This window comes from Pan paniscus, chromosome 23 (assembly GCF_029289425.2).
Source record: "Pan paniscus chromosome 23, NHGRI_mPanPan1-v2.0_pri, whole genome shotgun sequence".
Lineage (NCBI taxonomy): Eukaryota > Metazoa > Chordata > Mammalia > Primates > Hominidae > Pan > Pan paniscus.
In genome coordinates, this window is record NC_085927.1 from 29,705,994 (window position 1) to 29,842,291 (window position 136,298).

General features: G+C 58.5%; 5 protein-coding genes, 2 long non-coding RNA genes and 1 other non-coding gene across 19 annotated transcripts in view; 5 read left to right on the top strand and 3 right to left on the bottom strand.

Moving 5' to 3' along the window:
* The first annotated feature begins 1,460 nt into the window (after positions 1-1,460).
* Positions 1,461-32,982, top strand: DGCR8 (DGCR8 microprocessor complex subunit). Its single transcript, XM_034948974.3, has 14 exons — positions 1,461-1,855; positions 7,156-8,152; positions 8,629-8,788; positions 11,130-11,272; positions 11,437-11,719; positions 12,863-13,060; positions 13,297-13,398; positions 14,237-14,335; positions 16,139-16,221; positions 27,292-27,392; positions 27,707-27,813; positions 28,384-28,511; positions 30,001-30,114; positions 31,133-32,982. Exons 2-14 carry the CDS (start codon positions 7,433-7,435, stop codon positions 31,214-31,216), a joined length of 2,322 nt encoding a protein of 773 aa, XP_034804865.1. The 5' UTR covers positions 1,461-1,855; positions 7,156-7,432; the 3' UTR covers positions 31,217-32,982.
* Positions 32,983-32,984: 2 nt separating this feature from the next.
* On the bottom strand, positions 32,985-38,359 carry TRMT2A (tRNA methyltransferase 2 homolog A). The gene is made up of 12 exons (XM_003814064.5): positions 38,005-38,359; positions 37,150-37,724; positions 36,783-36,891; positions 36,377-36,558; positions 36,076-36,190; positions 35,872-35,987; positions 35,685-35,796; positions 34,796-34,918; positions 34,542-34,617; positions 34,228-34,344; positions 34,021-34,117; positions 32,985-33,904 (listed from the first exon to the last, which is right to left on the bottom strand). The coding sequence occupies exons 1-12, from the start codon at positions 38,026-38,028 to the stop codon at positions 33,673-33,675; spliced, it is 1,878 nt and encodes a 625-aa protein (XP_003814112.1). The 5' UTR covers positions 38,029-38,359; the 3' UTR covers positions 32,985-33,672.
* A 293-nt stretch (positions 38,360-38,652) lies between these two features.
* On the top strand, positions 38,653-48,885 carry RANBP1 (RAN binding protein 1). 3 transcript variants are annotated; one of them, XM_034948977.3, is made up of 6 exons: positions 38,653-38,786; positions 40,155-40,291; positions 43,407-43,564; positions 46,837-46,965; positions 47,832-47,897; positions 48,481-48,885. In XM_034948977.3, exons 1-6 carry the CDS (start codon positions 38,772-38,774, stop codon positions 48,579-48,581), a joined length of 606 nt encoding a protein of 201 aa, XP_034804868.1. In that variant the 5' UTR covers positions 38,653-38,771; the 3' UTR covers positions 48,582-48,885. The 3 variants fall into 3 exon arrangements, with proteins under 3 accessions (XP_034804868.1, XP_034804869.1, XP_034804867.1); XM_034948978.3 differs by having other exon boundaries at positions 48,484-48,885; XM_034948976.3 differs by having other exon boundaries at positions 47,832-48,885.
* Positions 47,931-48,055, top strand: LOC112438196 (small nucleolar RNA SNORA77). The gene has a single exon (XR_003026673.1). It is a non-coding gene; the product is annotated as a small nucleolar RNA SNORA77 (small nucleolar RNA).
* Positions 48,607-53,432, bottom strand: LOC134730156 (uncharacterized). The gene is made up of 2 exons (XR_010111833.1): positions 53,284-53,432; positions 48,607-51,868 (listed from the first exon to the last, which is right to left on the bottom strand). It is a non-coding gene; the product is annotated as an uncharacterized LOC134730156 (long non-coding RNA).
* ZDHHC8 (zinc finger DHHC-type palmitoyltransferase 8) lies at positions 52,729-69,509 on the top strand. 4 transcript variants are annotated; one of them, XR_008622640.2, is made up of 12 exons: positions 52,729-53,573; positions 60,743-60,864; positions 61,027-61,184; positions 61,269-61,441; positions 61,664-61,766; positions 62,166-62,257; positions 62,421-62,562; positions 62,767-62,887; positions 62,971-63,080; positions 64,300-65,300; positions 68,524-68,791; positions 69,146-69,509. XR_008622640.2 is itself a non-coding variant. In XM_055105893.2 (12 exons), the coding sequence occupies exons 1-11, from the start codon at positions 52,972-52,974 to the stop codon at positions 68,732-68,734; spliced, it is 2,835 nt and encodes a 944-aa protein (XP_054961868.2). In that variant the 5' UTR covers positions 52,729-52,971; the 3' UTR covers positions 68,735-68,745; positions 69,146-69,509. The 4 variants fall into 4 exon arrangements, 3 of the variants coding, with proteins under 3 accessions (XP_054961868.2, XP_063459529.1, XP_054961869.2); XM_055105893.2 differs by having other exon boundaries at positions 68,524-68,745; XM_063603459.1 differs by having other exon boundaries at positions 68,524-69,509.
* On the bottom strand, positions 69,459-72,781 carry CCDC188 (coiled-coil domain containing 188). 6 transcript variants are annotated; one of them, XM_055105899.2, is made up of 9 exons: positions 71,929-72,781; positions 71,642-71,749; positions 71,454-71,558; positions 71,226-71,282; positions 71,083-71,142; positions 70,914-70,978; positions 70,689-70,746; positions 70,377-70,426; positions 69,459-70,302 (listed from the first exon to the last, which is right to left on the bottom strand). In XM_055105899.2, exons 1-9 carry the CDS (start codon positions 72,445-72,447, stop codon positions 70,116-70,118), a joined length of 1,209 nt encoding a protein of 402 aa, XP_054961874.1. In that variant the 5' UTR covers positions 72,448-72,781; the 3' UTR covers positions 69,459-70,115. The 6 variants fall into 6 exon arrangements, with proteins under 6 accessions (XP_054961874.1, XP_063459532.1, XP_063459530.1 ...); XM_063603462.1 differs by lacking the exon at positions 71,454-71,558 and having other exon boundaries at positions 69,645-70,302; XM_063603460.1 differs by lacking the exon at positions 70,377-70,426 and having other exon boundaries at positions 69,645-70,302.
* A 55,582-nt stretch (positions 72,782-128,363) lies between these two features.
* Positions 128,364-136,298, top strand: part of LOC103785326 (uncharacterized) — a 16,619-nt gene continuing 8,684 nt past the window's right edge. For both annotated transcript variants that reach the window (XR_010111728.1, XR_004669540.3), the window contains exon 1: positions 128,364-128,550. This is a non-coding gene — a long non-coding RNA (uncharacterized LOC103785326). The remainder of the gene's footprint in view (positions 128,551-136,298) is intronic.

Below are 136,298 nucleotides of genomic sequence, written 5' to 3' on the forward strand. Positions count from 1 at the left end.
GTAGAGACAGGGTTTCACCATGTTGGTCAGGCTGGTCTTGAACTCCTAACCTCAAGTGATCCGCCCGCCTCGGCTTTCCAAAGTGCTGGGATTACAGGCATGAGCCACTGTGCCTGGCCTTGCTCACTATTTTTTCTGGAGACGGTCTCGTTCTGTCACCCAGGTTGGAGTGCAGTGGCCCGATCTCAGCTCATTGCAACCTCCACCTCCCAGGTTCAAGCGATTCTCCTGCCTCAGCCTCCCGAGTAGCTGGGATTACAGGTGCCTGCTACCACGCCTGGCTACTTTTTGTATTTTCAGTAGAGAGAAGGTTTCGCCACGTTGCCCAAGCTGGTGTGGAACTCTTGAGCTCAGGTGATCCGCCTGCTTCGGCCTCCCAAAGTACTGGGGTTACAGGTGTGAGCCACGGGGCCCGGCCCACTATTTTTATCACTCAAGATTTTCGTCTACAGCAGCTATTATTGGGGTGGCTACGCAGTGGAAAATTTTTCTGTTTCCACTATTCCTTCCACATTTATTGACAGGAAAGCTAGTCTAAGGAAGAGCTGTACCCTCACTTACTCAGACCCTCCTTTTCTTTTTCTTTTCTTTTTTTTTTTTTTTTTTTGAGACGGAGTCTCACTCTGCCGCCCAGGCTAGAGTGAAAGTGGTGCTATCTCGGATCACTGCAGCCTGGAACTCCTGGACTCAGGCGATCCTTCCACCTCAGCCTCCCGAGTAGCTCGGACCACAGGCGCCCGCCACCACGCGGCTAATTAAAAAACAATTTTGGGCCCGGCGCGGTGGCTCATGCCTGTAATCCCAGCACTTTGGGAGGCCGAGGCAGGCAGATCAGTTGAGGCCAGGAGTTTGATACCAGCCTGGCCAACATGGTGAAACCCCGTCTCTACCAAAAATATAAAAATTAGCCGGGCGTGGTGGTGGGCGCCTGTAATCCCAGTTACTCGGGTGGGTGAGCCAGGAGAATCGCTTGAACCCGGGAGGCAAAGGTTGCAGTGAGCTGAGATCGCGCCACTGCACCCCAGCCTGGGAGACAAAGCGAGACACCGCCTCAAAAAAAAAAAAAGGAAAGAAAATTTGTAGATGCTGGGCTCTCACTATGTTAGCCAGGCTGGTCTCGAACTCCTGGGCTCAAGTAATCCTCCTGACTCGACCTCCCAAAACTCTGGGATTACAGGCGCAAGCCACCGTGCCCGGCCGAACCCTCCCTGTTTTGGAAATCCTGTATTAGCAAATGGGAGAGCGCCAGACCGTTGAGCACACGCGTTCTTTATAAATGATGATGTCTGATACAGTGATGCTTTTAACAGGGTTGTGTAACGCCTGTGTGTGCACGGTCTCTTCTGCAGTGTCCACCGAAGGTGGCCCGTCTGCGCGTCCGCTCCCGGCGTACTCCGCGCTCCCTGTTCCCGGCATTCCCCGCGCTCCCCGAGCTTCCCGCGCTCCCCTGCTCCCGGCATTCCCGGTGCTTCCCGTTCCCGGCGCTCCTCGCGGCCGCCGCCCTCAGTCCGGCGGCCCCGCCTGGGCAGCGACTGTTAGCGCGACCGCGGCCTGGGCGCCTGGTCCCTCCCGCGCGGCCGCGCTATTGGGCCGCGCGCGGCGGACACGCGCGCTACGCGCCGCCGATTGGCGGCCTCCGCAGCCCGCTCTGCGGCTCCCCCAATGCGGGGCGGCCGCGCGCGGGGATTGGCCGCACGCCGCGAAGGCCCGCCCTCCGCTCGCCCGGCGCGGCAGGCGGGTGCCGGCGACCGAAGAGCCTGGACAGGCTTTCCAGATGGCTGCGGCGGTCGGTCGGTGAGGCTTTCCCGGCTGTGGTTTGGCTGCGGGCGGCTTGGGCAGCCCGCGGGCGCCTCAGGTAGGTGCGGGGCGCGAGGGGCGCCCCGCGGGCGGTTGGGCGGGCGCCGCGGCCTGCGCGAGGGCGCGCCCTTCCCTCCCGCCTCCCTCCGGGACCGAGGCCGCGGGCGGGGCGGGGGCACGGAGCCCGGCCTTTGTGAGGCAACATGGCCGCGGGCGGTGGAGAGCGCGGGGTGGGGACCCCTCCGGGGCTGGGGGGCGGGCCCCGGGCCCAGGCGTTGCCGACTCTTGTCGCTGTCCGCCCGGGTAAAGAGGCTCCTCTCCCGGAGGGCCCGAAGCCTAGCATCGCCTTCAGGCGGGAAAGGTGTGGACAGGGCCAGTGCTCGCCTGGGACCCTGCTGGCTTTAACACAGTTTGGGAAATCCAAGAAGTCGCCTAAGTCTTTTTGTCCGCAGAATGCTCACGGGTTGAGTGTCACGTAGATAATTGGGATACGGTTTTATTGTAACAATGAGCATGGCGGAAATAAATGGAAGGTGGCAACCTGTTGACAGTGATGCCTGTCTGGTGTCAACCGATGGACTTGGGTTTCTTGTGGCAGGAGTCTGATTTGCCTTTTTGCATGCTTGCATGTACCTTGTTCCTGCACCGCAGTCCTGTCTTTGGCTGTCGACTGTTCGAGGCCAACCACCAGGCGAGGATCCACTGTTTCCTGGCCAGACTAGACTCCCAGCTGTGGGAGTGGCCCAAACCCTGCTGCAGGCCTTCACTCACAAAAGGGAGTGAATGGCCAGCCCGGGGTACCCAGTGTTGCCTCTAAGTGCGGGATATGAGGCCTGTTGGAGGATGACAAAAGGAACGGATGAGGTCATACTGCCGCTGCGTTGGGCGGGAGGCTGCAGCGGGAGAGACTTGACCAAAAGGCGCCTCCATGGCGCTGGCACTGGTGCTGGCCCGTCACAGCCAGTGCCTCTGTTAGCCAACACAGCAAGTGGGCTAGGAGGAAGGGTGCTGTCCAAGTGTATGGGTTTTCTCCCCGTGCCAAGGATCCAGGGGAGCTTGCCGTGAGCCCGTTCCTGTCCGATAGTCCTGTTGGCAAGGCAGGATTTGCATGCGGTGTTTGGTCAGCTGGAGCAGTGGGGAGGCCTACGGGCGGAGAGCTCCCCTTTGAGCCCTTTGCGGCCGGGCGCTGTGTGGAGCACTTCCCAGGGGTTGTTTTGTAGTCTCACCGTGACCTTGGGGTAGGAAATGTGCTTCTGGCTGGCTTGCCCAGTCTTAGACTCTCTTGTTGTAGCCCTCTCCTTTGTGATGTCATCCAGCCTCCTGGCTTTAATGCCAGCTTTCCTTGACATCTTCACAGCTCCAGCCCTGGCCTCTCTTCTGATTTCCAGCCTGGTGTTTCTGGCCACCTCTTCCATATCTCCATGTGTTACTTTGGCGCCAAGTAGCCATATCCAAACCAAACTCAAATCTTCACCCATGCCAAAACATTCCTTGGCCTGTCTAAAGTCTCTTTGATTCCTCTCTTTCTTACACCTTCATGCAGTCCTAAGGAGGCCCTGTCAGCTCACCTTCTATTTCTAAGCACAGACCATTTCTCACCACCTTCAAGTTAACATCCTGGCCCAGCCTACCTGGTGAGCCTCTAATTCTCTTTACTGTCACCTTTGGTCCTCACTCCCCATCCACCATCTATAGTTTTTCTGGACACAGAGTGATTCTTCTTTCTTTTTTTTTGTTTTTGTTTTTTTGAGACAGAATCTCACTCTGTTGCCCAGACTGGAGTGCAGTGGCGTGATCTCAGCTCACTGCAACTTCTGCCTCCCGGGTTCAAGCGATTCTCCTGCCTCAGCCTCCCAAGTAGCTGGGACTGCAGGCGTCCACCACCACCACGCCCGGCTGATTTTTGTATTTTTAGTAGAGACGGGGTTTCACCATGTTGGCCAGGCTGGTCTCGAACTCCTGACCTCAAATGATCTACCTGCCTCAGCCTTCCAAAGCGCTGGGATTACAGGCGTGAGCCACTGTGCCTGGCCACAGAGTGATTCTTTTTATTTTTTTGAGACGGAGTCTCGCTTTGTTGCTCAGGCTGGAGTGCAGTGGTGCGATCTCCCGCTCACTGTAAGCTTCGCCTCCTGGGTTCAAGCCATTCTCCTGCCTCAGCCTCCCGAGTAGCTGGGACTATAGGCGCCCACCACCACACTCGGCTAATTTTTTGTATTTTTAATAGAGACCGGGTTTCAATGTGTTAGCCAGGGTGGTGTCGATCTCCTGACCTTGTGGTCCGCCTGCCTCAGCCTCCCAAAGTGCTGGGATTACAGTCGTGCACCACCGCGCCCAGCCCAGAGTGGTTCTTTTAAACCATAAGATGGTATAAAACAGAGGCGGTGTAGATGCAAGCCAGCTTGCCTGCTTGTAAAGCAGCTCCATCACTTCCTAGCTGTGTGACCTTGAGCATGTGGGTGAACCTTTCTTCCATAATGCTATGTGAGAACTGGGTGAGTTAAAATGCTTAAAGTGCTTAGAACAGGGCCTGGCTGAGGTTTGGTTGCCACTGCTATCCTGGAATCAGCTGATGCCACTGTGTGGGCCTTCCTATCCGGTGGCCCATCTCTCTCACTAAGAGCCAAAGTCCTGGCAGCCTGGGAGGACCAGCCCTGATCCATCTGCCCTCATGGACTTGGCCCACTGTCACGTCCCCTCAGCACACTGCCCCAGCTGGCCACACCACATTCCTGACCCCAGCCCTCTGCTTTTCCTCTCAGTGTCACCTGGAACATCCCCTCCTCCCAGCCCTGTAACCCACCTGGCTCACTCCTGCCTTCACGTGGATGCAGGCCATGAGGCCTTCTTGGATCCCCCTTTCTAAAACTGCCTCCCCTTCTTCAGGCGCTTTCCTTGTTTTGTTTTTGCTTGAATACTTCTTGGCATGTGACAGGGTGCATGCTTTTCTTAGTTGTTAGTGGTCCATCTCCCCCACTAAAATGTGAGCTCTGTAGGGCAGGGTTTTGTCCACCTTGTGTCTGTAGCATCTAGGATGGTGTGTGTGTGTGTGATGAATGGAGAAAGCTTATAGAGGGGAGGAAGGAACTTGCCCAGGACTGCCCACCACTGAGGTCTGGGGCTGGGCAGGTTTCCTGCTTTCCTAAGGAGCTCACTCACTTGTAAGGCACCAGGCTTTCCTGCTGTGCATTTCTTCAGTGCCGCCGCTTGGCCCCATTAGCACCTTTGCTTGGAACGTCTACTCTAGCTGCTTCTTCGCCTTCTGTGGTAGCAGACTTCCCCATTCCGTCCCACTGTTGGTCTCTAATCCCCTGCTCCTTGTGGCTTCTTCATGTAGCTTTTTGTGTCCCAGAATCATGGATTGACTCACCAGGGTCTCTATGGGACTGCCAGGTTCTGAGGTGTGTGGCCCTGGTCTTCCTTGTAATCTGTGGCACTGGGCGCATTGACCCCTCGGTCTGTTTTCTGTAATGGTCTTTCTTGGTTGCCAGGAGACTGACCTCACCCCACTTAGTGTTCCTCATGCCTGCCTGGTTGCTGCCCACAGCCTCTTGAGCGTCTTCAGCACTTCATAGCCAGTTGTTAGCTCTGTGCTGTGTTTCCTGGATCCTCAGCACCTTTGATGGACACATCTTTGGGGACATACGGTGTGAAATTCCCATTAGATTCAGAAATGTTAGGACATCTTAGAATCCAGGAAATGGGGTGACAGTGCAGTGGTCATTGACCTGCCAGTGTGTCCAGGCCCTGTGACCTTGTCTCTTGTCCATATAGTGCGTTCCTCGGAGTAGATGGCCGGTGGATAGTTGTTAAATGTATTGATTAAACCTAAACTAGTCTCTGGTTTTCATGTTCTGTCCCCTTCGAAGTACAACCACCATGCCCTGTCCCTTGTTAAATGTGTGATGTCTGCATCTCCTGTTCTTTCCGGGAATCTTGGGAGGATGTTAGGTCATGCAGTGCGGTTTGCATGTGTGCATCTTTACTGGTATGCACGCATGTGCATGCATGCGTGTTCCTGTGCACGTTGTGGGAGTGTGCATGTGCGTGTGTCTGCATGTGTTCCTCCTGCTCTGATGCAGGGTTTTCTGGCTGCCCCCTCAGACCCATCTTCCCTGCTTCATGTTGTCCCTTTCTTCATGCTTCCTTTGTAGTAAGGCTTCCTAGAGTTGCATCCTTAACCCTCATCTCTGGGTGGCCTTCCTCCTGTGGGTTTGGCGACTACCTCCTCAGTGCGTCCTGGCCTTCCGTATCTGGGCCTGTCATGGCTCCAGAGTTGTGGCCTCGGCACCTTCAGAGCCTGCCTGGAGGTCCCCTCTGTTCTCCTCGCCAGGCTCCTGCCTGCATGCTGGAATTTGGGTGTCCTTCCTTGTCTTTAGTTCCCTCTTTTCTCTGCTATCCACCTCCGTTGGGTCAACAAGTGCGGTCAGTTCTGTGACACTGTTCTTGGCCCATTGCCAGGGCCTCTTTCACACCTTTGTCCTCTGGCCTGGAGGACTGTCCCCGTGCCTTGGATGCAGTTGCTTCTGCCTGGCACAGCTGTGGGTCTCCCCTCTCAAGTAGGAACCTACTTGTGGCATGAGAGTCGCTTCACCTTCAGTGGCTCCTTATTGTCCCCAGGGCGGAACGGGCTGCAGATGGCACCCAGGCCTCTCTGTGCCTCGGCTCCAGCTGTCTCTTGTGGCTCCCCACCCCAAATCCTGGCAGGTCCCTTCCCCACAGCCACCCACCCCTCTCCTCCATCGGGAACAGAACTATGCTGCCACCTCTGGTGACCTCAGCACGCTGCATCACTGTCCCCGTCCACGTGCTACCCTGTGGGCCCAGGAGAGCCCTGGGGTCCCTGGGTAGCAGAGCGCCTGGCCATGCCTCTGAGGCCCCTAGTGCCGCAGAGTTGAGCTGAGGGTCTCGCGCTCGCCCTCTGACTGACCCAGCCCTTGCAGGTGAGTGGATTGCTGTGCTCTGGTGGCCTGAGGGAGGCCACGCGCCTTCTGTGTGTTCCAGAAAGGGTGCCTCCCACTGCATGCTTGCTTATCTGAGTTAGAAGAATGCTGTGGTGGAGTTTAGTGTAAATTTTTAAAATATTTTTTGAGCCTTATGATTATATAGTTTTTGTGTTTCTGAAGTAGGAATTAAAGTGGGCAGTTAACAAAATATTTAACTTTGGACTTAAGTTATAATTCAGGTTCTGAAGAAAAAAAGTAAGGTTAGTTTGTTTTGATGCCTAAAAAGTTCTCTTAGGGAATATTATTTTGAAGCCCTTTACTATGCTGTTAATAGTGCTTGGCTTTTAACTTGGTACCAGGGAAGTGGAAGGTTTCTGTCATTTTGTGACGATATTTTTAAATTTCTTTGCAGGTAGAAGAAGAAAGGTGCCACTCCGGCATGAAGACAGACTCGCTTAGTCGCCAGTCACTTAAGCTGAGTGCATTGTGATTTCCAATAATTGAGGCAGTGGTTCTAAAAGCTGTCTACATTAATGAAAAGAGCAATGTGGCCAGCTTGACTAAGCCGCCAGCGCACAGCGCGGCAGGACGCGCCCGGGTCTCAGCGGACTTGTGCATGTTAGCTGTGTAGATTTATGTGAGGGCTTGTAAAACTCTGGTCTTGTAAACTAGTCTTAAGCGCTTTTAATATGGAGACAGATGAGAGCCCCTCTCCGCTCCCGTGTGGGCCCGCAGGAGAAGCGGTGATGGAGAGCCGAGCTCGCCCCTTCCAAGCGCTGCCCCGTGAGCAGTCTCCACCACCTCCCCTGCAAACGTCCAGTGGTGCAGAGGTAATGGACGTTGGCTCTGGTGGTGATGGACAGTCCGAACTCCCTGCTGAGGACCCCTTCAACTTCTACGGAGCTTCTCTTCTCTCCAAAGGATCCTTCTCTAAGGGCCGCCTCCTCATAGACCCGAACTGTAGTGGCCACAGCCCGCGCACCGCCCGGCACGCACCTGCGGTCCGGAAGTTCTCCCCTGACCTTAAGTTGCTTAAGGATGTAAAGATTAGCGTGAGCTTTACCGAGAGCTGCAGGAGTAAGGACAGGAAGGTGCTGTACACAGGAGCAGAGCGCGACGTGCGGGCGGAGTGCGGTCTGCTCCTTAGCCCTGTCAGTGGGGACGTGCATGCTTGTCCCTTTGGCGGGAGTGTTGGTGACGGGGTAGGCATAGGGGGTGAGAGTGCTGATAAGAAGGATGAGGAGAATGAGCTGGATCAGGAAAAGAGAGTGGAGTATGCAGTGCTCGATGAGTTAGAAGATTTTACTGACAATTTGGAGCTAGATGAAGAAGGAGCAGGCGGGTTCACGGCTAAAGCAATCGTTCAGAGAGACAGAGTGGATGAAGAGGCCTTGAATTTCCCCTACGAGGTATGTTGGCAGCCCCTCCTCTAGAGGGCTCTTAGCAAAACCCAAAGAGAGATTTGGGAATTGCGGCATCTTTTGAAAGCAGGGAAATTAAAAAAAAAAAAACAAAACCAAAATCTCCTCTGAGGTGGAATAATGTTAATGTGGAGAAGAGAAAGATGTAAGGAGTCCAGATTTTTAAAGTTTCCTAATGAAAAGTTTGGCCCATGGGTAGGCCCTGCATCCCTGATCCAGCGTGTGGGGCAGCAGGTGCTGCTGAGTTACGCTCCTTGGCAGTGTGTGCCCCTGGACCAGGTGTGTTGGTGTCAGCTGGTAGCTTCATCCTGTTTGTTTTTCAGATGATCATGCACCCTAAGGGCACATCTAGGCCCCCTGAGAGCACCTCCTTTCTGTGTCTGTTCTCAGGAATGCTGTTGAGCTCTCCTGTTGCAGGAGCATGAGCGCCAGGGGCTCTGGTGTCTGAACAGCGTGTTTTGCAGGATGACTTTGACAACGATGTGGATGCTCTGCTGGAAGAAGGCCTTTGTGCCCCCAAAAAGAGGCGAACAGAGGAAAAATATGGCGGAGACAGCGACCATCCGTCCGATGGAGAGACGAGTGTGCAGCCGATGATGACCAAGATTAAAACAGTGCTCAAAAGTACGTGTGTGGGTCAGAAGCAGTGGGTGTTCCAGGGCAGTGGAAGGGTGGTTGCTTCCTTAGCAGAAATGCTTTGAGAGAGCTCTGGTGCCAGGTAGTGGGCTGGGTGGAGGCATGTTTGAGGACAGGACAGAAATATCTGAGGAGGGAAACACAGGATGGAAGGACGTCCTGATGCATGACCCAGATGCAGATCCTGGTGTGTGCTATGGAAACCACAGAGCAGCAGGCACTGTGCAGAGGAATGGGAGGGGACTTCTGAGGGGGTCAGGAGGGGATGTTGGTATATGCCAGGAGCCAGCATGACCATCAGCTGGAGGGTGTGGAGACCAAGGGCAAGGTGGGTACACAGTGAGATGACAGGTGATAGTTGTGATCCAGGTTCTAGTTCTGGACCAAGTGTCACAGGAAGCCACCAGAAGCAAGTGGTGTTACCTGATTTTTGTTTAACAACATGGCTTCTGGGCCACAGCATGGTGTGTGCACTTCAGCTGGGCAGGGTGGAAGTGCCCTGGTCGACGTGGCACTTCCTCAACTTTGAGTTGAGGGTAGTGGGGAGAGCACTTGGGAGGCGCCCAGAGTTGCACTGTGAGGCTCTGTCATCGATGTGGTGCAGGTGTTGGGGGAGTCGGAGTTGGTGGCTTGGAGGCACCTGTGAGGGTCCTGGTGGAGATGTGGGGCTCGGTAGAGGGACTGAAGAGATGCACGGGGACTCAGGCTCACAGGTGAGACCCCAGGCTGAGGGCTGGGGTGCACAAGGTGGCAGGGTGCGACTAGGAGCAAAGCAAGGGGCGGGTGGCACATGGCCATCCTCCTTGGGCCATTGAGGGGACAAGTTAGCTATGCCAGGTGCCACATGTTGCTGCCTATGTCATGTTGGTAGCAGTTAAGCAGGAGGGCTTTTGGGCTAGACGGTTGCAGGCAGGGTAAACCTGGGGCTTCATCTTCTGGGGCTGGGGGCAGGAGTCTTGACCTCGGGGCCTCTAGGAGGCTGGTTTGGTGCTGCATTTTCAGCAGGCTCATTCAGAAGGTAAACCCACATTCGTCCTGCACAGCTCACTGGTCAGCAGCCATTCTGGCCTGGATGCCTGGATGTTCACAGATGGACAGCTGCACGTGACCCCCACCTCAGGTGGCTGGGCCAACTTTGTGACCACTCACTGTCACAGAGGAGCAGCCCCAGTGGACCCGTGGCCCGTCTCTTGCTTGGCTCCATATTCCCTTTGCTTCTTTTCCTGACTTAACCCAAAGCTGGCAGGAGGCAGCTCCATCTTGGCCTGACTCTGTGGGGAGAGAGCCCACGCAGTGTGCATGCACCCCTGACCTTTAACACTTCCTCCCTGAATCATCACCTGATGGTGGCCTGGGTACAGGTGTCAGGTCCAGGGTCAGGGCCACTTGGTGGGTACCTAGCCCTGAGAGTCACTGGCCCTTTTCCCCCTTATGTATATTTTTTAAAGTTTCATTTGCTTTCTTCTGTTTTCTAATTTTTTTTTTTTTTGAGGCGGGGTCTTGCTGTTACCCAGGTTGGAGTAGCTCACTACAGCCTCAGCCTCCCAGGCTCAAGTGATCCTCCCACCTCGGCCTCCCAAGTAGCCAGGATTATAGGTGTATGCCACCATGCCTGGATAATTTTAAAAAGTTTTTTGTAGAGTCAGGGTCTTGCTGTGTTGCCTAGGCTGGTCTTTCTAAGTTTTTAACTTGTTCCCAATACCTGTGAGAAAATTAAGTTTTAGTTACATCTTTGCCTTACGCTCTTCCCAGCAGTCAGGCCTGGTGGCAGGTGTCAAGTTGATAAGTCGTAAACCTCTTCCCTCACAACTGCCTATAAAGCAAAGAAGGGGTTGGGAGTAGTGTATTAAACCAACTTAGAAACGGAATCATTTGAAGCAGTGTTTTGTATGCTGCTGAGAGTGCAGCTCAGTTACAATAAAGACTTGTCACCTGGTCACTGGGAGCAGTGGCTGACAGCCATGCAGTTTATTAGCAAAGCTCATCCAGCCCCAAGGCGCCTCTGGCCACAACCAGACAGGCAGCAAAGGAGTCCAGTGTCCACAGTGCTTACCAGATGTGGAGGCAGGAGCTGAGACTGGGACTTATATCTTGCACAGACCTGTTCTGTGCTCCTTCATGTGCTGGTTTGACACGTGTAAATTCCCACCTCAGGCCACATGCTATCTGTCCTAGGCCTGGAGGCATAACAGTGAGCAAGGCAGAGAGGAATTTCAATTATCTGTGAAGACCCAGTTAAACACATGCTAGTACCCAACAATTTCTTGTGCAGGAGGTGCTGTGGCAACAATTCCAAGTGTTTTTACGAAGTTCTTGTCTTCCTGTGCAGGTCGTGGCCGCCCACCTACAGAGCCGCTGCCCGACGGGTGGATCATGACATTCCATAACTCTGGAGTCCCGGTGTACCTACACAGAGAGTCTCGGGTGGTCACCTGGTCCAGGCCATACTTCTTGGGAACGGGAAGCATACGGGTAGGGGAGGCATCAGTCGTGACTTTAGGCTTGTAAGTTCTCAGACCAAAACGTGCACATCCACACACATGGCACCGCAGCCAAGCAGAGGCCGGTGAAAGGCATCAGAGTTTCAGACTCTCGGGTTGTCCTTGTAATCCATATTGCAATTTCACTATCCACAGAAACACGACCCTCCTCTGAGTAGCATCCCTTGTCTGCATTATAAGAAAATGAAGGACAACGAGGAACGGGAGCAAAGCAGTGACCTCACCCCTAGTGGGGATGTGTCCCCCGTCAAGCCCCTGAGCCGATCTGCAGAGCTGGAGTTTCCCCTGGATGAGCCTGACTCTATGGGTGCTGACCCGGGGCCCCCGGACGAGAAAGACCCACTAGGGGCTGAGGCAGCCCCTGGGGCCCTGGGGCAGGTGAAGGCCAAAGTCGAGGTGTGCAAAGACGAATCTGTTGGTGAGTTTTTGAAGGACTCTTCCCTTCTTGCCTCCTGGGACCCATGAGCTTTGTTTTTCTAATGAAGGCCATAATTGTTCATAGTTCCTAGTTGTACTTGTGAGCAAGGGGCTGTGCACCTCCACTGTTGGTGTGGCTGAAAGACTTGTCTTCCTGTCCTTGCAAGAACCTGCCTGGGTGCAGCACCCTAGGCTCCTGTCTGTGGGCTCTGTGGTGTCTGCATGGCTGAGGCTGCTGGGGAGATGGCTGCTGGCACTGGCAGTGGGCCGTTTTCTCTCTGGTTGTTTGTATGATCTTTCCCTAAGTCTTGCTTTTTCAGTAGGATGTGCTCATGTGGCATTGTTTTGATTTGTCTTGATGAGCTCAGTGAGCCTCTTTAATCCATGACTCAGTGTTGGGAAACTGTCACCATTCTGTGGATAGTTCCCTCTTCAATCCTGCAGTTGCTTGCTGGATGTGTACTGGTGTTTCCCATTCTCTCTTCCATGTCTTTTAGCCTAGTCCCGCCATTTAAGTCTTAGTTCTCTCTTCAGGTGTGGCAGGTCTCTGTGAACCCACCTGCTGGATTACTTTCAAAGAGCACTTTCCATTTTCTAGGTTTCTATTTGTCTGTACATCACTACCCAGCCTGTCTCATAACTCCGTGGAGTGTGGGGTGCCCTAGAAGAGCCTGTGATGGGGGCTGTTGCTGAGGATGGGGAAGTGGCCCGGGAGGAAATGTGACAAATGCGAGGCCCTGTGCAGGGAGCTGCCTGGGTGTGTTGCTGACTACAGAGGTGGCCAGGATGGCCAGAAGGAAAAGAGTGAGGTGGTCAGAGAGGTGGCGGGCGCATGGAGCCCGGGTGCTGCTGGCATTCGGGCACCTGTTTTGATACAGGGAGGAAGTCCCGAAGGCCATCTGACTTTTTTAAGCTGTCTTTTTTCCTTTTCATTTTTGTATTCTTCCTGCCCCAAATAAAGTAAAAGAACATCTCAGAAATTCATCCAGAAGGGACCTTCATTCTTTGCTTCCCTCCCCTTTGAAAGGGACGGGGAGAGGAAATAGTGTCATGTGGCCTGGGCCTGCCCCATGAACTGGGCTGTGAGAACCTGACTCCTGTGTTGGAAGTTAAGTAATTTGTTTCTCTGGTAAATCTGGGACAGATCTCGAGGAATTTCGAAGCTACCTGGAGAAGCGTTTTGACTTTGAGCAAGTTACTGTGAAAAAATTCAGGACTTGGGCTGAGCGGCGGCAATTCAATCGGGAAATGAAGCGGAAGCAGGCGGAGTCCGAGAGGCCCATCTTGCCAGCCAATCAGAAGCTCATTACTTTATCAGTGCAAGATGCACCCACAAAGAAAGGTATAAGCCTCTGCATTTTAACATCAGCAGACTGGTTATGCTGTTATTTCTAATGTGATGTGTTGAGGGCACGTTTTATGAGTTGCATTTCGTTCAAAGTTTATGTTTATCCCATGAATGCAGGGGTCTGCCACATTCATGGTCGTGAGCCCCTAGTTACTGACATGGTAACAGGAAGCTGTGTGCTAGCTTGTGGCACTGCTTCACACTTGCTGAGATGGTCCTTTTTGTCACAGAGTTTGTTATTAACCCCAACGGGAAATCCGAGGTCTGCATCCTGCACGAGTACATGCAGCGTGTCCTCAAGGTCCGCCCTGTCTATAATTTCTTTGAATGTGGTAAGTCTAACCTTCCCCATTTCAGTCCTAAAGAATTACAAGGTGTAACTTTGGTCAGGGCTGGGGAGGCAGGCGCTGACCGCTAGCCCTACTCTACTGGGACGGGAGGGAAGGGAAGGGTAGAGAGCAGTGTGCTGCAGATGGGTGGCTTGTTTCCTGGAGCCGTGCCCCATGTGAGTGGGTGGCTCTGCTTTCCCCTTCCAGTCTGTCCCCTCTCCCCACCTTCCTCTCGTCCTGCCCCATCTGCCTTGCTGGTTTCTGATCCCGCGTTGTCATGGACAGCCTTATTGCGAGCAAGGCCTCCCCACTGTGCACTGGGTCCTTTCCCTGGTCTCCTGGTGCCCCTGGGTGTCTGAAGGGTTCTTGGGCATGCATTTCCCACCAGCTCTGTCTTCCTTGGGTGCCCTCATCACACCTTTGTGAAGACCAGTCTGTCTTCCCCTTGGAAGCTGGAGCCTGGGGGTCACTCATCCTTTGAGGTGGTGTTTCTTTGGCAAGCCACATCTTGTGCTTTCCCATTCCGACAGTCCTGTGTCCGTCTTTCATAGACCTCGGTCCCTGTCGTAGGAGGCTCTGCCCCCAGCCTCCTGCTGCCCCTCTGGCTCACCATCTCCCACGTGCCTCATTTCCCTCCACTTTCCCAGTTGTGCCCTTTGCTGCTGCCTGTCTGCTGCCCGTCTCCAGTCCCAGGGAACCCCAGGTCTCTGCAGTCAAGCACAGGCTCACTCTCTGCAGGGACAGCCCCTGACTGCACCTTGTCTGTCGGTGTGGGCAGACTGTGCACACGCTTTTGATGTCTTGACTCGTATGTTTTAAAACAAGTAATTTTAATTTTAAGAGAACCCAAGTGAGCCTTTTGGTGCCTCGGTGACCATTGATGGTGTGACTTACGGATCTGGAACTGCAAGCAGCAAAAAACTTGCGAAGAATAAAGCTGGTAACGTGCTTGCTTGGGTGTCAAAGATACGTGCTGCCTGCTGTGTCTGCCTCGCTGCTTGGTTAGGGAGGGGCTGAGCAGTGGTGACAAGTAGGGGATGTGGGTGGGGCATGTTTATTTTATTTATGTAATCATCTACTTTGATTTTTAAAATTACATGCTCATTGGAAAAGACTCAAATAGAGCAAAATGTGAGACTTAAAAGTAGAAGGCCTTGGCCGGGCGTGGTGTCTCATGCCTGTAATCCCAGCACTTTGGGAGGCCGAGGTGGGCAGATCACGAGGTCAGGAGATCGAGACCATCCTGGCTAACACGGTGAAACCCTCTCTCTACTAAAAATACAAAAAATTAGCCGGGCATGGTGGCGGGCACCTGTAGTCCCAGCTACTCGGGAGGCTGAGGCAGGAGAATGGCGTGAACAAGTGAGGCAGAGCTTGCAGTGAGCCGAGATCTTGCCACTGCACTCCAGCCTGGGCGACAGTGCGAGACTCTGTCTAAAAAAAAAAGTAGAAGGCCTCTCTACTGAGTGACAGCTGGGCCAGTATGTCCCTCCCTAGTCCTGGCCCTGCACATATTCAGGGGTGTGCCTAGAGCCAACTGGGCTGTGCTGGGCACATGCTGTAGTGCTTGTTTGTTTTTAAACTGAGCAGCATGTGGGCATGCCAGGAGGGAGGAGAAGCGGGCCAGCATGCTGTTGGCATCCTCCCCCAGTGGTGCTGGCTCTTACCGGCACTATTTCCTGCATCCTCCCACTCCATGTTTGGGCCTAGCCACACAGAACACCTGGCACAGCGCGGCTCTGGGAAAGCTGTGTGTCCTGGCGAAGACCCACTGCCCTTTTGGACCATGCCCTTGCCGTTTGCATTCATGCCCTGCATTCGTGGTAGTTGACATTCTTTCACAAAAAGCCATTTGCCTCAGCGTCCAGGGTTAGTTGGCTTCTTGTAGGGTGGTGTTGGGTGTACCCCAGGCCCTCGCACCCACAGGTTGATTCTCGAGGTATCTGTCATTGCCGTGTGTTTTCCAGAAGGCCTGCTGCCCATGTTAAGATTCTGCCTAAGAGACTTTTGCAGCTCAACAAAGGGGGTGTGGTGGAGGTTTTGACAGATAACTTGCAGTGGGGCCTTGTGTGGGGGTGGAGATGCCTTGGGCATGGCTGTGTGCTCTTCCCTCTGCGGGATCACCCGCTTTCCTCCCTATGTGCTGGAACCCACTTCCCTTGCCCAGACTCTGGCTGCCCTATAGACAGCTTGGCTCCATGTCTTGCCAGCACTCATAGGTCTGTGGGGTCTATGGAGCCATCAGCCCTTGGCTATGGCAACTCCGACCCCAGTGGGCATATCCGTGCCCTGCCCTCCAGCAGCTCCCTCTAGCGTCTCTCAGACCTGGCTGCATCTCTCCACCCACGCCAGCCACTGCCGCTGCCACCTGGTCTAGGTACCTGCAGCAGCCTGCTCTCAGGCCTCCCTGCGTGGTCCAGGGCCCGCAAAGCTGTTTTCTCACGTGCCACCGAAGTGGTTCCCTAACATACAGCTCCGAGCTCCTCCCTGCCTGCTCCCAGGACCCCAGGGTGAGAGCGCACACACCCAGTGTGGCCCGTGAGGCTTTCTGGTAGCCTGCCACACGTCTGGGCTTTTCCTTCTGTCCTCTCCTGACCCTGTCACTCAAGTGCTGTCTCTCCTCAGGGCCCTCGCTCAGCCTCTGAGCTGTGGGGATGGGAGGCAGCAGTGCACAGTTCACTCTGCAGGGTGGTGAGAAGAGGGCAGTGCCCAAGCCTCACCCTCGGGCTCTTTTTTTTCATAGCCCGAGCTACACTGGAAATCCTCATCCCTGACTTTGTTAAACAGACCTCTGAAGAGAAGCCCAAAGACAGTGAAGAACTCGAGGTGAGTGTTGTGGTCCTGCCCTGCTGGGAGCTGCGGGTGCAGTGCGGCTACCCTGCCCTGTTAGTGTGAGCTGGGGGTGTCCGTGGGCTGTGCCCATGCCTTCCATGCCCTGTAGGTTAGTCATCCAGCCTCCAGGTTCTTCTGTTTGTATTTCATAAAGAGGAAACTTGCCTGTCTTTGTATAGGCAGGGAAAAAATGTCCTTTTTGTTAGAGATTTTTGTCCTCTTTTGCAGCATTGAGTGTGCACCGTAAATGTCGGGTACACATAGGTTTGTGATGGGAATGAATCTTTGAGGCAGTCTACAAGATTTAGATTGTTCTTTTTTTTGAGACAAAGTCTTGCTCTGTCACCCAGGCAGTGACAGAGTTTGATCTTGACCCACTGCAACTTTCACCTCCCGGATTCAAGTGATTCTCCCACCTCAGCTTCCTGAGTAGCTGGGATTACAGGTGTGTGCCACCATTTCTGGCTAATTTTTGTATTTTTAGTAGAGATGGGGTTTCACCATGTTGGCCTGGCTGGTCTCGAACTCCTGACCTCGGGTGATCCACTCGCTTCAGCCTCCTAAAGTGCTGGGATTACAGGCATTAGCCACTGCGCCCGGCCCTAGATTGTTCTTTATATACTTGACCCTTGAGCAACGTGGAAGTTAGGGGCACCAGCCTCTAACGTGGTCGAAAATTCACGCATCACTTTCAGTCCTCCCAAACCTTAACTACTTACTGGTAACCTACTCTTGACCAGAAGCCGTACCAGTAACAAACAATTGATTAATACATATTTTGTTATGTACATATTGCTACATCTGTCCCCAACCTAATTTTGGCACCAGAGATCAGTTTCAGGGAAGACAATTTTTCCACAGACGGTGTTGGGGGGCAGGGATGGTTTCGGGATGACTCAAGCACATCACATTTATTGTGCACTTTTAATGTCTATTATCACTACACTGTAATATGTAATGTAATCACTATACAACTCACCATAATATAGAACCAGTGGGACCCCTGAGCTTGTTTTCTTGCAACTAGATGGTTCCCTCTGATGACGATGGGAGACAGTGACAGATCATCAGGCATTAGATTTGCATAAGGAGTACACAACCTAGATCCCTTGAATGCACTGTTCACAATAGGGTTCACACTCCTATGAGAATCTAATGCTACTGCTGATCTGACAGGAGACAGAGCTCAGGCGTAAAATGAGTGATGGGGAGCAGCTGTAAATACAGATTAAGCTTCACTTGCTCACTTACTCCCCCTGCCCCCACCACTCATGTCCTGCTATGCAGCCCGGTTCCTAACAGGCCATGGATTGGTACCAGTCCATGGCCTGGGGGTTGGGGACCCCTGATATATACTGTATTCTTTCATTAAAGTAAGTTACAAAAAGAATGTTATTAAGAAAATCATAAAGAAGAGAAAATTTATTTACTGTTCTTAAAATGGAAACATCATCATGAAGGTCTTCATCCTCCACATCTTCATGTCGAATAGCTGAGGAGGAGGGGGAAGAAGAAGAGTTGGCCTTGGTATCTCAGGGGTGGCAGAGGCAGAAGAAAATTTTTGTATAAGTGGGCCCATGCAGTTGAAATCCATGTTGTTCAAGGGTCAGCCATGTGAAGAACCATTTAAAACTAGCTGTAAACCTTTTTGGGTAAATGGTTATTTGTAGCAAGGGCTTGTGGAATTTTGAAGGGTGCATTCTTATTTATATAATAGCTTTATTGAGATAGTTTACATACTATAATTTGGCCTTTTAAACTATATAAGTGGATTTTTATATATTCAGAGTTGTATAACCATCATAACTACCTAATTTTAGAGTATCTCAACACCCCCAAAAGAAACTCCATACCCATTAGCATTCCCTCTTAGTTCTCTCCAACCACTAAAAGCCACTAATCTGCTTTCTGTCTCTATATATCTGCCAACTCTGGACATTTCATATTAGCGGAATCATACAATATGTGGTCTTTTGTGACTGGCTTCCTTCACTTAGTGTGCTATGTCAGCTGTAGGTTTTTATCAGAATAAGGAAATTTCCTTTTGTTCCTGGTTTGCTGAGAGTTTTTGTAGGAATGATGTTAGATTTTGTCAAATGTTTTTCTGCTTCTATTCAGATGATCATGTGTTTTTTTTTGTCGTTTATTTTAGTAATATAGTGTATTATATTGGTTTTTGAATGGTGAGCCAACCTTGCATTCCTGGGATATATCCCACTTGGTCATGACATATAATGATTTTTTTAATATGTTGCTGGATTCATTTTGCTGGTATTTTGTTAAGGATTTTTGCATTTGTAGTTATAAGCAATATTGATCTGTAGTTTTCTTGTGATATCTTTGTCCAGTGTAACAACAGATACAGGTATCAGGATAATACTGGCCTCATAAAATGGTTGGAACATGTTCCATTTTCTTCTGTTGTGTGGAATAGTTTGTGAAGGATTGGTGTTCATTTTTTAAATGTTTGGTAGACTGCGCTCAGTGAAACCTTCTGGTCCCAGGCTTTTCTTTGTCCAGAGCTACTTAATTGCTAATTCAATCTTACATGTTATAGGTCTATTGAGATTATCTATTTCTTCTTGAGCCAGTGTTGATAGTTTGTGTCTTTTTTGGAATTTTTTCCCCATTTGATGTAGATTATCTAATTGATTAGCATATATTTGTTCCTAGTATCCCCATATGACCCTTTTTTATTTCTATATGGTTGTGATGGTCCCTTGCTGTCATTCCTGATTTCAGTAATTTGAGGCTTTCTTCTTTTTCTTGATCAGTAAATTGTTACACTTGATGATATATCACAGGTCTCTGAGGCTCTGTTGTTTCTTCTCTGTACTTTTTTCTTTCTGTCCCTCAGTGTGGATTATTTCAATTGCCCTGTCTTCAGGTTTGCTCCTTTATCTTCTGTTGGCTCACATTCTGCTGGTAAACCCCTCTAGTGACTGTTTCATAATTTCTGTCTTTTTAAAAAAAATTCTCTATTGGGTAATGCATTGTTTTTATACTTTAATTCTTTTTTTTTTTTTTAATTGTATATATAGGGTCAGGCATGGTGGCTCACACCTGTAATCCCAGCACTTTGGGAGGCCAAGGCGGGCAGATCACAAGGTCAAGAGATTGAGACCATCCTGGCCAACATGGTGAAACCCCGTCTCTACTAAAAATACAAAAATTAGCTGGGTGTGGTGGTGGGCACCTGTAATTGCAGCTACCCGGGAGGCTGAGGCAGAAGAACCACTTGAACCCAGGAGGTGGAGGTTGCAGTGAGCTGATACTGCGCCACTGTGCTCCAGCCTGTTGACAGAGTGAGACTCCTGTCTCAAAAAAAAAAAAAAAGAAAAAAGAAAAAAAAAATATATATATATATATGGGGTAGAGATGGGGTTTCACCATATTGCTCAGGCTGGTCTCGAACTCCTAGGCTCAAGCAATCTGCCCACCTCAGCCTCCTAAAGTGTTGAGATGACAGACGTGCCACTGTGCTGGCATTATACTTCAGTTCTTTAGACATGGTTTCTTAGTCCTTTGAGTATGTTTTCTGTAGGTGATGTAAAATCTGTTTCTGGTAAGTCCAGTTCCCAGAGAGCATGTATATTAAACTGCCTTTCCCTTCATGTATGGGCTGTCTCTACTTTCCTATTTCTTTGCATATCTCAGAATTTTTTGTTATTGTCGAGAATTGGACATTTAAAATATATGGCAACTCTGGAAATCACATTACCTCACCTCCCTTAAGTTTATGTTTTTGTCATATGTCCTTGCTCTCTATTTGTGACTGTATCAGTTTGCTAGGGATGCTGTAACAAAGTGTCACAGACTGGGAGGCTTAAATGACAGAGATGTATAGTCTCAAAGTTCTGGAAGCCAGAAGTCCAAAATGAAGGTGTCAGAAGGCTAAGAGAAGGCCTTTCTCCGTGGGTGGAGGATAGCGATCTCCATGTCCATGCCTTTCTGTGTGCATGCTGGTCTCCACATTGCCCATTTGATAGAGACACCTGTCTCACTGGATTAGGCCCTACCCTAATGACCTCATTGTAATGTGATGACCTCTGTAAAGACCTTGTCTCCAAATACTGTTGCATTCTGAGGGACTTCAACATGTAAATTTGGGGGTGACAGTTTACCTCATAATAGTGACTTTCCTAGATTGATTCTGTGAAGTGTGTATTCTTTATGATTTGTGGCCACTGAATACACGGGCCCTTTAGCTGAGTGGTCTCCTGATGCTTGGACAGGGATTTTCTTAAATTCCCTGAGCCAGTAAGTCTCCCGGCCTGTGATGAGAGCTGTGGGTCTGTGGGGCTCACCTGGTGTGCTCCGGTGGCTGCCAACTGTCTTAGCCTTTGTCTGCCACCTGCACAGAGTCTCCAGGTCAGTCAGCTGGGAGGTTTTCCTGGGCCTGTGCGCAGCCATCTCCAGACATACGCTAGAGCCTTTCAGAGCCCCATGGACATCTCCAGCTTTTCCTTCTCGGGTTCTTGGCCAGCCTCTTGTTTGCCCAACTAGTGCCCCAGCCTCTGGCAGCTGCAGGGTGAAACAGTTGCCACTGGTTCCTTTTGACAAAAGCCCTCAGGAACTGGGCTGTTTTCACTGAGTGAGGTCAAATAAAGACAAATCCTGCCATGAGGCTTTTCCAGAGGGTGGCCAGGTAAACCCAACAGTGACAGTTCTCTGGGCCTGGGGCCTTGAGGGCCCGTTCTCCATTGAGTGGCTACCACAGAGCTGGGGAGAAGGGCTGGGAATGGGGCGAGTTAAGATGCCAGCAACTCCTTGTTCTTAGCAAGACTCGTTGTCTTTCTTGAATCAACACTCCTCAGATTGTTGAAAGCCTTTCTTTAGTTTCCAGGGTTCTGAAAGAATTAATTCTGACCATTTTTGCTAGTGTTCTTGTTGCTTTAATGGAGGAGAGCAGATTTTGGAGTCCTTATTTGGCCATTCCAGAACTACTTTAGGATGGGTTTTGTAAAGTTTTCTCATCTTTGTCGACTGGTGCTGTTATAAAATATGGTTAAGTGTCCATGGTAGTACTAACTTGCTCTTAAGTTTCTTGAACTCCTGGCTTCAAGCAGTCCTCCTGCCTCAGCCTCCCAGGATGATGGGATTACAGGCGTGAGCCACCACACCTAGTCTCTTGCTCTCAAGTTTCTACATGTTTTCTGTGCTTTATGTAACTGCTTCATCGCGGACAGGCTACAGACAGATTGCAGACCGCATGTGGATCAAGCACAGTCTCCAAGTACTAGCTATTCCAGGAAGAGTCACATTTGTCCCTTTTTTTTTTGAGATGGAGTCTTGCTCTGTTGCCAGGCTGGAGTGCAGTGGTTCGATCTCCGCGTACTGCAACCTCCGCCTCCTGGGTTCAAGCGATTCTCCTGCCTCAGCCTCCTGAGTAGCTGGGACTACAGGTGCACGCCACCACGCCCGGCTAATTTTTGTATTTTTAGTAGAGATGGGGTTTCACCGTGTTGGGCAGGATGGTCTCTATCTCTTGACCTCGTGATCCGTCCGTCTTGGCCTCCCAAAGTGCTGGGATTATAGGCGTGAGCCACCGCACCCGGCCACATTTGATTTTATTTCTGAGTGACCCAACCGTGGGAAATATGGCTCCCAGGGAGGCTTCCAAGGCCCTCTGGGGAAGTGCTTGCGTAGACCCTGGCCCACCAAAACTCTTAGTATGGGTTGCTGCAGATGATGGTGCCTGAGTTGTGTAGGTCTCACGCTGCCTTCCTGTCTGAGTAAAAGCCCTGCCTATTCTTTGCTATGGGGTGGTGAAAATGTCCATGAACCACTGTGGGTTCTGGCGCCAGGAGAGGGCCCAGCGGGGAGTCAGGTTCTCAGCCTCCACTCTGGGGTTCTTCTGTGAAGTGGAGAGGCTTTGCAGAAACCACATTGCAAAGCAGTCTGAGAAAGAAGAGGTTTCCCCAGGTGGAGAAGGACATGGGGGTGGGGCATGTGGTGGCTTCCGCTGTAGACTCCCCTGCCTGGGGCTTTTTCCACACCCCTACTCTGATCCTCCCACACTGCAGCCTGTCTGGAGCTAGCGTCATATCTCCCCAGGTAAGGAGCTCAGTTTCGTGGGACTGCCCCCACTTCCTGTGCCAGCCGCAAATGGGGGCCCCTGCCACCCGGCACAGGACCCCTCCTCGTGCTTGGAAATTTGCTAGGACTCAGGAACTCAGGAAAAATTTTACTTATGAAACTTATTTTTCATGAAGGGCTGAAAGTTCCTCCCCTCTACTGACACATTTGATTTCTCTGGGGAGCCCACCCTGGCCACCTCCTCAGCATAAGCTCTGTGGTGGGGTCGTTTTGAATCACAAAAGACAAACCTAGCACTCAGGAAATCCTCAGGGTTTTAAGAGCTCTGTTCTGGGAACCTGAGAGAAGACCGTGTGTTTTTATGATGCCATGCCTTGGTTTAGGGTGCCTTTTGTATGTGCCCCTCCTGAGAAGCTCTTTGACCCTCTTATTTGTATATATGTCATCTGTGGGCTGGGCGTGGTGGCTCACGCCTGTAATCCCAGCACTTTGGGAGGCCGAGGCGGGCAGATTACGAGGTAAGGACATCGAGACCATCCTGGCTAACACGGTGAAACCCCGTCTCTGCTAAAAACATACAAAAAATTAGCCGGGCATGGTGGTGGGCACCTGTAGTCCCAGCTACTTGGGAGGCTGAGGCAGGAGAATGGCATGAACCCAGGAGGCGGAGCTTGCAGCGAGCTGAGATTGCGCCACTGCATTCCAGCCTGGGCGACAGAGCGAGAATATGTCTCAAAAAAAAAAAAATGTATATATGTCATCTGTGATGTCCCCATTTAAAAATCTGTCAGAGGGGAAAGTAGCTTTTCCCTCTGTTGTAGGGTGTGGGGGGGGTGTTTAGACAGGGGTGGCCATCTCCTGTTCCTGGGAAGTTTCTATTTGCTGGTCCTCCCTAGCGAGGCTCTCAGGTTGTGTCCCCGCCCCCTGCTCCTCCCAGCTGCCTGTGCAGAGGTGCCAACACCTGTCCTTGGACTGTCCCCTGGACAGCCTGGGGCGTGGGGTAGCATCCCCTCCTTGTGTGGACTCCGGAGGTGGGGTTGACATGTCAGGAGGGGCGGGTTGATGCCTGTGAGGTGTGGTGGCCACGCGTGTATGCTACTTGATTAAAAAGGGAAAAAAGGAACAACTGGCATCATTTCCTTTTCACAAAGCTTGTGGTGATCTCTTGGTATTTTGTTGCTAGCTGTGGGTTGGTGGTTCATGGCTATTAAATTTAGGTATTAGTGACCAAGTGTTTTCTTTTTTTTTTTTTTTCAACTTATTTTAAAATTTACATAGAGTTAAATTCACTTTTTGGTACAGTACTGTGAGTTTTGACAAATACACAGTCATGTAACCAACACTGCAATCAAGATGCAGAACATTTCTGTACATTCCGACATTCTCCTTTGTTGGTCAAACTCTCCCACCTGTATCCTCTGGTGGGCACTGAACTGCCCCTGTAGTTTTGCCAGATCCTGAATGTCCTCTTAGTGGAGTCACCTGGTACGTAGCCTTTGAACCTGGCCTCTGGCTTGGCGTGGTGTGACGCATCCGTCGTGTGGTCATTTGTACTCCTGAGTGCTGGCCACCAGGTGGCTGTGCCCCTCAGTTCGTCTCTCCATTCTCCCTTGAGGGACACTGACAGGTTTCTGGGTTTTGGTGATGGGCAGTAAGGCTGCTGTAAGGTGGTCCAGGTCTGTGTTTGATGGGCGGATTCGTTTCCTTCAGGTAAACCCTTGGGATGGGGTTGCTGGGCTGTGCGGCAGGTGCACGCTTATGTTAGCATTGCCCTCACACCTTTCTCAGTCACTAGGTGACCGTGGAAGTGTGTCTGTTTTGGGGCTGTCTTCTGTCTTTCGAGCTGTGTGTCCTTTTCCTGATGCCACACTTTCCTGATGACTTGAAGTCTTGATACTGGGAGTCCTCCAACTTTGTTATTCTTTCTCAAAAAATTGTTTTGGCTATTCTAGCTCCTTTGCTGTTCCATGTAGACTTTAGAAACAATATGTCAGTTTCTATAAAAAATTCTGGGCTGGGTGCAGTGGCTCACGCCTGTAATCCCAGCACTTTGGGAGGCCGAGGTGGGTGGATTACCTGAGGTTAGGAGTTCGAGACCTGCCTGGCCAACATGGTGAAACCCCATCTCTACTTAAATACAAAAATTAGGTGGGCGTGGTGGCGGGCACATGTAATCCCAGCTACTCAGGAGGCTGAGGCAGGAGAATCGCTTGAACCCAGGAGGCGGAAGGTGAGGTGGCAGTGAGCCGAGATTGTGCCATTGCACTCCAGCCTGGGCAACAAGAGCGAAACCGCATCTTAAAAAAAAAAAAAAAAAAAAAATCTGCCTGCATTTTGATTGGAATTGATCCTGTAGATCAATCTGGGGAGAATGGACATCCTAACAATATTGGATTTTCCAAATCATAAACATAGTTCATCTGTCCATTTATTTAGGTCTTCTTTGATATCTTTCATGGGTGGTCGGCAGTTTTCATCACACAGGCCCTGTGTATATTCTACTAGATTTATAGTTAAATATTTTATGTATGGCACTGTGATGAATAGTACCTTAGTTCCAATTGATTGTTTATTGCTAGCTTACAGAGCTAGAATTTGTTTTATTTGCACTGGTTTATTCTAGTAGTTTTTCTGTAGATTCGTTATCCAGTTTTCTTCTCTAATTTGTTAATATAGTTAATTACGTTGTTTTTTTAAAAATGTGTTCCTGGGATAAGTCCTACTTGGGCATGGTATATGTTCCTTTTCATGTGTTAATGGCTTTAATTTGCTAGTTCCCTGCTGCATCTGTGTTCTTGGTGTTTAGGTCATGGTACAGGTAGTGTCATCAAGCGAAGTGGGAAGTAGCCCTCCTCCTGAGTTTTTCAGAAGGGCAAGACAGATATAGGATTGGTATCATTTCTTCCTTAAAATTTGGGCCTGGAGTTTTCCTAATGGGAAAGTTTTAAACTACTACTGTATGAACTACTAACTATAACTGTGACTACTCTGAACTACTGTTGAGTTTCTTGAACAGGTGTAGGGCTGTTGAGGCTACTGAGATAGTTTGTGTCTTGCCAGGCATTGGTCCATCTCATATAGATAGTGGAATGTAGAGGTGTCGGGCGTCTGTGGTGCTCCCACACGGTCCTTTGGCATCTGCCAGGCACTGATTGCTTAGGTTTCTCCTGTGCTGTTTGTCAGAAGCAACAGGGATTTGTCTGCAGGTCACTTCTGCCATCTGTCTGCTCTCACGAGCTGGAGCCTCCACCTGTCCCTGGTGGGTTAACCCTCAGTAGCACATGTGGCCTCAGGCAGCTTGGTGCAGGGCATCCTGGTGTCGGTCTTCTGCCAGAAACTTCTGAGCGTGCTCTCTAGCTGTGTGTGTGTCAGCCACTGCCTCAGCTTCTCCAGGGCCAGTCCCGAAGCCGTGGGGTATGTGGGTTCTTGTGGGCCGACAGCACTGGACGTTGCTAATTGGTTGGCTGGTTGACAAACCCTTGAGGTTCCAGGGCCTGATGTCTTGGTGAGTGACCTTCCCTGGAAAAAGACCCATGTTGATTTGTGCACTTGAGAGGAGCAGTGTCTTCTGGGGACCTATTTGAAGACAGTAGCCAAGCCATACCTCGAGGATTTTTCGCTTGCCAACCTCAGGGCTAGTGCCTTCCTCTTCTATGCAGTTGCAGCGAGTTGGCCTTGCTGCTTGCTGGAGCGGCGAGGGCAGAGGAGCTGCCCACTGCCCTGTCTGTAGGGCCAGTATCCCTGTGGAGCGGGCTTGGCACACCGTGGAGCCTGCACAGCGAGGCGTGTGAAGCATTTGATTCTAGGTTTCCTCGCTGCCCATGGGCCAGGCAGGCTCCAGGTCCCTGCAGACCCCTCCAGAACAGGGCCGGTGGGGGAAGCACTGTGAGGATGTGGCTGATGGGTAATCTCCAGTACTTCAAAGTGTGGTCTTTTTTGGAAAGAGGATGATTGCAGATAGAATTAGGTTAACATGAGATCACACTGAAGCAGAGCAGTGGTGTGATCCAGTGTGTCTGGTGTTTCTCTAAGAAGAGGGAGGAGGGGCAGGGCTAGTAGTCCATATGAAAATCGGAGCAATGCTGCCATAGCCAAGGGATGCCGGGGCCACCAGGAGCTGGCAGAGGCTCCCTAGAGGCTTCTGAAAGAGGATGGCCTTGCTGAGGCCTTGATTTCAGACTTCAGAATGGTGAGAGAATAAACCTCTTGTTCTAAGCCACTGACTTTGTGGTATGTTGTCACAGGAGCTCCACCAGGGAGGTTGTCCATGCTCCAGAGTGGGCTGGATGGCATCTTCCTTTCACCCAGGAGGCACTCTCAGCTTCAGCCAGAGTCCTAGTCTGGGAAGGCACAGTGGGCACTGTCTCTGCACCTCAGCCTGCTGCAGCTTCCCTACGCCTCACTGTGTGGAATCTCCCCATCACCTCTTGTTTCCCTGTCTGCCTCTCTTGCCCTTCCTGTGTGTTCTTGGGTTGGCTGCAGAGCCAGGGTGATGACACTGTTGGAAGCCTTGCTGGGCTGGGCCTCTGCTGGCCACCTGGGGCTGGGCTCTATGTAGCTGTGTGGGGCTTTGGCCTTTGGGGAGCTGGGCCTTTTAAGGCCAGCTTTTGGGTCTGGCTGACTTTCCCTCTCCTGTAGTCTCAGTTGTGGCAATAGTAAAGCCTCTCTGCAAAGGTGCTTTATCTTTATAGAGTTCTGAGAAGGGTGCCTTATGGATCAGAATCAGATCCAAATAAGGTGGGCCTGGCCAGCCAGCCATGTACCTGGGGCCCTCTTAGGATGCCAGACTCCATCCCACAGTGCTCAGGGTGGAAGGGTGCTGTGGGCTCTGGAGATGGGCAACTGGACGGTGAGGTACGGAGCATGTCTCGTACCCGGTGGGTTCCTTGCAGAGTTGAGGTATGATGTGCTAGGCGAGCTCACAAGAACAGACATTAAGCATCTGGGGAAAGCCAACCGCAGGCCCAGCCATGAAGAGGCCGGTGGGCCTGGTGGGGACTCACAAGCCTCTGCTTTGTGTTGTAGTATTTTAACCACATCAGCATCGAGGACTCGCGGGTCTACGAGCTGACCAGCAAGGCTGGGCTGTTGTCTCCATATCAGATCCTCCACGAGTGCCTTAAAAGGTAGGGTAGGGGGGTGCCTCCCCCCATGAGTCAGGTCGGGGGAGCTCCTCTCTGGCGTCTCATATTCTTGTGGCTGTTTGTCCCAAGGCAGAGGCATGGCCAGGTTTCCCTGGGTACACAGCAGCCCCTTGGCCCTGGCCACCAGTCAGTCCCACAGGCCTGAATCGGGCGTGTGGAGAATTCCCTCCTCTGGCTGAGATGCAGTCTGGGGAGAGGCTTGGTCATTTCCTAAGGGCTTCCCAGAGCAGGCCTCCTCAGAGGCAGCTGGCTGCTCTGCTCAGGGGACGCCATCTGTTGTCTGTTTTCTCTTAAAGAAACCATGGGATGGGTGACACGTCTATCAAGTTTGAAGTGGTTCCTGGGAAAAACCAGAAGAGTGAATACGTCATGGCGTGTGGCAAGCACACAGTGCGCGGGTGGTGTAAGGACTCCTTCTCTGCTGCCCGGTGGCCGCTGGGCGGGCGGCCCCTGGTGTGGCCCTGCGCCTCTGTGGCTTGGTCTCAGCTGTTGCCCTGGCATTGTCCCTGAGCCCAGCTGTGTGTGCTGGCCACCACACGTTCAGCCTAAGGCGGACTGGCGGCCGTCCTGCCTGCACTTTCCCTGTCTTTTCCCTTTCCCCCGCTGTCACCCCTGTCTCCGTCCAGCCCTTGTCCCTGTGGCAGGAGGAAAGGCCCTCCTCCTCGAACAGCCAGCAGAATCCTGCTGCTCCCTGTTTCTGGAGGTGTGCGTCTTGGCGGGAGGGAGGCTCTCGGCTGCGTGGCTTTGAGTGGTAGTGTCCTCAGCTCCTAGACTCTGAGGGCCACTCTCAAGGTGGCAGCTGGGTACTGTGAGACTCAGGTGCCCAGAGCAGTGGCAGAGTGCTGCCTGTTCCTGTAGAATGTGCCCTGGCTGGCCCTCAGGGTGTGGGTCAGGAGGGCTGGGAGCGGCAGGGGGCCCCATGAGCACTGGGTGTTTGTGACCCCCTCTCCATGCTTGCTCTTTCTCTGTGTAGGTAAGAACAAGAGAGTTGGAAAGCAGTTAGCCTCACAGAAGATCCTTCAGCTGCTGCACCCACATGTCAAGAACTGGGGGTCTTTACTGCGCATGTATGGCCGTGAGAGCAGCAAGATGGTCAAGCAGGTAACTGGCCATCAGCAGGTCCCAGGGCAGCCTGTGCTGCCACCCTGGAGCGTATTCCTGAGGCTCTGTGCTCAGAGGGGGCAGAGCTGGGCAGCTCTGCTCTTGCTCACAGCTGCCTCTCTCCTGGGCCACTTGTGTGGCTTTGTGGGCAGGGGTGTGGTCGTCCCAGCCACATCTCCTATCCCAGCCTGCTGGGCATGGTCAGTGAAGTGTGGGTGATTGGGAACGCAGGCTGGGCCCAGCTATGTGGCTTATAGGGAGATGGCCAAAGTGCAAGGCAGGGCCGGGCAGGAGATGCTGAAGGTGCGCCCGGCTCAGAGGTGTGCAAAGGCTCAGGAGCCAGGGCCAGCTCTCCCTGCTTGAAGGAGAGCGAGTGTGTCAGGGTAGCTCTCCCTGGTACCAGTGCCGGTCCATCTCTAACAGAAGAGCATATGTGTACCATCTGTCTTGTTTCTGCTGTTGTGGCCAACATCTTGCAGTGTAAGCCAGTGCCCACTCCTGAGGGGTGGGGGGTAACATGGGGAGGTGAGTGTAATCATTTTCCCCAAATGATTACAGAAACTCTCTGGGTTCTTGCCCTCCTGGTCATTGGAAGGGGAAGTAGTTGTGGAGGGGTTAGGCCTGCAGGTGGGGCAGCCCTAGGACTGTGTGGTGGGTGGGCCCTCTGCCCGAGCCAGCTGCCAAGAGCAGGGCCTGCCTTTAGGTCCCTGAGACCGAGGCCTCGGCACTGTCCCCGAAGAGGCCTTTACTCTGGACATGATAAGGGAGGGTGAGGGGGCCCACACGGGCCACCAGGGCATGTTAAGGAACTTGAGAGATATTTTTGGGAAGCAAGTTGAAATGTAGGTAGCACTTGCTTCTGCCTTTGCTGTGCATGGTCTTTGGCTGTGACGGAGGGAGAGAAGGCAAGCCCCACTCTGGCCCCGGGGTGGGAAACTTCCCTGAGCAGGAGGGGGAAAGGTCCCAGCCAGGCACAGCCACAGCTTGGGGGAGCTCTGGCATCCCGAGGAACCACAGCACCCTTGGGGCTGGCCTAAGACGGAAAGGGGCTGAGGCCAGCCTGATGCTGCTCTGCATTCATGGAGTGTGCAGAGAGCTCAGTGCCTGAGGCTGATGGGCTGGGCTGCAGCGTGCTGTTCTTACTGGCTATGGCCACACTCTGGTTTCACTCCTTGATGAGGACTCGGCACCACGAGCACCTCACCTCCCTACTCTGCCCATGGCAGGAGGCCATATAAGTGGCGTGGTGTGGGCAGAAAGGCTTGGCAGCTATGGACTGCCCCTCGCTCTCTGCTGCTGTCAGTGGGCCTGGCATCACTGAGGCGGGCCAGTCAGCATGCAGTTATGTTGCCACAGCTCCTGGCTGTTTCGTGTCTGCCAGACCCTGGGCGCGCCTGCCTTCAGGGTCCCAGGCACACAGCTGCTGGGCAGCGGGCAGGCCGTAGAGCTACAGCCTGCAGTCCTGAGCGTGAGGTGCTATACTTCCCAGGAGACATCGGACAAGAGTGTGATTGAGCTGCAGCAGTACGCCAAGAAGAACAAGCCCAACCTGCACATCCTCAGCAAGCTCCAAGAGGAGATGAAGAGGCTGGCTGAGGAAAGGGTGAGTGCCACCCTAGCGGGAGGGCTGCCGGGCCACGGCCATTCCTGTGGCACCTGTGGAGGGACAGCAGACCCCAGGACCCGTGCCTGAGTTGACACCTTGGAAATGCTTGGATCCTCCTTCCAAAATCAGATACAGGCTTTTCTTTGAGCTTCAACATGTGTGATACTTTTATAAATCACTTCAGTTTTGGTTCCGTTGTTAGAGAGCTGGCAGGCCAGCCTGTTGGTGGACCATGAAGGTCACAGTCTTGGTGGGCCACCTGAGTCCCATGTCCTCCCTGGGTGTTTGGAGGTAGGTCAGTGCACCTGCCAGGGTTGAATCTGTAGGGCTTGGTCCTGATGAAGCCTCCTAAAGCCACCTTGGGAACCCCACTCAAAGAGGGGCCTGTCAGGCTGGCAGCGGTGTCTTCTGTCTTCAGGCATCGTCTGCCTGGCCACGGCGTGACCTGCCCACCTGGGCCTTCTGGGTGGGAGCTTTCTTAAGTGTGGCAGTCCCCTGGCCTGGGTGAGAGCCCCAGGAGGTATCTGCTGCCGCCCAGGCCAGCAGGTCCCTTGCTGCTCCCTGGGGTGGGGCTTGGCCTCCTGGAGCCAGTGGGACTGCCTGGTTTGCCCCTGGTCGGAAGAGGGGCTGTGGGGCTCAAGGGCAGCAGGTGCAGGACACAGTGCTCCTGGCTGGGCCTGAGGCAAGCAAAAGCTGGGCAAGGGAGGAACACCCAGTGGGGAGGCCTGTCCTGTCCCTGTAACTGCACCCAAAATTCTTCACTTCTTGGTACATGTCCTGATTGCCAGGGAGGCTGCACATGTTGTGCTCTGATGGCAATCCAGGGGGCCTCTGCAATCTCAGGCTGGCCTGCCCCAGGCCTTCCCTGCTCCTCCTAGCCTGGCATCACAAGCACTGGTGCCCTTGGGGCTCCAGGGCCTCCTGGCATGATCTGCTGGGCTCTCCCTCCACCTTGTGTCTTCCCGAGCCTCTGCCAAGCCCACCTCACTGGTACCCCTGACCTTTGTTCTTTCAGGAGGAGACTCGAAAGAAGCCCAAGATGTCCATTGTGGCGTCCGCCCAGCCTGGCGGTGAGCCCCTGTGCACCGTGGACGTGTGAGGGAGGTGGCACGGGCCAGGGCGCGGGGGCCGCCAGCCGCACTTCTGAGGAGACCAGCAGTCATGCATCGTGCACCAGTGTCAGGCCTCCAACCCACGCTCCTTCCCTGTGGCCAACTTGTGGGCCCGGCCTTAGGGTGGAGGCTTTGGTGTACAGGGACAGCCATGGCCACACAGCACACATGTGGAGCAGCGGCTCTCCCTGGAAAGCTCCAGGCCTGAATGGATGGACTCAGCGACTGCACCAGTGGCAGCTGGTGACTGTGGACAGTGGTGGACCCTGCTTCTGTGCACCTGCTGCAGGCTCTTTTTATGAAGGCTTTCATGAATTTTAGTATGTAATACGCACTGACGACACATGATGCTTGGATGACAGATGAGAGGGGATGGCTGAGTCCTGTGGCTGGCCTGTGATGCCAGGTGGCCCATGTGCCCAGGGCGCCTGCAGGGCTGCTACAGGGACCTGGTCAGGAGGTGCACATGGTGCCCTGCCCTCACCCACCCTCTGTGTTTCCCCTTCTTTGAAAAGGTAGAACAGAAAGGAATATTTTAAACCTTTTTGGCTTAAACAGAATTTTAGCATCAGAACTAGCTTTCTGGGATTGGAGGCAAACCATCAAGGTGGTCCCTCTCCAGTCTGGACACGATGCCAGCAAGGATGACGTCCTGCCACCTCCTGGAGTTACCCTGGCCTCCTAGGGCCCCTTTTTCTGATGAAGTCTTAATGCCCTAAAAGCGCCTCTCTGGACACTGAGGCCCTCTCTGCCTTTCCTGGCCTCCGGCAACAGTTTTTTACAAAGATTTTTTGCAGTCGAGTCCATATGTCCACCCATTGATTTTTAAAGCTTTTGTGATATTTTAGCATTTTGAAAGACTTTTACAGTGAGAGTAGAAGGTAGATTTGGAATCATGCATTTTAGCAAGTGGACTTGTTTAAACAGGAAGCAAGGGCCTTCAGTGTAGCCCATTCTTGATCCAGAGCTGTTGCCTGTGACAGCGGTTTCTCTGGATGTCAAAGGCAGCTGCCTGGTGCCCAGCTTGCTTCTCGACTGGTGGCCCCTATGGGTGGGTGTGCGATGGAAATGTGTTCCTGCCTGAGTCTGAGGCACCAGGGTGTGCTCAAAGGCTGGCCCTGGTGGTGGATTGGCACCTGTGCAGAGTGCCGTGTGCTTGTGGTGCGCCATCTGAAGCAAGAGTCCAGCGTTCTGCCGTGTCTGTCCCCCACCATGCACCCTACAGGCGGTACAGATGGCGCTTTTTTTTTTTCTGTCAGGAAAACAATGTTGGCCTGTGGGCTGCCCACAACATATCCTTCCCTCACTACCTGTGTGACCAAGGTTGGCTTCTGTTGACCTTTAAAAAAGAAACCCTCAACTCAAATTGCTATAATTAGACACTTGCTTCTGTCTCGCCTCCTGTCTGCAGCTGTGAATAGTCATTTGACTGTGACTGTTGCCCTTAGCCAGCCAGATGCGCCTGTGAACCAAAGCTTCGTGCACATGTGTTCCCCTAAAGGTTGGGGAGCCTCGCTGTGTCTTGCTGTTCCCAGGCACCACCACAGCAGGTGCTGCCATACTCTTGTGGTCTCTGTGAGCCGCCCCCGCCCCCCCCCCCCCCCCGTCTGCCAAGCATGGGTATGAATCATGTGCACACAGCCATGCTTCAAGGCTGGGGCAGGGGAGCCTGTGCTGATGCCATCCAGGGCACTGGGCTGCCCCTGGAAGGCGAGCCTTGATTGTCTGAACACATAAAGCAAACTGTCCAGAAGGGAATGGCTGATGTCTTTATTCTGAGGGTGAGAGGCTGGCACCCTGTGGACCCTTGACTGGCCAGATCCCCTCCTGGAGCCTCCCTGCAGGCTGGACCCTGCCTTTGTAACAGCTGAGCAGCACCCCAGCATGGCCCCTTCTTTGGTTGATGCCCTCTCTGCTGGGCTGAGGGCCAGGCTGGCCACAGAGGGGCCAACTCTGCCCAGTGTTCTCCACCCCATGCCCCCAGCTGGTGCAGTTCCCAGACCTCTCTCTGCCTCTCCTCAAGTTTAAGTATCAAATCAAACATTCTTTTTTAAAGTAAGCTCTGCCCTGACTCCCCCAGCCATGCAGAGAGGCTTGCAGAGCTGCCTAGGCCTAGTCTGGCCCTTTCCCTGGCACCCAGGCCCTGTGTTCAGACCCCTGGCTCTCATCACAGAAACACCCTTTGTTGAGCAGTTGTTTATTCTGGCCCTCACAGCCTTGGCTAGTCCACAAAGGCCCTGGGGATGGGGAACAGGCTGCAGGAGCCCACCTGTCTTCCTGGTCAGGGCCCCTGGCCCCTAGCAGCAGGCCAATCCTGGTGGGGCACAGGGTTCTGTGCCCTTTGGCTGCCTACCTCTGAATATCCTGGCCAGCAAGCCATGCCTTCCCCGCCCCTGGGGCCCTGGGAGCCCTTCAGCTCCTGTCCCCATAATGGGTCCTGGGCCTAGGATGAGGGGAAGGTCCCAGTTTCTTGTAGGGTGTCATCTGGGGGTCCTGGTGTGGGTTGAGCTGGAGGGCTGTGGGGCCCCAAGACCCCTGTGCCATTGGGGTGCTCCACCCTCTCAAACAGGATGAGCATCTCACAGTGCGGGGTCTGCGGGAACAGGTCCACTGCCACAGCCTTGACCGGCCGGAAGGGAATGCCCTTCACCCGGTTAGATGGGGCTCTGCAGAGGCTGTGGGGGGAAAAGGGGGGTGCTAAGGTCAGCCGATAGGCTAATCAGGGGCTCCTGTGGGAGCTGGGGGCTTGGTACCAGGCCTAGCCCCCACCCAGGCCCCTGCAGACACTCACTCCACAAAGTTGCCCATGGCTGCCCGGGGGTTGCATGAGACGTACAGCAGCCGCCTGAGGTTCTTAGCTCTCCGGATGGCCAGGATCACCTTGGAATCTGAGGAGGCAAACACCAGCTGGGTCCCCACAGCCAGAGAGTGCATAACATGGTGAGCCACCCCATGTGTCCTCGTTCCCGTGCCACCTCCTTAAGCAAAAGCCACTCACGCAAGCCAGCACGGGGTGGGTCCAGGATGGCCACGAGGTGCTGGGAGGCCAGTCTGCTCACCAGGGTGGGCACCAGGTCCTCGGCCCTCCCGCAGTGGAACTCCACATTACTCAACTCTGAAGAGATGGCACCGTGGCCTGTCAGAGGGCCACATGCCCTCCCAGCAGGGCCAGCCCTGGGGAACCCCTAGCCAAAGAGCTTGCTCACTTGCTCTACCTGTCGGGCAGCCCCCAAGCCCTGGCTGTGGCTGAGGCTTGCAGCAGGGGTGGCGGCTGCCCCCATCCCCACCCCCACCCACGGCCTTGCCACTCACCATTGTCCTGGGCGTTCACCCGGGCGTCCTCCACAGCCTCTGGGCATAGCTCGACCCCAATGACCCTCTTTACCTTCTGAAACAGGAAAGCGTGGTGTCGCCCCACCCAGGGAGGGGAGTACATGGGGCCCTGTGGGCAGCAAAGAGGAGCTGGGCCTGGGGCATGATGGAGTCAGCTGTGGTGCCTTTGAGCTGGGGTCAATGGGGGTCTTGGGGTGGGGAGAGGGTGCCCTCAGCAGGGCAGGAGGGCTCACCCGGGCCAGGGCCAGGCCAATGGTGCCGGTGCCACAGCACACGTCCAGCACCGTGCTCCCCGCATCCAGCTGGGCCCAGTCCTGGATGACTGTGTAGAGCACCTCGGCTGCGGGTGTGTTCACCTGGGGGCAGGCGGTGCCCAGGATGTCAGTGGCTCCTCTCCTGTGGTGCCACTGGTGCCCCCTGACGCCCACATTCCTGGTCCCTCCATCCTGCCGGGACCTCCGGCGCCCACTTCCCACCTTGGTGCCCAACGTCTTCCCTGACCCCACCTTGGACCAGCCTTGCTGATGCCCTCCTCCAGCCCCTGGCTTTAAAAGCCAAGCCCGTGCTAAGCACAGCCTCCTCCTTGCCCCACTTGGTTGAGGGCTCATGAGGCCCCGCAGGCCAATAGGCTGCACCTTCCCTGCCCCAGCAAGGGGGCTTTGCCTCCCACAGCTCACACCGGGGCACCTGGAATCACCCAACTGCAGCTCCCACCCCCACACCTGGCCCTCCAGGAGGTCCTGCCAGGCCTGTCTCCAAAAACAGGGCCGCTCCAGGTCCCCACAGCCTTCCTGCAGCAGTGAGCAAACAGTGAAACAGTATTTCCCAGCCCAGAGGCCACCATGGCCTCCCTCCTGCCGAGCCCAGAGCAGTGCCCTGTGGTAATGCACTGAGGGCCACTCCTCATCCTCCCTGTGACAAGGGCCACTGCCGTGTGTACCTCTAGGTTGTCCCGAGTCAAATCAGTGATGACCAACCTCTTTCCTACTTCACCCTCCCCTGTGGCTCACCTGCCTGGATACTCCCCCAAATCTCACCTGAGCCCACTGTTCCCATCATGTCCTGATGGTGCGTCAGGCCTCCCTCAACATGTCCCCATGCCCACCAGGGACTCAGGGCTACCTGGAAGAAGGCGTGTGGAGAGATCCGGAAGGTCAGCCCTAGCAGGTCCTCGTGGATGCACCGGTCCCCAGCCACATGTTCCAGGGGCAGGCCCTCCTGGCTAGGAGTCTTTCTGTGGGTGAAGGTGCAGGTCCTTCAGTGTCACAGTCCCTGCAGGGACCTGCCCCGCCCCACTCGGGCTCCTTACCGCTGTCCCTCCTCCACGAAGTAGAGGCAGGTCACTCCACTGGCCCTGCCTGGCCCTGCTGTGAAGTGCTGTGCTAGGGAGGTCTTCAGCTCTGCCAGCTCCTCAGGGCTCAGCTTCTGGAGTAAGTGGTGAAAAGTTCCCATCAGGCTGTGCTGAGGCCCACCTAGGCTAGGCACCCTCCCCCAGCAGGGCCCCCGTGGAGACCTGGGGGTGGAAGTAGGCAATGGCCATGGCCTGGCGGCGGCGGCTAGTGCGCACAGTCAGCTGCTTCCAGTGGCCTGTGTACGTCTCTGGGTCGTATGCCGAGTATGGAGTGGACCTGTGGGAATCACGAGCTGGCCCAAGTGCCCACAACTGGGCAAGCAGTCCCCCTGCTCTCTCCTCTGGCCACACCTTCCTTCATCTGGCTGAAATGGCAGGCACTCCAGAATTCCCGGGGCAGGATCACCACCCTCTGCTCCCACACCGCATAGGACTTCCCGGGAGCCCCATCACAGGTCCTCACCGGATGAACTCCTGGAAGGCCTTCACCACCTGCTTGGTGGCTTCGGGGATGTGCACGGTGTCAAACGGGGCTGCCACAGCACACGTCCCGCCCTTGTACTTGCCGAGCCGACAGCCCACGGTGTTATCCTCCCCATCCACCCCGACGCCAACCAGAAACTCACACTTATTACGGTACTCAGTCTGCAGGGAGAGAGAGCTGCACCTTACCCTGGCTGCCCAGCGCTTGGGCCTGGAAACCCTGATTTCCCCACAGGGGCTGGCAGTCAAACAAGAGGAACAGCTGACAACTATGTGATGTTACCAGAAGAAAACACAAAGCAGGGAGATCAACAGGAAGGGTGAGCAAAAGCAAAGTTTTTCAAAACTCAGGATAGGGGTTTGTGGCCACCGAAGTCTAGCCTGACCTGCTGGGGTGATGGCCTGACCCCCTCCAGCGGGCAGCAGGCCTTGTTGTGCTTGTGCCTCTGCTCGAGCAGCCAGGGCAGCAAGGCACGGTTGGTGCTCCCGATTTCCCTGTAAGAGGAGCAGATCGGTGGTTGGACTCCACCTACTGCCCCCCACCCATGCCAGGCCACTCCCCAAATGTCCAGGCTCCTGACCCCTCCTTTGGGATGTCATTGTGCCCACTGTGATGTGGGTGTCTTGCTGGCTAGCTCCCAAAGGGGCCGCCAGATCCTGTGCTGGGCCTCCCAACTGGTGCATGGACAGGCTGAGGAAGCACAGGGCCGGGCAGAGCCCTGGCCAAGAGGGATGTCTTGTGCCCACACTCACTTGGCAAGTTTCTGCAGCACCTGCTCGCACTCCAGCTGCTTCCGCTCAAGCTGCTCAGCATAGGGCACTGTCCATAGAGGGGTCACCACATCGGCCACTCGTGTTACTGGTGGCTCACTTTCACCCTCCTGTCGCCTCCTCCTGGCCATGGGGTCAGCCTTGGGCCGGGCCAGGCGCACACTGAGTGGGCGGCCTTTCCAGAGGGCACCATGCAAAACGCGCAGGGCCTTGTCCCTCTCTGCAGCGCTGCGGAATGTCACAAAGGCGCAGGGTGGTTGCCCAAAGAGTTTGGTTTTGTGGGGCTGCAGACCAAAGCGGCCCAGGAAGCGCCGGACGTCGCTGAAGCTGGCGTGGCGAGGCACGTTCTGCAGCTCCAGTTTAAAGATCTCAGAGGTAAACAAGTCATCCCTGATGTAGCTGTAGAGCCCGGGCTGAGGCCCCGGCCCTGTAGCCGCCCCAGCGCCCTCTTTCTCCACCTCCTCCAGGGCTGCCGGGGCTGCAGGGGGCACCGAGACTGTAGGGCAGCTCAGGGCACTGCTGCTCTCCTGGCCACAGCTCTCCATGGGCTTCGGGCCCTGTGTGGGGACAGATGGGGTGCTAGGGTGAGGACTAGGCCCTGGGGGCCTGGCCCCCCAAGCTTCCTTATGGCACACCCAGACCTCCGTCGGTGCACTCTGCACTCAGCCCTGCCCCTCCCCTCCCCTCCCCCATTCTACCCTCCCGACCCCATTCCCGTCTCCTTTCCTCCCCCATCGCACCTGCCTCGTCCCCACCTATTCTCTGGCAGGTTTCCTGACCCACCCCGCCTCCTCCCACCCCATCCCCGTCTCTACCCAGCGTCTCCCCGCACTCTACCTCGTTGTCGAGGTTCTCACTCATCGCCCAGGCGGTTCTCCGCCTAGACCAGGGGCGCCATGGGGGCCGCCTGGCCACCTCGTCCTGGGCCTGTCACAAGGGAAGTGGCCTGTCACAAGGGAAGTGCTCAGAGGGGAGGTGCTCAGAGAGCCGGTGCAACGCCGCGAGGTCGCCGCCACCCTCGGCTTCGCCCCAGGCGGGGCGGGACTCGAACCTGCGATGCTCAGGTCCGGGTCTCAGGCTTGGGGCTGTACCGCCCGCCCGCCAGGGGCCCGCGCCGGCCGCTCGCTTCGCTAGCCACTCTTAGTCCGCCAGCGCGTGCGGCGGAGGCCGAGCGTCTCTATGATCCTGGCTTCTGGCAACGTCATCGTCACGCGCCGGATCCAACCCCCAACCACTTTAGCCAGCTCTAGCGGCGCGCGTGGCCGGGACGGAAGTGCGCGCGGGGGTCGCCGGGAGTGCGCGCTCCTCTGGCTGACGGGCGGGCCGGGCATGCGCCGCGGGCGTTTTGGCGGGAAGCGCGGGGCGGGCCGGACAATGAGAGTGTCCGCCTCCTGAGCCAATAAAGCTGTACTGGTTTTGAATCGCGGCGCGTTTCCCGCCGCTGGGGTCAGGGGTCGAGGTTCGGGTCGTGGGGCGGAGGGAAGAGCGGGCGGGCGGGAGGCGCCGGCGCCAGACGCGGAGGGAAGGAGCTACGAGTAGCCGCCGAGAGGCCGCGGAGCCAGCGACGACCGACCCAGCCGAGCCGCCGCCGCCGCCGCGCCCCCATGGCGGCCGCCAAGGTGCCGCCGGGCCCAAGCGGGGACAGGGTGGGCGGGCGGGGCGGGTGGGATCGGGGCCGTTATCAGCGGCCACGTGGGCGGCCCGCGCCGCCGCCACCAACCTCCGCCGGCCTGCAGGCTCGGCCGTCTGCTGGGCCTCGGTGGCGCGGAGTCGGGGCGCGTGGGGTTTGGGGGCTCGAGGCCTGCGGAGTTGGGGCGTTTGGGGGTGCAGGCTCTGCAGAGGCCTGGGGGCTGCAGGGCCCCCGCGTGACCTTGGGGTGGGTTGGGGAGCGGCCGTCGCCACGCGGGACGGCCCCAGCCTCCAGGAACTGGTGCGGGCGGCGGGTTTCCTCCGGCTCGGCCCACTTGGGGCTCCCCACTAGTACGGTGCATTTATTCTTTCCGTCGCCCACGCAGCACTTCATTCATTCGGTTCTTACGTCTGGAACCGCCACTGGCCTCTGTGGCAGAAGCTCGCGTTCCAGCGTGGGGCACAGGTCCTAGATGCGCCGACCCAGGCGGCGGCTTTGTTGGCTGCGGTGTCTGGTTGAGTGCGGGCCGCTGCAGAGCCGCAGTGCTGTGGGGAACAGTGAAGAGCAGCGAAAAGCTTATGTTTTCTTTTCCAGTTTGAGTCTAGTGGTGAAGTCTTGGGTCTCTTACGGACTTTTGGGTGACCAAGGCATGTGTTCTGGAAGACTCGAACCTAAAATATGATTATTGGTGCTCTCTTATCCTCTAAATTTGGCCAGGATTTCATGACTTTCACCGGTACAATTTATCTAGTTATTAACTTAGTTTTCTGAACTGTGAAAAAATTGCTGGCAGAGCTGTGAATCCAGTGTAAATACTAGCAGTCCTGTAGCGACTTTTTTCGTTTTACTAAGCAAGAGCACAACTATTTCCTAATTAGTAAAAACTGAAAGAGTTACATTTTGCTTTAAAGTAACATTTCAAAATCTATTTCGACCCATCATTGTGTCCTTTGATCTTCACACAGCAGGTATCATCTGCATTTTATGGATGAGGAAGAAACTGATGCTCAAAGAGATGAGGCAGTTTCTGCCAGGCCAGTCTCTGCAAGTGTTGGCGGCTTGTAGGGTCCCCCATCAGTCTGTGCACAGATCTGATTGATGTCTGTGAATCTGGGGGAGGGGCCCCAAGTTCTGGTGTCTCACTCTGTGCTCACGCACTGAGTGTATGGAGCTGGGCATAAACGCAGAGCTTTCCTAGTGTGGAAGAGTGGGCCTAATTTCTTGCTTTGGGGTGGGGCCCATCCTTGTATCTGAAGTCCCTTCATTGTCGGGGGGCTGACCACTGCAGGCACTGGTTGGGCTCTGGTTGTGAGCCAGATCCATAGGCCAGCAGTGTAACCTCTTTGTATCTCCACAGGACACTCATGAGGACCATGATACTTCCACTGAGAATACAGACGAGTCCAACCATGACCCTCAGTTTGAGCCAATAGTTTCTCTTCCTGAGCAAGAAATTAAAACACTGGAAGAAGATGAAGAGGAACTTTTTAAAATGTAAGTAGGCTGATGTCCCAGAAATAGGACTCTTTAAGGTTGAGGTTACAACTTTTATGGGTGTCCAGGTTTTGGCCTGACTTTTAATCAGACTGAGGCTGCTTAAAGAAAGGGCCTAAAGTTGGTGACTAATCCCACGTGGAAATTTAACCCGTTCCTTTCATGAATCTTCACCAGATGCCCTTGCTGCCCTGCAGCCAGTTGCATGAAGGGCATCCCATCATTGCTGCTCTGTCCACTGGCATGGCGGCCCCACTGCCCTTTTTTGCCACTGGCTTCTGAGGATCCAGGGGGTTTTAAGTTGAGCAGGGGGTTTTAAGTTTTTGCAGCATAGACTTCTTTGGCATCGTGAAGCTTGTAAATCCCCCACCCGGTGTCTGTTGTTGTTGTTGTTTTGAGATGGAGTCTCGCTCTGTCGCCCAGGCTGGAGTGCAGTGGTGCGATCTTGGCTCATTGCAAGCTCTGCCTCCCAGGTTCACGCCATTCTCCTGCCTCAGCTGGAACTACAGGCACCCGCCACCACGCCCAGCTAATTTTTTGTATTTTTAGTAGAGACGGAGTTTCACCGTATTAGCCAGGATGGTCTCGATCTCCTGACCTCATGATCTGCCCACCCCAGCCTCCCAAAGTGCTGGGATTACAGGCGTCAGCTACCGCGCCCGGCCCACCCTTAACATACAACATAATGCTTGCGATAGCACATGAAAATAGGTGATGGTTTAGTTATTAAAACCACTTAAAAAAATTCTGTACATGTGCTTCTTGACGCTTTCAGTTAAGAGCTGGCTACAGTGGTGGGTACCAGCCTTGTGTCTTGTGACAGTGTCACAGCACCACAGAGACTGTGGCCTGTCGCCTACACTCAGGATTGCAACGAACATCATGTTTAGTTATACACCTCAGTGAAAATGAGGTTGTAGTTTTTCCCTGTTCAAGTTCATGGAATCCCCCCATCCTTGAAGTTGCTTTAAGAGTCCAAGTTAAGGTTTTGTTGCTCTGGGGTGGGAGAGGGAAGCAGAGAGAGTCATTCCTACTGTGAGTTTCCTATCCAAGGAAGGGGGCCAGGAGGGATACCTGGGAAAGGAGAGCTGTGTGTCACCCTTTGGTCACAGAGGGTGATGGACATCTCCCTGAAACCACTGGGTGGCCATGGCTCCACTCTGCTGATGCATTGCTGTAGCCCCCGTTTGGGAGTAGCTCCTTGCTGTGGTGAAGTGCTTGCCTCTGTTCCCTCACTGCCCATGTCGGGTGGGAGGTGCTCCTGGTGGCCTGGGCCCAGGCCCTCCCTGAGGGAGGTGAGGCCAGCAGGGTGGGCCCGGGTCTTTGCAGTAAAGCTCCAGGGGCATCCTGTTGGGGAACCCTGTGAGACAGTCTCTTGCCAGAATCATGTTGGGGCAGAGAGCAGAGTCGTCTGAGAGAGGCAGGCAGAGCTGTGCACAGAGGGAGGGCGCCAGCCTGAGCCCTGAGTGCACTGCTGGATTCTGGGTGCCCTGGTCCCCAGCGGGAGGGGCTGCTCCTGGGCAGGAGGGCCAGGTGTTGGCCAGGGCCTGTTGCCTGATTAGAGGCCTGGGCCTCTTCTCTGGGTCATCTGACCTCAGATGACCTGCCCGCCTCAGCCTCCCAAAATGCTGGGATTACAGGTGTGAGCCACCGCGTCCGGTCATCTAATTCTCTTGGTTGTGGAAGTGGAATTCAAGATGACCTGGAGTTTTTTGGGCTGCTCTGCTTTCTGGTGGTGTCGTGACAGAGGTCCTTGGCCTGCACCTGATCCATGTTGTCCCTGCAGATCTCTGGGGCTGGGGTGCTCTTGCACAGTGACCATGGGACGGAGTCTTGCTCTGTTGCCCAGGCTGGAGTGCAGTGGCGCGATCTTGGCTCACTGCAACCTCTGCCTCCCAGGATCAAGCAATTTTCCTGCCTCAGCTTCTTGAATAGCTGGGGCTATAGGCGCATGCCTCCATGCCCGGCTGATTTTTTGTATTTTTAGTAGAGATGGGGTTTCACCGAGTTAGTCAGGATGGTCTGGATCTCCTGACCTCATGATCCACCTGCCTTGGCCTCCCAAAGTGCTGGAATTACAGGCGTGAGCCCCCGCGCCTGCTCTCTCTTTTTTTTTTGAGATGGAATTTCGCTCTTGCTGCCCAGGCTGGCGTGCAATGGTGCGATCTCAGCTCGCCGCAACCTCTGCCTCCCGGCTTCAAGGGATTCTCCTGCCTCAGCCTCCCGAGTAGCTGGGATTACAGGCATGTGCCACCACACCTGGCTAATTTTGTATTTTTAGTAGAGATGGGGTTTCTCCACGTTGGTCAGGCTGGTCTCGAACTCCCGACGTCAGGTGATCCACCCACCTCAGCCTCCCAAAGTGTGGGATTACAGGCGTGGGCCACTGTGCCCGGTTTTGTTTTGTTTTTTTTTTAAATAGGGTCTCACTCTCACCCAGGCTGGAGTGCAGCAGTGGTATCATGGCTCACTGCAGCCTTGAACTCCTGCGCTCAAGGGATCCTCCTCCCTCTGCCTCTTGAGTAGCTGAGACTACGGGTGTTAGCCATCATGTCCAGCTAATTTTTATCTTTTTGTAGAGATAGTGTCTTGCTATGTTGCCCAGGCTGATCCCCACTGAGGGAAATATTGTGACTGTAGGAGCAGTGGGGCGATCTCCACTCACTGTATCCTCTGCCTCCTGGGCTCAAGTGATTGTCGTGCCTCAGCCTCCTGAGTAGCTGGGATTAACAGGCGTGCATCACCACACTCAGATGATTTTTGTATTTGTAGTAGAGATGGGGTTTCACCATGTTGGTCAGGCTGGTTTTGAACTCCTAACCTCAGATGACCTGCCCGCCTCGGCCTCCCCGAATGCTGGGATTACAAGTGAGCCACCGCGCCCGGTCGTCTAATTCTCTTGGTTGTGGAGCCGGAATTCAAGATGACCTGGAGTTTGTTGGGCTGCTGCGCTTTCTGGTGGTGTTGTGACGGGCAGTTCTTGGAGCCTGAAGAAGGGCTGGGGCGTTCGTGGAGGCATGGGGTCCTGCAGTGCAGAGTTGTCCTGTGTCCTCCTGCGCAGGCCCTGCATGTGGGCTGCAGGTCTGCACTCTTAACCTCATGGCTTTTCTTGCAGGCGGGCAAAACTGTTCCGATTTGCCTCTGAGAACGATCTCCCAGAATGGAAGGAGCGAGGCACTGGTGACGTCAAGCTCCTGAAGCACAAGGAGAAAGGGGCCATCCGCCTCCTCATGCGGAGGGACAAGACTCTGAAGATCTGTGCCAACCACTACAGTAGGTGGCATGAACGACCACCTCAACAGTCCCCAGCAGCTTGGCCTGGGACCTTTGGGAAGATTCAGGGCTGATTGGGAACTGGGGAGCGTGTTATTTCATGGAGTGCAAGTTTGTGGTGTGTTTGTTGAATTTAAAACGAGAAATACGTTTTTCAGACGTGCCTCTGAACTCAGAGCAGGCCCGCAGCGAAGCTTAGAGCACACGGGGGTGTGGAGTCAGCCAGACGGGCCCTGATGGGAGGACGCAGCGCCCAGGCTGGGCTCGGGACGAGGAGTGAGTGCTGCAGGGCGAGGGGGTGCTGTGTGTGTGTGTGTGTGTGTGTGTGTGTGTGTGTGTGTGTGTGGTGTCTGGGGGGTGGGGGTTGGTGTCTGGGGGGGTTAATGGGTATGTGTGTGGTATCTAGGGGGCTGTGGTGTCTACTGGTGGTGGTGTATAGGGGTGTGTGGTTCAGTGTGTGTGGTGTCTGGGGCGGGGGGCTGTGTGGTGTCTGAAGGTGTGTTGGCGTGTGTGGTGTCTGAAGGTGTGTGGTGTCTGGGGCGGGGGGTGTGTGGTTGGGTGGTGTCTGGGGGGTGTGGTGGGGTATGTGGTTGGGTGTGGTGTCTGGCGGGGGTGGTTGGGGGTGTGTGGTTGGGGGTCTGGTGTCTGGGGTGTGTGGTTGGGTGTGGTGTCTGGGGGTGTGTGGTTGGGTGTGTGGTGTCTTGGGTGTGTGGTGTCTGGGTGTTTGGTGTTTGGGGTGTGTATGTGGTGTCTGGGGGTGTGTGTAGTGTCTGAAGGTGTGTGGTGTCTGGCGGGTTGTACAGTGTGTGGTGTCTGGAGGGGTGTGTGTGTGTTATCCGGGAGTGTGTGTAGGGTGCGTCTGGGGGGCGGTGTTTGGTGTCTGGGGGGGTTTGTGGTGTCTGGGGCGGGGGGTGTGTGGTGTCTGGAGGGGGGTGTGGTTGGGTGTGGTGTTTGGGGGTGTGTAGTTGGGGGTCTGGGGTGTGTGGTTGGGTGTGGCGTCTGGGGGTGTGTGGTGTCTTGGGTGTGTGGTGTCTTGGGTGTGTGGTTGGGTGTTTGGTGTTTGGGGCAGGTATGTGGTGTCTGGAGGTGTGTGTAGTGTCTGAAGATGTGTGGTCTGGGGGGGCTATGTGGTGTCTGAACGTGTGTGGTGTCTGGGGGTGTGTGTGGTGTCTGGGGGGGTTGTGGTGTCTTGGGGTGTGTGTGTGGTGTCTGGGGAGGTGTACAGTGTGTGGTGTCTGGGGGGCGGGTGTGGTATCCAGGGGTGTGTGTAGGGGTCATCTGGTGTTTGGTGTCTAGGGGGGGTTTGTGGTGTCTAGGGGGGTGTGGTTGGGTGTGTGTGGTGTCTGGGGGTGTTGGGGTGTGTGGTGTCTGGGGATGTTGGGGTGTGTGGTGTTGGGGGTGTGTGTGTGGTGTCTGGGGGGGTTTGGTGTCTGAGGGGGTGCGGTATCGCGGTGGGGGTGTGTGTGAGAGAGATTGGGGGTGTTCGGGCAGTGTAAGAGCAGATGTGTGAGGTGCCCAGGCACCAGCCTCCCCAGTTATGGTGTGTTCTACCCTCACCAGGATCTTCCTGGGGAGGAAATGGGAGGGGAACGGGGCTGAGAAGGTGGCCAGGTCCTGGGCGCTTCTGAAGCTACATAAGTAGAGGCCCTTGGGCAGGTTCAGCCAAGAGCTCCAGCCACCCTGTGAGGGGTCCAGCCTGGCCTGCAAAGAAGTGGCAGTAGGTTGTCCTGAGTATGGCTGGCTGCCAGCTGTCTTTAGATTGAACCTGTGCTGCCCGGCTTGTTGGCATGTTTGGAAGTACACTTGTCCTGGGGTGTCCCTTGGTAAGCTTCCTAGTGTCGTTTGCTGAGTGTCAGGCGTGTCTGGCGGGGCAGGGTCCCTCATCCCAGGTGCAGGATGACTGCTGGCAGGAGCCTGAGTGGCTCAGCCCTTGAGGGCGATGCAGAGGGGTGGGTGGTGGTCTGCCTATGCCATGGGCACCTCACTGCACGGCCTGGCCTGCCAGACTTCCTTGGGAACTGGCTCCTGGGTTCCCCTCCCTCCCTGCCCAGCATGTCTAGTCCTGGGGAAGCTTGCACTCTGGCTGGTCCTCCTCCTCCTTGAGCCGTTTGAATCATTTCCTTGGGGGTCTTCCCTGATGCCCTGTGCTGCTCCCAGAGCCTGGGTCAGGTTGTAGGTTGTTGTGTGTGCATCATAAGTTGGTCCTGGGCCCCTGGGCATCTGGGCAGAGCCATCTGTGTAGCCAGCAGTGTCTTGTGCCCATCATGGGCCCTTGGTAGACAGGGAAAGTGGCAGTGGGTAGAGGCTGGCTTCTGGGTAAGGTGTCAGAGAGGCTGTGGGCTGGGTCGGGGCGGGGTGTGAAGGGGGCATGCAGGGGGCCTGGCATCCGCTGTGGCGGGCTGCAGTAGACGAGACCCCCCCAGCTCCCAGTTCAGATAGTGACGTGTAGGGGTATCCTGGGGGTGCATGTGGCCTGGACTGGGCATGGGCACCTGGGATGGTCTGGGTTCTCAGGGAGCTGTTCTGAAGAGTGGTCACCTGCAGGGCCATCTCCCCTTGGGGCTGCCTGTGCCTGGGGAGTTGGGGTGGAGGCGTCCATTGCAGGCCGTGGCTCTGTCTCCTGTGCCCTCCAGGCTTCAGTCATAGGGATGCAGGTGGGCACTCCTGCATCAATCATGGGGATGCACGGCCGCGGCCCCCAGTGGGCTCCCTTCTGGCAACTGCCCCACTTTCTAGCCTTCTGCTGCCCCCTACTTTCAGATAGGCTGGCTCTATGTGTTGGGTTCCCTTAGGAAAGACTGGGCCCCCTGGGCCTTGTGCCCTGATATCTGACCCTGGGCTTCTGACTTCACGGCCAGGGTCAGAATCAAGGGGATCAGGGTTGGGCTTGAGTGCAGCCCTGGGATACAGCTGGGGCCTGCTTTGCCAGCTCTGCTTCTCTGCATTTCTGGAGGTGGGGGTCTGTGTGCCAAGTGGTCTTGAACACAGCTCAGGAGCTCCTCGTGGAGATGGCCTTACGGTCAGGGAACAGGTGCCCATTCCTATTTAGGATGGTCCTGGTTTTAAGTGAATATGGAGGATTTTCAAAGAGGTTTGAATAAAACTCAGGCGCCGTGGTACTTTGTCTAAGCCTGGTTCTCCAACCCCAGACTGTCCCCGTGTTGTCTGAAGCAGACCCCTCAGGTTGGTGAGCAGGGTGCTCTGTGGCCGAGGGCTGGGTGGGCTGGCCTTTGCAGTCATCTCACCATCTTCACGAGCTTCTCTCTCTTCAGTCACGCCGATGATGGAGCTGAAGCCCAACGCAGGTAGCGACCGTGCCTGGGTCTGGAACACCCACGCTGACTTCGCCGACGAGTGCCCCAAGCCAGAGCTGCTGGCCATCCGCTTCCTGAATGCTGAGAGTGAGCCAAGGGCCCTGGGGACCTGCCTGACTTGGGGCTCACCTGCGTGGCAGCGTGGCGGGTTATGTGCAACAAATGCTGTTGCCTTTTGGGGAGAGGGGGCAGTAACTGGGAAGTGTGTCGTGTGGGCTGCCCTGCCCTGCTGTTTGGGGGCCATGCCCAGACTGAAACCATGAGCAGCGCCTTCCCCCTTAAACTCAAAGCTGTGCCAAGTAGCTGGTGAACAGCAGTGCCTGCTCAGCCGCCTTGTGGCTGGCACTTTGGTTTGCTCTCCAAGCTCCGGTTCCCATCAGGTGTTGCGGAGCCTGAGGCCCAAGCCAGGGCTTCCTCCCAGTGCTGATCCTCGTGCCAGGCTTCTGGTTCACTGGGGCCAGGGGCCCCTCATGGTTGCCTGGGTGCCAGCAGGGGCTGGGCAGAGAGATCCACAGGCCCAGGCTGATCTCTTCCCTGCTCAGAGGTCTTTCCAGTCCAGGTCGTCCAAGCTGCGTCCATTGGCTCCTGGAGGAGTCAGTGGGTACTGTGGCCTGGCGCCTGGTAGCTGGCCGTTTGGTGCCAGGTGACCTTGTCCTTGCTGTGGGCGTGGCTGCCCCAGCAGCTTTTCCAACACGGTTGGGAGCCGAGCCTGTGGCAAAGAGGCCCATGCCCCTTGGTTGCCCGAGGGTCCGTGCTCTACTGCTCTGCCCAAATGGGTGCAGTCAGATGAAGGAGACAGAAGGCCAGGGCCGATGTCAGGTGGACCAGTCCTTTCTTAGGTCAGTAATTACCATGAAATGGGTCTTCTGTGAATCCTGACTCTTCAGACCCAGCAGGGCATGTCCCTTCCGCTGCTCACAGCTCTTAGGAAGTCTTCGCTCTCCCTTCCACAGATGCACAGAAATTCAAAACAAAGTTTGAAGAATGCAGGAAAGAGATCGAAGAGAGAGAAAAGAAAGGTGACGTGGTGCCATGGGTTGGGGGGCTTCTTTGCAGACTCACTCTGCATCTGACTATACTTCCAGGCGGGTGCTTTTTCTGTCTGCCAGATAAACATTCCAGGGTGCTGTGGCCGCCTCACGTATCCAGGGTGATGCAGCTCCCTGGGGACACAGGTGCTTCCTGGGGAGCCCTGAGCACTTGTCAGTGTTGCTGGCCTCAGTCCAATTGGGCAGGCATTGGAGTCCGGGCACTGCCTGGAGCTCACCAGAAGGTGCTTTATGATGGTCCTCGGTTTGTCTCTCAGAGGGCTTGGTCACCTCTGCCATGAGGCTGGACTGCAGCTGTGGTGGCAAGTGACCAGATGTCACTGAGCAGCCTGACCATGGTCTAGGCAGTGCTTGAATGCATCCACCTGGCTTCCTTTCGTCACTGAATTTCAAGAAGACAGACTCCAGGAGGCGGCTTGGCCAGGCAGGAGTCTGTCCTGAGGGCAGGCAAGCCGCTGTGGGTGGGTGACGGCACTTGGGACCAGCCTGGCGAGGGCCATGTGCTTGAATGCACCGTGCTTCTGTTTTCTCACTGTGCTGCTTGTGTTTTTAGCAGGATCAGGCAAAAATGATCATGCCGAAAAAGTGGCGGAAAAGCTAGAAGCTCTCTCGGTGAAGGAGGAGACCAAGGAGGATGCTGAGGAGAAGCAATAAATCGTCTTATTTTATTTTCTTTTCCTCTCTTTCCTTTCCTTTTTTTAAAAAAATTTTACCCTGCCCCTCTTTTTCGGTTTGTTTTTATTCTTTCATTTTTACAAGGGACGTTATATAAAGAACTGAACTCAACATTCAGGTTGTTTTTTTTTTTTGTTTCTAAGTTTTTGCCCTATTGAAGATGACTTCAGAAAATCCATTCCCCAGTCATGAAAATGTACTGTGCTAACTTTCTTTTCCATAGTGGAAACACTTATTTATAGTCATCAAAAATAGTGAATAAAAAACACATTTGGAACCTGGACCAGATGGCAGGACTGTGTGTGTACAGGCCCCTGCGCTGTGAGCGCCGCTCGCCTAAGCCTCCCGAGTGTATGTCCAGGCCTGTCCGCAGCCCAGGTGGGTGCTGCACCTCACGGTAGCCTGGGTTCCTGGGAGACTCGCCCTGGTGTCTGAGGTCGTGCATGTATCTTGCTGTGGGCCTTGAAGCTGAGGTGTCTGAGCTGGCGCTGGTGAGGGAGCCTGGCCAGGGGTGTCTGGTGCCGGGTGTGGTACTGATGCACGACTGTGGGCTGGGCAGCGTGGGCTCTGCCGAGGCAGGCTCCACTGTGCCTTATGGCCTGAACAGCTACTGCTTTTTTTCTATGGTGAGGAGGGGTGGGCTTTCTGTGTTTTGAGGAGAGAAAGGAAGACCACTGGAGTACCTTGGCTTTGGAGCAGGGAGGCAGTAGCCAACTGAGCAGGGTCTCTAGCATCGGCCAAGGCTGACTTTGGCCCCTGTGGCAGAGTGGCCCCTGTGGAGGGAAAGGCCAGTCCGGTGTGCTGGGGGTGGGGGCTCAGCCCTGTAGCTCTTCTGTTGGAAAGCCTATTGTACCCTGGCCTTGGAGAAAACTGGGGTCTTGGCCTCCTGGACTTGAAGTCCACACTTGGCACTGTTGGAGTTATGGGCATCTGCAGTAACTTTAAATAAGGAGATATTTTCCAGTATGCCATTGGGGGTTGTCATGTGTAATGGATTGTCTCTGCAAATACCATCTTAAGTGTGTGGACCCAACTGCCATAACGTGCCCTGTCACCGTTTGTCATGAACACCTACCAGACGTGCTTACTGTGAGGCTGGCTGCCTGCTGCCATCACTTGCTCTTTCGTGCCCTCCACCTGGGCCTGGGCCCTGTTCTCTCTGACCTCCGTGTGCTGTGTCCTGTCTGGTGACTGCCTGCTGGTTTAAACACCAGTCCTTTGTCTCTCTGGGGCAGGGGTCCCCAATCCCTGGCCTGCCAACCGGTACAAGTCTGGCCTGTTAACAACTGGGCAACACAGCAGGAGGTGAGTGGTGGGCGAGCGAGCTTTACCACCTGAGCGCTTCCCCTCAGATAAGCAGGGCATTAGATTCCTATAGGAGTGCGAACGCTAACGTGAACTACGCATGTGAGGAATCCGGGTTGTGCACTCCTTATGAGAACCTAGTGCCTGATGATCTGAGGTGGACAGTTTCATCCTGAAACCACTCCCCCAACCCTGGTCCATGGAAAAATTGTTTTCCACCAAACTGATCCTTGGTGCCAAAAGGGTTGGGGACTGCTGCTCTGGGGGATGTACTTCCAAAGGCAACTACTCTCAGGTTTGTTTATTTTTACAATAATGGGAACCACTTTATGGTCTCTAGCATCAGCCAAGGCTGACTTTGGTGGGTCCCTGTGGCAGAGTGGCCCCTGCAGAGGGAAAGGCCAGCTCAGGAGAGAAGGCTGTGCCGACTCCTCATGGTTTCCAATACCCTACATGTTCAGAGAAACGTCTTTGGTAATGAACTATGGAAATGGTCCCTGAAGGTATGGTCTTTGCTCTAGAAAAAGCCCAACTGATGACTCCTCACTGGCATCTTGACTGTGTTCTGTGAGCTGTGGCCCTCATGCTCATGGACTGCTTGCCTCCAGCAGGTTGGCAGGGGGACAGTGGTGCACTTTGCACCCAAGAAGAGGTGAAGCCTGTGCCCTATGCCCTGTGCCGAGTGAGGTCCTCGTGTTGGGAGGGTGACGCCGTCCACTGCAGATGGTGCCTTGCTGTGCTGCACTCTTGGTGACACCCGGGGCCCCAGGTCGGGTACAGGTGTCAGTTGGAGGCTTTGATGTCTGTGAAAGGGAGGGCCCCTTGCACTGGCTGGAGCTTCCAGGAGAGAAGCCCTTGGCTAGGACAGGCACCCCCCAGCACAGAAAGGATGTTTAGCATTCTGTATTTGATTTGGGGTTCCAATAAAATTCCAGGCTGACTTCCTTCATCTGGGGATGGGAGAAATGTCTCCAAGGGAGAGTCCCCAGCAGTGAGAAGGCCCCTCGGAATGGCTGGGAGACAGTGCCATCCTGTGGTGGGGCTGTGTTGCAGGGTGCATTTGAGGATGCAGCTTGTTGACACTGCAGGATGCGATGGTGCTGCGGGGAGGGAGCTGTGCTGGGAGACAGAATGCGTCCGCGTGCTGGCCCCACGGGACCACAGGGTAGGCTATACAAGGACGCCCATGTGGGCACTCGCGCCAGCCGTCCAGCCCAGTGTGTTTCCATTGGCTTCCCTTTGGCAGACAATGGTGAGCAGAATGGGGTCCTGCCGGTGCTGGGGACTGTGTGAGAATGCAGTGTGGTTCAGCCTTCCATCCCATGTCTGTCCGCCGGGCTGCAGGCTGGGGAGCCTCCTGCTTTCTGCTTCATTTTCCTTTTCCCTGGGATCTTAGCTCTTCTTAGGGAGGAAACTAGGCCATGGGCTTGGCAGCCATGTTGGGGGGGGAGGCCGGTGCCAACCTCGCTTGGTTCTCTGTCTCCAGTAGTGGGTCTACACTGCTTGGGACCCCTCTGCCCAGGCCTCTGTGTTCAGGAAAAGGGATCCCAAGGCCAGATGCAATGGTTGACACCTGTCATCCCAGCACTTTGGGAGGCAAACGTGGGAGGATCACTTCAGGCCAGGAGTTCAAGGCCAGCTTGGGCAACATAGTGAGATACCCTATCTCTACAAAAAAATATAAAAAAAATAGCCTGGCATGGTGGTGCACGTCTGTGGTCCCAGCTACTTGGGAAGCTGAGGCGGGAGGATCACTTGAACCCTGGAGGTTGAGGCTTCAGTGAGCCATGATTGCACCACTGCACTCCAGCCTGGGTGGCAGAGTGAAAGAAACCCTGTGTTAAAAACTCAAGGGAAAAGGGATCTCACCAAGTAGGCCTGATTCCGCTTCTTCCCACTGTCAGCATTTGGCAGTTTACTCCAGGGTTCAGCTGGTGGAGGAAGGTGACAGTCCTGGCACCCTGCACAGAGCATGGGCATGGAGTCAGACCTGGACCCTGAGGGGCTCTGTGGCATGTGCCACTAGAGGAGGCACTTCATGGGGGAAGGTAGGAGCAAGGGCAAGGCTGGAGATGGGCGCCAGGTGGCAGGTGTGTTGCCAACTGAGAGGCTCACTTGTGGCCACTGCAGAGCCCAGGTAACGAGCCATCTGCTCCAGTGGTGTCTGCTCTAGGCTCACCATTGTGCCCTGAGACCCCTCCACTGCCTCAGAGCTACCATCAGTGCTTGGGAGCGCTCCAGGCTGCACCTCCTGGAGCAGGGCACCCTGAGAACAGAGCTTACCACTACAGCTGCCTGGGAGAAAGCCCATCACCATTTCTGCTGTGCAGTAGTTAGTTGCATTAAGGGCTGGGTCCCGGCCCCAGTCCTGGGTTCCTCCTTCCAATAGCCACAACCCTGGCCTGCCCACCCTGAGGAGCTGCGGCCGGGTGCTTCCCCAGGCGAGCAGGGGCCTCCAGGCCAAGGAGCCTCATGCCTGTGCCGCAGGGTAGGGCCGCTCGGGGTTCTGGTTGCAGAGGAGCAGACACGCAGGGCTGGGGGCGATGGGTGAGGCCCCCCAACAGATCTCCACCTAGGGAGGGGTCTGATGGGTCTGGGCTTCAGAATAGGGGACGCTCGGGGCATGTTGGCGTGGCCGAGGACAATGACCCTCACTGGGGGCGCTCCGGAGCTTGACTGAGGGTCTCCCGCTGGCACCGCCTCCTCTGCCGGCGTGTGGGGGGGGCCCCACACGAGGCCCCGCCCCACCCCGCCCACAGCGCCGTCGGCCCCGGCCCGGTCCACCTTAAGTGGCGGCGGGGCGGGTGGGATTTCCTGCGGGAGGAGACGCGCCGGGCCTATCGGGCAGGGCCGGGGCGCCGGGCTTCCCAAAGGGCCCCGCCTCGGGGAGGATGGGGGCTCCAGCCGACCGTCTCTCAAGCCTGCAGCTCGGGCCAGGACGTGGAGGGCCCGGCGCCCGCTGGCCGGGCTCCTCCAGCCCAGTGGCCCGAGGGAGGGCTGCGAGGCGGTCAGAAGGCAAACAGCCACGACGCCGCTGCGGTGTCACACCCGCCCCCCCTCGTGAATGCCAAGGGGCTTCAGACCAGAGGGGTCGTTAGGGAAAGGGCTGCGCCCACAGACGCCCCCGAGGCCACCTGCACGGCTCCGCGGCCCGGGACCAGGGGGGCCTGGCCTTCGCCGTGGTGCCCACCAGCTGGGCCGCAGGGGTGCCTGGGTGCCCGGCCCCCGAGAGCCGCGGGCGCCCGCCGGGCTGGGGTCCCCGAGGCCGCGGGGTCCTGCCCCCTCCGAGGGTCCCGCGAACCGGTGGCGGTCCCCGGGCCCCATCGACTCGCCCCGCCCCGTCCCGCCCCGCCGCGGCCCCCAGCGCCCGGTCCACCTTAAGGGGCGCGCTGACATCAGCGCGCCGCCGCCGCCGCCGCCCGTGGGGTGGGATTTCCTCCGCCGCCGCCGCCGCCGCCGCGGGTCCTGCGCCGCGTCCAGCCCGCCCGCCCGACCCCGGCCCGACCCCGGCCGGCCCCGCCCGCCCGGCCCCGGGGAGGGATGCGGCGGCGCGGCGCCCAGGATGCCCCGCAGCCCCGGGACGCGCCTCAAACCCGCCAAGTACATCCCGGTGGCCACGGCCGCCGCGCTGCTGGTCGGTTCCAGCACCCTCTTCTTCGTGTTCACGTGAGTCGGCGCCGCGTCTGGGGGCACGCGGGCAGCGATGGGCAGGGCCCGCACAGCCCGGGCACGGGGGCAGCGGTCGCGGGGGCTGGCGGGGCCCCGGGCAGTGGGCGGGCGGGGCGCCGGCTGCAGGCGATGGCAGTCCCTCTCCCCCCGCTGGGGCTGGGGAAGTTGAAGCGGTGTGCGGGCGTCCCGGGCACCGGCGTGAGTCCCTTGTGTGGGGACACCAGTGCGGGCTGGGCACCTCGGGAGTGTCCAGGCAGGCCCTGGCGGGGAGCGCTGGGCCCTGGCAGGGGAGGAGGCCGGGCTGCCCGGGGTGTGGCTGCAGCCCTTCCCTCCCCATGGGACCCCCGAGGGGACGTGGGCCACCCACAACCATGAGTCTTCTCTGCAGGTGGCCGTGGGTGCCTCTCGGGTCTCCTCCTGGCTGCCCGCCCCGGGCCAGAGTCAAGTTGTTCCCACGTAGGTGTGGCCTGGCCTCGTTGCCACATGCCTGCCCCACAGCCACTGGTGACCCGGGCCTGGCCCTTGGCCTCCTTCTCAGGAAGACCCAGTGGTCATCACAGCTGGAGGGCCCAGGCCAGGCCACACCCAGGGCCCGATGTTAGCACATCACCTCCGTGGGCTGGCCATGGTGCACACCAGGACCCGTGAGGTCCTGTTTCTGGGAGTGAGAGCCCGCGCCTGCAGGACACTGGGCCCCTCCAGCCTCAACTTCTTCACCCAAGATACAGGCTGGCTTAGGACCAGAGAGGCATGCGGACAGCACAGCCTCCCTCTGTGGCTGTGGGGTCACCCCAGGGCTCCTTCAGGCACAAGGAGGGTTGGGGGCTCCAGGCTTCGGTTGCACAGATCTTCAACCACCCACCCCCCTTCCACCAATCTGGGGTTGAGACATAGCCCAGGTGGCACGAACGATGGCCACCTGTGCCAAGGTGGGGCCACCCCTGAGCATGTGAGCCTGGAGAGGGGCAGGTAGGGGCTGCCTGGCGCTCGTCACCTTTGCAAGAGTTTGGGGGGCCCCCACGTGCTTGGCAAGGCTGAATCGGGTGCCCGTGGAGGCGAGAGAGTTACCTGCAGGCTGGGGCTGGGTGGGCACCGCAGGCTGCCAAGAGCATGTTTAAAAAAGGCCTGTGTGGACGGGCTTATTTCTGGCTCGGGCAAGCCAGTGTGTTCTTGTCACTTAGTTGCTGCTGGTGTGGGGCAGAGAGAGGTGGGTGGGGGGCAGCCTGGGGAGCCTGGCCTGGGGGGACACATCCCACCAAGGCTTCTGGAGGGGTGGGCCCAGCCCAGTGCTGGTCCCCAGGGCCTCTGTCCTTGGGCGGGGGGTCTGGCTTGGTTCCTTACTCGGTCCATGCAATTCAGTGTCCTTTCTCATGACTTTAAAAGTAATGTGTGGGCCAGGCGCGGTGGCTCATGCCTGTAATCCCAGCACTTTGGGAGGCCAAGGTGGGCAGATCACCTGAGGTCAGGAGTTTGAGACCAGCCTGGCCAACATGGCGAAACCCCGTCTCTACTAAAAGTACAAAAACTAGCCAGGCGTGGTGGTGGGCACCTGTAATCCCAGCTACACAGGAGACTGAAGCAGGAAAATCACTTGAACCCGTAAGGCGGAGGTTGCAGTGAGCCGAAATCGCACCACTGCACTCCAGCCTGGGTGACAGAGCAAGACTCTGTCTCAAAAAAAAAAAAAAAAAAAAAAAAAGTATGTTCTTTATGGGGAACTTGTGAAATACAGAAAAAAAAATATGCTAAGAAATTAAAATCAACCCCACACACCCCCCATCTCCTGTCCTCCTTGGAGGGCTCCTCTGTTCCTGGCGCCGCGTCTGCAGCCTGGCTGTGTGGTGGCTGCAGCTGCTGGTTCCCTCACGCGTGATGTCAGAGGGCCCTTTACGTGACTCTGACTGTGAACCTGACCCAGCCCTAGGCATGGAGTGCTTGGGTGGCTTGGGTGGCTGAGCACCAGTTTATCCTCCTCTGTTCTGGGGTTCTGGTTTCGGTGACACCAGCAGTCTTGAGGTATGGGGTTCCTTCCTGGGGCAGCGCAGGCCATGCCTGCACCCAACCCTACACCTGGCCTATGCTGACCTCTGCCGGCCCTGCTCCTGGGAGAAGATGCCATGTGTCCCTGTAGCAGGATGGTCGCCTGGGTGCTCACCTGGGTTTGATGTGCAGTGGCCACCTAGCAAGGCTAAGAAGCCCTGCTTGCCCCCTCAGGGCAGGTGAGGCCACACCCCTGGGCTGAATGGCTGTCAGTGATCCTGGCCTCTTCCCCGACCCGCCCCGGCTCTGCTGAACTCCTCCGAGACTGCTCAGTTCCTGAGAAGGGGTTCTGTTGGGTCGGCTGGCCCATTGATGCCACCCATAGCAGCTGTGCTGATTCTGGGTAGGCAGGGGTCCAGGCGGCCCCCTTCTTGGGGCAGGCCACTTGTCTACCTGTTGCCCCACCTCCTGCCCTGTATCTGGTCCAGGCACACAGGAAGGGGAGCAGGTTGCTCTTGTGCCCCGAATCCCTGCCCTTAGTGCCTATACAGTGTTCCCGACTTCACTGTTTGCTCCTCGGACGTTACCAGACAGTGAGTGGCCCCAGCCCCCTCTCTGCACTCAGTAAACATGAGTTGCTGCCGGTGGGGTGGCTTCACCCATGCACCAGGTGGGCAGGAGTTCTGGGTGTCATGTGGTGTGGGGAGCTGGAGGCCTGAGAACCAGGGACCCCTCCCTCAGCCAGATCGCCAAGGGTCTTGGGACCAGCAGGACATTCACACATCTCTCTAGGAGGGTCTGGGCATGGAAGGATGCCCAGTTGTGAAGAGCACCCTCTCAGGATGGGGCACATACAGCAGGGCAGTTTCTCAGAGGCCCTCTTCCTTCAGGAAGCCTTCCTAGGATTTTGTTGTTGTTTGTTTGTTTGAGACAGGGTCTCACTCTGTCACCCAGGCCGGAGTGCAGTGGTGCTACCTCGGCTCACTGCAGTCTCGACCTCCTGGGCTCAAGTGATCATCCCACCTCAGCCTCCTGAGTACCTGGGATGACAGGTGGGCACCCTCACACCTGGCTAATTTATTTATTTTTTGTTTTTTTGTTTTTTTTTAGTAGAGATGGGGTCTCGCTATGTTGCCCAGGCTATTCTCCTGAGCTCAGGTGATCTGCCAGCCTTAGCCTCCCAAAGTGCTGGGATTACATGTGTGATCACTGCTCCTGGCCCCTTCCTATGTTTCTGGGGGTTTTGTATCCCCCTGGGCTTCAGAAGCCCTTTATACCATGGTATAATGCTAGGCTGGGTCAGCTGCTGGCAGAGGGTTCGAAGACCCCTAGGCCAGGCTCCCGACCCTGCCCTGACTTCACTCCAGAGCCACATTGCAGAATGACAGGGACCCTGTGAATGTCCGAGGGCTGGGGCTGCCTGGCAGGCTGCCAGTGCCTGGGGCTGAGCCAGGCTGGCTTATCTCTGTCTGGGGCATCTGGGGTGGTGTGGCTGGTCCCTAGATCGTCCTGAGCCCTCTCCTTGCCTGGAGGCCCAGCTCAGGACAGCAGTCAGAACAGGCCCTGGGCCAGACTAGCCTTGGTGGGCCAGGAGGGACTGAACTGCTGACTGGGACCTCATGAGTCTGGGGAACCTGGGAGTGAAAACTCAGTGTGAGCCCCCCTGCTGGGACCCACCGCATGTGGCCTGGGGTATTCCTGGCCCCCGAGCCTCAGTTTCCCCATCTGTCCAGGTGTCTATAGGGATTGGACAGGTAGGTGCAGGTACTTCGAGGCCCAAAGGCCTGGCCTGACAAGGGCGCAGCAGCTTCTGCCCCGCCGGTCCCGGGTGCCCCACGGGCGTGTGCCACTCATACACAAACAGTGCTAATGAAGAACCTGATTTAAATGAAAACGTCTGAGTTAAAATTTTCCATTCCACATTTAGCTGTGGCGGACATTCTGCCCCTAAGCCACCCCCCTTGCTGGGCGGTATCTCCCTGCCAGCCCAGGCGGGACTTGGGGCCTCAGCCCGGGTGGGGCCTATGGTGGTGGTGCATGTCCCTGCCTGTGGCCCTGGAGGAGGGATTGGAACCTCGGGGCTGGGCCCCCTGGACCTGCCCTCCACCCGTAGCTTGGCTGGAGCCAGCCAGGAGGGGCTCAGAGGGACATGGCGGGCCAGACACTCCACCTCCAGCCCAGGCCCAGAGCCTGTCTTTGCCTGGCCCTCCGGCAGGTGAGCCTGGTGTGCACCATCAGGTCTGGGTGGGAGTGGAGCCTCCCCAAGCCTGGACCCAGACTACTGCCTGCTAGGCCCTGCCTGTGGGAATGCGTGTCTTTGAGTGTCCCTGAGCATCCACACATGGCCTCCCCTGTCCCCATGTGTCCTCATGCATCCTTGCATGTCCTCGTGTGTCCTCCCGTGTTCTTGCGCACCCTGAGAGTGCTTGTGTGTCCTCACACTTGCCCTATCCACAGAGGGGCAAAGGGAAGCCCAGAGAGTGGGAGGGCCGTGTCTGAGGCCCAGAGTGAGGGGCAGCCGAGCTGAGGCTGGATAGGGCTGGGTGCAGTGTGAGGAGGCATGTGTCTATGCATGCCTGTGTTCACACGTGTTCACACATAGGTCTTGGTGGGTGAGTGATGTGCAGGCGTGTCTGCGTTCATGCATGTGCGCCAGTGTGTGCACGTGTGCATGTCTGCATGCAAGTGTTCATGCATGTATATGTGTTTTGTATGCAGACATGATTGCATGTGTGCCTTCTGTGCACCAGAACAGGTTGTCTGTGTGTTTATGTGTGTACATGCCTGTATATTTGTGTGTGTGCACACATACCCATGCACATGTGCCCTGGAGCATGTTTGTGTGTGTGTCCATGTCTTCACACATGTGTCTGTAGGTGCCTGCGTGTGCTCCTCATCTTCTCTCCCACTGAGCCCTGAGAGCTCTGGGCCCTGGTGGGTTGGCCTGTGAGCTGGTCCCTGTTAGGCAGGATCTGACCTTGGGGACTACAGAGAGGACAGTTGCCTCACTCTGGAGGACTGGAGGGGTGGGCAGCAGCTCAGGTCCCAGTCAGAGAACCCACAACAAGCCTCCCCAACCCCTGGATTAGGGCCCATATGGGCCCTCACAGGCATGCGGCAGGTACCCGCACTGGGCAGGAGGGACCCAGTCACACTGCAGATTTCCCAAAGTAGCCCCACGGCTGCAAGGCTGCTGTCCAGCCCGCCTGGTGTCGGGGAGGCCAGGCTCAGGGAGGACACAGCAGTACCGCCTGCTTGGGCTGGCAGGGAGCTCAAGTCAGCATGGGGTTCAGGCCCTGCCTGCCTGATGGGCAAACACACCCCCAAGGCCCCCGTTAGGGCCAGGAGGCAGGCTGGCAGCCAGTGCAAGTGCAGAGGGGCCCCGAGGCTTCCATCCTGAGGTCAGCACTGGGAAGACAGAGGCTGCCTCCTTGCAGCCCGAGGGTTGACCAATGGCACTCGCCGCATCCCTTCCCAGAGCAGGCCAGCCCCACGGGCACCATGAGGGCCTGCGTTTGGTTTAATGCTCCGCTGTCAACATCTTGAAATTCTCTGTAATTTTTAAATAAGGGGCCCACAGTTTCATTTTGCACAGACTATGTAGCCAGCCTTCCCCAGAAGGCTCGTGGAGAGCTCCACAGGCCCTGCCTCTCCCTGGGGGGGCTGCTTACCTGCCTGTGCCCATCTTGTTGGGCCGACCCTGCCTTAGGGGCCTGTGGTCCTGGCTGAATGGCGTTGCATTGGAGGCCAGGCACATGTTTGAGTGCTGCCTGTGTGCCAGGCAGGGCTGGGGAGGGTGGAAGGAAGCCTGGGGGCTGAGCCACTGGGCAGGGACAGGGAGAGCCCTCCCAGCAGAGGGAGCTGTGGCCGCAGCTGTGTCCTCACCCTGGTGTCTACCTCCACGGGCTGGGCCCTGGACAAGAGGAAGGGTAACTTGGGCTCCCGGCCCCGCCGAGGATGGCTGTCGTGGGAAGCAGAGTCTTTAAATAGCCTCTTGCTTTCCACTAAAAATAGTGAAGCTCTGCTGCCGTGGAGGTGGTTGCTGGGGCGGCGGGGCTGGCTCTTGGCCAGGCGGGCGTGGGTGCAGCAGCGTGGCCACGTGCGCTGGAGTGGTAGGCAGCGCGTGGGCCCCATCCACTGCTAGTGGCCACAGAGGTCAGGGCTGCTGTGGGGGATCCCCACTAGCCCCCCGACTATGCAGAGGGCCTGGGTGCAGGGAGGGACGCAAACCCCTGTGTTCCTGTCCCTGCTGCTTGTCACAGCAGCTGTCTCAGGATGCGCAGGGGAGAGACAAGGAGCCTGAGGCCAGAGGGGCTTCTTGGAAGCTGAGTGGGTGGATTTAGGAACCCGCTGCAGGCCGTGTGGCCCGAGGACCGGCAAGTCTCTTCAGAGGGGACTCGGGCCAGGCCCGTTAAGGGCTGAGGAAGGCGCCTTTCAGGAAGGTGTGTGAGGGCACACCTTATAGGGAAGCTGCAGAGGGCAGCCTGGAGTCCTGGAAAGCTTCCCGGAAGAGGGGGTGGCCTTGGAGCCAAGTGCTGATGGCTGGGAAGATGGGAAGTGGTGGGGGGTGTTGTGCATTTCTAGAGTCCCTAAGTGTTCTACTTTGTCATCTGGGGAGGGAGGTGACAAACTAAAAAGAAGGGGCTGTCTGGATGGGGATGTGCCTGACTGGGAAGAGTAGGGGAGACATGCCCCATGCACTTACTGACCAAGGACTGGGGCTCCCCACACCCTAGAATCTGCCTGGTGAGAGGCCCCACTGGGCCAGGGACAGGCCTGGATGAGGCATCGTGGCGCATTTTCCATCTGGGGCTCCCACCTCCAGCCTGTGTACCGCCCCCGCCCCCCACCCCGCCCCAGTCATGGAGCCTAGGTCGCTGGAATGGGGTGACCTTAGGTCTGTGGGCCTCTGAGACGGCTGCCCTGAGAGGTTGCCGGGTCAGGGCACGGGTAGCCCACATGCTGTACTGATACGCACAGCCTCTGGCCGTTACTCGAAGGAGCGATGTGGCTGAGGTTTCTTGGCAGGGCTGTGGCAGCCTCCCCACTGCCTCTGAGCTCTGAGGGTGACCTTGCAGGCCCAGCCTGCCGCACCACATAGCTCTGCCCCTGCATCCGCTCTGCACCCCCAGACTCCACGCTCTGCACCCCCAGACTCCACTCTCTGCCCCCACTGTCTACTGCAGGTGCCCGTGGTTGACGCGAGCTGTGTCCCCAGCTGTTCCCGTCTACAATGGCATCATCTTCCTCTTTGTCCTGGCCAACTTCAGCATGGCCACTTTCATGGACCCTGGTGTTTTCCCCCGAGGTAGGGCCCTGTGCTGCGGCAGCTCCTCTCACTTTCACTAGAGTGTGAGTGGCTAACTTGAGACAGCCTTAGGGATTCCTGGTGGGTGGGCTGGACTTGGGGGAGGGATTCACCTGCCAGGAAAGTCAACTTCCTGCTCACTGCCTGGCTCCTGGTCTGTAGCGGATGAGGATGAGGACAAGGAGGACGACTTCCGGGCTCCGCTGTACAAGAACGTGGATGTGCGAGGTATCCAGGTCCGCATGAAGTGGTGCGCCACGTGCCACTTCTACCGCCCGCCGCGCTGCTCCCACTGCAGCGTCTGTGACAACTGTGTAGAGGTGACCGCCCTGCTGCCCCGCGCTCCCCCAGCCCTGTGCCACATCCCTGCCTGCCATGTGCCCTGATGCACTGCTCCCGCCCAGGACTTTGACCACCACTGCCCCTGGGTCAACAACTGCATCGGGCGTCGAAACTATCGCTACTTCTTCCTGTTCCTGCTGTCACTCAGTGCACACATGGTGGGCGTCGTGGCCTTCGGCCTGGTCTATGTGCTGAACCACGCTGAGGGGCTGGGAGCCGCGCACACCACCATCACGTATCCTTGGTTCCTGTGGGCCTCATTGCAGAGGCGATGTGGACCGGGGACACGTTCACCAGGGAGATTGAGCCTCAGAAGGCTTGGTTCCTGCCCAGGGATCCCCAATGGGCAGGTGGCCGTCCCTAGGTCGGGAGGGGGTTTGTCCACAGGCGCCTGCTCTGTGCTGCTGCGATGGGGTCTGCGGTGTCCTGGCCTGCACCGTTGGCCTTAACGGGCTAGCATGGCTGTCATGTGTGTGGCCGGCCTCTTCTTCATCCCTGTCATTGGCCTCACTGGCTTCCATGTGGTGCTGGTCACTCGGGGGCGCACCACCAACGAGCAGGTGCAGACCCCATGGGGGATGGGTGGCCCCAAAGGGCCGAGAGAGTTGGGGCTGCATGGGGACAGGGTGGGGGCTGGGGCACCCTTGCCTGAGGTAGCTTGTGCAGCTGTGTTGAGACGAGGCTCCAACTCTGAGACCCCCATGTGGGGCCACGCCTGCCCCGTCCCCTGCGCACATCCTGCCTGTGGACACTGTGGCCACCAGTGACCCAGAAATCCCACAGCTCCCTGCAAGTTCAGGCTGGGTAACCTATGTGAGGGGCAGCCCTGGGCTGATCCCATCTAAGCCACTTCCCGCAAGTATCAGCTTCTAAGGAACCCCAGCTCCCTTGCCCAGCCCCCTGCCCACCCTGGCCTGGACCTTGGGAGGCCAGGCTGGCTGAGGGTCCTGCATCCACAGGTGACTGGGAAGTTCCGCGGGGGTGTGAACCCTTTCACCCGAGGCTGCTGTGGGAATGTGGAGCATGTGCTGTGTAGCCCCCTGGCGCCCCGGTGAGGCCCGGCCTGGGCAGGGTGGAGGGGGGCCTCTGCTGGGTGTGGGGCGGGCAGCCTTAGACCCTCTTGGTCCGTTTTGGCTCTTGCCAGGTATGGCCAGCCCTGCCCTTGTGTGTTTGTGGCAGGTGGGCTGGCTACTGACCCCTGTGCCCTGGTGCAGGTACGTGGTGGAGCCACCCCGGCTGCCGCTCGCGGTGAGTTTGAAGCCGCCTTTCCTTAGGCCTGAACTCCTGGACCGAGCTGCACCGCTCAAGGTCAAGCTTAGTGACAACGGGCTGAAGGCTGGCCTGGGCCGTAGCAAGGTGGGCGCCTGGGCTTAGGGATGGGCTGGCAGTCAGGCCCTTGGATGGGGAAACAGGCAGGTTGGTGGGGGCCTAGAAGAGGTGGATGGGGCAGACAGAGCCGTAGACAGATTCTGGGGAGGGGGCTAGGTCCCAGGCTGAATCCCTAGTGAAGCCCTGCCCCTCATCCAAGCCCCACACACCACTGACCCCGCTCCCTCCCAGTCCAAGGGCAGCCTGGACCGGCTGGATGAGAAGCCACTGGACTTGGGGCCACCACTGCCCCCCAAGATAGAGGCTGGCACGTTCAGCAGTGACCTGCAGACCCCGCGCCCAGGCAGTGCTGGTGAGGTTGGGGCAGCCACACCTAGGGAGGGATATGGGTTGACCCTCCTCTGACCTCAGTCTGACAGTGGTCTGCATCCCCAGAGAGTGCCCTGTCAGTGCAGAGGACCAGCCCCCCGACACCTGCCATGTACAAGTTTAGGCCGGCTTTCCCCACGGGTCCCAAGGTGCCCTTCTGTGGACCAGGCGAGCAGGTAAGGAGGCCTAGCCTGCCCCCTGGCAGGCCTTGTCCCCCAGGCCCACCTCCAGGAGCTCGCCCCACAGCCTTCACCCCGTGAAGGCCCCACCTCCAGAGCTCCATCTCTCCAGCAGAGGCCACATCCCCTGAGGCCACACCCCTCAGGGCTCTGCCTGGGTCACCAAGGGCCTTGTGTGACTGGTAGGACCCTGTCTGTGTGCACCCAGAGCTGGGACCCACAGAGGGGAGCAGGGTGTCCTGGGAGGGGCTGGCGTGGGCCATCCAGGCTTGGCGTCTGTCCCTTGGCCAGCATTGCCCTAGGCCAGGTGGGCGGCTGCCCCCAGGAGCACTGTGTACCAGGATGCCTGGAATTCCACCATTAGTCACTCTGTAAGGCCCACGGGAAGACTTTGGAAGAATTTGAGACGTGCTTGAGAAAGCACATTTCTCTTCCCTGAGTTGCATGAGTGCTCTGTGGTCACTGGAATGGTGGGCAGTGCGGGGCGGTCTGTGCAGTGATCAGGAACACCAAACAGTCCCAGGGTGCCATCCCTCCTTCTGGGCCACCCCGAGAGGCAGGCCTGTGACTGGGCCCTGTGCACCTAGACCAGCCCCATCCCCGGGGACCTCTCCCCTCAGGATTGATGTCTTTCCTGGAGAGAGTCACTGGGTGAAGCAGTGAGTCTGAGCCTCCTTGGCCAAGGGTCTGAGTCTGCAGGCATGTAGGGGCCGTGCCTCGCAGGAGGAGGCATCCCTGTTTGGAGATGAGGGCTCTGGGTATGTCATCTTCCTGGGACTCCTGGGTCCAGTGGGGGATTGGGTCTGGTTGGCCAAGTGCATTGAGCCCACATTTGCCCTGATCCACTTCTGGCTTTGTGGTTCCTGAGGCTCTTGTCCCAAGCCCAAGCCCATGCCTATGTGCCTGTCACAGGGGCTAGACGAGGCTCCTCCTCCCTCTGGCTGCCCTGAGCGGTGGGCCCCTGGGGCTGCATGGCTCCAAGGGCAGAGCCCCAGGTGTCTGCAATAGCCAGCTGTGGCCTCCCTCCTGTTGCAGAGCCCCTGCCCCTCAGCCGTGGATGCTCAGGGACAGGGCCATGGGTCACTGTGTGGCTCTTATGGCTCCTTGAGGCCCAGTTCCTGAGGCCACGGTGCCATGTGTGGCCCCCGTGGGTGCTGACTGGCGGCTGCAGGCGGGGTGGCAGGTGGGCAGTGGTGAGAATGCCTTCTCCCTACAGGTTCCAGGCCCTGATTCCCTGACCCTGGGGGACGACAGCATACGTAGCCTGGACTTTGTGTCCGAGCCGAGCCTGGACCTCCCTGACTATGGGCCAGGGGGCCTGCACGCAGCCTACCCGCCATCCCCACCGCTCAGCGCCTCTGATGCCTTCTCGGGCGCTTTGCGCTCCCTGAGCCTCAAGGCCTCGAGCCGGCGGGGCGGGGATCACGTGGCCCTGCAGCCCCTGCGCTCTGAGGGTGGGCCCCCCACGCCCCACCGTAGCATTTTTGCCCCCCATGCACTGCCCAACCGCAACGGCAGCCTGTCCTATGACAGCCTGCTCAATCCTGGCTCGCCTGGTGGCCACGCCTGCCCTGCCCACCCAGCAGTTGGCATGGCCGGATACCACTCACCCTACCTGCATCCTGGGGCAACGGGCGACCCGCCACGGCCCCTACCCCGCAGCTTCAGCCCCGTGCTGGGCCCCCGCCCCCGGGAGCCCTCGCCTGTGCGCTACGACAACCTGTCCAGGACCATCATGGCATCCATCCAGGAGCGCAAGGACAGGGAGGAGCGTGAGCGCCTGCTGCGCTCCCAGGCCGACTCACTCTTCGGCGACTCAGGCGTCTATGACGCTCCCAGCTCCTACAGCCTGCAGCAGGCCAGTGTGCTGTCCGAGGGCCCCCGAGGTCCCGCGCTGCGCTATGGCTCCAGAGACGACCTTGTGGCCGGGCCCGGCTTCGGCGGCGCCCGCAACCCTGCCCTGCAGACGTCACTGTCCTCGCTGTCCAGCTCCGTGAGCCGTGCACCGCGGACGTCGTCCTCTTCCCTGCAGGCTGATCAGGCCAGCAGCAACGCCCCGGGGCCCCGGCCCAGCAGTGGCTCACACAGGTCACCCTCACGCCAGGGCCTGCCCTCCCCGCCCGGCACTCCCCACTCACCATCCTACGCGGGCCCCAAAGCTGTCGCCTTCATCCACACGGACCTCCCAGAGCCACCGCCCTCGCTGACCGTGCAGAGGTGGGTGCCGGGAGGTGCGGGTGGGCTTCCTGGCACAGGGCAGCTGTCCAGCCGTCTGCAGGGCCCCTCTTGGCTGGGCACTCATAGGTCATCCCAGGGGCCTGAGTTTTTCTCTGGGGATGGGACCGGGAGGATGCGCCTCACCCTGCCTTGAAGGCCTTGGCTAGCCCGTGTAGCCCAGCTCTAAGGATGTCCTGGGCATGCTCTGGGGACAGGGTATGAGAATTTGTGTCCTGAGCCCGACGACTCGTTCTTCTAGAGCTGGCACAGACCCAGCATGTGGGAGGCCATGGGGCTTTCTCTTTGGGGCCAGTATCATGTGGCAGCCTGGGCCTCCTTTAGGCTGTGGCTCTGGCTTCCTGGGTCACAGTGGCCCTGTCCACCCAGGGCTCTCCCTGGGCCTGCTTGGCTGCATCTCTAGGAGGCTGGGGCTGAGGACGTTACCTCGCAGCAGAATGTGCCACCCTGGTGGCCGGGCCCTGGCCCTCCCTGTAGGACATAGTTCTAGGAAGCAGGGGCTTCCCTGCTCGTAGTGGGGAAGCTGAGGACTGGAGAAAGCAGGCTGGCTCCAGGCACCCGGCAGGTTGGTGACTGAGAAAGCGGGGTCAGCTGGCTCACAGGCCCAGGCCCAGGTAGGAGAGCTGCACACCTGCTGGGGCCAGGACCCACGCCGCGGACGCATGGTGTCCTCACGGCATCTGTCGCCCTGTCCGGGCCTGGAAACCTCAAGCACAGGCGCAGTTGTTTCCCGTCGGCAGATGCAGCCCCAGAGGGAGAGCCCAGCCCAGCCCAGGCCACTTGGCCACAAAGAGGCTGAGGGCACAGCAGTCCAGCCCTGAGCGGGTCTCCTCTACCCCACAGGGTGGGACCTGTTCAGCTTTTGTGGAGTTGGGGAGGAGGCTGCCATTGGGTGTGATGAATGGGGAGCACGAGACCTAGAAGTGGGCAGCATTGCAGCCAGGCAGGGATCGCAGCCCGGGGACAAAGGGCTCTCGCCTCAAGAAGGTTTAAGCAGCAAAGATACAGCTGCTGTTGGTCAGCGCTGGTGGGCAGGAGGGCAGCCCCTAGTTTTCCTGAGAGAGAGCAGGAATGAGGCCAGGCAGGGGCTCCATTCAGTGCCCACCTGGCTGCCCCATGCTCTCTGTGGCCAGTGCTGGCTAGGAGGGACCCAGGGACTCGGGAGGGTGGTGGCAGTTGTGACGACATCTGTCTGTCCTGTGACAGCACAGCCGCTCCCCAGGCAGGCTCTGCATCCCTCACCTGCTTTCCAGGTGAACCCTCCAAGCCCAGAGGGCAGGGACTGCACGGGGCCCCACAACACGGCTGCAGTAGTCCACGTCCGCGTCGTCTCTGTCTTGCTGCCTCCTCCGTCCTCTGTCCCCGTGTTCGTGTGTTCACCGTGTGCACGTGTGTATGTGCTTGTTTTGATGCAGGGACCACCCTCAGCTGAAGACTCCCCCAAGTAAGCTTAATGGGCAGTCCCCGGGCCTGGCCCGGCTGGGACCTGCCACCGGCCCCCCAGGGCCCTCTGCCAGCCCTACACGGCACACGCTGGTTAAGAAGGTGTCCGGCGTGGGTGGGACCACGTACGAGATCTCGGTGTGAGGACTGACTGCCACACATCCGCCATGGTGCCACGGGGACCAGGACCCCGCAGCGCACCCCCCCTCCCCACCAACTTCTCTGCCCCAGGGACCCGAGGCCACCCCAGCCTGGTGTGGACCCATCGGCGGGAGAGAGTGCCACGCCTCCACAGCTTGCCCCAAGCGCTCTGCCTGCCCGTCCACTCATCTGCCCATGGGGAAGTCGGCTCACTGGGACAAGGGCCACTGGGCTGGTCTGTGTCTGGGCCTGTCCCATGGCTGGGGCAGTGAGGGGGCCCAGTCAGCCTCTTTGGGGCACCCTCTGTCAGCCAGGCTTGGCCCGCTGCCATCACCCAGCACCCCAGATCACCGCCAGGCCAGCCCCCAACGGTCCCCTTACGGACGGGTCCCAGAGATGGACAGAGGCACCCAGGGCCCCCACCGTCCTTCTGACACAGCCTGTGGGCTCCCGGACTGAGTGTCCCCCGCCAGGCTACTCCTAACTAACGCGTTGCCTTTCACGGACCCCGCTGGAAGCTTGTAGCTTGGCAAGGCCGATGCTTCTGCCCTGGCCTGCTCTGGGTGGTGGTGGATAGGTGGACAGACGGCCAGCCAGCCAGCTGTGGCCGGGGGCCCGGCTCCATGTGTCCCGTGTCTGTGTGCTGTGCTGCCGCGCCGTGTCTGATGTGTCAGTGCTCCGGCCGCCGCTGTCCCTTTCATCAAAGCCTTAACCTTTGCTTTATGCTCTTGTGGGAGGCGACGGGGGGCAGGCGGGAGCAGGCACGGGGGTGATGCTGCCACAGGGGGCTGGTGACACCCAGAGCCCCCTCCCCAGCCCTCAGGCCCTCCCTGCCAAACTGGAGAACCCCGCCCCAAGGCATGCCACGTCCGCAGCCCCGGCCTGGCTGCGGTGCTCGTGCCGTGGGAAAGCACACTGGGGAGGGGTCAGTGCTTCCCTTGGTGTCAGGGACCTGAGAGTAAGCACATGACAGCGTCTGCTTGCGTTGTGTCTGTTTTATGTTTTTATATCTACATCTATATATCTATAATTTTATTAAAAAAAAGAAAAAGAGTTATTTTGATTCTTTCCTTGGGCAAGGCCAGGGCTATTGCTGCAGGATCCCGAGTTAGGGGAGGGCAGGGGCCGGGCCCCAGAAGAGGGAGTGGCTGCTGTCTGGTGTGCAGGGGTCGGTGGGTTCCTCAGGGGCATTTCTGCCGACTTGGGCTGAGTCAGAGGCTTGGGAGGAGGGGGCGGCCGATGGTCTGTGGCTGGGAAGTGTGAGGGTCTCTCGCCTTGGGTCTGTGTCAGTTCTGGCAGTGACAGGGTGTTTGGGGGAAAGACTTGGGTCTGCCGCTACCCACAGGGGACTCTCAGGAACCCGAGAGCTTGGGAGATGAAATGGGGGTGCATAGGGGCCACCTGTTGGCTCAGGGCCCTGTGGGGGCCGCTGAACCTGCTGGAACTCTCCTGCCTGCCACATGCCAGGGGCAGGGCTGAGGGAGTGTGAGGGATGCACAGCTGTTCAGGGCTGAGACATCCTGGGCTGGGGCTGTCCCAGCGTGGGAGGCGTGCGGGCTGTAGGGCCCCGAAGCTGACCTCCACCTTTCTGCTTCTCTCTCACGGACGCCGCGGCCCACAGGGGGCGGATTGGCACCTGCACCCGTGGATGGGGGCGGCGTGGCCAGCCTTGGGTGCCTCCTGGGCTGCACCTGTGCCACCTTGGCCGCCCGGAGGACCGCCCACCACTGCGGGCCCCCTGGAGCCAGGCCGCCGGGGCACCCCCACGCGGGGCCATGTGCCGCCTGCACTTGGCTGCCTCCAGTCTTTTCCCCAGCCTCTCGGGGCCCTAGCAGGATGACAAGTAGGCGGCTCTGGGGCCCAGGACAGCCCAGCTGGGGACCCAGGAGGTCAGACTGCAGTGGACCCTGGGGCAGGGCTGGGGGTGGGCTGGGCTCTCTGCTCCACCAGCCACAGCTTGACAGACTCCCAGCCTGCCAGGGCCTGAGACCCTGTGTCCACATGACCTCAGGGAGTCCCCCACCTGCTGCAGGGGGTGCAGCACCCCACAGGGGGCAGTCCCAGAGCTGTGGGGACCGGCACGACCTTTGCCCAGCCTCCCTACCCAACCAAGCACTTTAGACTAAGCCACTTCCTCCTCGGGGAGCCCAGGCCTCCGTGGGTTGGGCTGGGTGGGGGGGGGGTCTCAGGTTGCCCCTGAAGGTCTCTGCACTCCTCCTGCCCTTCCCCTGACACATGAACAGATGCCTTAACTTCCTGGAGCCACCAGCCTGGTGAGCCATTGGCCCCTGCCTGCCACCAAGGTCCTGTGGTCGTGGCCAGCTCCGCCTGGGCCCCATTGGGGCTGCCTGCACCCAGAGACGATGCCGACGGGATCTCAGAGGGCCTGAGGCCCAAGCCCTGTGTCCTCCAGCAGTGGTACGGCCTGCGGCAGGGTGGCACTCCGGCCAGCCCTTCTCAGTCACAGGGTCCCTGTCCCTGGGTCCACCCTGGGCTGTGGCTCTACATCTCCCATTTGGGGACGAGAAAGCCACAAAACCATTCTCTATTGTTCTTAAGGGTACCCCTGCTAATTAATTCCCCAAATAAAATTTTTGGTGTTGATCAGCTCTGTCTACCAATGTGGTCCCCTGGACCGGACAGGGCCCTGGGTTGGGGAGGTGACAGGACCTGGGCAGGGAGGGTGGTGGCCAGGAAGGGAGGGGAGTTGCATGAGGGGCATGAGGTCAGTGGATCAGCAGGTTCAGCGCTGAAAACCTGACCTCTGAGGTCCCTGGGAGGGCCTGGCCCAGGGGGCAAGACCTGAGGACCCCCCAGTCCTTACTGCTGTTGCCTTTCAGTGGAGACCCTCCTAAGACGCCTTGGGGGGTCAGAGCCCCGTGCAGAGGGGCTGCCTTCTGGAGGGCAGGTAGGATGTGGGGTGGGAAGCCGGCCCTGAGCTGGGGTCTCCACCCTGAGGGACCCTCGCTGCAGGATCGCCTGGGCATCCCTCCCCCAATTTCCACAGAGACGTGCTCACCGGCCACTTATGTCATGACTCTATGTCCAGCCACAGGCCCAGCCCTCAGGACAGACCCCACCTCCACCCTTCTCTGCAGCTTCTGGCAAGGATGGTGCACAGTGGTGCCATGTGCAGGGGGCTGGCACGGCCACTGGGCATCCGGGGCAGTGCTGGTCGCCTGGCCGCCTTGCTGGGGCCACTGGGCCTCTGGCCTAGAAGGGCAGGAAGCCGTCCACTTTGAGGCGCAGGAAGGGGTCCAGCAGGGCCCGGAGCTTCCAGACGGTGGCACGGCTCAGCAGGGGCGGCACCAGCCCCTCGAAAAGTGTGGGGTTCACCACGTACACGTAGGCAGCGGTCCAGACCAGCAGGGCGCCCAGCAGCAGCCTCAGGGTCAGCAGCCTGCGGGCGGCGGTGGTCAGGGGCAGGGGCGCGCGGGGGGCCTGGGGGCTGGGCTCTGCCGTGCAGTCACCTACCAGAGCTGGCCTGCCAGGCCCTTGGAGCTTCCCAGCTTTGGCCTCCCTTTCTGTTGGGGAGGGGCTGGATCAGAGCCCACCCCGAGTGTCCAGGCTGAGGGCAGGGATCCCTGGCTTTGGGAAACCCTCCTCAGACAGGGCTCCCCGCACCGCAGCCCTGGCCCCTTCCTCCTGGACAGGCTCCTGCAGCCACTTTTCAGATGCCCCCCGCCCTGGACCTGCCCTCCCGGAGCCCATTTCTCCCTCTCGCCCAAGCAGGGCCCTGAGTGGGGGGCTGGTCTCCAGACCCAGAGTGGGGCGTGGGGGGCTCACCGACATGCTTGCCATCTGCTTCTCCTTCCTGGCTCGAGTGCGGCACTGGGCCCGCTCCCTGCGGGGGCCTCACTGTCAGGACCCCACACCCTCCACCCCCAGCCTGGCACCCACCCCCTGGCTCGGTGCTGTGGAGGTGGGGGGTCAAGGATGGGTCTGCCCTGTCCTGACCAGGACACCTTCCGAGACCCTGCTCAGCCGGCCCGGCCCCTGCCCCCGTGTTACCTGAGAATCTCCAGCTGGATGTCCTCCATCTGGTCCAGCACGCCCCGGATGTCCTTCTTGAGGTTCTGGGGGCCAGAGGAGGTAAGCACAGCAGGCCCCTCGCCCCGCCCTCCGTGGCCTCTCGCCTGCCGGGCCCCGTCCTTCTGGGTGCTGCCCTGTGGGGACCTACCAGGAGCCCGGTGGCCTGGTTGTTCAGGGCCATGTGCATCTCAGCCACGTTGTCCCACACCTAGGGGGAGGTGGGGTCACGCCTGAGGAGCAGGACCCACTGGGTGGGCCCCCAGCACCCCTCCCCCTCAGCCAGGCAGGCACCTCTGTGATGACCATCTTCTTCCTCTCAAAGCACAGGCGGATCTGCTGCAGCTCGTTCTGAGGGTGGGGCCCAGGGTGGGCTTGGGCAGCATCAGCAGGGTGGCCGGTACCTCCCCACCGGGCCCACTGGCCTGCTGCACGAAGACCTCCCTCCCTAATGAACCCCTCAGGCCCACCTGGAGTGCTGTACGAAGCTTCCTCCCCCCACAGCCCCTCCCCCAGGCCCACCTGGGACTGCTGCACGAAAGCCTCTTGCCCCTGGCACAGCTCCCGCCGCAGCAGCTGCAGAGGTGCCCTGTTCCCCGAGGGCTGCGTGCCAGCCGGGTCGGGGGGCTGTGGGAGAGCCCCCACATCAGCCCTAAGACTGTGGGCTAGAGGGGCGTTGGCTGCATGGGGTCCCTGGGCCCTGTACTTACCCAGGCCAGAGCAGTGCAGCTTGAGTGTTCGGGACACAGGGGCAGGAACTGCTGCCCCGGCCCCAGGAGGGCCCCCAGCTGCTCCCGAAGGTCCTGGTTCTGCCTTTTCTGGGGTGGGGGCAGAGAGAGGGGGCTGCCTGTCATGGCCGCTCCTGGGGCTGGGGCTGGGGCTGGGGCAGGGGCAGGGGCGCCAGGTGGTGGGTGGGGCTGGGGCTGGGGCAGGGGTACCAGGCGGTGGGTGGGACTGGGGCTGGGGCTGGGGCTGGGGCGGTGGGTGGGGTGCTCACCAGGCTGTGGTTCTCCTGCTCCAGCTGCAGGAAGGACTGTTCTGCAGAGCCCAGCAGCCCGCACTGAAGCTGGGACAGGGCTACCCTGGGCGAGGCCAGGGCCCCTCCCTCCCGCGACAGGGGTGGGCATGGGCAGGGTCTGGTCCCTGAGCCAATGGATCCCCCCTGCCTGGGAGCCCCCTGGTTCGACCCTGGGTGCAGGGGCCAGCCCCACCCAAGCCCTGCCTCCAGGTCTCCTTGTCTCGGCCCCTCAGTGTCTCTCGCTCTCTGCTCCTGGCTGGACAGAAAGAGCCCGGGAGCCTCGCCCTCCACTGTGGGCCCACTGCCCCCTGCCCCTGGGACTGGGAAAGGTCTCTGGGACTGCACTGAGTGAGCAGAGGAGATGGGGCCCAGGCAGGGCCACCCTACAAATCCCTGGCAGGGCTGGTCCAGGCCTCCTCCATGGCTGCTGGAGGCTGGGGCTGGGGGACACTGGGGGTGGGGGTGGCCGCAGGGGCCCAGGGTTTTCAGCCCCTCCATCCCTCCCTGCAACCCCTTCCTGATCCCAGGTCCAGGCTCTGGCCTGGCCCAACCTGCCACCCTCTTACTGAGGGGGCTGCCCCAGGCAACAGTCACAAAGGCCTGAGTGCAGCCAGGGCGGTCACAATGGGCCCCTCCCACCTGGTCCTGAAGCTGCCCCGCCTGATGACCTCACTGCCTCTGACCCACTGACCCGCCATGCGAGTTTTCTTTCTTTCTTTCTTTTATGGGAAGGGGCATTGCTCTGTCACCCAGGCTGGAGTGCAGTGGCACAAGATGTCTCATTGCAGCCTCCAACTCCTGGGCTCAGGCAATCCTCCCACCTCAGCCTCCCAAGTAGCTAGGACTACAGATGTGTGCAACCATGCCCGGCTAATTTTTAAATTTTTTGTAGAGATAGGGGTCTCGCTATGTTGCCCAGGCTGGTCACAAACTCCTGGCCTCAAGCGATCCTCTTACCTCAATATCTGAAAGTGTTGGGATTACGGATGTGAGCCACTGCACCCAGCCTAGTTATAAAACAGATAATACACACACTCACAGTGTGGATTCAAAAAGTATCAAACAATAAAAACGGTGTCCAAGCTTTTCCCACCTTTATCTCCTGTCCCTGCAGCCAGGAGCTTCCTCTTTAAGCTCCTAGAGGTGGGCTGCCGTCCCCTGCCCCTGGTTCACACGGAAGAGGTCATCCTGTAGCCCAGCTTTGCTTTTCACCTAATATATCGCTGAGGTTTTAAAACATTCTTTTCTAGCTATGTATTGAATATTTACATTATGCCAGATCCAGTACATGCCATTGTTATCCTCTGTTTTTTTTTTTTTTTTTTTTTTGAGACGGAGTCTTGCTCTGTCGCCCAGGCTGCAGTGCGGTGGCGCGATCTCGGCTCACTGCAAGCTCCGCCTCCCAGGTTCACGCCATTCTCCTGCCTCAGCCTCCCGAGTAGCTGGGACTACAGGCGCCCGCCACCACGCCCGGCTAATTTTTTTGTATTTTTAGTAGAGACGGGGTTTCACCGTGTTAGCCAGGATGGTCTCGATCTCCTGACCTCATGATCCGCCCATCTCGGCCTCCCAAAGTGCTGGGATTACAGGCGTGAGCCACCGCGCCTGGCCTGTTATCCTCTGTTTATGGGTGGGAAAGCTGAGGCAGGAAGCCCTTTAGTCACTTGCCGAAGGCCACGCTGTTACCGGTCGGACCGGATTTGGGTGGCGGAAGAGAACTCATCCGACAGTAGGGCCAGATTCACGCCCCAGGCCCGTTCCCTCCTGCTCCCTGGTGCTCCTCACACCATCGGCCCTGCTGCCCCTCACGGCCCCTGAGTCCCTGTGCCCGTGTCCTCCTTCTTGAACCCGTCAGCCGTCAGTTAACCCTCAGAAAGCTGGCTCGGAGAAGTCCTCATATGGTAGGAAGAGCCCCGTTCCCTCCTCTCCCGGTGTCCTGGCCCCCCTGCAAGGTGACTTCACCTCCTACATCAAGAGGCGGGTCCTGGTCTCCACCTCTGGGCTCTGGGCCGGCCTCGGATGCACTTGGCCAATGGGCTGCTCCTAAGCTGCTGTGGGCAGAGGTTGGCACGACACTTGTGCGCTGGGCCTGGACCTCTCTTGCTTGGCTCTGGGGACTGTCCTCCCTGCAGGAGGCCTGGGCTGGGCTGCAGGATGAGAGGCCATGGGTCAGGAGAGGCTTCTGTCGTCCCAGCCGGTCCCCAGCTGCCTAAAGATGGGTGGACAAGCCCAGCGAGGCCCCCAGAGAACCGGCCCATACGTTAGCCAAGTTGCCGGCCATGTACCATCGAGCCCCGGGCTGTCATGGTGGTTTTGCCACTGAGTTTTGGAGTGTGCTGTGACGTGGGAGGAGACATTGAGAGGACTCACAAGCCTAGAAGCGTCTTACCCTGACCTCACACCTGCTGGACTTCGGGCTGGGAAGAGAATTGGGGCCGAGGGCGTTTTCCCACAGGACTGGAAGGCCGGTCGTGGTCCTTGGTGGTGAGAGCTGACCAGGCTGCCAGCCTTCTCCCCGGAAGCCTGCAGGGTCCCCTCTGATCCCTGCGCCTCTGGGGGTCACACCAACTGTGGGTCTTTCCTTCCTCACCACGCTGGGCACTTGGTGAGCACATTCTGCCTTGAGACGGGGCATTTCTTTGATAACATTTCTTCTCGTTTCCTGCTTGTTCTGGAACTCCTGTCAGTCAAATGTTGGGCCTTTTGAATTGATCCTGTGAGTCCTTCTTTCTACCTTTGCTTGTAGATAGACTTCCCTGAACCCAAACACAAACACTTTCTCTCTGCTTTTTAAAAAATTGGTTTTGGGGCCGGACGTAGTGGCTCACGCCTGTAGTCGCAGCACTTTGGGAGGCCAAGGCAGGCAGATCACTTGAGGTCAGGAGTTCCAGACCAGCCTAGCCAACATGGTGAAACCCCGTCTCTACTAAAAATACAAAAATTTGCTGGACGTGGTGGTGTGCGGATGTAATCCCAGCTACTCGGGAGGCTGAGGCAGGAGACTGGCTTGAACCTGGAAGGCGGAGGTTGCAGTGAGCCGAGATCAAGCCACTGCACTCCAGCCTGGGTGACAGAGCCAGACTCTGTTTTAAAATAAATAAATAAAAATAAAAAATTGGTTTTGGATTTTAGCAGTCCTGTTTTTCATTTCCAAGACATTTCCATCGTTCCCTGAGCTCCCCTCTTCTTGTTCCAGAGAATTCTGTTCTGCTCTTAGGGATAAAGTGGCTTTGGGGGGAGGCGAATCTTTTGCTTTCTGCATTTTCTCTCTTGCGGTTCTTTTTTGTTTGTTTAGTCTTGGAGCTTCACATGAGACTCAGTGCTCAAATGTCTGGCTTTTCTTTCTTTTCAATCCCTGTTTATAGGGGAGACAGGCAGAGCTGCCGGGCACTCTTCTTTCCTTGTTAACTTGAGGAAGCCGGACAGCCAGGTCTTGGAAGGGAGGCCTCCTGCCTCCAGGCGGCATCTCGGGCTGCAGGGCTGTGGTCTGGAGTGCGGACAGTACCAGCTCCCACTGCTGTCCTGCCATGCTTGTTCGCAGTACTCGTCTCCTCACACCAGTGACGAGGCCACTGCTTGCCAGCCGCTTGCCTTCTTCCTGCCAGGCTGTCCTGTTACGTCAGCCTCCGCTCTCCACCTCAAGAAGTGTCTCGAAATATCTTCTCTGCAGATGACCTCTCTCCTGTTCTCAGTGCCACGTGGGGCCTCCCCAGCAGAGGCGGCTGGACACCTGGCCCTGGCTGCTGGAGGTTGTTTAGCTGCCAGAGGGTGGCGGTAGCCTCCAGGACCCTCCCCTGGCCTCTGCCCTGTTCATTCTTTGCCGGAATGTCATGGGTTTCAGGATGTGCTGAGCTCCGAAACCCCATGGGGCAACTTGGGATGGGGGCTAAGGAAGGCCTCTTGGAGGAGCCCTGAGGCGAGGTGGCCCTGGGGTGGGGTGGAGGAGGCCCTGAGCAGCAGGGGAGGGGGTTGCACCCTGCTCTCTGTGTCCCTGAGTGAATGGGGCAGGGGCTGCACCCTGCTCTCTGTGTCTCTGAGTGAGTGGGGCGGGGGCTGCACCCTGCTCTGTGTGTCCCTGAGTGAGTGGGGCAGGGGCTGCCCCCTGCTCTCTGTGTCTCTGAGTGAGTGGGGCGGGGGCTGCACCCTGCTCTGTGTGTCCCTGAGTGAGTGGGGCAGGGGCTGCCCCCTGCTCTCTGCATCTCTGAGTGGGATGGGGGCTGCCCCCTGCTCTCTGCGTCCCTGAGTGAGTGGGGCGGGGGCTGCCCCCTGCTCTCTGTGTCCCTGAGTGGGGTGGGGGCTGCCCTCTGCTCTCTGTGTCCTTGAGTGAGTGGGGTGGGAGCTGCATCCTGCTCTCTGTGTCCCTGAATGAGTGGGGTGGGGGCTGCACATGCTCTGTGTGTCCCCAGCCTGCTAAGTGCCCCACAGGGGCCAGGATGCTGAGGAGTGAGAGGTCTTCACAGAGACAGGTGGCTCCTGTAATAAGGAAGACAACACTGGCTTCCTGGGCGAACAGCAGGGCGGGGTCCTTAGGTCCCACTGTAGGTGCCCAGGCCCGGATGAGATTCCCCAGTGGCCCTGAGGGGGCGCCCGGGACACCCTGGATGGCCCAGTGTCCTCCCGTCACCCTTGCCCCTGGGCACCATCCTCCTTGGCCTGGAAACCCCAAGCTCCCTGACGCCCCCGCCCCTCTCCCCGCCTGTGCCGGGGAAGGATACTGCTGCTCTGTCAGTCAGCCATAGAGCCCCTCCTCCCCCAGCCCCTCTCACCCCTCCCTGTGGTCCTTGCCAATCGCCCTGAGCCCGAAAAGGTGGGAGATTCTTGGAGAGATGGGGCCCTGGATCCCCGGCCCTGGATCCCCATCCCTGGGGTCCCCCACTCACGGGGTCAGATATGTTAACAAAGGCCAAGTGCCCTGCCAAGCAGTGTCCTGGATTGGGGTGGGCGTGGGGGTTCGCCTCAGGTCCAGGCTCGGGGATGTCGTGCAGGACAGGGCGCGGCTGCGGCGGGGGCACTGGCTGGAAGCCGGAACTCCCGGCCTCGAGGGCGGAAAGTGTGGCCAGCGCAGCGTGCTGGGGGGGGGGCCATGGCCCCGTTGCCAGGCAGCGCCTCCCTGGACGCCAGTTGCCATGGAAGCCGCTCCCTGCCCATGTTGCCAGGGCGTCCAGATGGCCTCGAGGAGCCTGGTTCAGAGGGGCCGCCCTATGCCCTTGCCCCTCCTTCTATGCCCTTGTCCTCCTTGCCCAGGGATGGGCCGGGAGGACAAAGAGGAGGAGAGGCTGGGACTCCCAGCATGGAGATCCGAGTCCTTCCTGCTGGAGCCAGGCTGCGGCCCAGGGCAGGGGCCAGATGGGGCTGTTCTGCTGTCTGCACCGCGGACTTGATGTTCATACCCCAAGCTCATTTTATTTATTTTCTATTTTTATTAAGAAAGAGTCTCACTCTGTTGCCCAGGCTGCAGTGCAGTGGTGCGATCACAGCTCACTGAAGCCTCCAATTGGGCTCAAGGGATCCTCCCACCTCAGCCTCCTGTGTATTGGGGACCACAGGTATGTGCCACCATGCCCAGATAATTCTTTATTATTTTATTTTTGTAGAGACTGGGTCTCGCTATGTTGCCCAGGCTGGTCTTGAACTCCTGGCTCAAGTGATCTGCCCGCCTCAGCCTCTCAAAATGCTAGGATTACAGGTGTGAGCCACCTCACCTGTGCTTGGCTGCTCCCAAGCATATCTCAGAAGCCAGGAAACAGGCCCTGAATGGATGGAGCTCGGGGTCACTGGGCCAGCCACAGCCCTCAGAGGACCCCATCTCTGTGCCCTCTAACGTGGGCTCCTGGCCCACACCCACCCAGGCTGCCTGTCAGGATCTGCTCCCTCTCCAGCCCTCAGAGCTGCCCTATGTGGAGGGTTGGGGGTCCCAGAAAACCTGGGAGAAACGGGTCCTGGAAACAGGGTCGGGGGGAAGGGCAGAGTTCTGGGGATGCTGGGCCCACGACCTCCCTGTCCCTGGGGCTTCCCCATGTCAGAGGTGAGGCTCAGAGAGGTAAGGGCGCACCCTTTGTCTGCCCCGTCCCCAGCATGGCCAAGCCGCTCCCAGGGTGCAGGCGATGGCAGGCCATTTGTCTCCCTCCTGGGTGAGTCTCTGGACATGGATTCTCACATTTTTTATTTAAGAATCAGAGAGATATAAGAATGTCAAGGAAAAATCCTCTCATGGACAATGCAGCCCCAGTAAATGACTGTCAGCCGGCGTGTCCAGGGCTTCAAGGCCCCAGGAGGTGGCCATGCTGGGGCTGCCAGGCCTCTGGCTCCAGGGTCACTGGGGCTGAACTGAACATGCCTACCTCTGCCCAGGCCCAGAGACACCCTGCCCCTGAGGAGCCCACCGGCTTGGCCAGTCCATCTTCTTGGCACTCCCTGCCCACCACTTACCCCTTCTAGTCGGACAGTGGAGCCTGGGGGGACAGCGTGGCAGAGTGCCTGATGGTCGGTGCCAAAGTCATCTCCAAAGTCCTTGCTGGGGCCAAGAGCCAGGACTCCTTACCCGTCCCCGTCACTGCCCTGTGCCCGCCCAGCACCTGCTGGGGACTAGGCTGCCCATTGGAGAAGGAAACACAGTGCTGGGCTGTGAGCTCCTGAAGCCTGTCTCTGTGCCCCAGGACCAGGCTCCTGGGTGGAGGGAGAGACCAGGGGCAGGTGAGGAAAGGCAGGGCCCCCAGAATCCCTCCATGCCTGCCCCTCCGTCTCCAGGACTTATGTGCAGGTACCGGCTGGAGCTGTGGTGCAGTTCCCAGTCTCACCACCAGATGGCACCATGCCCCTGCAGAAGCAGTGCCCAGAGCAGGCCAGGTGGTTCTCGGGGGCTGCGGCGGAGGAATCCACCCAGCCGAAGCTCTGGCAGGGAAGGGGCAGTACGAGGGGGAGCCCCCTCCCCAATTGGATCCGAAGTTCCCATGGGGCCTAGGGCAGGGGCTTGCCAGGTAGCCAGAAGTTCCCTTGCTGAGTCTAGGGTGCCTATTCCACATTTCACATGGAGACGAATCATCCCAGACACCCCGGCACTGTCCCAGGGCCGTTTGCTACCCCTCCCAAGGGGCAGGGCTCCTGTCTTGGGGCCTTCCCAAGCATAGTAGCCTTCGGGCAGCCCCGGCCTGGCCCCAAGTTGTCCCACTTGTCAGTGGGCAGCTGGGGCTGGGGCAGGGGTCCCAGCTCCTGTCCAAGGTCACCATTGCCCCTGACCAGGGTGTGGCAGCTGCTGTGGCCTGGGTCAGTGAGGCCGTGGACGGAGGGTGGCCTGGGTGTAGGCGCTGCTCTCAGCTAAGAGAGAGCCCATCTGGAGGAAGAACCAGGAACCAGAGGGATGGCCGGGTTCCCAGCGTGCAGGAGGCCAGCTTAAGTTCAGCAGGGTCCCCCTGCAGGGACTCCAAGAGGCAAACCACGTGGAGAGTCACCTGAGAGGGAATGATGGAGGCTGGGGAGGTGGAGCCCCCACCTCCAACTGCTGCCTCGGCCCCCACAGCAGGGGAGGGTGGGAGGCTGGCACTGGCACTGCCCTGGGAGATGCCACCTGGGCCTTGGTCTGGGGAGGAGGGCTGGCCAGGAGGCTGGGTACGGCTACTGCTCTGGAGTGACCGAACCATTTCCACCCTGCTTGCCTCATTCTTCTCATGAGGGCCTCAAGGGGACACACCAGAGGTTTACTGGGGACATGGCAGGGGAGGGATTTCAGCGCTGGCCTTCTGGGGCCCTGCGTCCACTCCGCCCCTTTCTGACCTGGGCTGGGGCCTCTGCCCTCCCTGGGGCCTGGAGACAGAGCCCTTTTGGAGGCCCTCAGGCTTGACAAGCCTACTTCTTAGAGCCAGGCTGTGGGCTGGGCTGTATCCTGGTGGGATGGGGGATCTGGGGCTTGGGTGGGAGTGGGGCTGGGAGCAGGTGGAAGTTGGTGCCTCAGGCTCTGAGGAATGGGCCTGGGATGGCTGCAAAGTGGAGGAGAGGCTCTCTCAACCCTGGGCTTTGGGGTCTGAGCCCAGCCCTGTCCTCAGGCAGTCTGCCCCTGCAGCCTCGCATTGCCATGTTGGTTGGAGTTGCGACGAGAGGTGCTGGGGCCTCCCTTGCCTCTGCCCAGCACAGCTGAGAAGTCACGTGCTGCTGCCCAACTGTGGGGGTTTCAAACCCCGCTGGAGCCTCCAGGCGGGCCCTTGGGCAGCAGGGCCTTGTGGTGGGAGGAGGGGACCCTGGGAAGTCAGGGACCAGGCAGGGGAGGGAGAGAAGGTGGGAGCACAGTTGTGGGTGTGGGTACCCGCCCCTTCCTGAACTGTGTTCCTCCCGGCCCACCTGACTCCAGTCCTCTGTGCCGGCTGCCAGGGGATACCCGAGGCCACCTGCGTCCCCAAAAGAAGGTCTCACCTTCAGAGCCAGCCTTTGAGGCTCCTGGGTGACCTCAGCCTGTTGCCCTTGACCCTGAGTTCACCTAGATCAAGTGGGAGGCCGCTCTTTGGGCCTCAGTTCTCCCATCCTCAGGGAGTAGGTCCTCTGTCCCCTGACAGCACCCCTCCTCGCTGTGCCACCACCACTGCCAGGGTTCTGATCTGTGGATGTTCCCCAGGGGGTGGCTCTGGGCTCTCAGGCAACTGGCTACTGTGGATGGTGGTTTGCACGAGAATAGTGTCACTCTTGGGTCCTTTGCTTCAAGTTGGCTCTGCTGAGTGCAGCCTGCAGACATTTTCAGGAAACTGAATCCACAGGCTGGAGCCTTCTGCTTCCCCACAACCCAAACGGCCCCCAGCCAGCCAAACAGCCACGAGAACCCAGCTGCTAGCAACTGCCAGCAGGAAACCCACTACCAGCCGCTCACAGATGGACAGCCCATCCCAGGAGCTGGCCCCACCTCCCCGCCCCTCTGCTGACCAACCCAGCAGCTCCTTGGGTGGGTGTGGCCACCCTGCTGCCCCAACCTGCTCCCGAACCCTGTGCCAGGAGGTGCTTCGCCTCAGCGGGGCCTTGCCTCCCCCAGAGCCGCTCTGCTGCCTGACCTTGCAATGTCATGGGACCTCTGGGCACTGGCGCAGTTGGGTGGGATCAGCTTTGGCCAGCAGGTGGGGGGCAGGTGGGTAAATCCTCCCTCTCTGCCATCTCCGCTTCCTTCCTCCTGCCCGGCTTCCCTGCCTTTTTCCTACTCTGGCTCCAGGGTTGCACTGCTCAGAAAGCTGTTGCTGCCTGGCCAGCACGCAGGCCTGATTTTCTTGGGAGCCTGGACTAAGACCCTGACCAGTCCTCCCACCCACCACCCACACCACCACCCAGCTAGCCAGCAACTAGGCCAGGAGTGATCAGGAGGGGGCCCAACCGACCACCCACCTGGCATCTCCAGCCGGCCAACTCTGCCCGCTCAGGGCCATGAGCTGGAGGTGCCAGGAGCCTCCCGGGAGGCAGTGTGAGGCATTCTTCTTAGTAAGTCCTGCATCGATGATAAAGGGCAGTATCAGCCCCTCTCTGATGCGCAGTGAGCGGCTCACCATACAGGGGAGGCGTTTAATTTATCTCGGGAACTGGGCGCAAGTTATAAAATGGTAATTTCTTGGAGATTCAATTACGTGTTTTCATTGTTACCCTCGGTAATCAAGGAAACGATTTTTTATAAAAGGCTGTGGGATGATACTGATCTCAGGAGAGGATCTGGGCCGGGTGGGGGCTTTGGGGACGAAGAGGAGGGCAGCGTCTGCTGGGGGCAGGCAGGGCAAGTGGAGCTGGGCCGGCCGGCCCACCAGCTCCTACAGCCCACCAGTTCCTCCAGCTCCTCCAGCTCCTCCAGCCCTCCAGTTCCTCTAGCTCTCCAGCTCCTCCAGCCCACCAGTTCCTCCAGCCCTCCAGCTCCTCTGGCCCACCAGCTCCTCTAGCCCTTCAGCTTCTCTGGCCCACCAGTTCCTCCACCCCTCCAGCTCCTTCAGCCCTCTCTGGCCTCAGTCTTCCCATCTGCCGACGGGCCCATCTCTGGTAGGGAGGGTCTGCGTTTTGGCATGAGGGCTGATGAAGTGAGGTGTGACTCCTGGGCCGTGAGGGTGGCTGTGAGGGTGGCTGCGTCCCTGCCCCTCCCTGCCTGGTGCCCGAGCAGTCTCGTCCATCTCCTGAGGGCTCTGCAGAGAATAGAGAGGGTTTCCTCGTGGAATGTGGACCTGATTTTTTCCCCAAGTGATGTCTTGGCTCTAAATAACATCTCTAGGATTAATGGTGCCGGCCCCCAACAGCACCAGGTGATTGGAAAAAGGGTTTTATGGCCCCGTGGGTGAAATTGAACTTGCATCTGAGGTGTATTTCCAAGATGGGATTTTCCTCCCTGGCAGAGGCGGCACATTCCACGCTAATGATAATGGCAGCTCCTCGACATTCATCACCTATAGTGGGGGGGACACCCGTCTGGTGCACGGGGGCAGGGTGTCCCTGGGGTAACCTCCAGGTCTCCTAATCTCAGCAGACTCTGGGGGGGCTGGTTCTAGGAGATGCACCCTCACCCAGTGCAGGGCCAGGGAAGGGGGAGGCAGGAGCCCCCAGGGGATGAACGAGCTCTAGCTGGGCTGCACCAGGGAGGAGGCTGGAAGGAGGCCCCAGGCTGAGGGTAGGACCCGGCTAGTGCCTGCCCAGGGACCCACAGGCCGCTTGCTGAGCAGACTTCAGCAAGGGGCCTGGCCCATCTTGTTGCAAAGGGCTGGAGTCCTGGGCTGAGCTGGGCAGTTGACCTTGGATCTGACTCTGTGTCCCCTGAAAGCTGTTCCACCCCAACGCAGGCTCCTGCAGTCCAGCACACCGCCCAGCCAGGATGGGCAGGAGGAAGTCCTTCCTCCGACGGGCCGTCACTGCGCCCTGCCTGAGGGGCCTCGAGCCCCAGGGCTCTTGTCTCAGAACTGGGCCGTGGAGATTCAGGAACTATGGGAGTTTGGGGGGTCTTGGTGGCTGAGGGCTGTGCTCATGGAGGACTCCTTGAGTTCAGAAGATGAGGCCCACCTTCTGCATAGCCAATAGGTCATTGTCACAGGGACACTGACCACCAGCACCAACCTCCATCCCCCGGCACCTGCCTTTATCACCCAATTCCCAGGTGAGGACAGGGGCTCAAAGAGGGGCAGGGTTCCTCTGAGGTAACACAGCAGGTGAGCAACAGAGCCAGTGAGGGCCTGGGGGTGTCCTGCCACGGGCTGAGGTGTGCCCACATGCAGGAATCCAGGGGTCCATGGGCCAGGACCCTGCCAAGTGTTGGGGGCTGGGGGAGGGAAGGGGGCATTGCCAATGCTGCAGCCCCTGCCCTGGGGGGTAGGAGGGAGATGCCCCTCCGGGGGCCCAAGGGCAGGGTGGGCCCATGCTGTTCCCTCCCACCTGCCACGGGTGAACCTGACAGGAGTGGGGATGGAGCCTGGCATCCCGAGGGAACCTCCTAGAGTAATCACTCCACATGCTCACGGTAAATACTGGGCCCTTCTTCCCCTCCCAGTAATTGAAATTATTTACTTTTAACTAAGATTAAATGTTCTCTGCGAACTCAAGATACTGACTGCCCTGTCAGGCTCAGTCCACGCTCTGCTCTTCCTGCCTCTGGGGACCACCTCCAGGCAGGGAGGGACCAGGCAGCCCTGGGGGAGCACAGAAGTTGTTTTTCCAGGAAACTCTGGGTGGATAATCCACTTACATCATCACCACTGTCACCATGAGCATGGCCATAACCACCATCATGGTCAGCTCCACCAGCATCACCACCACCACCACCACCATCACCATCACTGCCACCACCACCACCACCACCATCACTACCACCATCACCACCACCACCACCACCATCACTACCACCACCACCACCACCACCATGACTACCACCACCACCACCATCACTACCACCACCACCACCACCATCACCATCACTTCCACCACCACCACCACCACCGCCATCACTACCACCATCACCACCACCACCACCACCATCACTACCACCACCACCACCATCACCATCACTACCACCACCACCACCATCATTACCACCATCACCACCACCACCACCGCTACCACCACCACCATCACCACCATCACTACCACCATCACCACCACCATCACCATCACTACTACCACCACCATCACCATCACCATCACCATCACTACTACCACCACCATCACCATCACCATCACCACCCCACCACCATCACTACCATCACCACCATCACCATCACTACCACCACCACCACCACCACCATCACTACCACCATCACCACCACCACCACCACCATCACTACCACCACCACCACCACCATGACTACCACCACCACCACCATCACTACCACCACCACCACCACCACCGCCATCACTACCACCATCACCACCACCACCACCACCACCATCACTACCACCATCACCACCATCACCATCACTACCACCACCACCACCACCATCACTACCACCATCACCACCACCACCACCACTACCACCACCACCATCACCACCATCACTACCACCATCACCACCACCATCACCATCACTACTACCACCACCATCACTATCACCATCACCATCACCACCCCACCACCATCACTACCATCACCACCATCACCATCACTACCACCACCACCACCATCACCACCACCATCACCATCACCACCACCACCACCACCATCACCACCACCACCATCACCACCACCATCACCACCACCACCACCACCATCACCATCACCACCGCCGCCACCACCACCACCACCACCACCACCATCACCGTCACCACCGCCACCACCAACACCACCACCACCACCAACACCACCACCACCACCACCACCATCACCACCACCACCACCACCATCACCACCACCACCATCATCACCACCACCACCACCACCATCACCACCATCACCACCACCATCACCATCACCACCACCACCATCAGTACCACCACCACCACCACCATCAGTACCACCACCACCATCACCACCACCACCACCACCATCATCACCACCACCACCACCATCACCACCACCACCACCGTCACCATCACCACCACCACCACCACCATCACCACCACCACCACCATCACCATCACCACCACCACCACCATCACCACCATCACTACCACCATCACCATCACCATCACTACCACCACCACCATCACCACCATCACTACCACCACCACCACCACCATCACTACCACCACCACCACCATAACCACCATCACTACCACCATCACCATCACCACCATCACCACCACCACCACCATCACTACCACCACCACCACCACCATCACCACCATCACTACCACCACCACCAGCACCACCACCATCACTACCACCACCACCACCACCGCCATCACTACCACCATCACCACCATCACCACCACCACCATCACTACCACCATCACCACCATCACCATCACTACCACCACCACCACCACCATCACTACCACCATCACCACCACCACCACCACTACCACCACCACCATCACCACCATCACTACCACCATCACCATCACCATCACTACTACCACCACCATCACTATCACCATCACCATCACCACCCCACCACCATCACTACCATCACCACCATCACCATCACTACCACCACCACCACCATCACCACCACCATCACCATCACCACCACCACCACCACCATCACCACCACCACCATCACCACCACCATCACCACCACCACCACCACCATCACCATCACCACCGCCGCCACCACCACCACCACCGCCACCACCACCATCACCATCACCACCGCCACCACCACCACCACCACCACCACCAACACCACCACCACCACCACCACCACCACCATCACCACCACCACCACCACCATCACCACCACTACCACCACCATCATCACCACCACCACCACCATCACCACCATCACCACCACCATCACCACCACCACCATCACCACCACCACCATCAGTACCACCACCACCACCACCATCAGTACCACCACCACCATCACCACCACCACCACCACCATCACCACCACCACCACCATCACCACCACCACCGTCACCATCACCACCACCACCACCACCATCACCACCACCACCACCATCACCATCACCACCACCACCACCATCACCACCATCACTACCACCATCACCATCACCATCACTACCACCACCACCATCACCACCATCACTACCACCACCACCACCACCATCACTACCACCACCACCACCATAACCACCATCACTACCACCATCACCATCACCACCATCACCACCACCACCACCATCACTACCACCACCACCACCACCATCACCACCATCACTACCACCACCACCAGCACCACCACCATCACTACCACCACCACCACCATCACCACCATCACTACCACCACCGCCAGCACCACCACCACCACCATCACCACCACCATCACCACCATCACCACCACCATCACCATCACTACCACCACCACCACCATCACTACCACCACCACCATCACCACCATCACTACCACCACCACCAGCACCACCACCATCACTACCACCACCACCACCACCACCACCATCACTATCACCACACCTCCATCACTATGGTCGCTGTGACTGAGCCCATCCTCACTACTGTCATCAGCACTGTCACAGCACCATGCTGACAAGCCCACAGTGGGTTTGAGGGCTGCCATTGCTTGGGACTAGTTCCTCAGGCACAGGAGGCTCCACGCTGGTCTGATTGCATTGGAGGGGATGCCTGACAAAGGTCTTTATGGGGTGCGCATTGTGGATTGGGGAGGGGGAGGCTCAGGGCGGTCTCGAGGACTTCATGCCGTGGGCATTCTCCCCGGCCCCCTTCTGTCTCAGCAGCTCCCCACGCTTCTTGACTGAGCTGGAGCAGAGGAAGCAGGCAGGGGTGGGAGGAGGGGCAGGGGCAGGAGAAGGGGCAGGGGCAGCCACAACCACCTCCACTTAGGTTGGAGCACAGCCTCCTGGCCTCCCTAAAGTGAAGGGCCACCCAGAGGAGGCACCTAACCATTCTCCCCTCTGGACTCCACCCAGTGCTTGGATAGCCAGCGGGGCAGCTTGGGGTTGGGGCTGGGCACTCAGCCAAAGGGGCCGGAGAGCATGCCGTGTGCAGAACCTGCTCCCATGAGGTGGTGAGAGCCTGCTGCACCGGTCTCCTGCCCCGAGCCTTGGCTTGCTCATCTATGAACGGGTGACGTGGTGCCTGCTGCACAGCAGGCCACAAGAGCAGAGCGACAGGACACAGTGAGGGGCGGTAAGGTGCTGCCTGGTAAGAGAGCTGTGGGCTGGCCTCAAGGGGTAGCCTGTGTCCTCTTGCTGAGAATAGTGGGAAGCGAGCTGCGAGCTTGGGCCCACAGTGGTGGTCTTAGGCTGCCGTGGTCACATAACACCACCTCCCAGTGCCTGCAGCACCACCCCTGGGCTCCGCAGCCCCAGCCAGCCGTCCATGTCGCCCATCCTGTCCTCCCCGGGCCCGTCTGTGTGCACCCAATGGAGGGTCTCCTGTCTCCTGTGGCTCCCTGAGGCTGCTGGTCACAGAGCTGATGAGGACACTGGAGACCGCTGCGGGGCTGGGCGGGGGCCCTGCGGGAGCGCAGCAGCCTGGGATCTGCAGCTGGGGCTGACCTAGCACAGCAGGCCACTGATGCCACCTCTCAAGTGGCAGGGGCTTCACAGCCTCCCACTGCAATCCCGGCAGGCCTCGGTGCCAGGGCGGCCCCATCCTGGGGGCCACTGAGGACCTGCATCGGCCACAGGGCTCGTGAGCATGGGCACCCCAGGGCTCAGTGGGGGCAGCTAGAGGGAGGGTTCAGTCACCCAGGCCTGCCCAGAGCCCTGCTCAGGGCCCAGGATGAACTGATGGGGGCAACCTGCAGGCGGTGCCAGCGAGAGTGGGTGCTCCCCACAACAGGGGAGCCGCAGCCAGCCTCACCGAGAGCAGGGAGGGAATGTGTGGAGATGCAGGAAACCTCTGCCACGTCCAGGAAATATTATTAACAATTAAAAATTTTAAATCTTGGTGACATTCCCGATGGCCAGATAATTAATATAAGAGCACATAATAATTACTCAATGATTAATAACTGCACTGAATAGTTTTCAAAGTAATTGTGATAAAGAGAATGTTAAATGAAAACCCATCAAAGTTGCTGATGCCCTGCACAGCGAGGGCACCTTAGTGCTGGAGGTGGCCATGTCGACTGGGCCAAGACTGGCCCCCCCGGGCCCACTGTGTGCTGGTGGCACGTATGGAGTGTGAGGACCACCTCCCCAACACACACGGGGTGAGGACCCTGCACGCACATGTAAAGGCAGGGGTCTCTCTTAGTATTGGGGCAGGTGGGCAGAACCTGTCTCTCTTCCTGCCTCACTGGGATTGTGGATGACCATGGGGTTGGCTCAGGAGTCTGCCCTGTGCCTGCAGATGTTCTGGATATCTGGGCTAGTGTGGGGGGGTATTATCTGCCCCATGGGCCAGTCTCTGGTTCTTCTAATGCCCCAGCCACTCCAGGCCTTTGGTGAACCCCCTCTACCATCCAACTTGACCTGCCATGTTCCTGAGATCTAGCCCAGGGCTACTCCATCTGCCAATTCTCACTAAAGTGTGAGTGGTTGCTTGGCACTACCCTAATCTTTGCCGCCTCATGTGTTTATTGGTGTGAAGCCTTCAGCTTCAGGGGGATGAAGAAGGTGATTCCAGGCAGAGCAGGCCTGCTCCCTCCACCCTTAGGCTACTGACTCTGCAGTCCTGGACAGTGGCTGGGAGCTACCAGGAGCCCAGGTTGGGGCAGGACCTGAGGACCTACTGCCCCTCACATAAGCCAGTTTCTCCAATCCTGGTTCCTTGCCCTGTCTGCCATGCCTCCCAGCTGACACCACCGTGCGGCTCCCTCACCTCATCCTCTGAACAGGACCATCCTGAGTTGTCACAGCTTCCAGACTCCCCGAAGCCACCTGGTCCCCTATCAGGCTGAGGCTGTCCAGACATGGCCTGCCACGAGGCCCTGAGTGGATATGCTGGCCTGGACACCAAGGATGAGGGACTCTGGCACTTCGCATCTCAGGGATGCCGGGTGCTCACCTGCAAAGACCCAGAGGAGAGAAGGGGAGAAAAAATTCTGAAGGGCTCGTGACCACCCTGGGGTCCTGATGGGGCCAGGCACGGTGGCCATATTTGTAACCCTAGCAGTTTGGGAGGCTGAGATGGGAGGACTGCTGAAAGCCTGCCTGTGCAACAGGCATAGAAGGCCCTGTCTGTATGAAAAATAATTAGCTGGGTGTGGTGGCAAGTGCCTGTAATCCCAGCTACTCAGGAGGTGAGCCCAGGAGTTGGAGGCTGCAGTAAAAGTCATGATTGTGCCACTGCAATCCAGTCTAGGTGATAGAGTGAGAGCCAGTCTCAAAATAAAAAAATAAAAAATAAAAAAAAAGAAGGACTCCTGGATCACCCTGGGGCCGCGCAGGGATGGGTGGGCTCTGGAGGCCACGACTCTATTCTAACCACAGTGGTAATGATGGCTTCGGGCAGGACCACTGATGGCACAGAAATCACTGGGTGAAAGGCTGATGCAGATGGGCCTGTGGCTGAGCTCAGCTTCCCCACAAGATCCTGATTCCAGAAAGAAGAAGGCGTCCTCCTGGTGGAGAGCCCTCGGAGCTCAGCCCATGAAGGAGGGACATGTGGTGCCCCTGCTGCGGCTGCTGCTCCCCAAGTCACCAGGAAATGCAGACCACTGTCTGCGGCCACTGCATTGCTTCCCTTGTTCAGAGGTCGTCATCCCACAGTGATGGCAAAGATGGCAGTGACCACGGGGCAGGGGAGAGCCCAGTAGGCTGTGGGCCAGACAGGTGCGGGCCCGGGCAGGGCAGATGGGGCGCTTAAACTGCTCTTGCTGCTTCTTTGAGAGTTAAATGTTTCAAGGCACAAGATTTTAAAAAGGAGGCACCTGGAGACATGAAGGTAAAGGGTGACAGCCTCATGGGGAGGGCCGTTGGGGGCCTTCCCGATGCTCGGCACAGATGGGCACTGTGGGCTATGGGCCGGGCAGGTGTGGTCCTGGCCTCAGGTTCCTGTCTCCCACTTCTGGGAGCTCTGCCTCCCTTGTGGCCTCTGTTTCAAGGTCATTTCTGGATGGGCAAACTGAGGCCCCAATGGCTGGGGTTGTCCAAGGTCCTGAAGGCCAGTGTTGGAGCCTCCGGGCACTTGGCCCCTGTGGCCCCCATGCCGCTACCCCCAGCCCAGGCCCTCAGGTCCAGAACCTCTTGCCCTCCAGCCTGGGGCCACTGTTCTGAGAGTGTGCCCCGAACGGCACTCCCTCATTAGCCGAGTCCCAGCTCTGTGTTCTGGGGTTGGAGCTCTGGGGCTGTTGTCCTCTGGGCCTGGCTGCTCACTGAGGCTCCTCCAGGGGCCCTGCCACCCACCTTGTGTGCCTGCAAATGTCCTTCCCATGAGAGCACCAGTGCCACAGCCCTGACCCCCCCGCCCTGCCTACCCCATCATGGCTCGCCACCAGCCCAGCTGAGCTGCTACCCCGAGCCCACCACCTCCCTAAACCCCAGCTTGCTCCTGGCACCTGGCATCAGCCTGGGAGGGGCTGATGATCTTGGGGGAGGATCCTGTGACAACTGCCGGGCCTGGGACAGTGATGGAAGTCCAGGCCTCCAGGGAGGCTGGGAGGCTGGTCCCAGTCCCTGCTCAGCCATTAGGGCTGCCCCTCCCCATGTTGGCCTCAGTTTCCCTGTGTGTAGCGTGGGTTTGCGGTAAAGGTGATGCACTGCCATGGCAAGGTTTGTTATTGAGGGTCCTCGGAGTGGGGCCACTGCAGCAGCAAGTCCCCGTGGGGCCCCCTGCGTGGGGTTGGCCTGGCTCAGGAGATGGTCCCAGCTGCTATTTCATGTATCGTGAGGACACCGAATCCTACCCCAAGGCCATGAGGACAGAAGGCCAAGGCTGTGAGCCTTCCCTACTTGGAGACATTTGCCCTAGGGAGCGGCTGTTCCCAGACCCTACATGCCTCCCCCACAAGTGATCTGCGGACTGGGGAGGGCACTGCCTACATCCGCCCCAAAGGCAGTGGCAGAGGCTTTGTGGGATGAGGGTGGTTTGTGCTCTCAGAGGCACTGGGCTCAGCCAGCGGCTGAGGTAGAGCTGGGGCCTTCCGGGGCAAAACATCAAAAGTCTCTGAGCTCCTGTCCAGGGCTTGGATGAGTTGGGATTGGTGCTGCCCCAGCACCCAGGATTCCCCAATGCACCTGCCGCCTGGCAGTCCCTCCCCAGGGCTCAGCACCCACCATGAGTCCTCAAGGATTTGGGTGATTCAGTGGCCTGCCTCGCTGGGCCTCCCCCTTAATAATGCATTCTTGCTAATAACCTTCTTTCCTGTGTGTCATTAAACACATCCTCTTGCTGGTGGGTAGTGGAGCAGCCGGTGGTGGCTGGGGAGGCCCGGGCCCCCAGGAGAGAGGGAACCCTGGGAGGCTGGGGGGTAGGAGGGGACAGGGCTGGTGCACCACCTGAGAATAGGTACAGGGGCTCCAGCTCTGGGCAGCATCATGAGACGCTTGTGGGGTCGGGGGCGGCAGGGCAGAAAACAGCCTACAGGGGCCAGGCTGGGGGCTGCCCTCCTCGTCCTGTGGTCATTGGGCTATGGGAATGGGAATGAGGGCAGGGCAGTGCTAGTGGCCCACAGCCCTGGGAGGCAGCAGCCCAGGGATGGTTACAGGACAAGGTTTTCGTAAAACCAGGCTTGGAAGCAGGTGTGGGGTGATCCCTCCTGGAGGTGACGGAAGGGAGCAATGTGGCAACGTCCTGGAAATCATGGTCAGAGGGCCCAGCTGGGGCGTGTGGCCTGGAAAAGGCACTGCCCCCACCCCCACTAGCCAGGGTCTTTCCCTTGCCCCTGCCCCCTCCTCAGGGCCCCCCCGTCAGCCCTGCCTGTGGGTTTCAGCCCCATGGGCAGAGCATCAGACTTAGCCTGGGTGGAGGACATGGTCGGTCCTGTGGGCAGGTCGGGGGAGTCCCAGGCCAGGGCCCAAGGCCACCCGGGGGCAGCCCTGCCCACGCCTCATCTGGTGGACCAGGGAGAATTCCTCCATCAGGCATGGTTACAAAACTCAGACTTAATTAAAGTCAATCTCCAGTTACTCAAATGCCATTGATTTGGATCTCGACTGATGGGGAAAATATGATCATCATCATGGGAAACATCGATAGGAAGGCACTGAGTACCTGGGCACAGGGCCGATCTGGAGCCAACACAGTCACGGAGCCCCTGCTCTGGGCCCGACCACCGGGCCCTCATGCAGAACCCTTGTCCAGGCCCTTCCGGAAGGGACTGCCACTTGCTGCCTGGGTGTCCCTGAATTCTCACCCCCTGGCTGAACCCAGGGGCCTCACAGAACCGGGATCCTGCAGGGCTGATGGGAGGCTCAAGGGTGCGTGTCTTGGGGCCAGCAGCAGCCAGCGCTCTGTGGAGACCGTCTACCCTCGTCGCGTGGCTGGGGTCCTCTCGTTGCATCGGGGACCCTGGGCTGGCAGGACTAAGTCTAACTTGGGATCCAGGGCTCCTGCCTATCAGCCCCCAGTGAGTGAGTGCAAGAGGGAAGGCCCTTTGGCCAGTGCTGCACCCTTTACTTGCGTGGGCTTTGAGGCTTGGACCCAGCCCGAGGCCCATTGGGCAGCAGATGTCAGCACCTCTGTAGAGGGCAGCTGAGGCCAGACTTCTCCATCCAGCCTCAGCAGAGAAGCAAGGGCGGAGAGCAGGTAGAACATCAAGGCAGAAGGAGGTGATGCTGTTCGGGGGCTGGGGAGAAGTGCCTTCGACCAGAGCATCTGAGATTCTCTTCTGGCCTTGCAGCCTGGAGCCTGGTCTGGGGCTAGGAGGTGTCGCAGCTGTGAGGCCCCAAGTGCAGGCCCAGGCAGAGGAGACCTGGAGGCAGCTAATGTGGGGGAGAGTTGACTGGGGATCGTAATCTAGTTTTCTGTTTTTCCTTGGAAAAAGAAAGACAAAGTCCCCAACTCACCTGCCCTTAAAATAAAAAGTCACAGGCTGGGTGCATTGCCTCATGCCTGGAATCCCAACACTTTGGGAGGCTGAGGCAAGTGGATTGCTTGAGCCCAGGAGTCGAAGACCAGCCTGGGAAACATAGAGAGGGAAACCCCCTCCCTACAAAAAAATAGAAAAATTAGCCAGGCATGGTGTCGCATGCCTGTAGTCCCAGCTACTTGGGGGCCTGAAGTGGGAGGATCCTTTGAGCTCTGGAGGTGGAGGCTTCAGTGAGCTGGGATTGCACCATTGCACTCTAGCCCGGGTGACAGAGTGAGACCCTGTCTCAAAAAAAAGAAAAAACAAAAAAAAAAACACCAAAAACCAAAGTCACATAAAATGTCTTCATAAATACAACAGAGGCAAACCTCATGTGATTTGTGTTCATGGACTTGGAGGGGCCAAAGGCCCAACAGAAGTGAGAGGAGGAGGGAGGGGTGCAAGGGCCAAGGGTAGAGGCCGGGAGGGGCCAGCATGGTGGCCTGAGTCCACTGCAGGTGGCACTGCTGGCTTTGGTGTCCTCATTTCATCTCCTGTGACCTCTGCCCTTGGCGTGTCCCCAGGTACCTCCTGTGGGCTCCTGGCTGGGGTGGGGTAGGAGGAGGAAGCTGAGGGTGGCCAGGGTCTGTGTCCATCGAGGGGTGTCCAAATTCTAGTGGAGGGAGGGCTGGAGGGGAGTGGGGAGGGGCCTTTGGCCAAAGCCAGGTGCTGGGGTGTGACAGATCTCCACGGTTGCTGGGACCTTGTGGCCATTCCTGGGACATGGCTTTCACCTTAACAAGGGCCCTGGGTGTTCCAGGGGTCCCCATCCCCTGCCCCTGGGGGCTCAGCACACAAAGCCCAGCCTGGGGCCTGGGCCATGGTAGCCAGGGAGGTCAGGGTGTGAGGCCTTGGTGGCCTCCAGGTGGGCGGTGAGCCAGGGGGTGTGGACATGTGGACAGTGCCAGGCCTGGGTCATGCACTTCGTCAACCCTTCACGCCTAGACCACAGCCTCTCTGAGCAGGGCCCAGCTTGCGTTGTGCTGAGTCTTTTGTTACTTTAATTAATGCCCAGCTTCCTGACGCTTAATTAAACTGGAATTGCTCCATGTCCAATAGCCAAGCATCCCATTAGATACAAGTTAATGCAACTGTCACAGTGGCCATGAAATGAGGCTGGCGCGTCCCCCAGGGAGGGATGCAGAATGCATCTTGGAGGACGGCGTGGCCTGACCGGGCAGCTGCACACAGGGCCAAACTGAGCCCGTACTGGCCAGCCAGCCCTCAGCCCACCCAGTACTTCCACAAGACCCTTCCCAGGCCCCTCGAGGAGGACTCCCCATGGGGGCCCTGGCTTCCAGCTCCTCTGCACGCCCGAGGGCAGCCTGCTTGCTTCCTGCTGAGGTTTGCTGTTCCAGCTCCATGAGAAACTCATGCTAGTGTATCAACATTTGGAAAATGCAGAAAAATTGGAGAAAGGAAAGTAGGGACTCCCCACCCCAGAAACGTGCCATCCTCCCATTGGCCTGCGTTTTGGGCTCCGTAGGGGCTACAAGGTGCTCTCTGGGGCCTGCAGTGGGGGCCGGGGCAGGAGCTCTGGGAAGGCGTGGGGGCAGAGGCCACATTGTGAGGAGCCATTGGTTCCTCAGGAGCCGGAAGTTCTAGGATGGGGGGCAGGGCTGGGAGCCAGCGGGGGTGAGGCAGGCTGGGGATGCTGGGGCGATACCTTGCACCCACCAATCTCCGGTGCCAGCCTCTCACCCTGATGGCCCCGTGTCCAAGGCAGCCTCACGGTGCCCTCTGCCAGTGGCCAAGGGCATTGTGCCTGGTTGGTCCATCACCCCAGAGTCTTTTAAAATTAAATTAAATTAAATTATAATTAATTTTAGAGATAGGGTCTCGATCTGTCACCTAGGCTGAAGAGCAGTGGCACCATCACAGTTCACTGCAGGCTTGAACGCCCGCGCTCAAGTGATCTTCCCACCTCAGCCTCCCAAGTAACTGGGACTGCAGGTGTGCACCACCACTCCCGGCTAATATTTAAACACTTATTTATTTATTTATTTGTTTGTTTTTAGATGGGGTCTTGCTCTGTCACCCAGACTGGAGTGCAATTGTGTCATCACAGCTCACTGCAACCTTGAACTCTTGGGCTCAAGTGATCCTCCAGCATCAACCTCCCAAGTAGCTGGGACTATAGGTGCAGGCCACCACACCTGGCTAGTTTTTAAATTTTTTTGTAGCGAGGGGCTTTCACTATGTTGCCTAGACTGGTCTTGAATTCCTGGCCTTAAGCGATCTTCCCACCTTGGCTTCTCAAAGTGCTGGGATCACAGGCCTGGGCCACCACGCCCGGCCAGACCAGACTCTTGGTTCAATCCCCTAGAGGGCTTGAGTGGGGCAAGGAGGTGGCAAAGTGGGCAGCAAGGGGGCCGCCCTGGACAGGTCTCCCTGTCCCCCTACCCGAGGGTACTGAGCGGCCTCTGCACTGGGCTCCCAGGCTGGGCTGGGTGGGTCTGAGGCAGGAGCAGCCTCCCACTGGAGGCCAGCTCAGGTGGCAGAGGCCCGGTCTGCCCCGGGGCTGTGGAGCTGAGGGCAGGTCTCTGGTGCGTAGGTTGCTGGGCCTGGCTCTCTCTCAAGATTGCTTGCTGTTTGGGTCCTCCTCTTTGGGGCCAGGGCCACACGCACCTCTGCGACATTAGCTTGGTACCTGTGAGGGGCTGGGTATCTCAGGAGATCGCAGGAGGTCCCAGTACTACCCGGTTGCATCCTTCAAGGACTCCCCGCAGCCCAGTGTCTGTGGAGGGGGGCGCGAGGTGCTACCTCCCATGTTCCTGCTTAGAAGGACGCAGCCCTGGAAACCCTCACTGTGGAGTCTCTGAGCCCCTCATCCGCAGAGCAGCAGTTGCTGCTGTTTGCACAGACAGCAAATCCGGGGCATATTTGTTTAGTAAGATTACCTCTGCTGGGGCCTGGCCCAAGGGACAGGCCAGGCACAGAGGGGTGGGGGCTCTGTGCATACTGAACACCCCCCCGAGAGTGGCTCTGTCTACAGCCGGACCACTCTGGAAGTGACGGCACTGCGGGCCTGGAGGGCTGGGGCAGTCCAGTTGGGCACCATGCCCTCACAAATAACACACACACCAGCGGCGGGGTTGCAGGGGGGGCGCTGAGGGAGGATCCTGGCTGCCCTGCTTAAGCCCTGCAGCCTGTGGGGCTGTGTCCACCCGGGTCCCATGTTGCTTCTACCTGCACCGTGGCCCCACCACACAAGGTGCCGTCCTGCCCTCCAGTCAACTTCCTGGGGCTCTGAGCAGCCTGTGGTGGCACCTCACCTGGGCAGAGGGTGGGAGGAGCAGCGCCCTTCCTTCTGTGCAGGGAGTCTGATCAGGGTTCTGTCTCACTGTGGGACAGTGGGGGCCGGGGAAGAGCGGCAGGTACCAAGTGCAGACAGCAGATGTAGATGCATGCGGGGGGCCGGGCTGGGGCCAAGAACACAGCCCTGGAGTCAGGGACACCGGCTTCATGTCCTCACTCTGCCATTCAAGAGCTGGGGGACCTCGGGCAGGTGGTGTAGGAACAGGGAGGAGTCTGCCTGCAGCACGCAGAGGAGGGCTGTGCTGGTCAGGGGGTGTTTTGGGGAGAGGACCTCAAAGGGAGGTTGACTTTGGGAAAGGGGTCAGAGTACAGAAAAAGTGGGTCCAAATCCTGCTTCAGCACTGAGACCCTGCCTCGGCAGGGGTCTCCAAGCTTGGCTCCACCCCCTGAGGGGCCAGTTACTGCATACCTCGCCCACCCAGGAGCTGGGGGCCCTGGTCCTGTTTCCCAGGGAGCTGTTGGCACTGTGGGCTCCTGGCTGGGGTCCAGGTGGGCTCTGCTCCTCTGCCCTGCCCAGCACTTTGTACTGAGCCCATCCTGCAGAGACTCAACGGGGCCAAATGCACATTCCTTAACCTTCTGTGAGTCTGTCAGTCTTCATCCCTCCCTGGACCTAGGAAGGCCTGGACAGCTTTGACCATTGGTGTTGGGTGGACATGGCGCTGCGCTGCACCCCAGGCCCTCAGAGCCCGGCTGTTCTGCTTTCTGCTCTTGGTCCTGAGCTGCCTTGAAGGAATCTGACCAGCAGGGAGAGCCCACGGAGCGGGAGGGCCTGTGGGGCTCAGCCCTGCAGCCGGTCTGCCGAGGCCAGGCCTGGGTGCACAGCTGGGGCTGAGTACACTGAGTGCCCCCTCAATGCCACGCACAGCAGAAGAGCTGCCCACACCGCCCTGCTGGGCCCTGCCCGGGCTCCAGACCCACAGACCAAGCACACAAGAGACTGGGCTGCTTTGTCATGCAGCAGCAGGTAACCGGACACATGTTTCCCCATTCCCCTGCCATCCTCTGAAATCCTGTGGGGAGAAAGCATGTGAGGTCCAGTGGGGGTTGGGGTGGGGGTCTGACTGCGGGCTTTCTAACCCACGTCTGAGTCCCATCCGGCGCCAGGGCCACAGTGGAGGGTGACTGGTGCTGCTCACACTGGCAAGCTCCTACCTAGACTTTGGAGCCCAGCTCCACAAGGCCCCTGAACTACCCCTGTAGGCACTGCAGCCCCCTTGCCTTCCTCTGCTACGACATCAACCACTCTGATGGTATTTGTGGTTTGAAGTGTTTAAGTAAAAGGCTTGTTGCAGAGTTTAATTGACCCCATATGTCTGCCTGAGGAGGCCGTGAGCTGCAGAGGGCAGGTGTGAGCTGGGCTCTTTCCTCAGTCCCCATGTCTTGCTGGGTACTCACAGGGCACACACGAGCACGTGCGGCAGGGGCAGGGGCCAGCGGGGGATGGGGAGGCTTGGCGCCCACGCCCCCGCTGCCCCATGTTTCCACTGCAGCCGAGGAGAAAACGAGGACTTTACGGCTGTCACAAACATTTCATCTTGTGCATTTTACAGTCCACGACTGCTGTGAACACTGGGGCTCCTGTCGGAGCTAGAAGATTCATAAAATGCATGTGAATTATTTTATTTTATTTTATTGTTTTGAGATGGAGTCTCACTCTGTCACCCAGGCTGGAGTGCAGTGGCGCGATCTCGGCTCACTGTAACCTCCACCTCCTGGGTTCAAGCAATTCTCCTGCCTCAGCCTCCCAAGTAGCTGGGACTATAGGCGTGTGCCACCACGCCTGGCTAATTTTTTTGTATTTTTAGTAGAGACGGGGTTTCGCCATGTTAGCCAGACTGGTCTCAAACTCCTGACCTCAAGTGATCCTCCCACCTCGGCCTCCCAAAATGCTGGGATCACAGGTGTGAGCCACTGCGCCCGGCCAAATGCATGTGAATTTTTATGTTCAATTATTCCAGGTTCCCTGCTTGGGGCCCATGGGCTGCCCCATGTACAACCCACCGGTAGGTCCCCGCCCAGTCCATGCTCCTCAAAGGCCAGCCTCACACCCATCCCACGTCCTCTTGGCTGGTAAACACTCTCCCCCTTCTTCCTTCTCCCTCCACTTCTCAACTGCTGGAAGGGAAGAGCTCCTCAGTCTACTTGGAGTCCCTCCTGCACAAGAGGATCCAGGGTGGTCCAGGAGGGCCAAACCCACCTCTTTGGGTGCACCCCTGGGCAGTGGATTGGGGATCCAGGGCTTGTGGGGGTATGCACCCACCAGGGCAGGTCCCTCAGGCTCACTCTCCCTGCGCCTCAGTTTCCTCTCCTGAAAAATGGGCTTGTGACTAAATGTTGCAGGGAGCTGCTGAGAAAACACCTGCTGAAAGCTGGGCAGGAGGTCATTGTGACCAGGGATGGCGCTGGGTGCTTCGGTCAGGCCAGGGCTGGAGGCAGGGGCTGCCTGGGGTCAGGCAGTGCAGGGGCGTGGCTGGCGTGGCAGGCGCATGGGGATCGGCTCATCAGTTGCGGCCTCACGTCCCTTCATTACGGCGCCTGCAGAAGATGTTCTCTGATTAGTCTGCTGAATTATGAATTAGGTTCCGGGTCCCTGTGCAGCTGTTCCCGGCTTGTCATCCCCACCACTTTATTTCCCCATCTGTTTATAAAACCAGGAACGCCGTCCTGCAATAAACACTTCAAACGCTTTTTTTAGGGGCTAATTAATTGTGTTGCATTTCTTCGACACAGCATGCAGGCCGGACCTGCCCCGAATTCCCAATGCGGGTGTGGCTCCTGCTGAGCGCCTGGGGAGGGAGCCAGGCCTGGAGCCTGGGGGGCTGCATGTGGCCGCCCCAAGTTTGCTTTCTCCAAGGCAGCCCTCCACCTTTATGTGGCGGGCTGGGCTGTCTCAGGAATGCGCCGGCCATGTCAGGTTCCCCCTAGATTCCCCCTCGGCACCCTTTGGCTGAAGTCCTCCTGCTCGGACCATAGGTCACTCTTCAAATTATCTGTGACACATCCAAGGTCAAGGTCACGCCCTGCTGCCAGCTACAGTGCTGACCCTGAGGGCTCCACCTCCCAGGCCCACTGAGCATCAAGCTAAGTCTTCCCTGCCTTGCCTGCCCAGAGCACCTCTGCCCTCCAGGACCCCCTCAGCGAGTGCGGTGGGCGAGTGCAGTGGGCGAGTGCAGTGGGTGGGTGGCCCATCTAGGCAAGCCAATCTCTCCTCAGATCCATGCGCCTCTTTGGAGAAGGCCTCTGGGAGCCCCAGCCCTGCTGTGCACCCTGAGGCCTCACTCCGTCTGAGGAACCCAGAGAGCATCGCGGAGGAGGCTTAAAACAATGACAATAAGAAAACAAAATCACAATCACCAAGTCACGAAACAGCTCAGAGGCAATTGAGTTAGGCAGCCCCCTGCCAGTGCCCAATGCCGGGAAAGTGGCTTTTTAGGAACTGAGTCCTAATGTGGGCTGCGCAGCGGGTCAGAGGAGGTGTTCAGCCTGTGGCCAGGCATTGGGGCCCCAAGCCAGCCCTCCACTGCGGACAGAAACTTGCCCAGCTGCAGCTGGAGCCTGAAGGCATCCACTGCGTGCATCTGGAGGGGTCGGGGGTTCTTTGTCCCCAAGGCCACTGTGGCTCCTGTGGGCCACCGTCATGTCCACTGGGACTGGTGGGAAACTGGGTCTGGGGACTTGCACCCTCCGCTTCCTCATGTCCTCATCCTCAGGTGCCCTCCCAGCCCTTCAGGGGTCCTGTTTTCCAGCTGTGGGCAGGATGTCGCTCCTCTGCCCTGTCTGTCCACAACTCAGGGTGCCAAGGCTGGTGGAGTCTCCCTGCAGCCCCAAGGGAGGAGGCTGGAGCCAGAGACGCCCTGGGGTGGGGCACGTCTCTTCCCAGTGAACCTCAGATCCCTCGGTCGCCCACGCTCCCCACTGAGGGCCTGGGGCCACAGCACTCTGCCTGTGAGGGGTAGGCCCTTGGAGGCTTGGGGACATGCGCGCCCACAGGCACGTGGGGAGAGCCTGCTGAGCGCTGTCTCAGTGATGGTTCCCCACACTGGCCCCTGACATGGGGCTTGGTGTGGCAGCTTGTTGGGGAGGTGGTGCGTGGAGCAGGATGGGGACTGGGAGGTGGTTGCTGTGGGCTATGCAGGGCGTGAGGGCCAGTGTTTGCCCCAAGCTCAGTGCCTGCCTGTGACCACACCAGCTCATAAGTGACCTCTGGGTGGCCCAGGGGTGAGCGGAGAGGGGACCTGAGCAGGCAACACGGGCCTGGAGAGGAGCTTTGTCTCTCTAGGAGAAGGCAGCCTGTCCTGCCAGACCTGGCATCACGCCACCCCAAGGCAGGCCTCGCAGAGCCCTCGGGAGCCCCACTCGGAGATGGAGACGCGCTTCCCTGTGTCGGGGCTTCGCTCAGAACATTTTTATGGGCTGTTAATTGTTATGCTTTCATTTAATTCTGGGTGTCATTCCATGTCAGCCAAGCCCGACAGGCTGGGATTTATGCTTCCAAATTATGGGGCTCGGGCTGTTCAGAGGTAAAACAATTACCCATCAATCAGCCACCAACCGGCTTGTGCTGGGGCTGGCAGCCCCATTAGCGGGCGTGGGCAGCCATGGCCCAGCAAGACCCCTTGAGGGACAGGACTGCCTTCGAGGGCAGGGCAGTCTGGGTGAGGTCTCACCCCAGGTTGGCCCTGTGCTGTGGCAGGGCGCAGCTCTCTGGGGAGGCGGCCGCTCAGGGAAGGACCCCAGGGTCCACATTCATACCCAACTGGCTCCAGTGCTGCAGCCCTCGGCCTCCCATATGATGGTGTGACCCTAGGTGGGCTGAGGGTGACCCACCGGAAGACGCTGCAGCATCAAGGGGGCGGGACCATGTGTCCCATATGCTGGGGCCTGGGGAGCCTTGGCCAGCCATGGTCACTCAGTGGGAGGGGCAGGGTCACCTGCCTCCTGAGCACCCCATCCCCAGGAGGGAGGGACCAGGTGTGACCCACTTCACAGGGAGGGAAGCCTTGGCTGTCAGAGGGGACACTGCATCTCTCACTGGGAGGACCTCCCGGCCTGGGCTTGAGGCCCACCTGGATCTGTGCAAACGTAGATGTGGGTAGGGTGGGGCAGGGGAGGGGAGGTGGGCAGGGGAGGTGGAGTGGGCTGGCTGTCAGCTCAGGAGTGGGGGTCGGGGAACCTGGGCCACAGAGCGGATCCTGTCCCACCTTGACCCTGGTATGGTTGAGTCGGCGGCTAAGCCAGGCCCCGTGGTCCTTCACCCAGGGAGAGCCTATGCCTCTTGGGCACTGCCAGGCCAGCACACAGCAGCCTTGACTGAGCGCCTCCCCATCTCGGGTGGTCTCCTGGATGCCCGGCTGGCTGCTCATGGGGACAGGGGCAGGATGGGACAGCGAGAAGAGGTGGGCTCCCCCAGCCCCAGTGATCCTCTAGGCCAGGGATTGGCTTCTCTCCCTGCAGAGATCGCCCTTCCCTGCCCCTCTGCCCAGCTGCCCTGGGACTTGTGTCCCAGCCCTGCCCAGCATTCATCCTGGGTGATCTGCACGTGGGCATGGCGCCTCACCGGGTCAGGGTGGTGTCCAGGTGAGCAGGCGGAGGACTCTCCTCACTGCCCAGCAGTGTCCTGCTCCCCCAGCTGCTCTGACAGCCAAACTGGTCCCCAGCTGGGGCATCTCACGCCCAGACCTGCTGCCCGTTGGTGCAGTGCAGCCCCCGCCAATGCAGACACTGTACCTCGGTCTCCGGGACCCCCTCTGCCCCTGCAATTCGATGCTCTGCTCCTGCCCTGCTGGGATCCCACGTCCCTGGACCCTCCCCGTGGCAGTCTCGCCCCGCGACCCTGCTACAGGCCTGCCCTGCCACCCCCGGGCACACTCCCTCATCCAGAGTCTGTGCAGTCACATGTGGACCCCTGAGGCCGGCCTGCAGCTCCCTGCTCACGGGCGGCTAAAAGGGGGCTTTCCAGTCACGCCCTGCCCTGACCTCCTGCCTAAGGCCCTGGCCCTCATGGGCCAGGCATGGTCCTCAGGCCCTCGGCTCTGCCAAGGCTCTGAGACCCCACCCTAGAGAGACCCTGGCCCACCCAGCCTGGCCCTGCAGCAGTGCCCCAAGTGCCTCCGAGCCCGGCCTGGCTGCTGCCAGGGTGACCACCAGGGGCAGTAGTCAGATAGAGGGCGGCGGCTGGGCCCAGTGTGTCTGGGTGACCGCAGGGCCTGAAGGTGTGGTGGCCCACCCGGGTCAGAGTGAAACTGAACTCCTAGGTCAGGGTCGGGTCCTCCCAGGGTCGTGTCCTCTGGAACTTGGGGCGAGTCACTACGCCTCAGTGTCATCGTGGGCAGAACCTTCCACATGTGGCATTGAAATCTTTCAAATTGAATAGGAAAAGCCCCACGTTTTCTGAGCCCTATTATAGACCAGTACTGTCCTAAGTGTATTCTAGGGAAAGACAGTGGCCAGCCCTGTAGTTCAGTTATTTCTGTTTAAAGTGTGAACGGGCTGGGTGCAGTGCTTGAAAATCAAGCATGAAGTGAAACCCAGTGGGCCGTGCATGGCTCTGACACCCATGAGTCATTCACACGATGCCACTTGCTCATTGCTGTCCCACCCCAAATGCAGCACTGGTGGGCGAGACCCTCTGGGCATATTACTTGCGGGATGTGGCTCCAGCGCCTCACTTCCAGCTCACTGCTGCCTCAAACTCCTGGACTCAAGGAATCCTCCTGCCTCAGCCTTCTGAATAGCTGGGACTATAGGCATATGCCGCCACACCCGGTGAATTTTTTTTTTGTAGAGAGGGGGTCTCTCTATGTTGCCCAGGCTGGTCTCAAATTCCTGTGCTCAAGCAATCCTCCCACCTTGGCCTCCCAAAGTGCTGGGATTACAGGTGTGAGCCACTGCACCCAGCCTCTTCACCCTTTAAACAGAAACAACAACTGAACATACAGGGCAGACCAGTGTCTGTCCCCAGTTCCTGTGCTGGGGGTGACTTTCCAGCTGGGGCTCAGCATTGCGAGTGGGAAGACCTCCTGGGGCCAACATGGCTTGGATTGTCAGGGCACGTGGGTCGCCGTGGGGCCAGAGTCCAGCAGTGGCAGAGCTGCACAGCAGTGGGGAGGGGCAGGGCAGGGCAGGGAGAGGGCCCCGGATGGCCCAGCCTGCCCAGGGCTGCACGGTTTCCATCCCTGCCCCCAGCTGCAGTGGGACACCTGCCATGGGGGAGGCTGGGGGAGGCCTGGGGTGGCTCCTTGGGCTCTCAGCCAGGAGTTCGCTCTCTCCAGGTCAGGCTGGCAGAGCAGCCCCAGGGCCCCTGCACCCCCACTGCCCATGCCCACCTTGGGCTGTCTGATGCCCGGCAGGGCCTCTGGGCTTCTCCCTCCCAAGCTTGGGTGGCAACGCTGGCATTTGGAGCCTGGGGAGCTGCTGACAGTGCTGGTCCTGCCCGCGAAGGAGGCGGTGCCAGGCTGTTTGGAAATGTCAGGCTGATGGGTGGTGGCACTGCCCAGCACCCCACCCCCGCTCCCACCCCAAGAGGCTGGACACGGGCTGGGGCCCCGGTGATGGAGCCAGGCCGGGAGCCAGGAGATGCTGCTGAGCAGGGATAGCTGGCTGGGGGCTCCTGGGCGGCAGGGGATCCGAGGCTGATGGACGAGGGGCCTCTCCTTGCCACCGCAGCTGCGGCCTTGGTGGGCCGGTCGATGCGGAAGAGTGATGGTGCACGTGGGGCCGTGGGGTGTCGGAGGGAGGTTAATTGATGTCGGCTGATTTCCCTGGGGGCCCCTTGCTGGCAGCAGCCACCATGCTCCCCGAGAGCTAACCGTATCAGGCCGGAAGGGTGGTGGGCAGTGTGATGGATGGACTCCGGCTGTCGGCTGGCTGGGCCTGGATGGAGCCCCGAGATGGGCACACTGGGCCGTGACAAGAGTGCCGCGGGGTCCCTGGGGGAGCCCAAAGAGGCCTCTGAGAGGGTCTGTGCTGGGAGGTAGACCTGAGAGAGGGGAGACACCATCCCAGGGTGGGCACAGGCATGGGGCAGAGGGCACGTGACACCAACCTAGGGCCCCGGGGGGTGGGATGGAGGGGCCTGGGTCTGGGGCATTGGGAGAGGCCTGGGACTCTGGACCTGGTCTGTCTTTCTTGTCCCCCGTGTGAGCACCAGCCCTTGCAGCCGAGCCCTGGGAGGCGCCTCCTGCCCACGCAGCAAAGCTCAGAGCTCTGTGGCCTCCTCTGGGCTCCTGCACAGCGGGTTTGCTCCCAGCTGCTCCCCTAACATGGACACCTTCAAGGGCCACGTGACTGCCATCCCCAGGCCTTGGGCCCTCGATGAGGAAGGGCCCTTCTCAACCTGTGGCTCTGAAATAGGTCTCATGATGGTGCCAGTTTAATGACAGGAGCAGTGGCTAATCCAGTGGTCATTATTGCATGGGCTGTCATGCCCTTCTCTGTCCGTGTTCCCTGAAGAGGCGAGGGCTCCACTGCCGGCTGCCACACAGAGAAGCATGGCCACAGAAGGAGGCTCCTCTGCTCTGAGTGGGATGTTGGCTCCTCGGGCCACACTGGGCTGGAGGACAAGGGGAGGCAGAGGTGGGAGGGCCCTGGGCTGGGGTGGATGGGGTGGGCCTCACAGATGGCATGGCCCTGTGGACAGCGAGTGGCTTTTCCTCCCCAGGTCTCGTCCTGAGCCCTGCTCCTCCTCCTGGCCTCCCCCGGCCCCACACCTCTCCCACTGGCTTCCTTTCCTGGCCTCTTTCTCTCTGCTCCTCGTCTCCATCTCTCATTCCTCTGGGCCTTGCTTCACGGAGTCACCAGCCCGTGTGACAATGTCCACTTTCCCTGGCCTCATGTCTCCAACTTAATATGGGACCTGCCTTTCCAGGCTCTTTGGCCACATGAGATCATGGAAACACATGGCTGCTGTACCCATACTGACCTGGCACATGATGCTTCCTGTGCACCCTGGTCCCATCTGTACCTCAGTTTACCCATCTGCCACACAGGGCTGAGGGCATCTGCCTTGTGTGTGGGGGTCAGGCTGGCCCAGTGACCGCCGAGCCATTTTGGCTTCCTCAGGTCTGGCCACTGTGAAGGACATGGCTGTGCCCCCCGTCTGCCCTGTGTGGCCCTGGGCACATTAACCCCTTCCATAAGCCTGGTCTGCAGACGAGCGCCCACTGGGCTGGCAGTGCCTGAAGAGTCTCGGGCGACGTCCACTCACCTCCCAATCTGGTCCCAGCTCTGCTCAAACTCAGACTGGAGGATCCCCCAGGGCAGTGACTCCAGTTCAGAATCCAGCTGACTGCATCCCTGGCAGCCAGGCACGGCCCAAGGTCCAGAGCTGGAGACTGACCCCCCTGTGTAGGACCTCTGGGAAGTCCCCAGGACCCAAGACGGCTCAGGGCTAGTGAGGTAGGGACAGGTGGCTATTTCAAGCCCCCAGCGGGCTTCCTGCCTGGGGCACCTGGGCACAGTGGAGACAGATGGCTCCCGGCAGGACACATGCCCCCATCCTTCAGGGCCAGATGCCTTGGGTTGGGCACGGAGCAGGGCCCCCAGCAGATACAGAGGCCAGGGTGGGAAGGGCCAGGGCACCGGGCAGTCTCTTGCCCTGTGTCAGGGCTCCAGGCCTATGGTGGGGCTGGGCCTACCCACCCTGTCACTTTCCCCATACGGCTTCGGGGTCCCAGGGGTTCAGGGGCCCCTCCTGCCTGACCCAGCCTTAACTTTTTGTTGTTTCTTCTCATTACAAAAGAAGCATGTTCAAAAGAACCCCACAGTCCTCCACGAACCCCACAGTACCCCATGAACTCCAGAGTCCTCCATGAACCCCACAAACTCTCATGTACCCCACAGTCTCCCATGAACCACATAGTCCCCTATGTACCCCACAGGCTCCCATGTACCCTATAGTCCCCGATGCACCCCACAGTCCCCTATGTACCCCACAGGTCCCCATGCACCCCACAGGCTCCTATGTGCCCCACAGGCCCCCATGCACCCCACAGTCCCACATGCACCCCACAGGCCCCCATGAACCCCCACAGGCCCCTGTGCACCCCACAGTCCCACATGTACCCCACAGGCCCCCATGAACCCCCACAGGCCCCTGTGCACCCCACAGTCCCACATGTACCCCACAGGCCCCCAAGAACCCCACAGGCCCCCATGCACCCCACAGTCCCCTATGTACCCCACAGGCCCCCATGTACCCCACAGTCCCCTATGTACCTACCCCACAGGCCCCCATGCACCACACAGGCCCCCATGAACCCCACAGTCTTCCATGAACCGCACAGGCCCTCATGAGCCCCACAGTCCCTCACAGCCCCCATGCGAGGAAAGGGCCTCACTTCTGGCCGCTGACTGACCTGCCAGTTTCCTGGAGTTCTTTATCCAACTTTCAAGGTTGCTGAGTCCCGGGAACACCTCAGAAACCTCACGAAACAGTGACAGGTTGTCAATCAAGCAGCAAGGTTGACATGTTTGAACAACGTTCAGCCTGGGAGGCGCTGGGGCCAATTAGCAGAGACTCCCGGTAGCAGAACCCCCGGGCTCATGGCTGGGGGGTGAATGGTCAGCCCTGACGCTGCTGCCCCCACCCGAGGATTTCTCCCCAGCCATGGACTTGGGGCTGAGGGATTCCTGTACCCTCCCGGCCACCTGGACAGGGTCCCCGCCGTGGCCCGGCCTAGGGCGTTGGCTCAGACCACACCTGCCCAAGGATGGAGCCTGACACCCAGGAAGCAGCTCCTTGCAGCACCCTGGGCCTCCGTGGGGCCCCTCTGGGCAGAGTGACCTGGGGACCAACCCCCTTCTGTGAGGCAGGTGAGGATGCTGCCTTGTGGGCTGAAGGCCAAGGGGAAGAGGCATACTGGGGCCACTCAGGCTGAACAGTGGTCACAGCAGCAACCCCTCCCTCTCCAAGGCTCTGGCGACCGCTGTTCTGTTTAGCCCCTACCCCTCCCCACCTTTTAAAAAGACAGGGTCTCGCTCTGTCACCCAGGCTGGAGTGCAGTGACACAATCAGAGCTCACTGCAGCCTCCAACTCCTGGGCTCAAGCGATCCTCTTGCTTAAGCCTCCGAGTAGCTGGGACAACAGGTGCGTGCCACCATCCTCAGATAATTTTTTTAAAATTATTTTTTGTAGAGATGGGGGTCTCACTTTGTTCCTCAGGCTGGTCTCAAACTCCTGGCCTCAGGCAATCCTCCCTTCTTGGCCTCCCAAAGCCCTGGGATTATGGGAGCCAGGTTCCCAAACACTCTCTGCTCTTCCCCCCACCTGGCATCTCCCTCCCCAAAGCTCTGCCCCATCCTGAAGTCCCCACTGCAGATGCTGCCCCTCCCAGAAGGTAGCTGGGCATGGGCTCTGCAGCTGCAGAGGTATGGACTGGGCCTCCCTGGGCAGCTTCCTGGGAGCTGCACCATGCACGGGTCACGGGACCCTCCTGGGTAGGTTGAACTGGGAGGCGACAGAGACCCTTCTAAAGTCCCTACGCCGGGTGCTGGGCTGTAGTCACATGGTGCCCTCCCCAGGAATCCCTGAGGGGTGGGTGCGTCTCTCTCAGCAGCACCAGCAAGGACCAGCGGGGAGGGGTGAGCATCTTTGTTCTGTCCAAGAGCCTCTTTGGAGCACGAGCACTTGCCACATGCAGGAGAGAGCCATGTTCACTTTCCTTTTATGGCTGAGTTTGAGATGTCTGGATAGAGAGTTATCAGCCAAGGCACTGATAAGGTCTGCGGGGGGAATATACTGTAAAGGGCTGAGCCTGGAGTGGGGGCTACCTCTCCTGCTCGGGCTGGTGTTGGGGGTTGGGGTGGGCTGGGTGAAGCTGCCACTCCTGGCCTGGATATATGGAGCCCTGGGCAGTCCTGCCTGTCCCCTGGCTTTGCTGGACACAACAAGAACTGCCAGATGTCATTTGTGTGGGAATCATTTTGCTGTTTGAGTGAAGTTGGATTTGTGAGTGTGCTCACCATTGTGGATGGATGAGGTCTGACCAGGAGGCTGCCTGTCGTCTGTCTTTCACAGAGGGCCCTCCACACCCAGGGTAGAGCTGGGGAGAAGGAGTCCTGGGGAAATACTGAGTTAAACAAGGCTGATGTATCCTCTGCAGAACTTCTCAGTGCCTTTAGCATGGCGGGTGTAGGTGAGTCTAAGAGATGGCCAGGTAGCCTAGGTGTGGATATCACCAGGCTAGGGCTGCTGTCTGTCTCCTCTGCTCACGCTCCTGTGCAGGGAGGGACTTGAGGGTGGGCCTGGGGAAACTGTGGAAAGTAGGAGTCTCTGTCCCCAGACACTGTCTCTGAACTGGGGCCAAGATTTAGTCATTTCATGTCCCCACTAGGCAGTGCTTACAGATGTTGCCCAATATCAGCTGCATTGATTAAAGGAAGAGCTTTCTGACCATCAGGTGGGGGCGCTTTCCTGGTGAGTGGGGCTGGGAGGCAGAGCCCTGTCCTCCGCGGTGTGACTGGGACGTAATCCCCTCCTGGGGCTGAGTGGAGCAGGGGCTTGCGCCTCCTGCAGGCCTAGCTGTGTGGGATCTCATGGCACTCTGCTTTTATTCTGTTTGCACCAATACCTTCTGCTTGCCACCTGCGATGCTTGTTTTCCATTTCCAGTGGTGCTGTAAGACTTCCTTTCAAAATATAATCACTTAAGTTAAAAAAGCCCATTCGAAGAAAGCCCTCGAGTAAACAATAGTGGAGCAGGTGGGCAGGTGGAGCTGGCCCTTGGCCGGTGTGTGGGCTGGGGGCAAGTGGGAAGGGACAACGTGGGAAGGAAAGGGGAGCAGGGGGTGTGGGGACCCTCCCTGGGAAACTCCCAGCCCGCCCTGGCCTCTGTTACTGCCTGGCCCTGCTGAGCTCCCTGGGCTGCTGTCTGGTGGCCAACACTGGCGTTGGCTGCCCACGTGCCATGGGGTCTGCACACAGCAGGGGCTGGGGGACAGCGTCACAGGAGGAGGAAGGCCACCTGTCACAGGAGAAGGAAGGGCACACAGAGGCTTGTCTGAGCCCCACGTGAGGATTAACAGAGGGGATGCATTGCAGTAAAGAGCACGAAGCTGCTGTGACCTTTGCCTCTGACCGCCCACCTTGCAGGGCCACGCCTGCACGTAGCCTCTGGGCAGGTGCCATGGGGTCTGCCAAGGCTGGCGTTGGCTGCCCAGATGCTGTCCTGCCCTGAGGTTCCATAGTCCTCCGGCCACTGTGGCCTCACACTGTGTCCAGCTGTGCTTTTTATTTGCCTGTTAACCTCCCAGCGTACTTATTCATGATAACAGTGACAGGGAATGGGGCGAAAGTCTGAAGTGTCCTTCACCAGCAAGGGGCTGGTGGAAAAGTGGGACTCCTGTCTGAGGCCACTCTGGGTGGTGTCTGTGTCCCAGGACTCTACAGCCAAACCCAATGCAGCTGGGGGCCTTCCATCCACAGACCCACATGAGCAGTGGTAAGGACCTGCTATATTGAGCCAGCTCCTCACACATGCCCTCTTCCCAGAGGGTAAACTGAGGCCCAGGATGTTGCCTCTTGCCTGAGGCTGCATGGCTGGGTGGAGCCAGGCCCTGACCTCTTTGCTTCTTCACCTGCCCAGGGCAGGTGTTTGGATGTTGAGTCGACTGATGCCCCAGGGCGCCAGGCCCTCCTTCCATCTCACGGTCCCTGCCCCTGAGGCCCGTGTGTTGGGGCTGGGTGGAGGTGGCCCTGTCTCCTTTCCAGGTGAGTGGTGCGCACCCTGGTGAGCAAGGACCCCAGGCCCTGGCTGCAGGGCCTCCCTGTGGCTGGAGGTGTCTTCCACACGGCCAGTGTCCGGCACGAGCACTCTGGGGTCGGACACTCGAGATGGGCTGGAAGGAGGGGGCATAGAGCCTTGTACAGACAGGGGCAGCTCAGGCCTGGGTTTGAATCCTGACCTAGGCACCCTGTGGTGAGGACAGCCACAGGCTGAGGACACTGGTGTCGAGCATGTGCCCAGCTGTCACCTCCACCCTGGGTTTGGCATGGGGCTGGCAGCAGGCCCAGGAGGGATGGGAGTCAGAGTGTCAGGGAAGCAGTGGGAACTCGGGACACTCTGCTGCCCCATGGGAACAGCATTGGCCCTGTGGTGTGGGCAGCCTCAGCAACTGGGCAGGGGCTGTCAGAGCCCAGGGGATGCTCCCAGAAAGTGGGATGGGAGCCCAGAGCCCACAGCCCCTGATATCACTCAGCCTGGGAGCAGGCCCGCTGCCTCCACCGTGCAGACGAGGAAACTGAGGAGGGCCCTTGGGTCCCCTGCCCAGGCCTCACAGAGAGCAGGTGACAGCTGGAGCCACCCCAGGCTTGTCCGCCCCCCTGAAGGGATCCCCAGGTGCCCACCCTCTTCCTGCCATCTGGGGGCATGACTCCTACTGCTGACTTGAGAGTGAAGCTACGCCACCGCCTCCCTCCACACCTGGACCAGCCTGGGCCATGCCAGGGGCATGCCTGCTTCTGGCCCCATGGGCCTACTGGACTTGACCATTAAAAAGCATGTGTTGGGGCTGGGCGCGGTGGCTCACACCTGTAATCCCAGCAATTTGGGAGGCCGAGGCAGGCAGATCATTTGAGTTCAGGAATTTGAGACCAGCCTGGCCAATAGGGAGAAACCCCGTCTCTACTAAAAATACAAAAATTAGCTGGGCCTGGTGCCTCCCACCTGTAGTCCAGCTACTTGGGAGGTTGAGGCAGGAGAATCGCTTGAACCTGGGAGGTGGAGGTTGCAGTGAGCCGAGATTGCGCCATTGCACTCCAGCCTGGGCGACAAAGTGAGACTCTGTCTCAAACAAACAAACAAACAAACAAACAAAAAAGCACGTATTGGGACTACAGTCAATGATAATTTATTGTGCATTTAAAAATAACTAAAAGAGGCTGGGCACAGTGGCTCACGCCTGTAATCCCAGGGCTTTGGGAGGCCGAGGTGGGTGGATCATGAGGTCATGAGATCGAGACCATCCTGGCTAACACAGTGAAACCCTGTCTCTACTAAAAAAAAAAAAAAAAAAAAAAAAAAAAAAAAAATTAGCTAGGTGTGGTGGCAGGCACCTGTAGTCCCAGCTACTCCAGAGGCTGAGGCAGGAGAATGGTGTGAACCTGGGAGATGGAGCTTGCAGTGAGCCGAGATGGAGCCACTGCACTCCAGTCTGGGCGACAGAGCAAGACTCCATCTCAAAAAAACAACAAAAAACAAACAAACAGACAGAAAACTAAAAGAGTATAATTGGGGTGTTTGTAACACAAAGAAATGATGAATGCTTGAGATAATGGACACTCCATTTCCCCTGATGTGACACTAACCATTGTATGCCTGTATCAACATATCTCATGTACCCCATATCTCATATACCCCATAGATATACCCACCTACTATGGTCCCACAGAAAAGGCATGTATTGGGGCCAGGCCCAATGGCTCACACCTATAATCCCAGCACTGGTTTGGGAGGCCGAGGCAGGAGGATCACTTGAGGCCAGGAGTTCAAAACCAGCCTGGACAACATAGAGAGACCCCCATCTCTACCAAAAACAAACAAAACAAAAAAACTTAGCCAGGTATTGTGGTCTGCACCTATAGTCCCAGCTACTTGGGAGGCTGAGGCAGGATTGTTTAAGTCCAGGAGTTTGAGGCCACAGTGAGGTATGGTTACACCATGGGTGACAGAGCAAGACTATTTCTCTAAAAAACAAACAAAAAACAAAAACAAAACACAAAAAAGCATGTGTTTTCCTGTTCTCCCACCACCCCACGGCAAAGACAGTACTGGCTATTGACACAAAAGGTGTGAAACGCCCACATGCTAAGGAAGACAGAAGCCCCCAGAACCCGACCTGGGGGTGTTTCAGAAGTGCTGAAAGGGAACAGTGTGGTCCCTTTAAATGATACGAAAGAGGGGAAGGGGCTGGGCGCGGTGGCTCACGCCTGCAATCCCAGCACTTTGGGAGCCCGAGGCGGGTGGATCACCTGACGTCAGGAGTTCGAGACCAGCCTGGCCAACATGGTGAAACCCTGTCTCTACTAAAAATATGAAAATTAGCCGGGCGTGGTGGTGGACTCCTGTAATCCCAGCTACTTGGGAGGCTGAGGCAGGAGAATTGCTTGAACCTGGGAGGCGGAAGTTGCAGTGAGCCGAGATCAGGCCATTGCACTCCAGCCTGGGCAACAGAGCAAGTCTCCATCTCAAAAGAGGGGAAGGGAAGTGCTGGGTAGAGGAAGGCATGGTCCCTGGCTAGGGTTCCACCCCCACGGACCTAGGTGAGGACAGGCATTTCCTGCCCACATGTTGTGGCATTTCCCAAGACTACCCGGGCCTGCCATGCCCCATCTTGTGCCTATAAAAACCCCTGAGACCCTAGTAGGCAGATACTCTAGCGGCTGGACATTGAGAGGAGTGGATCGGTGGAAGAACACACAAGTGGCTGGACATCGAGCGGAATCCACAGACAGGCACTGGCAGGCCTGGCATTTGTGAAGCCGGCTGTGGCAGAATGATGTGGAGTTTGGCTGGGGCAGTTGTAGGAGAGCTCAGGCCGCCCAGGGGAAAATCATCTCCCTTCTGGCTCCCCCATCTGCTGAGAGCTACTTCCATTCAATAAAACCTTGCACTCATTCTCCAAGCCCACGTGTGGTCAGATTTACACAAGGCAAGAACCCCAGGATCCAGAAACCCCTCTGTCCTTGTGATAAGGCAGGGGCCTAGTTGAGCTGGTTAACACAAGCTGCCTATAGATGGCTAAACTAAAAGCACCCTGTAACACGCCCACTGGGGCTTCATGAGCTGTCAATATCCACCCTAAGACACTGCCGTGGGGTCAATGCCCCACAACTTGCCTGTCTGTATGCTCCCCCAGAGGTTTGAGCAGCAGGGCACCGAAGAAGTGAGCCACACCCCCATTGCATGTCCTGCGAAGGGGACAAAGGAACTTTTCCTGTTTCAGGGGAATGGTCCTCACTGCCTCCTCCAGATTTTCTGCCCTGAGTTGTGAGGACAGCACAGCTTGGGCTCTGCCCACAGCTTGTACTGGGAGCCTGAGGCTCCGTCACTCACTCGGCTGCTTTTTCCTGTGCTGGATGAAGCCCAGGAGCTGGCTGTGCAGGTGTGTCTGGGATTTCATGGGCATAGATGACTCCAGGACAGCTCCTTAAACACCAAGCTCAAGCAGGTGTTGCCAGCTAAGTGAGGTCGATTCCTGGCAGTGGATCTCAGGGAGCTGGCCTTGGACCCCACCTGCTTGCCCACCCCCAGCAGGCAGAGACCTTTCTAGAAGGTCACAGATGCTGCTGCGGGATGGATTGGGTCCCAACCCTGGCTGGGAGTGCTGCCCGACAAGCTGCTGTAATTCTCAGTTCTGCTCCGGAGGCCTTGGAGATGCTGCAGGCGGGCAGGTGGGGTTGGGGGTCAGCGTCACAGGAGGGGGAAGGCCACCCATGGGGGCACATAGGGGCTTGTGTGAGCCCTGCATGAGGATTAACAGGGCATGCATTGCAATACAGAGCATGAAGCTGCTGTGACCTTCCCCTCTGATCGCCATCACAGGGCCTAGCCTGCACGTAGCCTCCTGGGCAGGCACACCCCTGGACCCCTCCCTGGTGCTCTGCTGGAGGCCATGCTGGGCTCTGGAATCTTACTGCACAGAGCTCCTGGAGACCCACCCTCCACCCTCGGGCCCCCTCTTCCTTCCTGGGTCCTGGAGGGGGCTGTTAGGGGGCATGAGGCCACGCAGCCCCTGAGCACCTACTGTGTGCAAGGGCCTGGCATTTGTGAAGCAGGCTGCGGCCATCTTGGGTGGGAGTCAGGGAATGGGGGTCCCGGAAGTGCTGGCTTTTCCAGTGGCTGTGGGGGATCAGGGGGCCTTGCTGTGTATCTGTGCGCTGAGCGATCCTCTGAGGGGCTGAGCGCTGGCAGGAACCTATCACGTTTCCCAGGGGCAGGGTAGGGCATGAGAAGCCCTATCCTGCCTCTCAGCTAGGCCATGTTTCACACCCCACAGATGGTTTGGAGGTGACAGATCTGGGTCAAGACTGGCCTTCCTGGTGACCAGCCTTCAGATGGACACTGGGCGGCAGGTGTTCCTGGGCTGCCATGGCTGGTCTCCTGTGCTGGTCCCCAGAGCAGCCTTCCTCTCCCCTCCCCAGACACCCCATCCTCTGCCGAGGCCTGTGAGCACCTGCTGTGTGCCCACCTTTTGCTTAAACCCCAGGACGGCCTTACCCAGATGGGGAGCCTTGGTTGGATTGAAGGGGCTTGCTGGAGGTGCAGGGGGAGGGGAGGTCAGAGCCCACATGCATCCTGAGCTCCCTCATCTTCCACACCCCATGCTCATCCCCCCAACCTGGCCCCGATGCTATCAGCCCTTAGCTGGGGGAGGGCGGACCCCGGGGACCTCAGAGGCAGGGCTCCTGCAAGCACTTTGCTGCGCATGTCTCTGTTCCTGAAAATGCCTCAACCCCACCAGGGCAGCAGGCAGCAGGGTCTGTGGGAAAGTCAGGAGCCCCGCTGATTGTCCTGAGGGGCCACCCCAGCCTCAGGAGGAGGACCTGCCCTTCTCAGGGCCCTGCTGTTGCTCCTTCAGCTCGCCTCCTCCATGCTGGCCTCCGGGCTGCTCACACGAGGATTAGAGGCAGGAATGAAGAAAACCAAAGTCAGACCGTCAGACCACTACCAGGACCAGGGTACAAGAGCCCAGGCCTGGACACCACTTATGGCTGGGGGCCTTGGGCTGGTCAGCACCTCCCCCTCAAGGCATATACACAATGGATTGGTAAAGGCTGTCCCATCTGGGGCTGTGTCAGGCCTCTGTGGGAGGAGGTATGTGGCAGGCCCAGCTCAGTTGATGGATTCGGACCCATGCATTTGGCCAGCCCTAGTCAGGGAACATTGCAGCCACTGCCTGCCCAGCACTGGGCAGGAGGAAGTGTCCTTTCTAAGAATGGAGGGAGCTCCTGCTCTCAGGCCTCAGGAACGAGGTGCTAAGGGGGCTTTCAGGCAGCAGCCTCAGGCAGGAGGAACTCCCATGCCATGCGATTGGCTTTGCCCGGACACCGGGTGGCTCAGGCAGGTCACTCTGCCTTCTGTGTCCTCCTCCTTGGTGGGCTGGTGGGCTGAGCCAGGAGTCGGGCTTGGGGCCTGTTCCAGGCTTGCAGGCAGGAACAGGCCCTGGACACCCCAGAGACAATATTGATGCTGTTTCTGCCCAAACAAATGCCAGCTACTAATTCCAGTCTCTGTTGGAAACACAGAAATCAATGCTCACAGAACAGGGAGGCTGGCCCTCGAGGAGCAGTGTGGTGTTGGGTCCCCAGGCAGTGATTACGACAGGACAGGCAGGCAGGAGAACAGAGCTCTCGACCTTAGACACGTCCCGTGCGGCCCTCACCTGGCGACCTGGACTCGGCTGCACGTTGGGGGTCAGAACAGTGGGTTCTCGGGGACCTGGCCTCGGGGGGCACCCGTCATCCCTCAGCAACCTCCCCTGCAAAAGGGAAGCAGGGCCTGGACATGACCCCCAACCCTGGCTCCTGCCACATTCCCCTGACTTTATTTACCACCCGAGAGACTCATAAGTAATAGTTGAGGGGTCAGTGAGCGAATGAACTAGCCAAAAAACCAGCCGGGGAATGCGCGTGCAGGTGGAGAGAATGGGCGCTGGGCCTGCCCGGGCACAGGTTCACGGGCCTCTGGATGCAGCTCACCCCGTGGGAGCCCACAGCCCTGCAGGCCGGGCAGCCTGAGGGCCAGGACAGCCCCACCCTTCTCTCAAGGTGCTGGTCCAGGGCCTGTTTCCCCATCCATGTAGCATTCTTGATCTCTGGGTCCTACCACGTCCCTTGGATCTCAGGCTCCCAGCCAGGAGGGGCTCCCACCACCATCTCATGACCTTCTGAAACCCCAGCGCTGGGTGTGCACCTTCTTGCCAGGCTCCATGGGCAGCAAGCACCCGCCCCTGGCCTGCTGGGCACTGCACCCAGGAGGTGCCCAGTACTTGCTGGGACAGCTGTCTTCTGCTATGTCCTGGGCTCGTGTCCTGCCTGCAGCTTCCGGGCTGGGGAGCTTGGGCAAGGCTCTTGGCCTCCCCCACCCCCACCTTGGTATCCCTCAACCCATCCCCCTGGACATGGGGTTGGTGCCTCTATTGGAGGAGGTGGTAGGTCAGGCAGCCTCTGGCCCGCAAAGTCGGCCCTGGGTCCACCAGCCGCCCCTCTGCCCTGCCTTTCCCGGGTCCCGCCTTCCCTTTCTAGGGCTATCGCTGCTTGTGGACAAGCGTCTCACGGGTAGGAAATGGGACCTCTGAGAGCTCCTGGCCTGGCTGGGTCCTCAGCATGTGGGTCTGTGAGCCAGGTCCACGCCAGGCAAGGGTTTTTACCTCTCTGAGCCTCGGTTTCCTCATCTGTAAAAATCAGTGAGGGGATGTCTCCTTGTTGCACACACAGCAGGACTGAGATTAGAGCCACAGCCTGCCCCACCCCAGCCCCTGGTCAGGTGGGGGTGCTGCCATCTCCCAGCATCCTGCCCAGGCCCCTCCCTCACCTGTTCCGAGACTTCCTGGCCCCACACGGGCACCCGGCATCCTTGTGGGCTCACCACAGCCTGATGCTGCCCACAGCCCATCTGTGTGGCCCGGCAGGGGGCCCCACAGCTTGGAAATGCCGGTATCTCCTTGCAGACCCCAGGTCAACACTGTAGATTCTTTCCTCTTCTGTCATGGGCCCCAGGAAGGAGGGTGGGTGGGGCCCTGGGCTGGTGCACCGCCCCAGAAGCCCTCAGCTCCTGGCAGGACCCCCCTCCCCCTGCAGGCCCTCCCCTGGGAGCAGCTGCTTCCCTGTTCATTCCAGGCTGGGTGGGGACCCCCAGGATGGCCCTTTCTCTGCAGTCTGTGGGCCTAGGGTGGGGGTGGCCCTGGCCAGGCCCTGTATGGCCTCCCAGGCTTCCCCTTCACCCACTCGTTGTGGGCATGTGACACATTCATTCTAACTACAAACTGACACCCACTCACTGAGGGCACTGAAAAACCGGAGAGCCCCAGGAGCCAGGTCACGTGGTGACCCCGACAGAGACACCCCACAAGGGTGTCCCAGCCAGGTAGAGTGGCCCTGGGTGGGGGAGGCTTTTAGGTTGGATGCTTGGTTAGGCACCTGCCAGGTGAACCTCAGCTGGGGGCAGAGAACCTGGGGCCAAAATCTGGGGGCCGTGGTCCTGGGGCGCTTCCCTGGGCCCCACTGCAGGCACATGCCCTCCCACCACGCGGGGGAGCTCCCCCTGCCCATGAGCCCTCCTTGCACTTCCTCACCCGTCCTCACCCTGCCCCAGCCTCCAGCCCACCCTGGAGCAGGCCCCGTCCCTCAGGCCCTCTTGGCCATGGGGTCAGCCTGGTGCCTGCTATTTTGCCCTCAGGACCCCTTTCTCCTGACCCCTGCCAGGAGCCCTCAGCATTCACTGAGTTTTGGAGGAGTTCCCTAAACACAGCTGTGTTCACTCTGGAAGGCTGAGATGTGGGGGTAGGTGCGGGTGGGGTAATGATGTTGGGCGGGCTGGCAGTGGAGCCAGAGAAGGCCCTCCCAGGACGAGGGCGCAGGGGGCCGGAGGGGAGGGCACTCGGGCCCTGCTTGAGATTGAACTCAGTTACTGAGCAGCCAGTCTGCCAAACTCTGATCTCCCAGCTTTCATTCTACATTAAAAATTGATCTGAGACGGGAGAAGTGAAGGCAGTGGCCATGCCACCGAGAAACATTAGCTGTTCTCTGAGGCTGCTGGAGACACAGCCTCCTCCAGGAAGGCTCCCAGAGGCAGCTCCAGACCACCAGGCCCGCTTCCTCCATGCTCATCTGCCCCACGCTTGCCTCAGACGCCTGGCAGATCAGGAACCCCTCTGAGCCCCCAGCCGGGCCTGGATGGGTTTGTGTTTGCATGAGGAGGCCCTTGTCCTCACAGGCTCCCCCTGCAGCCAGGGCAGTCCATCTCATCCTCACCCCCGCCCACTCTGCCGGGGCTCCTCTGTCCCTGAGTTCTGCCTGAGAGGCTGAACCACCAGCCTCGGGGAGGGGGAAGCCCACCGCACACCACCTCCCTGACATCCCGGGACATCTTGCAGAGAAGGAAACTGAGGCTTAAGAGAGGAAACAGTGTCTGCGCAGGGCACAAAGCCACAGAGCCGCCTTCTGCACAGCTCCCACCTGCACCTGCGTCTCCAGGGGAGCTGGGATTTTCCAGGAGCAGGTCCTCAACTCTTGGGCACGTGGCTGGGCCCTTCCCGACCCTCAGAGGAGAGCAGGAGCCACGGGACAGGAGTAGACATGAAGAAGCCTCCACAGGGCTGGGCTTGCCCAGGGCGGCCTGTGGCCAGTGCTAGGGGTCACGGCCCCAGTGGCCTTCCGAGGGAATGGACAGGTCTGCCCCATCTCTCGCCTTGGCTCAGGCTCTTTGTGTGCTCACTCAATGCAGCCGCCAGCTGCTGCTCCCCCACGGGGTCTCGCTCACCGCATGTGGGCTCTGCTGCTGCTGTCGGTCCTTGGCCTTGAGAATTCCTCCCTGTGAATGCGTGTTTCTCTCTGTGAACATGTTTTGCCTTCTACAGACCTCCTTAGCCTCATCAGAGACTCCTGAAATGAGTTTCCCGGTCCTGTGTGGGCCAGGGGCCACCTGCCTTTCCAGACCCCCAGGGCCCATAGTGGCCTGTCCTTCTGTCCTGCGGCCTTGGGCCCCTGGGCTGTGGGGGGGTATCCTGTCCTTCCCCTGAGCCCTGGGGCACGGGGACCCCTGGGTGGATGCCCCTCATCCTCATCCAGTGCGCTTGCTGCCGGCCCCAGGCCCACCGCGAGGGGCCCTGTGGAGTCGAGACAGGAGCCCACCTATAGGCCCTGTGTGGCCCAGAAGGTGGGGATGCCAGGGGAGCTCTCCTGCAACACCCCTGACTTCCAGACTCCCCTGAGGGAGGGACTTCCACGGGGAAATTAACCCCGGATGAGCTTGGTTCCCAGGAACTCACTTCGAGCCTCCAGGAAACAAACAGCCCCAGAGGGCAGGACACTCGGTGTCCGAGGCACAGGAGTGAGCAGGGTTGCCTGGGCACCGGTGACCTCCACCAGCTCATCCTTTGTCCACACCTGGGTGGGCTGTCCCTGGCGGGCTGTCAGGGTAGAGGCGGGGGCTGGGTGGGGGCAGAGCAGGTGCAGAGGCTGGTGAGGCCTGCTGGGTGGGAGGTGGGGGTGACCGCTCTCTGGCTGCCTTGACTCCATTCATCAGCCCGCAGACCCCCCTCTCCAACCCCCAGTCTTTGAAGCCACAATAAATATTGATTTGGGCAAATCGATGCATTTCCGAGGGCCTGGGTCGATAGCAAAGTTACAAGGATCAGGGCAAAGTCATCCACGTGCCCAACTCCAGCTCTGAGAAGAGCCTGGCTAGAGCTAAAAGGTGACTGGCCACGTCCCGGGTGCCAGTGCCACCAGCTGGGCTACCCCAAGGGATGGGCAGTGTGGCCCCTCACTCTCACCTGGCCACAGCCAAGCTGGGGTTGACCGTCAGAGTCCGGCTGCCTGTCTCTGCGTCTCCCCGGGTCTGCCCCCTGCCCAGCTCCTGGCTGCATGGCTGCCTCTCCCCATCCTGTCTGGGTGTCTTCCCGCCGGGATCCCAGACACTCTTATGGGGCGCTTGGCACTGGGATCTGGGCAGTTCTGCACATGGTAACCACGGGTCCAGGGTAGAGCTGAGGGCCCTCATGCGATGCCTCCCTCGGGCTCTCACAGTGGCCCCTGCCTCTAGATGGGAACTCATTGCTTCCTAAGCTGCCTCTTCCATCTCCACCCGCAGCAGTGCCTCACCCTGACCCTGGGCCACAGAGGGGACATCTCCCCAAATGCACACACCAGCCTTGGCCTGCTTAAGGTCACCTGGCCATCTCCCCGCTCTGGCCTCAGCCTCTGTGTTTCTGCTGTCTTCTTCTCTGACTCCCCATGGGGTCTGTGGAGACCTGACCACTGCGGCCCCACCTGGGTGCTGTTTCGCACGTGGCTCCCTCTGCTCTGTCCACTGTCCACAGTTCAGCCCTTCATCCAAGCCCCCCAAGTGCCTGAACTGCCCTCTCTAGAGGGCAAGGCTGGGGCCCAGGACCCTGGGAGGAGGTGCCTGTCCTCTGAGTCCTCCTAAGCCAGAGGCTGGGCAGGGATGCGCTCAAGGGCGGTGGGCATCTGGGCTGAGCCCTGCCCCCTCTTTTCTCCTGACATCCCTTGCCTCCCCCCACCCCGCCTGGTCTCCCTCCCTCTCTAATCATTTCTCATGGCTCCAACCCACTCTGCCTTTCTTCCTCTCCTCGAACTACAAGGCTGGGTCTGGTGCACTCCAGCGGGGCCACCTTATTTATGAGAATTTGGGAAATGCAGATGTGATGTTTCCAGCTAATAGCCCCAAATCACTTGCACCGCCCCATTAGCGGGGAAACCAGCCTGTGTACATTACATACCACCTAAGTGGGAGCCGAGACAGCGGTTTTATGACCCCATAAAACTTTGGGAGTTTATTGCTATTGAACAAACATGTAATCTGATGCTTCAAGTTCAATATATATAGCCAGCAGCATCTAGAGCCAACCATGGCCGTGGCTCCTACAGCTGGGCCAAGCTGCTGAGACATCTAGGGGATTTGGAGCCGATTGGCAATTGATCTGCTGTAGGACAGGGGCAGGATTTATGGTGGCCTTGCAGGGCTGGTCCTTCTGCATACTAAACAGTCCAGAGGACAGCAAGGGGAGGGCAGCCACCTGGAGCCCAGGGCAAGTGGCTGCTTGCGGGTTGCTGGGGCAGAGCCTTTAGCAAAGGGGTATCCACCTTGAGGACCTGCCCCTGTAAAAACCCAGCTTCCTTGGAGACTCAGCTGCGGTGGGAGCCATGCAGAAGGTGGCCCTGTGGCTGTGTGCCCTGCCCTTCAAGAGGCACCATTGCCTCCTGAAGCTTGTTTCCTTGTCTGCAAGATGTCCCAGGATAGTTTGTTGCCCAAGAGGTGGCCCAGCAGAGCTCCTGGAAGGGAGGGGCAAACACACAGGTCAGAGCAGCGGTCAAATGGCTAAGCCTTATCCACCAGAGCCCCTCACCCAGCTCCCATTCATCCACTGTCCACCATTCATTCATCTAAACACTCATCTATCTAACCATCCATCCTTCTACCCATTCATCCTTTCACCCATCCACCTGCCACTGATTTATCCATCCATCCCTCCACCCATATACCTATCCATCCATCCATCCATCCATCCATTCATCCATCCATCCATCCTTTCATTCATCCATCCACCTGCCCATCCACCTGCTCACCCATCCATTCATGTGTCCATCCATCTGTCCATCCATTTACTCACCTGTCCATCTCTCTATTCATCCACTCACTCATCCATGCATCTATCCACCCATCTGCTAGTCCATCTGCTCATCCATCCATCCACTCATCTATCCATTCATCCATCCCTCCCACCATTCATTCCTGTATTTGTCCACCTGTCCACCTACCATTCATCCACATAGCCATCTCTCTATGCACCCATCTGTTCATCCCCCATCTACTCACCCATCCATTTTCACCTACTCACTGTCCATCCACCCACCTGTCCATTCACCCACCTATCTGCCCATATACTTGTGTGTCTGTTCACTCATTCATTCACCCTCCATTCATCTGCCCATATACTTGCATGTCTGTTCACTCATTCATTCACCCTCCATCCATCTGCCCATCTGGCCTTCTATCCTTTCCCTCAAAGCTGCCCCTTGTCCAGGGACAGGGCTGTCCTTATAGTCGCAGAGATGATTGGAGCCTGAGAGAGCCAAGGTGACTTATCTCACCTTGCAGAAGGTGCTGGCATTATTGCTTGCTCAGGACACCCCACATCCTCTTGCCCTGAGCTTCACACTCCAGGAATGCCTTTCTCATGTCTGTGTTGCATATACTTATTGTAAGTAAAGGAGAACCTCATGGCCGATGATAGTTTGTTCATTTCCTCCCAGTCTTATTGTGTGCACCTATTCTTTCTTCCAAGTTCACAGTCTCTCTGGGCTTGTATGGCGTGCATTTCACTCACCACAGATGTCTCTTCGGGGCTGGTCCATGGTGTTACTCTCCCAGCATTGACTTAAACATTTCCCCACTGTTGGATAGTGTAGCTGTTTCCACCTTTTTGCAGTTATAAATATGCTGTGGTCATTATCTGAGCTGGCAGAGTGAAGTCCGCCCCTCTAAGTGTTTAATTAGCATAGACTCCAAGAGGGGGCATTCATGGGTTAAGCATCTCATGACTTGGGACACCCCTTGTCCGATGACAAAAACCTGGCCCTGTGATCCCTGCCCTCAGTGGAGGAGGGAGGGCCTTCCGTGGTGCCCGGCCGGAGGGGCTGGGATGTGTTCACTGTGAGTCTGGTGGGTCTCACACGTAGGCAGAGTGGGGACAAGGCAGCCTGCTCTGTGGCGCGTCCCCATGGCGTCCGGGTTGCCTTGTCTGCAGTTCGCTCACATTGCCCTTGGTGTTGCTGTTTCAGATAAGTTCCTGCCGTGTTAATGCTATTAATTTTTTGTCATGTTAGTGTCAAAAATTTACCCGCCTCATTGCTTGTCTTTTAGCTTGATGTTTTCCTTTGAGCCACCTGAGAATTTAGCTTCCACACAGTCAAAGTGAACTCATCCTTCCCTTTATTCTTGGAAAGTTCCTTCTCACCAGGGATTCGGTAAATATTTGCTTCTGTTTACTTCCTGTTCCTTTCAATGTTTTAAGTTATTTTCTGTCAGCATCAACTTATTCCCCAGCCCATATCCACAGGCCTCACACTCTAATTAAGAGGATGCCCTATGGCCGGGCGCGGTGGCTCACGCCTGTAATCCCAGCACTTTAGGAGCCCAAGGCAGGCTGATCACTTGAGGTCAGGAGTTGGAGACCAGCCTGGCCAACATGGTGAAACCCCGTCTCTACTAAAAATACAAAAATTAGCTGGGCATGGTGGTGTGTGCCTGTGATCCCAGCTACTCAGGAGGCTGAGGTAGGAGAATTGCTTGAACCTGGGAGGTGGAGATTGCAGGGAGCCGAGATCATGCCATCGCACTCCAGCCTGGGCAACAGAGTGAGACTCTGTCTCAAAAAAAAAAAAAAAAAAAAGTAAAAAATAAGAGGACACCTTGTGTCCCTCCCTCTCTCCCTCCGTACCCTTCCTTCCTTCCTTCCTTCCTTCCTTCTTCCCTCCCTCCCTCCCTTCCTTCCTCCCTTTCTGCCTAAACTTTTCTCAATAGCCTCAAGGCTGCAAATAAGACCTGCCCCTGGCCTCAGTGACTTGGTGGCGCAGATGTGCAAAGCACAGAACGCAGAAATTCAAGTCAGGGCTGAGGACTGGGGGTGGATGGGGGCCTGCTGGGGGGCTGGGGGAGAGAGTGGCAGGGTGAGCTGGGGACACTGGAAAACTCTTGCAGCTATGACTGATGATGGTGGGCAGGTGTAAGGGGTGGCTTTTCGGGGGAGGCACATTTTGGCACTGGGTTATGTGCTTCAGCACCAGGAGCAGGGGTGAGGTAGCAGATGGAGGGGAGGAGGCCATACACCTGGGCAGGGGCTGGATGGGACTGGCTGACAGCTGACCTCCCTCCTGTGCCCAGAGAGCCACAGCCTGCTCGGTGGCCCGCACGGGATGAAACCTTTGTGGTCCCAGCTTCTGATCACTGGAGGTGAGAACTAGTTTTTGAGAGAAGGGAGCAACTCCTGAAGACCCAGGGGCTGGGGCACGGCCCAGCGTTTGCTTTTGAGAGCTTCGCCATGGCCCGTGTGGAGAGGACAGCAACCACCAGGGAGGGGGCTGGGTGCCCCAGCCTGTCTGCCAGCTTCTCAGCCCCACCTGTGTCTGCACCTACTGGAGACAGCTGGGTGGGCTCTAACCTGGATGGTCCTAGGTGGGAATCCCAGCTCTGCCTCATGTGAGATGAGGGCTGAGCCTCTGCCCATCTTAGAACCTCAGTTTTGTCACCCATACAATGGGATGGTCAGTTAGCAAGGAAACGCGTGTAGGTGCCCTGTGTAGTGCCGGCTGCCTGGGAGGTGCTCCCAGAATGTTTCAGAGGTGATTCTTCTCAAGGACTTCCTGGGCCCCTTGGTCATAAGGCTCTGAATTCCCAGCCTCTGGCCTGAGTGCCACAGCCCCTAGAGGGTTCCTGGCCACTCCTGGGGTCTATGTGGACCTCGCTGCTTAAGGCCCCCCGTGTGCACTGAAGCGCGACACCCCGCACGCAGGGGCAATCAGGTCTTTGGGGATTGATAGAATTAAGCCCATGGAACGTGCATTTGCTTGCTGTGAAGCCGCAACAATCTCGCTGCCACAGGGCAGAGGACGTTCTGAACTGAGTGTCCCCTCGGCTCCCTCACCGGCCTCCTGCACCAGCAGATGGTGCCTGATGTGGTGGCTGGCACTGGTGCCCCTTGCCCTCTGAGCAGCGGTACCATCGAAACCCATCTTCCCAGCAGCTCAGGATCACCGCGGTGGAGTTTCCAGTCGCACATGCCCTTGGCAGGGGCTGTGGGACTGCAGGGGAGACGGAGGTCTGGGCCCTACCATGTGGGGGCAGCATGCAGGAGGGGCCCATTCCAGCCCCCTGGCAATACAAGAAGCCTATGGGGGTGCCCAGGGGTCAGGGACCTGAGAGATGTGCTCACTGAGACTTAGCATGCTCACCCCCAGCTGCCAGAGGGGGTAGTTCCCAAAGAGGGGCAGGCCTTCAGAGTGAGCTCCTGTCCTGAGATGGGCAAGGGAATATTCCTGGGACACTGCAGAACTGTTACCAAGCCAGGCACAGATGGGGCCAGGCCCCTTGGCCTCTAAGACAAGGCCGGCCCATGGATGGAGCACGATGGCCCTGCCCTTGGGCACAGACCCGACGATTGAGTGAGATGGAGACACAGGCTTGGCTTGTCCCCAAGAAGAAAGAGGCACAGAAGCAGCTACAGAGTTTCTTGCTTCCCTGTTTGGGTTGCTGCTGGCTCAGCTACCAGAGCTGGCCACAGAAACAGAGGTCAAGGCCCAGAGGGAGGGAGGGGTCGGGTCTGCTTTGTCCAGGGCTGGCTGGCCCCAGGAGGGCCCTGAAGCTGCGGCAGAAGCAGGTACCAGATGGTCAGTGTAGCACTGTGGCTAGCACCCAAAACTGGACATGGGCTGAGAGCAGCCTGAGATGCAGGGCAGAGGACAGCAAGCCACGAGTCTGAATGGCCCCTGTTCTGGAGGCAGTGCTGGGAGGTGGAGGCTGGAGGGGGTGTCTCGCAGAGCCTGGTCTGCTGAGACATAGGCTGGGACAGGCTGCTGGGTGTACTGTCCCTGGGAAGTGCAAGGTGGCGAGTCAGGAAGGCCCCAGGAGCAGGGTTGGGGCAGGAGCCAGTGAGCAGGGCAGGACCCTCATCTGGAGGGGCTGGGGGAGGTCTCCAGCCTGGGATGGGGGTGTTCCCGGCACCAGCTCAGTGTTTCTGGTGCAGCAGCCACGTCATTATGGTTGGAATGTGACCCCATTAGCCCTGGGGCGGGGCTGTTCAACATCCTGAGGATTAATGATCAGAGGGAGGAGGGGCTGCACCGCTTCCTAGCAGGTTAATTATCGGCCTGCATTAGCACTTGACCTGTGGCCGACACCCGCATGCGTCAACTCATTACTGCTAATTGCAGGGACTCAGTGACCTCTCCGAACTTCTGTCACCCCTGTCACCGCCCCTGCCCTGTGGAGGCCTGTGGAATGGGAAGTGGGGAGGGGAAGGAGAAGGGGGCGGAGTCAGCCGGAGCCTCCTGGCCAGGCCTGGAGTCACCCTGTCCTGCCACAGCTCTCATGGGTTTAGAGTAGGCCCTGGGGCAGAGGGTTTGCAAGGATAGGGGTGGGTGGCTCTGCCGAGGGCGGTCTTCTGAGTAGGTCTCATTCCCCAGTCTGCCCAGCCTGGCCCCACCCTAGCTCTGCTGCCCTGTTACTTTGTCCCCCTGTGTTCACCCTCCACTTCCTGCCGGGGACACTCCAAGGCCTGCCAAGGTTGGAGCAGGGGTGGGACTCAGCCATTCAACAAACGCTTCCCTGGTTATGCAGGGCTGGGCATTGGGGTGGGGGGCTGACCTGGACCCTCCAAGACATCAGATTGTCCAACTGCTCAGTTTTCATTGGGGCAAGTGCCTCGCTGAGGGTGAAGGGGGCTGTGAGTGCCCATCAGGGAGCCTGGACAGGTCCCGCCTCTCACAGCTGTCCCACTCTCTGGAGCTGCCTCGGTGGCAGATGGCACTGTCCTAGAAAGGTGAGGCTGGAGCTGTCTCTTCCACCAGGGGTGGCCAAGGACGCTTCCAGGGTCTTCCATGCAGGCCTCCAGGGTCACCCTGGGCGAGGCTGAGGGCATGCAGACCGCGCTGTGCTCCCCCTACCCCCCATGCCCGTCGCTTGCCTGACATGCTCCTCAGCTGTCTTGCCCCGCAGAAGCCGTGTGGTCTCCCCTATGAGTAGAGTCGGGCTCCATGATCCTCCGGAGCAGCGCCAGGGACTCTCCCCAGGCACAGTTTTAAAGGGGGCCCTAGGACCTGCCAGGTCCACAGAAGTGGTCCTTGTAACTCTCTCCCTGGTGGCAGCCTCTGGTGCATTCTGGCAGGGGCAGCCCCTCCTCATCACAGGGACCCTGTGTGCCAGGCCCCAGCTGCGTTGCCGCTGAATTATGGATTTAATAGCAGAGAAGCCTTGCAGGCCGCCTGTGCTGGCTCGGGAAACCGGGGCCCAGCCGGGGCCTGTCACGGTCCTGGTGCCGCCCTGCTTCCTGTCGGCGCCACGGAGCAAGCGGAGAGATTTATCTTCCCGGCTTTACGAGGTACTAACGGAGGAGGCTGAGAGGCAGGAGCTGAATAATTGATGGCCTTCTCTGGCTCAGGATCTGCTGAAAATGACAGGGTGCAAGGCAGAGGGGCTGAGAGTGCTGACCACAAAATGCTGAGAAGCCACTCCAGGGCGGTCACGGCCAGAAGGAGGACCCCCACTCAGGACGGGGTCACAGGCATTTGGGGCGGGTGTCAGAGGCTCCTGCCCTGGGTCATTCCAGGGGGCCGGGATACCCAGAAGCTGGGCCTAGAGGCCCACAGGGCTGGCTCACCCCCACTTCCCTCTCACACGCCTGTCATCACCGGTGCTTCAGCCCAGCAACCCCATGGCTCGTTGGCCCCGTCCACAGCCCCCACTGCCTCCTGTGTGCTGGGTGTGGGCCTCTGAGCTCTACTCTCAGCCTCCTTAGCCCCAGGAGAGGAGTGGAGGACAGGGGTTTAACGTGGGGTGTGGTGCGGAGCGGGGAGGGCTGTGGCGCCCCCTCAGCCCCTCCTTTCCTAACAGCCTCAGCCTCCCCCCTGGAGAATCCCCCACCTGCTGGGCACATCTGGCCTCTCCCCAACATTCTGTCTCCAGCCAGGAGATCTCTACCCAGTGAAACAGTGAAACAGGAAGGGTTCCCTGGTTACCCCGCGCAGGGCGCAGGGCATGCAGCAGGGGAGTGGCTCACTTCTTCAGTGCCCCACTGCTCACACCTCTAGGGGAGCATACAGACGGGCAGGCTGTGGGGCTCTGACCCCATGGCAGTGTCTGGGGGTGAATGTTTACAGCTCTTGAAACCCCAGTGGGAGTGTGTTACCAGGTGGTCTTTTAGTCTAGCGGTCTGTAGGTGGCTGGTGAGAGTGAGCTCAATTAGACCCCTGCCTTATAACAAGGACAGAGGAATTTCTGTATCCCAGGGTTTCTTGCCTTGGTGTACCAAAAAATTGGATCACACGTGGGCTTGGAGAATGAGTGCAAGGTTTTATTGAGTGGAAGTAGCTCTCAGCAGATGGGGGAGCCAGAAGGGAGATGGTTTTCCCCTGGAGTCAGGCAACATTCTCGGGATGTCCAGCAGCTTGTCTTCTTCCACCAGTGTGTTCCTCTCGCCACCCAGAGGCTTCTGTCTCTGCCTTGCTAGGGTCTTGGGTTTTTATAGGCATAGGATGGAGGCATGGCAGGCCAGGGTGGTCTTGGGAAATGCAACATTTGGGCAGGAAATGCCTGTCCTCACCTAGGTTCGTGGGGGTGGAGCCCTAGGCAGGGACCACGCCCTTCTCTACGCAGCACTTCCCGTCCCTCCTCTGTATCATTTAAAGGGACCACGCTTTTCCCTTCTCAGCACTTCCTTTCCGTATCAACAGGAGGCCAGGGACCGGCTGGACCCCTAGGAGCCAGGTCCTACGGATAGGTGAGCCGGCCCCCCAGGGCAAACACCTCCACTGGGCAGACCTGACTGCCCAGAGCTGGATTCTTTACTTGTAAAAGGGGCCATGAGTGACACAGGCTCGGCCTGCTGTGCCTTGAGGAAAGGAGAGGCTAAAAATTCTGCCTTCTCTCCTAAAGCCAGCCAGGCTCTTTATGGTGGGGGAAGGAAGGATTTGTTTATTTGCAGTCTTCTGAAATAAAAGTTCTCTATCCTCCCTCCTGGCTGGAGTTGGGAGGGCCCCATGGGTGGGCTCTGAGATGTGGCACACGGTACCCAGGGCAGGGCTGGGAAGGGTGGGGTGCAGGGGCCTCCCTGGCTGCAGGGCCCACCCACCAGGTGCCTGGGCTTGCTGCACTGAGCAGGCATGGGCTCTGGCCCCCCTCACTGTCCCTTCCAGGCCCAGCCTGTGTTCAGGGCCCAGGACAGGGTCTGGCCAGCAGGCCCCAGGCCTCCAAGATGTTCTCAGCCTCTGGAGTGAGTGTGATGATGAGCACTCATGGAGCTTCCTGTATGCTGGGCCCTGGGCTTCTGAGAGGGCCACCGGGTGGCGACTGAGTCACGAGGTGGAGGGCCAGTCCCAGGGACTCCAGGTGACCTCGTGTCAGCACCACACCCTTCTCCCATGGGCAGTCCTGGGCGCCCCTTCCTGGCCTTGGGCCCAGTGGCCTGTGGCCTGACCCTGTCCACTCCTGCTTGGTTGTCCCAGCAGCAGCAGGAGCCCATGCTGGAGAAGGTGTTATGGGGCAGGTGGAGGGCCCGGCTGACTCAGATGATCCCCCAAGTTTCTTTTCAATGAACACTTGTTTAGTGCAGTTTTTCCTCCTCAAATCCCCCTCATGCAGGCAGACACCCTCTTGGCCCAGGGTAATCTGCTGAGCCTTTGCTCAAATATAGCAGCTTTGCTGCTTTCTAAACACAACTAATCCAATTTGGGATTTGGGGATTCGAGGTGGGCAGCACTGGGCCTCAGACGAGGCCCCATCACCCCAGACCCATGCAGGAAGAGCCAGGCAGGGTGGGGCCCTGGGGCCACCTGGTGGGCTCAGGGCCAGGGCATCGCGATGTCCCCATCCTTCACACCACGGGGCTTCCTGGCTGCAGAGTTGGGGACTCAGCTGGGAATGCTGGCCATAGAGGCAGAGAGCCCCCATCCTGCTGGGCCAGCCCTGACCTGGCTTCTCCAGGGTGGCCCAGTGTCCCCTTCTGCCCTTCCCCTGGCTCCCACCGTCCACATCCCTCTATCTGCCCACCCTGGACAACAACCAGCACAGTGCAGTGTGGCCCTGCAGTGACACCACCTGCAGAGAGGTCAGGCCCAGCCTCCCCTGTCTCCTAAAAGGCCAGCAGGTCCCAGGAGCTGGGGGTGGGGCCTGGCTGTGGGGCCTCCATGCCCCAGGGGCCAGGGCAGACCCTCCTTAGCCGGCAACCACTGCAGATTCCTCCCCTGGCCAGCACTCGGGGACCTCCCTGCCCCTGCCCCGTCCCCCTACCTTGCCTGCTGAGACATAGGGCTCCACGGGTCTCTCTCCTGGGGCCGGGCTGACTGTGGCCTGCGAGGGGCAGTCATCGTGTCGGGTTTTCCTGCCAGAGGCAGAAACCGCAAAATTACCTGGAACATACACACCCCAAGTGACAGATTCAATTCAATTCCACAAATATTGACCTCGCGTCTAATCCACTCGTCCTCCAGTGCCAGCTCATTCCTGAGAAGCCCAGCCTGGCAGCCGCAGATCCCATTTAATCCCAGCCCCACAATGTCACCAGCTCACAGCCTGGGAGCTGGGCTCATCCAGGCCCTGGCAGGTGGGGCCAGAGCTGGGCTCTGACCTCTGTACCCACACTTACCACCATGTAAAGTGCTGGGAAGGGGGGTGGGGAGTCAGGGCAAGTTGAGGGTCCAGGCTTGCCCCAGCTCACCAGATGCTCGCCCTGGCTGCCCTGACCTAGCAGCTAATCTCTGCGGGGCACTGCGGCTACATGGTGACTCCAGCACCGGGACATTTATCAGAAATGGAACTGATGGATTAAAGTGGAACCAAGCGAATTGATTTTTCTCCCTGGGCACTGAAATGCTGCGCTTAATCAAGCGATCAACTCCGTGGGCAGGGTGGCTGTGGGGACGGAGGTGGGGGACAAGGGGATGGTGGCCATGGTGGGGACTGAAAGGTGGCTATGGGGACAGATGAGGTGAGCCAGGTGGCCCTGGGGTCGAGCTCCAGCCCAGCCTCTGGCAAAGAGGCCCTGTGTGCAGAAGTCCGGGTGTGATGCCCTCCCCCCACCGATTGTGTGATACCGGCCAGTCCTGTCCCGGCTGAGCCTCGGTGGCCTTGATGTAACCCTGTGGGGTCTGGTGGCAGGGACTGATTCACTCATTTGCTCATTCATTCATGTGTTTGACACACACTGCAGCGAAGGAAAGGTGAGAGCAGCCACAGGCTGGCCAGGGACGATTCAGACTTCAGAATGTAGCGTGCCCGCCCCTCCTCTTGTGAGGTCCAGCCTTGGTGTGTGTGGATTCCCAGGCACCCTCCAGGTCCACCCTCCACTCTGCAGTGCCCCGCCCACCTGTCCACATACTCTGTTCTGTGGTTTGATCGCCATCCTTCTGCTCTGCGGCCAACTGGATGGCCCAAGCGGACTGAGTTGGGCAGGGTGGTCATACCTGTGGAGCCTGTGGCTGTGGTTGGAGGCCCCGTGGGCAGCTGAGGCAGCCTGGGTGGGCATGTCCCACTGGGACTTAAGCCCCTAGGTGGGCTGGCCGAAGTGGCTCCTGAGTGGCTGGGGTGTGCTGTCCTTCCAGCCTGGCTGTGGTGTCTGGGTGGTGTTAGAAGGCACTGAAGGAAGGGCAGGTGAATTCATGCTGGACCTGGTCTCAGTGCCATGGGCCCCAGGAGCCCATGACATCACTGGCCTCATGGACTGTGGGGATTAACCCTGTCACTGGACACCCCCAACACACCCCCTCCAAAAGAAAGGTGTTGGCACAAGTGAAACCCCTTGAGCGATGGCTGGGATTTCAAGCTCCAGACTGGTCCCCACTAGGAAGCTCTGGGTCTGGCTGGTGGAGCAATGTGTACCTGCGCCTCTGCGTCTCCCTGCATCTGGCAGCCCTCCCAACAGGGCTCATGTGGGGTGCAGTGAAGCAGCAAAGCCCCCCACCCCACCCCACCCCAGACTAAACACAGGCTGTAGACCTGGCCCAGGGTGAGACAGGGCCCCTGTGGACCACCTACCCAGGTGGTCTGTGGCAGCCTCTCCCAGCTTTCGGTCCAGGTGGCCCAGGGAGGTGGCAGCCCTGACCCTTCCTGGCGATACCCTGATTGATCATAGTGAAACACTGAGCTGGGAGAGCCAGGGGCACCCAGGGCTGAGCTCCCGGGGCAGCTCCCAGGAGCTGCAAGTGGACCTGGCACTAGGAAGGAGCAGTCCACCGAGCACCTAGGCCAGGGCCCGGGACGGTGCCAGGCACCAGCTGAGGCCCTGCCAGGCCGGCCGCATCTTCACATTCAAGACCCCAAGCCCCAGCCACGGCTCTGAGCTCTGGGTGTCTGCAGCCACGGTTGGCAGGGTGGGCCCCACCTTGCCCTGACTGGGCCACAGACTGGTGTGAAGAGCTCTAAATTTCACTTACTGCCCCAAAGTAGAAGTGGCCTAGGACTGTGTGGTGGCTCCTGGTCTCCAGAACCCCGCCAGGCTCCAGGGCAAGCAGGGAAGTCAGGCTTAGCTGCAGGGCAGCACCTGTCTGCACACCCCTTCCTGCCACGCTCCCTCCAGGGGAGCACCTGTCTGCACACCCCGTCCTGCCACACTCCCTCCAGGGGAGCACCTGTCTGCACACCCCTTCCTGCCATGCTCCCTGCGGGGATGCACCTGTCTGCACACCCCTTCCTGCCACGCTCCCTGCGGGGGTGCACCTGTCTGCACACCCCTTCCTGCCACGCTCCCTGCGGGGGTGCACCTGTCTGCACACCCCTTCCTGCCACGCTCCCTGCGGGGGTGCACCTGTCTGCACACCCCTTCCTGCCACGCTCCCTGAGGGGGTGCACCTGTCTGCACACCCCTTCCTGCCACGCTCCCTGCGGGAGAGCACCTGTCTGCACACCCCTTCCTGCCACGCTCCCTGAGGGGGTGCACCTGTCTGCACACCCCTTCCTGCCACGCTCCCTGCGGGAGAGCACCTGTCTGCACACCCCTTCCTGCCACACTCCCTGTGGGAGAGCACCTGTCTGCACACCCCTTCCTGCCACGCTCCCTGCAGGGACCTCCACCTGTTGTCCATGGTCCAGCTTGCTGGATTGGGCAGCAGCTCCTACACTCAGAGCTCTGCCATCCCCAGCCCCAGGCCAGGCTCTCCCACAGCCCGTTAGGCCCTGACGTCCCCTGACAACCAGGAGTTGGACAGGCCTGGCCCCCAGGCTGCCCCACACTGCCATGAGGACCCCAGCTGGCTGAGTCCCATGTCCAGGCTCACTTCCTCTGTCCCTGCAGCAGTGAGCACCTGGGACCATCATGGTGAGCATCACCCCCCTTGCCCCTTGGCCCACACTCGGGGACCTGGGTTCCCCAGGTGATCAGGGTGGCCTGCAGGGCCTGAGGTGGCCATGCCAGCCAAACTCCCCCTGCCCCACAACTGGGTCACCTCTTCACCCTCCCGCAGCCCTTGGGAACCCAGTGAGCTCCTCCCCCTTGCTGCTTTGTGAGTGCTGGCAGTCCTGGGGTGCTGTCCTGGAGCTCCAAGACCTCCCTTCTGGAAGGCTGGGGCTTCCTGGTGGAAGATCCCGCTCACCTCAGCTGTGGCGTGGGCCTGGGCTTCAGCCTGGGGCAGCCCTCATGGGCAACTGCTTCAGACTGGACCCCATGTGCTGGGGTGGCCAGGGCTGTGCATGGCAGGTTCAGGGCACAGGGTGCAGGCAAGGATGTGAGGGTGTGGGAGGGCTTCAGTGGGAGGCCCTGATGCTGAGCAGACACAGTACGGCCTGGTAAACAAGGCTCGTGTGCTGGGCACTCATCGATCTTGGCCATTCGGGCCTGGCCAACAGCCGGTGGGCTCAGGCCTGGGCGGGGGCTGGGGTGGGAGTGAGCTGCCTCAGGCTGGGCCGTGGGCACTGCAGGTGGCTTGTCCGGACAGCCCTTTCCCTGGATCCCTCATGCCCATGGCTCTAGCTGAAAACACAGCTGCTCTTCTCTACAGGCTCATCCTGGGGTGAGGAGGGTGTGGGAGCTGCCTAGCCCTTCCTTTCCCAAGGGGTTGGGTGCCCCTGGCTGAGGAGGAGACCCTCATGGCTGGAACTTGGTGGTGGTCAGAGCCTCCTGGAAGTTGACCAGCTGAGCTCCAGCAAGTCCATGCCTTCTGGGACACAGCCTGGCCCCGATGAACCCTCAGCTGCCATCATCCTCAAAGTCGCAGCAGGCTGGATGCTGAAGGCACAGGGGGCCGCATGGACTGTGGCTGCAGCTCTCTCATTGTCATGGGGAGGGAATGGCCTGCAGCCCCATCTTGTTCCCTTCTCTTAACAGCCTCTTTCCAAAGATGGCCCGAGCTCCCACCCCCGCCCCCACAGGGCTCTTCCTGCACCTCCCCAGGCATCCTGGGAGGAGAGGTGGGCTGTGGCTGGAATGTGCCGCCCTCTCACCCTCCTGCCAGGACCACTGTGCTGGCTGCCTTGGTGGCCTGGAGGCCTGCAGAGCTGCCCAAGCGGGGGCTCCATGCGCAGCTCCCACTCCATGCTCTGTCCCTGGGGAGGCCCACACAGCACTGCCCCTCTGTCTCATTCCAGGTGCCTGGTCCCCAGCGATCCGCCTTGACCCCAGATGCTCAGACTTGCTAGCCCAGGGCCAGAGGGGCACAGGACGGGGCTTTGGAGAGGGGGCTTCCTAGGCTGGTGCTGGCCCAGCCTGCCCAGCCCTGCCCTGCTCGGCCCCTGCCTGTCTGGGTGCTGGACCTGGCCTGATCCATGAAGCTTCTCCTAGCGAGGTGTTTTCCAGGCCTTTGGAATCTTAGGGATGATTTCGTATGGGGAGGGGCCTTCTCCCCAGCCTGCTGTCTTATTTTTGTGCCGATTCCCCGCAGCCCGAGCTCCTGCCCCCAGCACCTGCCTTTCCAGCCTGTGTCCTGTCTTCCACCAGCGGACTCCAGCCTGGCTCCCACTGCCACGTGGCTGCCTGGTGCATGCTCCACCCCGTGTCCTCCCAGGGTCCCAGTGAGGGCCCAGCCCCGCAGTGCGCAGTCTCTGCAGCCATCGAGTAGGCGGCCAGCTGAGCAGAGGTGCTGGCCGGCTGCCAGCCCAGCACCCGTCCTGCTGAAGTTGCTCCTGGCACGCTTCCGGCCCCAGGCTTCCCTGGGTGGTGGGGCAGACTTTGTGTTGCTGGTGTGCAGGAAGGGCCCACGACCCCCACCCAACATGTGAGAGGGGCATTTGGCAGCCATGGGCAGGACACCACCTTCGACCATCAGCTAGGGGTATGTGCAAAGGGCCTGAGTGAGAAACAAAAGACAAAATGGACCAAATGTGGTTGTGTGGCCGGGTGTGTGAATTGTGTGCAGGTGAGTGTGGAAAGATGTGTGAGCAAAAGCCTGTCAGCATACATGTGTGGGCGTGGGCATGTGGGTGAGCATGCAAGTGTGTGTACATAAGTGAGTGAGCACGTGTGTGTGGACGTGCATGTTATGTGGACCTGCATGTGTGCATATGAGTGTGTGAGTGCATGTTTGATGAGCATGTATGTGTGGGCACACGTGTGTGTGTCAGCGTGTGCTGACTGCCATGGACGTGCACATGGCTGAGTGTGGAAATGTGTGTGTGAGTGTACTGGCAGTCCAGGTTTTACACCCACACGGCTTTGCCTCCCCAGGAATCTGTTTTAATAGCAGAGTGGGCTGGAAGGGCTGGCCAGGCCCTGAGGCAGTTTTCAGGCCAGCAGTCCCTGGCTCCTCATATGCGGTGACAGCCCAGGAGGCTGGGGCCCTCAGAGTGAAGTCTTTGGACATGCCGGGTTGATGGATCCGTCATTACCAGCCTGGGAGCTGGGCATGGGCTCCGGGGCTGGAGGACACCCCTTTCCATCCCTGGCCCTGGCAAGCCCGGCCCTCCTCTCGCCCCGTGATAACCTGCAGCCTCATGGGGAAAGGCACGCGGAGGTGGTGCCGCACCCCCAGCCCTCACCCCTGCTTTGCCAATCCTGGATCCTGGCCTCCGCCCGCCAAAGTCCACCATTGGCCACAGGATGTGGGTGCTGTGCTGTGTCCTTGAAAATCTGAAGATGAGGACAGCTCAGTGGGTGGGGGCGTTTCACACATTCGACACATGCCCTCACGCCTGTGGGTGTGTGGCGGGCTGGTTTACAGTTACGTGAGGATTTCAGACCCAAAGTGCAGAGCCTGCAGCTGAGCAGTGCCCAGGGAGGGCTGGGGAGGAAGGTCCCAGCCAGGAAAGTAGGGTGACTCTCATCAGTGGCTGCGGTGTCCAGCTGGGATGATCAGGGCCGTGCCAGCCTGGTGCGCCTGGGGGACCCACAGCCGAGGTCCTGCATGCACTTGGCTGGCACGTGTGGTTCTGAAGGCCCCTGGGGAGGCCTGGCACATGCAGTGTTTGGGGACCCTCTCTGCTGCCCAGACACTGTCACAGACCCCACACCCAACCTTGCTGTTTTTCCAAGTGAGAGGAGCTGCTTTTTCCAACTCGGATAGCCCCCCTGCACTGTGCAGCTCGCCCACCTCCCTCACAGCTATT

Coding starts and splice junctions, on each gene's coding strand:
- DGCR8 (XM_034948974.3), top strand. CDS start 7,433: ATGGAGACAGATGAGAGCCCCTCTCCGCTCCCGTGTGGGCCCGCAGGA. Junction 11,273..11,436: donor TGGGAACGGGAAGCATACGG/GTAGGGGAGGCA, acceptor CACTATCCACAG/AAACACGACCCTCCTCTGAG. Junction 14,336..16,138: donor ACTTGCGAAGAATAAAGCTG/GTAACGTGCTTG, acceptor TTTTTTTCATAG/CCCGAGCTACACTGGAAATC.
- TRMT2A (XM_003814064.5), bottom strand. CDS start 38,028: ATGAGTGAGAACCTCGACAACGAG. Junction 36,892..37,149: donor GTGCTGCAGAAACTTGCCAA/GTGAGTGTGGGC, acceptor CTCCTCTTACAG/GGAAATCGGGAGCACCAACC. Junction 33,905..34,020: donor GCCATGGGCAACTTTGTGGA/GTGAGTGTCTGC, acceptor TTCCCCCCACAG/CCTCTGCAGAGCCCCATCTA.
- RANBP1 (XM_034948976.3), top strand. Junction 40,292..43,406: donor GAAGAGGAACTTTTTAAAAT/GTAAGTAGGCTG, acceptor CTTTTCTTGCAG/GCGGGCAAAACTGTTCCGAT. Junction 46,966..47,831: donor CCGCTTCCTGAATGCTGAGA/GTGAGCCAAGGG, acceptor TCCCTTCCACAG/ATGCACAGAAATTCAAAACA.
- ZDHHC8 (XM_063603459.1), top strand. CDS start 52,972: ATGCCAAGGGGCTTCAGACCAGAGGGGTCGTTAGGGAAAGGGCTGCGC. Junction 61,767..62,165: donor GGCGCACCACCAACGAGCAG/GTGCAGACCCCA, acceptor CTGCATCCACAG/GTGACTGGGAAGTTCCGCGG. Junction 62,888..62,970: donor CCCGCGCCCAGGCAGTGCTG/GTGAGGTTGGGG, acceptor CTGCATCCCCAG/AGAGTGCCCTGTCAGTGCAG.
- CCDC188 (XM_055105897.2), bottom strand. CDS start 72,447: ATGGAGGGGCTGAAAACCCTGGGCCCCTGCGGCCACCCCCACCCCCAG. Junction 70,979..71,082: donor ACCAGGCCACCGGGCTCCTG/GTAGGTCCCCAC, acceptor TCTGGCCCCCAG/AACCTCAAGAAGGACATCCG. Junction 70,303..70,688: donor AGCAGATGGCAAGCATGTCG/GTGAGCCCCCCA, acceptor CGCCGCCCGCAG/GCTGCTGACCCTGAGGCTGC.